Genomic DNA, 119,690 nt, shown 5'->3' on the forward strand with positions numbered 1-119,690 from the left:
GAAAAACATAAAAGATCATATTTTATCTAAGAAACCGAAAATGAATTTAAACTATATTAAAAGCTTTAGATGGAAATGAAAATACAATGTAAGGTTAAAGGATTTAAAGATAAACAACACTTAGCTATAGTAAAAACTAACTTAACTAACTAAGAAAATACAAGGAAAATAAAGAAGTTGTAGAAAGCTAAATCCTACAGCTAACCTAAACTAAAAGATGAAAGAAAAAACCTAAAACTAAGAAGCTTTCTAACCTAAACTACAACTCTCTTTGTTCTTAGCCAAAAATGGCTTTTAATAGCTTATTACAACCCAAATTTTAGTGCCAAAATGCCCTTGGACGTTGTATTTTGATTGGTTTTTGGTGTTGGACAAAAACTACCACTGCAGTCATTTTTCTCCACATCAGGCAGCAGTATTGCGATACCCACGACAGTCTTGAAATGGGGGGCCCTTTGGGAGTTGGATATCGTGAAATCACAATGAAGAGCCTCAATCTTCTTCAATTTAGCACTATCACGGGTACCATGACTTTCATGCTTCGATATTTCAATACCCCCTTCTAGATGATGTTTTCGTTCACGTTCAGGCCGCCAATGACTCCCTACAAGACTCAATCAACCATTAGGATCCCTATGACACATTTGGTAAATTCGAGTCTCAAAAGTAGCATAAAATGCACTAATTCACTTATCAAAACAAAGAACTAAAACTAAGTAAAAACACGACAAAAAACATATAAATTGCTCGAGAATAAGCTCATTAAGTGTAATGGAGAGCGTAATTTGACATATCAAATTACGGAAGATTAAATAGTTTGATATTTATTTATCATGTATAAGCATTGTTATCATATTATATAGGCACCACTGAGCTCTTTTACTCAACATGCGGATTATTTGTTTTCGTGCGTAGGTGGCGATTAGGTTTTGGAGTGATCGATGAGAGCCAACAGCATCCAAATCTCACATCTCGACTCAACTAAATCTTTGTAAAGTTTCATTATGTTTGTGATTTATAATGGCATGTACCTATAAATTAGGGGTCTTATAAGGTTTTTTTAATGGTATGAATTGTTGATGATATGTTTTTGGATGCCAAGTTGTTGGTTGATAATTGAGTGTTATATGGTTTCATAGGTATGATTTGGCATCCTTATGGCTTGAAGTAAAATTGCATTTTGGCATTTTTACCATTTGGCCTCAGGACACCCAGTTGAATTTTGGTAGTTGAGTTTGGATTCGAGTCCTAACTCCGTGGTTGACCTCACATAACTCAAAGAATATTTTGTAGGACATCAGTAATGATTGATTATACTTGCAATTGAAAATGCTTTTAAATTATGTCATGTATATATGGTTAATTATTCCATAAATGATACGAGTTACTTCGACAAAGTAATGTGACATCACACATTCAATTCTTATAATCGAATCAGGTGTGGGGTGTCAGAATGCATATCAAAATTTGCTCACCTAAATTCATCACTAACAAACTATGCAAGTAGTTGCTCATTATTTATTATGCATTTAAAACTAAGTATTAATCAAGGACGACATCAAAAGGGCAAGCATGGGCCTTGGCCTCCCAAATAGTAAAAAAAATATTTTTAGTTCTTTCAAAAGTTTTGAATTTTTAAATTAATATAATGGTTATGTTGCAATTTGACCCCTTCTAAGATAATAAATTTCTTTATAATTCCTTTTAAAATTTACAAATGATATGTTAATACAATAATAAAATTATACTTTAATCTTCTTGAAAAATATAATTCAATTTGATTTTGTAAAATAAATTTCTGACTTCGTTGTGGTGTAAATATATTATTAGTTTAGCTTGAAGAGAACTCCTTTCACAATGAAATGGTAAAATACTGTAGCAACAATAACTTTACAAATAGGAAGACTATGTTCTTATTTTTACATTTTAGAAATACTGCAGCAACATTGGTTTGACTTTATTTAGGAGCTTTAATTTCAAATGAGAAGATTTTAATTTTGTAAATTGCTCAATATCACGTTTTTTATTTTTTACATTTTTATGCAATGGCCATTTTATTTTGTTCATTTTTAAAAAGAATAATTAATTGAAGAATATATTAATCATTTAAATATTTTAAAAAGTTATAGTATTTCTTAGTTAAACAATAAATTAATATTACAATATTTATTTCTTTAAATCAAATACATTAATATTATTACAATTCCACCTAACTAAACTAAAATTATACATATTTAATTTAAATTTCTATTTCTACAAAATAATCAATTGATTATAACTTTATTCTATTTTAACGAATCCAATATGGTGTACGTAATACTATTACAATTATATAATTAAATATATTTTGATATAGTTGATGAATAATAATTAATAGAATATATTTATATAATTTACAACTACTTCTAAATTTTAAATAAAATAATATGAAATATTTTAATAAAAATATCTATTAAAAAAATTACTTCTTATGTACATATTTATCGATTTCTTTTTTCATCCCAAAAGGAAAAATCCCCATTTCAAACAAAACGCAAAAAAAAAAAAAATCGAAATCCTGGTCGTCCTTATCAAAATCAGACCCAAACCTCAAGTTTTAGAAACCCTAGCCATTTCCGCTCTTTCATTCCCTGCAAAATCATTCCCTCTTCAAACACTCTCTCTCTTTTTCAATTGAGCCATCCGATCTCTCTCTGTGTCGCCATTTTCCAGAACCTTGAACGCCGCCTTTTGCCCGCTGCGATCTCTGCCTTTTAGATTCTAACAATTTTCACAGTCTCGATGGCTGACGGAAAACTCGATCTACCTGATGATCTCATGCCCTCAAAAATCTGCTCTGACCACTTCCCTAAAGGTATTAATACATTTCCTTTTTTATTCGTTTTAGTTTTCGTTCTCCCGTTTTTTATACTACAACTTTTTACTTTTTGGATTCCGATCGCAGTGGTTTCACATTTTAATTCAATCCTCAAGGTTGTCTCAAATATTATCCATTTACTAAGTTTTTCATTATTTGACTTTGAATAGTTTAATTTATTAATTCTAAATTTCAGATTGCGTTGATGATTATTGTCCCCTAAGATGTCGTTCAATTTCGTTTAAATTCTTTCTGTTACGGCGTATTAATTTAATGGTTTTCGCCAGAAAGGAAAACAAAGGAAATTCACGATTGTTTCTATGTAAAATTATATCAGCTCAAATTGCTCCTTTCAAATTCTCCGTTGATTAGAGAAAATCACTTTAGTTAATTCTCAAAATTATTGGCAAATTTTACCTGACGACCCTGAAGTTGATATATCGTACTACAGCATGTTTTATTCTAATTATACGGAAAGATTATTCAAAGAAACGTTCATCTGTTACAATTAGAAAACTTGGCAGTTCAATCTCAAAGCAATTTTTTTGTTTTAAGGACTGCATAAAATCAAGCTTGAAAAGTGAGGTTAGACAGTTTCTACAGCTTCACCTATGCGGTACTTATCTTAGTTTCTGTTATTGCTAGATGAAGCTTGGGATAGGAACTTGGAGGAGAAAGGACTGACGGGGCTACTTGATGACAACAAAGGTAATAATATTTATCTTAATGTTGAAATCTTGTATTTTTAAAATCACAGGAAGCTCTTTCCTTGCAAGAGTTTTAACTATTTTTTTTTTTTAACTTTTGTGACCAATAGATCAACAAACTTCGGAGAGCAGCATACCTCTGTCCCCACAGTGGCTTTACTCTAAAGTAGCCGAAGCAAAGACATTAACTGTTGGAGCATCTGGGGTATGGCACTTTTATTTCTCTTATCAAATGTTTTAAGGGTGCTGGTTGCCATATGAGTGTTTAATTTGTTGGTTTCTAGTTTCATTTACTTTTCTGTAGTGGAAGTATGGGTAAGTAGTGTATATGGTTTCAAAAAAAAAGTAGCTTGATTAGATTTGAAGAAATTATTTTTATTTTCTTGGTTTATTATGCTCATCACAAATATATATTTGAGTTAGAGCTTGTGGCTATTTTTCATTTTGGTTTGTATTGTTTCAGTTTTATAATTTGTTTCCTCTTAACAGGATACAAAAACTCCGAATTTGTTGCCTCATGGAACCCCTGGCGACCCGAATCTGAAAGATAGTTGGCGTTTAGATAGTTCTCAGGACAAGAAAGAATGGAGGAGGACTGCACCTGATCTTGAAAGCAGCCGACACTGGCGTGAAGAGGAGAGGGAAACAAGCTTACTTGGTCGAAGAGATCGCAGAAAAGAAGATCGTCGCACTGATATTTCTTCAACAATGGATGTTCCTGAAAATAGGACTTTGTTGTCTTCAGAACGACGTCAAGATGTTTGTAACCGTAGTTCAGGGCATGAATCTCGAAGGGACAACAAGTGGTCTTCGAGATGGGGTCTTGAAGACAAAGAAAAGGATTCACGAAATGAGAAGAGGACTGATGCTAAGAAGGAAGATGCCCCTTCTGACAAACAAGCACTTGCCAGTGGGGGGCGCCCAGCTTCTGAGCGCGAGAATGATTCTCGTGATAAATGGAGGCCACGTCATCGGTTGGAATTTCATGCAGGTGGGTCTGCTTCTTACCGCAGTGCTCCAGGATTTGGTTTGGAGAGGGGACGAGTGGAGAGATCAAATGTGGGTTTTGCAGCAGGACGAGGAAGGCCAAATTCCAATGCAAGCCTACAAATTGGGAGGCCACAATCTGCTCCTGTTGTTGGAGCTCTTCCTGTGGATAAAAACATGACCCTTAATGCGGGTTCCTATCCAAGAGGAAAACTCCTTGACATTTACCGCAAACAAAAGACTGCTCCAAATTTTGACAACCTACCTGATGAGATGGATCATTTATCCACAGTAACACAAAAAGAAATTGTTGTGCCTTTGGCATTTGTTCCTCCTGATGCAGAGGAAAAGGTCTGAACCTTCTAGTTTGATTTATAGAATTAAAATGTACTCATCTTTATCCTTCTATATGGTTGCCTAAAATTTGCTTGCCTGATTCTTACAGGCTATCCTCAGAGATATATGGAAAGGGAAAACTATCAGCAGTGAAGTGGTCTACAACTCATTTATGGATGCAAGTAGGGATCAAATGATAGCATTGCTTCTAGTGTTTCATTTATGTTGTAACTTACCTACCTAGTAAATAATTAAGATACCTTTGACATGATAAGTTATTTGCCCTGTGATTTCAGGTGAAGGAAAAGAGTGTTTCTCAGTTAACAGGAAGGATAGTGCTGAACCTGGTGAGAAGGCTGCTGTAAACAATAATTTTGAGGGGAATCATGCTGAGACATTTTATGTGTCAGATTCACAGATGATTATGAGCAAGGGTAGGAAACTTTCGATTTTAGTTGTTGGCTATCAGCAGTCTGTTAAGGATAATATTAATGAAATTTTCTGTTTGTCATTACAGAAATGAATAGTTCAATAGAAGGTGGACAGAGATGCATGCCACCATCTGATGTAGATGTAACCAATGCTTTGGGGTCAGATAGGGAGATGGGTGGTTCCACAAATTACATGGATGAATTAAAATCTTTTGATAATCGGCAAGTAGCTGATTTGAAAATGCAAAAGGACTCTAATGTGAAGGACAATGGATCATCCATGAAATTTGGAGTGGGCGAGCTTCCGGAAGAGTCAAGTTCTCTGTTTGGTTTTTCGTCACTACAGCCTAGAGTCGGCTGTAACCTGATAAGCGTTGAGGGCAATATTGCTGCACATTCACTGGAAAGTGCTATCCCTCCTGAGGATATGAGCCTGTGTTATCTTGATCCTCAAGGGGTAATTCAGGGACCGTATTTGGGGATTGACATAATTTCATGGTTTGAGCAAGGTTATTTTGGTACAGATTTACCTGTTCGATTGGCAAATGCTCCTGATGGGTCGCCTTTCCAAGAACTTGGTGAAGTCATGCCTCACCTAAGAATGAATCCTGGTTCAGCCTCCAGTGTTAGTGCAGTTGCCAGAATGCGAGTACCTGATCGTTTTGAAGGGAGCTTGGAAGAGACCATATCTTCTTCTGCTTCTGCTTCTGCTCCTGCTCAGGGATCTGCCATTGGGCGTGAGCAGCAGCAATCTTTTTCTCCTTTTGAGCCATTTGGTACTAACTTTCAGTTAAGAGGGCCTTGTGAAAGTGGTCATTCTGAGCACCAATTTTATGAAGATCCAAACATCCATAATTTTGCTGTTGCTCAAGCTGATGGTAAGTTTAATGGGTTGCACCTACTGTTTATATTGTTAACAATTGTGTCTGTTAATGATGCCTGCCTTTCCACGTGTGATGCAGAAATCATTTTTCCAGGAAGGCCTGGAAGTGCTGGTGCTGACCCTTTGAAAGTTTCTACTGAGATGCAAGATCCTTTGCGTCACCCTGCCAGTCATTTATCCATTGCAAATGAATTTTCAAAAACCAATGCACCTCATCGAGGTGATGAGTTGCTCCCAGAGGCTTGGTCTGATGATCATAGAAGAAATGCCGTGTTTAATCCTAACATTCATCTAGGCACTACTGGTGCTAGGCCATTATCTCACAGGGACCAAGAACACAATGGTTTGGACCTGGTACAGCACTTAATGTCACAAAAGTTGCCCAATGAACCTCTTCAAGAGAAAAATAATTTCTTTCATGCCCTTCCACATTCGACCGGATTTGGTGTGGAGCACATCCATAGTTTTGATCTGATGCAGAGCAAGAATCTCAATCATCAGCAGTCAGTCCATCATTCAGCTCCCCATATGGAACATCTTTTGGAACTTCAAGTTGAACAGCAGCGGCAGTTAGAACTACAACGGCAGCAGCATCAGTTGGAGCTTCAGAAGCAGCAGCAGTTGGAGCATCAGCGGCAGCAGCAGTTGGAGCATCAGCGGCAGCAGCAGTTGGAGCATCAGCGGCAGCAGCAATTGGAGCATCAGCGGCAGCAGCAATTGGAGCTTCAGCAGCATCAACGTCTGTTGGAGCTTCAGCGGCAGCAGCAGTTGGAACTTCAGCAGCATCAACGGCAGTTGGAACTTCAGCGGCAGCAGGAGCTTCGTCACCACCAAATTGAACTGTTGCAGCAGTTGCAACAACAACATCGACAGCAGCAGAATTCTCAATCTCAACAGATTCTTCTTGATCAATTGCTGCAGCGTCAGATTTCTGATCCTGGCTATGGTCAGGACGTATTTGAAGCTGCTAGAGACATCCAACTTGATCAGGTTCAGTTACAAAGGCATCTTCGTAGTGAATTGCAGAATAATTCTCAAGCATCAAGGCACCTGGATCCATCACTGGAGCAGATCATCCAAGCAAAGGTTAACCAGGGTGCAGTCCAAGGGCAACAGGCTGATTTTTTGGATTTCATGTCGCAAGCAAAGTATGGCAACATGCTTCCTTCGGAGCATCAGCTCCGTCTTCAACGAGAGCAGTTTCAAGTGCAGCAGTTATCTAGGGCGCTGAGCCAACAATTAGGAACGGAGGAGGATAGACAACTTGCTGGTTCTTTGTCTGTAGATGAAGTTGGTCAGTTTGTTAGGAATCCTGGCATTCATCCCCAGGCTCAATCAATGGAGTTGAATGGTTCAGATCTTCACCAGAAGAGGCTTTCATCTTTTGAAGAGCAAATCAGCAATATTAAAAGGAATCATGCTTTGCGGGAGCAACAGCAGCGAGGGACTTTTGACCCCAGCCCTACAGCATTTGCCAGGTCTGCTCATTCTGCTGCTACTCCTGGGATGAAATTAGACAATGTAAATTCTCTAGATATTGCTGAACATCTCTATATGCACTCTAACAACCAACTGGGTCCATTTTCTTCTGGTAATCACTCTTTTAGCCAACAAACTTTGGGTGATGTGTACGCATCTCGTCCAGATTTAGTCTACCACTTTGGGAAAAATGAGCAGCTAGAAAATAGTTGGGCTGGAAAACAGATGCAACAATTAAATCTTGAAGCAGATTTGCAAAGAAGGGAGTCCGAAGTTGTTTCAAGCACTTGGGCATCAGCTGGAGGGATTCATGAAAAGTCTAAGAAAGCTTTAATGGACCTTCTTCACCAAAAACTTGGTATTCAATCGAGAAGGTCATCAGAAGGAGATTATCAGTATTCTACTTCATCTTCCAGAGGCAGGGAAAGCTTTTGGCCTGTTTCTGAGCCACAAGCTTCCAGTTTTCCTTTTCCTCATTTCTCGAATCAAGAAGTTCACATAAACAACTCATATCTGGAAGGCCCTCAAAATTCCAATTCAGGTGCCTTATTGCAAGATCATTTGTTTGGAGTTGCTGCTAATGGTGGTGTTAACCAGGTGGTTAACTGTGAACGATTGCCTCATAAATCCAATATGGGTTCATTTGCTGAAGATCAGTCATTGTTGTTGGGCGCTGAAGACCTGTCTTCTAGTAGTTATGCAGATGCTAGCTTAGTGTCAAAATCTGCTGTGGATAAGGAAGTGGGCGAACTGGAGGGGAAGGAGAAGAAAAATGGATCGAAAGGCATGATTTCAAGGACTGGTTCTGTGTCGGGGTTTGAGGACAATATTTTAGAGCAAGTAGAGATGCCTTTGGACTGTGCTGACCTACAAAGTATAACCCATATCCGTCATTGTTCACTTAGTACCGGTAATCTTCAAAACAAAAGTTCTCATTAAATGGCCTTCAGTGTTTTTTTTTTCTGTATGAATTAAATCATAAAAGTGAAATGGTGCAGGTGGCAATGGCAGGTTGTACGGTAATGGAATTGGATTAGAGAAATCAGTTGAAGACCGTCCTAATGATAGGTGACACGAGTGCACATCTTTTGCATGTCCCATGCCATTTTGATGGTTAACAAAGTGTTTAACCGTTAAACTCTCTTTATAAAGCCATCTAATCTAAATGTGCTCGTATTATTGATAGGTTACTGTCTGGGGTGCTGAATGGGGTTGATAAAGTTGCACAGATTTCATCATCCCATGATATGTTTTCTGATCAAAACGCAGTGCCATTTGTGAAGCAGAAAAGCCTTACAAGTCAGGCAAAGAGGACAGTAGAAACGGAGGCATCGGGCAAGAAAGATGTGAGTATGAGAAGGACCTCATCTTATAATGAGGCTGTAGTGTCTGAAGCATCATTCATGGAGATTCTTAAGAAGCCGGCTCTTCATGGGGCAGAGGTCCCCGTGTATGGCTCTGCTTTTGAGCCACCATCATCTGATGTTGCTTCACAAGCTGGACGAAGTGGCAAGAAAAAAGGGAAAAAGGGAAGACAGATTGATCCTGCCTTGCTTGGTTTTAAGGTTACAAGCAACCGCATTTTGATGGGTGAGATCCAGCGTCTTGACGATTAATTTTTCTCGTTTACACGCGCCATGTCTTGTTGTACATTTCCTGTAAATTTTTTTACTTCCTTTTTTTTGCTTTCTATAGATAATTTTTAATTTTGTATAGAATATTCGAGGTAATTAATTGATTTTTTTCCTTAAAAATAATAAAATATTTTACTTTTAGGAGGTAACAGCGTGGTTTAAGACATCTCATCTGAATGGTTAAAGAAGTCTTCTAGTTTTTGCCAAATCCTCCCTAGTTAAATCCTTACGTTTGCCCAATTTAAGGCTAAAGTATGATGGAATCTGTAATGACCCAAAAAAATCACGGGCATCGGAAAAGTACATTATCGGGCTTCCGTTTTAGTAAATTGAGTTTGAAAATAATTATTAGAAATGTTTACTAGACTTGTTGTGTGTTTAATTAGGTTTTAGATAGGTGAATTTGGCTTAATTAAAAGTAATTAGTAAAAAAGATTAAATTACAATAGAAGTGAAAGTTTAATTATAGATCAAAATAAAATAAGAGGGACTAAATAGATAAATAAGTCAATGGCTTAAGTTTAGGTGATGGAAAAATCTTAGATTTTTTTCTTGATTTATATTATAAAAATATTATAATTATATTAATATATTATAAGAAACAAATCAGATAAAGACAATTGTGTGGTGATAAAATAATACATGTGTAAAATATTTAAAATACACTTGTAATAAAATAAAACATTTTCTTATAATTTAAGTAAAAGATATTTGTGAATAAAATATTATTATATGATTATAATAATATATTATTATTATTATTATTATTAACTAATGCATAAAAGAAAACAAATGAAATAAAAGAATAGAAAAGAGAAACAGAATAGCTAAAAGAAACAGAGAGCAGACGAAAAGAAAGGAAAGGGAAAGAAAAATAAAAGGGAAAATTAGGGATTTGAAGCTTGAAGTTTAATAGGTAAGCTAAATCAAGTCCTTTTCTCATAAATTTGATGTTTTTGAATTCTAGAGTGAAATACTCTTGGATTTAAGTTGAAAATTTGAAAGTTAATAGATTTTTGAGTAGGGTTTATGTTGAATAAATGATGGAATTGAGGGTTTATTTGATAGAGTTTCTAGTTAGAGTTGATAAAAGGATTAAATTGTGAACTAAACTATAAGTTTTGAATTTTAGGGATTAAATTGAAATAAATTCGAAATTATGAAAATATGATAAAATTAGATAGTTAAATGTGAGTTTGGTAGGAAATTAAGTAGTAAAAGGTATGGATTTAGAAAGAAAAATATATAGGTTAGTTAGGATTAAATTAGAATTAAAGTAAAAGTTAGATAAAAATTTCAGCAATTAAATTGTTTTGTGCTAATGATTGTGAAATTATTTTAATTGTTCGTAGCTAATATCGAGCCTGAAGCATCGGCCCAAAAAGGAAAAGAAAAGATCGTCGATGATTAAATCCGAAGAGAATTCCGGTTTGTATTACTATAATTCAAATTATTTATTATTTGATGTTAAATTTAAATTATGTGTATGGTAAGTATATAATAAGGTCAGTAACTTTATTGAATTGAATTTGGAAATTTTAAATTGAATAAGGAAAATATGTGTTGGTATTGAAATGTGTTTTAATTAGTGAATGGAAAAAAGTATAATTGATATTGAAAATGAATTCTTGAAATAAAAGTGAAAATTAGATTCTGAAATTTATATACCCTATTAACTAGTAGGGCTGAGTCGGATATAATTGACATGCCATAGGATTTAGAAGAGTACGGGATTTATCGGCTTTGCCGATCAGGCACTTTATGTGTCGTATCTCAGGCACTTTATGTGTCGTTTCAGGCACCTTGTGTGTCGTTACAGGCACTTATGTGTCGTATACTGATCAGGTACTATGTACCGTTTTAGGCTCAATGTGCCGTACTTATGTGTTTGGGTTGGAATCCGTGTATCCGTCAAAGTCCAAATTGTTAATAGGGTGAATAATTGAAATGAGAAAATCAAATGAATTTGATTGATAGCTGTATTGAATATGAGAAAATTTTAAATTATGATTGGTGATTGAGATTGAAGAATAGCTTAATATTGTATTGTTATTGTCAAATAATGAAATTTTATGAATAAATTGATATTTAAGAAATTGGAGAGTTACATGTTTGGTAATTATAATTCTTTATTTCTATTATAATTTGAATTATGGTAATACCACTGAGTATACAATACTTAGCGTCTGATTGTTTCCGTCTTGCAGTTGAAAAGGGTCGAGTCTCGGTTCAAAGATCCGTGACAATCCCGACTCCTGCATAGAGATTTTGGTGATGTTTTCTTCCTTAAATGAAAGTGGCATGTACATAAGAATTATGATGGTTATTTTGGTATGTTATATAGTTTTGTTGTAAATTAAGATATTATGTATTTTGATGATTATATTAGTAAAATGGTAGAAGTCCTTTATGGTATTGGTATCAAATTGAAATGGCTTGATTAGTTTTATGTGTTAATTAGAAATGATAATAGGATTTTTATTAATTAAGTTGTTATGTCAATATGTCAAGTAAGATTTAAGTGTATAAATGCCTTGGTTGAAATACTGGAATTGGGTTGCTTATGTTTTGAAATTTTGCAGGGGGTTTTATGTAAAAATAAGCAGAAATGCTGCCGAAATTTTTATAAAAAAAATTGAATGGAGTAAATTAGTGAAATTTATATGTATTTATGAATTATTTTAATATGTTGGTTATTTATTTAAGAATTATTTGTAAATTGTTTGATATGTCCGGTAATGCCTCGTAATCCTGTTCCAGCGACGGTTTGGGGTTAGGGGTGTTACAGAATCAAATTAGTGTTTTTATTATTAAATGGATAAATTTAGTTTTTATATTATTAAAAAAAATTAAATAAAGTAAAATTTTAATTGAATTAATATTTATCATTTAAAAAATGACGTTTAATATTTTAATAGTTTTTCATGATTTTACAAATATGAATAAAAATTGTTATTTTTAAAGAATAAATGCCTAACTTTTTTTCAATTTTCAATTTGGTCTTATTTGATATTTTTAATTGTAAAAATATTAAGTTTATCCATTGAATGGTAGGATTAATTTAATCTAGTGCCGCTCAATGGTCGAACTATTCGCTCTATGCCTGAAGGCTTATCTGAAATTTGATAGGGTTTAGATGAAAACATTATACTTGAAAAATGATTTTACAAAAAAAATTAGGCTTTAATTATAATATGGGTTAAGCTTAAGTTCAAGTATTCATTTTCATAGTCTAAGCTTTTCTTATTTTCTAAATTAAAATAGTATATATTATTAAATATAAAATTAAAAGTAATATGAATAATTTGAATTAACGATTTATAAATATAAAGAAATTTAAACAAAATTTTAAACTCTTAGAGCTTAATAAAAATAAAATACGTTAATATATAATACTTAAAACTGAACCCGTAAAAGTAAACTTACTCATGTAGGATACATTAAAATATTTGAAGGTAGCAGCCCAGCCCTTTTCCATGTTTCCTCCCATCTTTTTATAATAATTCCGCTTTAGAAGAATATTGCTTTCTCCACTTTAAATACTTAAAATATCAGGTGTTCTTAAACTGTCAATAAAAAACCAATGAACCAATCACATGGCTCCACACGGTGTTATATTGTAAAAAAATTATATATATAAATTTTAAGAAATTATAAATACAAATATAAAAAATAGAAAGAATTTATATTGTCTTTGTTAATTATGATTAACTGTTTTTCTAAACTACTTTTTGTTAAAACAATCATCATCAACAAAGGTTATGCAAATGTAAAACCATTTCACCATTTACTTGGTGGTCAATCTCACCTGCTGCACTACCCAAAAGTTAATCTACTTGGTTGCTTATGTAAAATTCCAAAGTCTATTGAAGATTAAAGCAAATTTCCATTACAGTGTTGCATTTCATTCTATTGCAAAGGTGAAGATGGTGCTCATCGCAACCCCAAATTCCAACCGGGTTGTCTTGTCTTAAGGCAGTCCCGAAAGACCATTTGACAATCGCCGCCGTTTTCCCATCGGCCATCTCCACCATTTTCACGCAAAGAGATTATGAGCAATCAAAATTTCCACTCCAAAAAATCCATAACCACTAATACCAAACCAAACCCCCGATTCACCCCCACTGAATCTTCACCATCCCGCACCCTAAACCACCACTGCTAACACCCAACCCAAATAGCAACCAAAATTTCCACTGCAAAAACCCAAATCCTTGAAATCCATTGTCGATCCGTAGAAGGTAGAAAAAGAAAATTGAGATTCATTTGCTTGAATGGTGCTGAGGTTGGTGCTTTGGGGGTTGGCTTATCTGATGTTAAGTGCAGTGAACAAGATGGACAAAAGAAGAGAGTAAAAATAATTAATACTAATATATTTAATCTTTTTTTTAAAATAAAATTATATTATGAAATAAAAAAAACAGTTGACGTAATCTAATTCGGCATTAATTTTTTTAATTAGATTAAAAACCTTAATGTTTGGATATTTTAAATAATTAATTGGGGAAAAAGAAATTTAATTACTAAAGTAAAGATAACAATGTACTTAAAATTTCAAATTGTGAATTAAACCTATTTTCAACAGTGATTGATGTTTTTCTTAATTAAATTCACAGTAAAAAGAAAAAGAAAAAAATAATTTCAATTCAATTCGTTATTATTTATTATAAGACTCAATAATAATTAACTAAAACAATTATTTCCTAACTTAACAACTTTATAAATAAATTACATTATTATTAAAACTACATATAATAAAATGTGAAAACCAAAATCTATCAATAAAAGATGTTATCATTAAAAGTAATATTTTCTTATAAATCAAAGACAATTTTAATTATCCTATTAAAAAATATGAAAAATGATTTTATTATACCAAATAAATATGTTAATAATGTTAATGATTCATTATTCTATTATAAAAATAATATAATTAAATCGAATTTTTTTTTTCAAAAAAAAAAATGGTATTCCAATTGGGAAGGGTCGGTTAGTCCGTTGCCGTTGGGGAAGGAAACTGGGAAAGCGCTCAATCCAAAACCGGAATTGAAGGGTTTGAAAGTTGAAACTCTCTTCTCCTTCTTCAACACTCACCACGCTATGCCTGGGATTATTTTTCATTTTTATTAATAAAAAAAATGGTCAAATAAGGTCAAAAAGGAAAATGAATGAAACCAAAATTCGGGAGTGTTGTGTTCAATAACAAATCATTCGTTCTTCCGCTCCAGCCTTACAGTTGAATCAATTACCCCTTTCATTCTCACTATTATTAAAATCCAGTGTCTCCGGTTCTGAGTCCGCTTGCTTTCCAATGGAACTAGATTCTGCACTCACGACTCCACCTACTCCTCCACGAAATCTTTTTCCGGTTAGCCTTTATTTTTTTTTTTGTCTGATCTGCAATTTTCGTTTTGGATTCGTAATCTGCTTTTTGTTTCCGGTTCTTTTGTGTATATTACCCCGCCTTGTAATAAATTTGCATCCTGGTTCTACCGTAAAAGAAGCTGATTCGTTCAACAAATCAGTCACACTTTTTTTTCTGCTTTTCCTAACATTTCTTCGGATGATTTTCGCCTTACTTTGCCTTCCATGCCATGCATTTGTTCTTCCAACCAAAAAAAAAAATTCAGTGACAATGCAGAACGATAGCTTGAGATTACGTAAAAGTTAATTATAGTAAAAAGAAAAAATTATATGTGTTATAAATATCTTATTAGAATGCAGAAGCATATTAAAATTATCCGAAAATTATTCATTTATATAAATTGAAATAATTGAACATAAAATGATACAAAATAAGTGTCTACTCTTCACTGAAAAAACAAATCCTAAAGGTCTAATTATGCCTCCAGTCCTTGTCTCTAAGAACTTTTGAAGTTTAGTATCTTTACTTTTAATTTCAGAAATTTAGCCTTTTATTTGTTTAATTTAAAATTAAAATTCAATTGATAAAACCTTTGTTAAATCTAAATATGTATTATTGATTATATTTTAGTATTTAAACTAAACCTTTCAATTTTAAATTACCATATATTCTAATTTAAAGAAAATCCATTAATAGTACAATCAATTGAAATGGAATTACTAAAGTTTTAGCCTGCTATCTCATGGCACCAGTGTCATCAAATGGCAGCTACAAATTCATACTCCTGAGAACAAGGACAAATCCCGACTACTACCATGATTCCAAATTTACATGCTGATCAGTGCAGCTTAATCATGTATCTATCTCAATTATTTACGGAACAACTTCTTAAAAACCAATATAAGTGCATAGCATCAATTTGGAGGATGCATATAACTTTGCTGTTAATTCCAGATAATATTGGAATACTTTCCTCAATCTGTTTTTCTAAAAAAGAATTAGATATACCTTTTCCACTTAATAATTTCTGTATTGACCATGCCTGAGTTTTATAGAGGTATAGTTTTAGGGATGTTTTGACATTAATCATGGGATGTTTGGCAACTGTAAATTAATTAAGTACCTGTATCGCTTTCGCAGCTTACGTGGGTCAATCTCTCCGGAAATCTAATATTAGCATATCAGAGCTTGGGGGTGGTGTATGGAGACCTTAGCACTTCACCTCTTTATGTTTACACAAGCACTTTGATTGGGAATTTGGAGGATCATCAGAATGAAGAAGCAATATTTGGAGCATGTTCCTTGATTTTTTGGACCCTTACATTGATACCCCTTTGTAAATATGTGTTTATCTTGCTAGCTGCTGATGATAATGGTGAAGGTGTGTGGTGAATCATAAAACTTCATAATGTATATTACTCTTTAATAAAATCAAATTATACACACCCTTTGGCTAACCATTTGCAAGCTGATGTAAGGAATTCTGGTCAGGAGGAACTTTTGCTCTGTACTCGCTGCTCTGTAGGCACGCAAATTTTAGCTTGCTTCCAAATCAGCAAGCATCTGATGAAGAGCTCTCAGCCTACAGATATGGCCCCTCAACGCATTCCAATGTTTCCTTGTTGAAGCGATTTTTGGAGAAGCAAAAGAGGCCAAGGACAGGCCTTCTTATTGTGGTACTCTTTGGTGCTTCTATGGTCATTGGTGATGGCGTGCTCACTTCAGCAATAGCAGGTATATATTAATTTGCATAGCTTGCTTTGATCTTTCTGGCTGTCGGTTAATTTTCCTTGCTGGAATTTCCCTTGTATTGCATGTGGGAAAATAAGCAAAAATTGTTGGTTCAATCATTTGTTCATATGATTGTGAATGAAGGTTGTGAACTTTAGAAGAAATCCCTATGAATAGCTCTGCTGATTGCAGCATGACAAGAAAATCCAAGGTTGTGTTAATGGATCTCTTTCTCCGTGGCTAAGGGGTTAAATGTTTTCTTTACATTTGCAGTGATGTCATCGTTGCCTGGGCTACAATATTCTGGAAAGAAATTAACTAAAGGTAATTCAGCTCTCTAATTTGGTTTTCTTTCAACTTTAGTTTTAAATTGTGGGTTTACAATTAATTCCTTCTTTTTTTTCCGTAGGACTTAATAATTATGCTTTCTTTTGATACTAGGCGCACTCCTCTTGCTTGCTTGTGTCATATTGATTAGCCTATTTGCTCTGCAGCATATTGGCACGCACAAGGTAGCTTTTATGTTTGCTCCGATTGTGATGTTGTGGCTGATATCAATTTTTTGTATTGGCTTGTACAACATAATACATTGGAACCCAAAAGTTGTTTCTGCCATTTATCCCTATTATATTATCAAGTTCTTCAGAGAGACTGGTAGAGATGGCTGGATTTCTCTTGGAGGGATCCTTCTATCAATAACCGGTAGGTTAGATCTTGATACCAATTCTTATTTCAATTGACTATGTTAGTTTGTTAATATAATGGTTGCTGGTTTCAATGTTGATCATGAGCACATTTTTTCTCTCGCCAGGTACTGAAGCTATGTACGCAGACCTTGGTCATTTCACTGCTGTATCTATCAGGGTGAGTGTGTAACTAACTCTTCCTTTTTGTTCATATATTCGTAAGTTGGAAACTTATAATATTACTGTCTGTGCAGCTTGCATTTGTATTTGCAATATACCCGTGTTTGGTTGTACAATACATGGGTCAGGCTGCGTTCTTGTCAAGAAACCTCCATTCGATTCCTAACAGCTTCTTCGAATCTATTCCCGGTTAGTATGATCTAGGACCAACTGTACACAGCTTCTAAACATTGTTATAAATTTAGGTTTGTGTAACTTTTTTCGTTTTTATCTTTGCAGATCCCGTTTTTTGGCCAATCTTTGTAGTCACCACCCTTTCAGCTGTTGTTGGAAGTCAGGCTACTATAACTGCCACTTTTTCTGTAATCAAACAATGCCAGGCCCTTGGTTGCTTTCCTCGAGTCAAAATTGTTCACACCTCAAAACATATATATGGCCAGATCTACATCCCTGAAATAAACTGGATGCTCATGATCCTTACTCTTTCCATCACTATTGGATTTCAAGATACAACTTTAATCGGAAATGCTTATGGTAATATGTGAAGAACAATTTTATAGTATTTTTGAGATTTTTTTCAATGATGCTTTGTACTAATTTATTATGGCAACAGAGATAGACTGTGATTATAGTTGTAGATCACATAGTTGAGGTTCTAGAGATGGTTCCTTACTACTTGCATCTACTCTCCTGTCTTGTCTTTGGTTAGGATGTTTGGTTTTGATTTTCAGGACTTGCAACTGCTACGTTGATGTTCATTACAACTTTTCTCGTGGCGCTTGTGATAACCTTTGTTTGGCAGAAAAGCATTTGGATTTCTGGAATGTTCCTTCTGTTCTTCGGGATTATCGAAGGGGCTTACTTATCAGCAGCACTGATGAAAGTGCCACAAGGAGGATGGGTGCCTCTTGTGCTCTCCTTCATATTTATGATGATTATGTACATTTGGCATTATGGGATGTGCTTGAAGTACAACTTTGACATGCACAACAAAGTACCATTGCAATGGTTGCTTGGCTTGGGTCCTAGCCTTGGTATTGTTCGTGTGCCCGGGATAGGCCTCATATACACAGAATTGGCAACGGGAATCCCTGCAATCTTCTCCCACTTTGTTACGAACCTCCCTGCGTTCCATAAGGTGTTAGTTTTTATTTGTGTAAAGTCAGTTCCAGTCCCATATGTATCATCAGATGAACGCTTTGTTGTTGGTCGGGTTTGCCCCAGGCCATACCGTATGTATAGGTGTATTGTGAGGTACGGGTACAAAGATATCCAGCGAGATGATGGGGATTTCGAGAACCAGCTTATACAAAGCCTAGCAGAGTTCATCCATATGGAAGCTGGAGAACCAGAGTTCTGTACTTCCGAGGGGTCATTCGATGGGAGGATGATGGTTACACGTTCAAGCAGCATCCAATCAGGCTCAACCATAATAGCTACTGAGATAGAGGATTGCAGTGAGAGTAGCTCCGTCCAAAGCAGCAAATCCTCGGCCCTACTCAGCTTGCGATCTGTTTACGATGACGAGAATCCACCAGTTAGGAAGCAGCACATAAGATTCCATCTGCCAGCAAATCAAATTATGGATAGTGCCATTCGGGAAGAGCTGATGGATTTGATTGTGGCAAAGGAAGCAGGGTTTGCATATATAATGGGTCACTCTTATGTAAAGGCCAGGAGAAGCTCATCATGTTTTAAAAAGTTTGTCATTGACGTGGGGTATACGTTTCTCCGAAAGAACTGCAGGGGCCCTTCCGTAGATCTAAACATTCCTCACATCAATCTCATTGAAGTCGGAATGACATATTATGTGTAGTCATCCAATCAGTTTATCATTCATTTCAGAAGAATCTGTATGGCTACATGTTGAGCTAGCCTCGTTCCCTTTTGGTAGGAACATCAAGGCACATTGTATTCCCAGGGTTGGGTCGGTCTTTTACATACAGTACTTTCTTACTCACCCTTTTTTTCCCCTTCATATACATAGCTAAATGACATATTCAGTCATTACTATTATTATTCACCTGATGAGTTAATAACATTTCTTTGAGATACGGAATTTTTAAAGTATTTGACTAGTACTCACCTTTTTTATTTGTTTGCTTGTTTTAATTTTATTTTTATGTTGGCAAAGTGAAGGCAGAGCAGGACATGGAAATGAAGGGCTTTGGAAGAAAACTAGTTAGTGATTGTGTGTCTGAGAGGGTTTTTCATCCTCGAAATATACTGCTTTAGACATTGCAGCAAATCACATCTTTCATGAGCACACAAGACATATCCAAATAGTTGGAGGGAAGTCTTAAGATAGATGTTTACTCTCCATGATAGTGCAAATCAAAATCCCACACAAAGTAGATTATTTGTGTTTGTTTTTTGCTTTGTTCTTAGATTAGGCTGAATTGATTCGTATTTCTTGTATATATATTTGACTCTTTGTGAATAATATCACATCTTCCAGCCAATTCTAGTTTCTTACTCTCTTTTGTTTTAAGACCATGATCGGTAGAACTTCATGGTTCACTTCCCGCTTTCATTAATATTAGACATGTTTATTATAGGTTGTGGGATATTTGCTTGCCACCATCTGCACCTAGGCACTCCAGTTTTTTTTAGAAATAACCCCATCATATATGAATTGACCCTTTGTTTAACTCACATGAGGATGAAGAACAAGGAAAGAAAGCAACAGGCCATTTATAGATTACTTGGGTTCTGCTTAAATGGGATCGGATATCTTTGTTTTGCCTGCAACTGCAAGTGTTTGATTGTCACCGTTGGGTGTATTTTATATTATGTCCACAAATAAAGAAAGCAGGTAGCGAGCAAAGCCAATGGGAGGGCAAAGCCGAGTGCCGTTGACTGGTTGGTGCTCGGTGCCATTGCCACTGGAAATGAGCCGTTGACTGGTACTTGGTAGTTGACTGGTAATTTATTATTACAGTATTACAATTTACAGTGGCTAGCTATAGAATCAGCTAATTAACTTTTAGCCTGCTACCTAATTTTTGAGAGTCTTATTAAATAAAAGGAGGTTCTGGATTTATTTCTCTTCTCAAATCTATAACTGAAACACAAACTGTATCTCTCGCTGTAGTGTTTTTTTTGCTCTGGGTGTAGGAAGTGGAACCCCAAAGGAAAGCCAAACATGAGCTTCCAAGACGTTCAAACTGGTGGTGGTGCTCGTTCCTCATCTTCATCATACATGGCGTCCAAGAGCCCCTCACAAGCTGTGGCAGCTGGTATCTTCCAGATCAACACTGCCGTTGCTGCTTTCCGTCGCCTCGTGGATGCCATCGGCACCGCCAAGGATACTCCCGATCATCGCCTAAAACTGTCTCTTTCTTCTCATCTTTTCTTATGTCTAAGAGTAATCTATTAAATATGCATCCTTCTCACTGAGTTGCAAATTTCTGATCGATAGGCACAATACCAGGCAAAGGATACTGCAACTAGTGAAGGAAACTTCCGCTAAGCTCAAGGCTTTGACTGAACCCGATCATGACCCTACTGTCAATGTATCTTTCCTTTCTCTCTAATACCCTTTTTTACATGCTTAATTCATTTTCAGATTTCAGTTTAATTATCACATAGTGTTGTAATTTTGTAACAAAATTTCATAAAATACCACATCCAGCCAAGTAAAAAGGTAGAAGATGCAAAGCTGGCTAGAGATTTTCAGAACACGCTCCAAGAGTTCCAGAAAGTTCAGCAACTGGCCTCTGAACGCGAGTCTACTTACTCTCCTGCACCCCCTCCACCCTCCTTGCCCGCAACGTATCAGTCTTTCACATTTAACACCATCTATGTATATGTATGTATGTATGTATGTATGTATGTATGTATTTGAGGTCTTTTATAGATTGGATGCTTTCGATGCAGCAGCTCTGGCTCCGATGAGTCGTTGCCTCAAGAGAAACAACGTTTACTTATGGAACAGAGAAGGTGAGTTCAGTTCATCGTTTCCTTTTCTCCCTCAAACCCTTTTGTCACTTTTCCTTTTTCCTCACCTGTCATGCATAGAACATCAATAGCTTTAAACCCATCCTTGAAATGATTGTACTTGATATAACCATTAGTTATATTTTTGGCTCTCTCTTTTCTTAGTGGGACATTGATGTTTCATACAATTTTGCCATGGTTTGTTGTTGTTGTTGCAAAGGGTTGCAAGAGCCCCTTTTATTTATGATCCATATTCCTCTGAAAATGTGCAGGCAAGAAGTAATTTTGCTGGATAATGAAATTGGCTTCAACGAAGCTATGATTGATGAAAGAGAACAGGGTATCAGAGAAGTAGAGGAGCAAATAGGACAAGTAAATGAAATATTTAAGGACCTTGCTGTTCTTGCCCACGAGCAGGGTGTGGTCATTGGTAAGATGCCAAATACCCCCATTGAGATAGACTATTCATTTATGCATCTTGATTTATCATCTGATTGTTTCAACATAACAGATGACATTTCATCAAACATAGATGCTTCCTCTGTTTCAACAACCCAGGCTAGAGGTCAACTAGCCAAGGCTTCCAAAAGTGTTAAACCTCGAACCTCATGGGTAAGCCGTAAACTGTTGATTTCTAGACTTTTATTAGACATGAAATGTTTGATATTTGTAGTTGAAATTTTGGTGAGGAAATGTGATTTGCAAAGATAGTTTCAACTTTCCGATCCATTCACTGTATGCTTGCTTTGATGATAGAGAAAAAATTGCAAATAAACTTGAGTAACCAGTGTAGATGAAGAAGATAAGATATTAGGGGTACTGCTGTCGTTGGAAGAGGGTCATGAATTACTTATGTTGAAGACTTGTAATTGCTGCATGTAAGAGTCTGGTTAATGAGGGTAAAAGTAATATGAAGGCTCTTGTGAATTAGTAGTCAGATTGCATTTTGTCCCTTCTACTAAAAGAATAAACAAATTAGTCACTTTACGTTAGTTCAAAGAGCAAATTGGTCCTTTTTGTTAAAAATTTCATCCATTTCTACTATTGAAAACTAGTACTTGTACGTTAGTATGATGTACACGTGGCATACAGAAGGACCAATTTGCTCTTTGATCCAACGTACAGGGACTAATTTGCCTATTTTTTAGTAAAAGGGGCAAAATACAATCCGACTTTTAGTACAAGGGCCTCCATGGTACTTTTACCAGTTAATGAGATAGTGCTGGCTAGTTCATAAACTTGCTGCTGTGAACTGCAATAACAGATTAAGTCATAGCTGTAGTCCCATGCACAAGGAGTAGGAATATGAAATGCTTCTAGATGGAGCTCTCTGAGAAGTAAAAGATGCAGCTTTAAATATGTTTGAAAGATTTATTAGTGCAATATGGTCTGGTGAAACATATTTCCTTAACCTTTGTACGAATCGAGTATATGTATGTATGACATCTCTTGTTTTTGGGTTGGCAGTGCTGGTGGGTGCTGGTAATTTTAGTGGTGCTACTGGTAATCTTTCTCCTTATTCTTATCATATAGATCCTATGAAATTATTATCACTATAGGGAGTGCAATACAGGGTTTGTATGTCATTATATATATTCCTTTCCGGTTGGTGTGAAATCCAGGTGCAAGTTTTTTGTTTGGGCGCTTGAGATTATTTAATAATATAAAATGTTTGAGAAATATGGTGAAGAGTATCTTTGGAAGCAGTATTCGATATATTTCAATTATCATTGTGATTTAGAGGTGTTCATGTGCCGGGCGGACCGGCCCGGCCCGACGGCCCGCCCGAAATATAGGAGGGTTTGGGTAAAAATATAGGCCCGAAATATGGGCTTGGGCAAAAAAACGAGGCCCGATTAAAAAAACGGGCCGGGCCTTGGGCACCACTTTTTTGGCCCGGGCCCGGCCCGGCCCGGCCCGAATAATAAATATTTTTATTTTTTATTTTTTAACTTTAAAATACTTTTAAAATACTTTTTTTTAATTTTTTTAATTTTAAATTTTTTTAAAATACTTTTTTTAATTTTTTTAATTTTAAAATACTTTTAAAATACTTTTTTTAATTTTTATTTTAATTTTTAAAATAAATTTTTGGTATTTATTTTAAAAACGGGCCGGGCGGGGCGGGGCCCGGGCTTATGAATTTTTTCCCGGGCCGGGCCTGGGTAAAATTCTAGGCCTATATTTCGGGCCGGGCCAAAATTTTTTCTGGGCCCGGCCCGGCCCATGAACACCTCTATTGTGATTATGTTTGGAATAATTATTTTTAATTATAGTCATTTACAATTATGACGATACTTGTTATTTTAACTTCGAGGAAAAGAAAAAAGAAAAAACTTCGGGGCGCTTCACAGGTTAATACATTATATTACAAAGGATTAGTTAGTTAATCTTGGATCTTTTGAACATTATTAAAAATAATGTGATAATTGTGCCTTAAATAATTAAAATGTATTAAGATTATTACCTCTTGATTTTTCATTAAATATTTGACTCGATATCTATTTCAACACTTTAGTTCTATAAATAAACAAGGGTAAAATTACTTATGAAAGTCCTTTAGATTAAATAGACGATCTATTTAATCATTATACTGAATCAAATAAATTCAGATTAAAACAGAATTAAACTTTCTTGTTTTTAAAACTGACAAGAAAATTGTATTTTTTTCATTTGCAAATTAAGTCTAAACAAAATATTTCATTTGCAAAACAATAAATGATTTTAACATATAATTGTACAATTTTTTAAATAGTAAATATTAATTAAGTTTGAATTTGACATTATTTGATTTTTTTTAAGGATAAATTACATCAACAGTCACTTAACTTTTAAAAAACAACAAATTAGTCCAAGTAACCATTTTCCGTTATGTTTGTAACGAAAAGTTGACCTGTCATTTAACTGGCCATGTTGGCATCCTAGTTGTCCTTTAAATAACCCTAAGAAGAAAAGGAGAAAAAGAAAAAGAAATCCAGCTTGAAATAAACATCCCCGCCTCTCATCTAACTCGAGTTGCTCCCCCCCTTTGACAGTTAAAGTAGCTCGCTTCAAGAAGTAAGATCATATCATAAGGGAAGGTATGTTACGAGCAGAAGTTCTCTTTCTAGTGGAAGTAAGAGTAGCAAAGTTGGGACCGCATATAATAGGGAAAAAATGGAGATACCCTAGCTATAGTCATTTTGTTGCTCCAAGGTGGAGCCACTATCCAGTTCGCTGTTGCTCCTTTAAATCTTTGTGTCTCAGGTGGAGCCACTACCTAGTTGTCCTTGGAATCTTTGAATCTTTACCCCTTTTTTTTGCTTCTCTTCTTCTCCTCTCTCTTTCTTTTTTTTCTTAACTCTAGTTGTCGCAATTCATAGCTTTTTCTGACCAACCGTCATCACCAAATGGCTCCTCTTTGTTTCTTCTGAAATCTCACTTCAAATTTCTCAATAGGCCTTTTTAAATACTGAGATTAAGACCTCAAGGCTTCAATGGATCTTCGGATCACCACCATATTTTGGCCACAACTTTTCTTCGACCAACCATGCCTCTTGACAGCTTAAATCATCAAACTGGTAGCTCGAGTTCTCCAACCCATAAAACCCGAAATTAGTGTGGGTTTCTTCTCTTTTGATTCTCTTTCTTTTTTAGTTTTTTTTTATTTCTCTCTTTTGATGCAAGCCAATTGTTCTATTTTTGCCTGTTTGATTTTGGATGCTTGCTATTTGGTAATTTTGTTTTTGGTTGGGATTTTACATGTCTTGAATGTTTAGGGGTTGGAATTTGGTGGTTATGGCGGTGGTGTCTTGGCAAAAGAATGACCATGAGTGATGCTGGTATGGTGATTAAATGATAGTGGGCTTGTGAAGGTGACCAACGTCGAGGGTGGTGGTGAGAGAGCCAAGAGGGATGAAGAAAAATGGTGAAAAAGCCCCCCCCCTTCTCTTTCTATTTTTGCTGTTTAATGGTGGTATATGAGAGGGATGAGTGGAAAATGTCCAATGTGGCAAATTAACTACCACATCACTTGTCCAGTTAATGGGTGACTGCTTTGTCGCTTTTCGATAATGTTAGTGACCGATTTATTATTTTTTAAAAGTTAAGTGACTGAATTGAAAGTTAAGTAACTGTATTGTCATTTAGATTAAAATTGAGCGAATGTTGTAATATTTTTTTAATAATACAAAATTAAATTAATTCACCCTACACAAGTATCGATAAAAGTTAAGTAAGACAAACAGAAATTCATGAAGGCAACATCCATAAATATAATGCATTCATTCGTCTTCAACCTGTCGTAATGCCCGTGTATTTGCTTTACAACACACAATTTCCCGTTGCTTCTAACGCTACTGTCAATGTCAGCCATGGTTGGTGCTACTAGGTTCCATTCAACCCATCGCTGCTGCTGCTTCGATAAATACAATTTTCAAGAAAAGGAGACCATAAATTCTGTTCTAAAACTGTTCCTAATTGGTAGTGTAATAGAATTATTAGATTAGAAATCAGAAACAATTGGCAAAGAAAAAAAAATAGTTGCCCAAGTTGGTGGCTGGTGTGATGCGGCCAATACAAATATTAGTCTTTTAAGTCTTAAGGGTAAACTACTAAAATAGTCACTTTTGTTTATCTCAAGTTACATTTTAATCACTTATATTTAAAATGTTATGTTTTAGTCACTTGCATTAATGTGTTGTAACATTTTAGTCACTAAACCGTTAATTACCGTTAACGATATAATGGTAAGCTAACGTGACAAGTTAAATTATCATTTTAAACAAAAAATTTAGATTAAATTATATAATTAGTCCCCATGTATCTTCGTTTTAAGCAATTTAATTTTTTTTTCTTTTATGTTCTTTTAACTTCTTTTTTCTTCTATATTTTCCATGCTCTTCTCTCTTTATTTTTCTCCCTTCTTCATCTCTATTTTCTACATAATTAATTCAAAGAAATGAGATTTCAAACATGAGGAATTTGCAATTCATATCAAACAGTCAACTAAAGGTTACTTGTTAATGCGTAGCATTTAACCATATGATGGATTTTAAGGGCTTGGTTGCACGAAAATCATATGAGATAGTTATTGAAACCGTCATTGGAATACGTGGAAGGAGAAGGGAACATAAAAGAAAAAAAAGTTAAAAAAACATAAAAGAGATGGAGAAAGGAAGAAAATAGAGGGAGAAGTAGAAGCGAATGAAAAATAAAGAAAAAAATTAAAAGAATATAAAAGAAAAAAATAAATTACTCAAAATGAAAAAAAAATATGGGGATCAATTGTACAATTTAACCTAAAATTTTTGTTTAAAATGATGATTTAACGTGTTATGTCAGCTTACGGTTACACCATTAACGATAATTAACGGCTTAGTGACAAATGTTACAACATGATAATATAAGTGACTAAAACGTAACATTTCAAGCATAAGTGGCTAAAATGTAACCTGGGATAAACAAAAAAGACTATTTTGGTAGTTTACCCTAATCTTAATTGAATATATAAAAAATAAAATAAAAAGAAAGTGGCGAGCGAAGCCCAATAAAAAAATGAAATCCAAATCCAAAAGGAAACTAAACAAAGTTCGGTCAACCAACCTCCGAAAGCGAAAAATCAAATCAGCGACAATCCACTGGCACTCCCTCCTCCCCCCGACTGATCGTTGCCGAGGATTGGCTTTAATTGATTTGTTTGTTCATCCATGGCGGGCATAATATACCAGCTAATAGCCTCCTCCACGCTTCTCTCTCTGGGTCTTTACCATCTCATCTGCACCACCCGTAACTTCCTTAAATCCCCACAATCCTACTCCGCCAAGCCTTTTTACCCATTCCCTTTCTCCTCCAATCTCCGCCTCAAGCACCTTCCCCTCTACCTTCTCATGCTCTGCCTTTTCATTGCATTTCTCCACCAATCTTTCATCTCCTCCGACCCCGATCCCCTAGTCAAGGGCCGCACACCCGTCTACCACTTCATCACCCTCAACTCCGCTGCCGTTTTGTTCCTCTTCCTCATCCTTTCCCTTTCTTTCTTCCTCTCCGAATCCACCTCCCTCCTCCCCCTCCCTCCCGATCTCTTCTTCGCCTTTGCCTCCGCTATCTTCTTCCTCCACTACTCCGTCTCCGACGGTGCCGCCTCCGTCCAGACCTCTGATCTCCAAGCCAAATGTGATTCTTTGTCCGCCCGTGTTTCCGCTTTGGCTTCCTTGATGTGCCTCATCCTGGCTTGCCAACCCAAGCTTTTTATAGCTGAGGTCGGTTTGGGGGCGTCTCTTTGCCTCCAGGGGCTGTGGGTGCTGCAGACGGGGCTTTCACTCTACGTTGAAGCCTTTATACCCGAAGGCTGCCATAAGCTGCTGGACGTTGTGAGCGGTGTGGAGGGATCTACCAAATGCGACCTCGACGAATCCCGGCTCAGGGCTGTGGCCATTCTGGATCTGGTGTTCGTGGTTCATGTCATGTTTGTCATCATCTTTGTGATGCTCACTTACGCCGTTGTTGCTAAGAGTGTTGGGGTTAGGAGACCGGGATCATACGAGCCCTTGCCTGCCAATGCTTCTGATTCTAACCATATTCAGATGAAGGCTTTGGCTGGCACCCAAGCCTGATTTTTTTCCCCTTCCTCTGCGCTCTATCTTTTTGTCCCCCTTTTCTTAATGAACTGTCAGTTTAATTCTTGTTGTTGTGGCATTCATTTTAAGGATTATTAAGTATATCAAAGTTTTTTTGTTAACTTAATCACACTCTGTAATCTGTGGCTGCTTTCTGTGTATAGAATATCTTTTCAATCTTTATCTACTTTATGAGTTTGCTGGTAGATTTATATATATATATATATATATATATATCTGTTGCTGAATTCTGCATTCAGTTGTGGTGGTATGGCAGATAAAGACGACCGGCTTTTCATTACATATTTGGTCATTGGACCCAAAATTTTGACTTCACTAGTGTTTATGAGAAAGTTCATTTGATTAGAAAAATCAGTCCAATGTTTGATAGCATGAAGTCTGAAGAATGAAAAAGAAGCTGCTGAAAGTAGGAAACCTTTCTTTATTTGTGTTACTTGTTGAGATTCCTACAGTATGGTAAAGTTGGATTTTTTTTTTTTTAGGCTGTCTATGTTCCCATGTTTTTAGAATCTTTAGCTGAAGTCCGTACAATAATCCCATGTCTTTTAGGCTCATATTTGGTATACCTGTCTGGAAGAGAGCATTTTTTTTTTCAATGATTCTCTGCCATATGAAGTTACGGTTCACATACAAGGAGAATATGGCTTCTTTTAAAAATTCAATTGATGTTACTCTCTCTTTAACACCTATACTTGGCGCAGTTGATTTTGTTTTGACTGGTTTTTATATATAATACCAATCACACTCATCGTTGTTGGTGGATTTAACCATGATTCAGATGTTCGGTTCTGTTAGTTTATTGTAATGTCTTTGTGAAAAGGGTACATTACCAACCATGCCATTGATCTGTGTAAGCATCAGATGGTAGAATCAAGCTGAAAAATGACTAATACCATGTCATTATTGTAGACAATATAGAGTATAGACTACCAGACAAGTCTGCATATTACATTTTTGGACCAGATTGTAGCCATGCTTTTATAAATGTGTTGAGTAGAACTCAGGATGAGTATTGTTTAAATTACCTCCAAGCAAGAAGCATTCATTTTGATAGCTTAGAGACCTTTCCTTAAACTCTCAATTTAGGTTACTTGTCATATTGTTGGATGCTGTTTTTCTCTTCTTCACTTCAGTTTCAGCAGCACCTCCAGAAGGGGCTCCTTTCAGAACCTGCCTTTCACCATATTTATTTATTTTTTCCTCGCCTCATATTGAAGGTAATGCCTTACACCAAAATTTCCTATTTCTTGAACTTATGAGTTATGAATTTTCATACCATTGTATCATTATCTAGATGGTTTAGCGACTGTGTGGTAGCAAATCTTATATTGTTTGACTGTTGCTCTTGTAAAGATTAATATTGAAATCCATATCTATATCCATCTGTTTCCTTTGCATTCGTGGAAAATTAAGCACTGTCTGATAGAAATCCCAGTTACATGTCAAAAACGAAGAAGAGGGTGCCCCCAGGGGTGGGGGGACTAAAAAGAAAAGGAAAACAAAGGGTCTTAATGATTGATAACCAATTACCAACTGTGGGTGTTTCTTTTATATCATTTCAATTATATTGTTAACCATTAACAGCTAATATGTGGATAAAACCGCTTAACACGCCTCTCCTATGTAGTGCAACAAGGGGTGGTCAACCTCATATGGGGTTAGGCAGGGAGAACAAAAACACCTGCGCTAACTATCTCACGTAAAACCAATTAGCAATAGGAGACTTAGCTCGAATATAAACCTCTTGAAAGAAATGATGGCTTCTCTTGAACAATCATTTCCACATGTTGATTTTGCTATTGATCATTGGAATGCATTTCATGTTCTATTATTTGGTGTGAGCCCACTAGCGAATAACCAAGTGTTATCAGTGCTGTTTCCTGAGAACCAATTTGCGTAATCAATGTAATGGTGTCTGAATTTGGCGACACGATGCTTTCATTTCTAGAATCTTAATCTACTCATAGTATTGTTTTTGCTTTAGGAAACCACGAAGAAAGGTGGCCAGGGTGAAATTACGATCCGTGTAGTTGAAATTGACTTGGACAGTTAAAGTGCAAACATTATCATAATTGAGGATGTTCAACAACTCAGCCTTGAACTGTTGTATCAGGTCAAGCACCGTCTGCGTAGTTTAGTTGATTGGTTTCTCAGCTGTAGCAGACAAGTAACAGGACTTAACTGAGCTGTTAAGCCTTAAAGTTCTAAATGAAGGTCAAGCATGTCAAAAATGTCAGTGTGAAATTAATAAAATTGAAAGCCATGAAGCTTGGTATGGTACGTCGTTGGATATAAATATTTGAAGAAGCAGCTAATGAAAATTTACGGCATATATGCACCCAAGCAAAAAATTACCAGATTGAATATTATTACAGATGGTCAATCCAGCCAAACTTGGTGTTCTACCTTATTAATTGGACTTTTATATGGACGTTGACGGAATTTAGTATTTATAGATTCTTATCATATATGCTCTTTGTTGATTCAATACTTAGAATTATTTATAGTCTCTCTCCAACTCTTAAATAAGAGAATAATATATTTCAGCGCATTCGAACCTATTTTTAATCAATAGGTTAAATTTATTTTTAAACAGATTTAACATTTATATTTATTATTATAACATAAGCATCTGCAAAATTCTTTTTTTTTTTCTTTTCTTTCTTCTTGTGTATGATTGTTAACACAACTGTTGGAATTGAAAAATGAAACAGTATTAAAATTTTAACTATTTTTTTCGAAGTTTTGTGGTTAAATTAATAGGTTGAAAATCTATAGTCTAAAGAAGAAAATTACAAGGATTTCTGGAAAAAAGTGTTCTAACAATAATTGTGCTTTTAACCCAATCATAATTTTTACAAGATAAAAGCTAGACTATTATGCACTTGACTTTGACTTTGGCATTGACATTGATTGCGGCGGCCATAACGGTTGCTTTTCCTTTTGGCTATCGACTTTCACCCAATCAAATTCCTTCTCAATTTCTCCACTTCTTTATTTAATCAAATTACTATTTACTAATAAATCATTTTTATTCAAACTACGCGTAACACCAAAAATAATGATCAAATTGTATAGAAGATCCCTGTACAATGTGTTTTCTTTCGATTTAGTTTCTCTATTACAATTTAATCATTTTAATACTCTATTTTCTGAAATATGTTTTCAGTTTTAGATTTTTTTCCCGTTAATTTCATCAAAACTTTGATGCGTTCGTTTTAAAGATGTAATTTATCATATTCATTAGAGAAAATATTGTACAAACTATGATTCCACGTAAATCGATAAATATTACTATACATTTTTCCTTTTTAAATATGCAAAAGAATTTGTCTAATTGTAAAAACAAACAAACAAACTGTACATGTTTAAAGAAAATAAGACACTTCGAATTATTTGATTGGAATTAATAGAGAAAAGATAGCTTCAAGATTGAAAATATAATTTTCAAAAATAGAAAGATTAAAAATAATCAAATTATAATAAAGGAGAAAATCTGCAAAACAATGTATAATAAAGGACCTTTTATACAATTTGACCAAAAAAATTACTGCACTTATTCTTGTTTTTCCTTTTGAAGAAAGGTTTAAATCTACAACTGGTAGGTACAGTTACCCTTTCATTTTTCTTGTTGGAATGAGTCGCACATAAACATTGACTCGCATGAATTTTCAGACAGAATTTTAAACTCAAATCAATTTTTTTTTAACTTCTTTCTTTTCTTTAAAGGGAACAAAAAAAAAAAGACGAGTTTGGTTTCTTCGATTGGATCCGCTGCCTCTCAAAAACCATATTGCAATTGCAAAGTCGAGTTCCCTTTCTCCGTTAGGTAAAGCTTTGTTATTTTCTTCTTTTGGTGTTGCATTTTATCAACAACAAGAAGACCGCCGGCCAGCGTTGAACCCATCGCCTGTAGATTCAGAAATCAATTGAATTCGATTCGATTAGATCAGATCGGATCTCCCAACACAAGCTTAGACTTGATCCGCTGCTACGTTTCTCTTTCTCTACGTAGATGCTGGTGTATGATTCTTTTTCCTTCCTTTTTTTTTTTTTTTTTTGTATGACTTGAACGGATAAATATCAGCTATTCTAATTGTTATCCTTCTTTGCTATTCCTCCTATGATGCTGCATTTGTTGTCAATTATCTACTCTAGCTCTGCTCAAGTTCTCTACTTGCTGTTGGGTTTTCAGTTCTGCTTAAGGGGATCGAATTTATAAACTATGGGAGATTGGGTCATTGGAGCATTTATCAACCTCTTTGGCAGTATTGCCATCAACTTTGGGACAAACCTTCTTAAATTAGGTCATAATGAGGTATGAAGTTTGCTAAATTTTGTTTCTTTTCACCATCCCCAATCAATTACTTTTTAGATATATTTAGCATTCTTGACATGTTTGTCAAGTCATAAAATCATCCTTGTACTTTCTACACATGTTCATGTTGCTGCATTAGTTTTCAAAAACAAAAGAAAAAACATACATAAAAACCCATATACTCAACTTTGGGTGTTACTAATAGGCTGAGCATTGTCAATGTGTTGTTTTCATATAAGGTTATGTCTGAATTTCATTGATCTTCTGGGTAAGTTGGTTCTTTGCATCTAATGTAAAAGTCTTTCTGGCTTTTTTCCCCTTAGCATGTGATGGAACATCATCAAATTTGAAAATCGATGTTTTGTTTCTATATCACATTATTCAGTAATTTGTTCGTTTCTGGCATAGTGTGGCAGCTTTAATTTTCAATCTTATGACCTTTTTCTTTGTCTCATTGTGTCTACTTAAATTCACAGAGGGAAAGACATTCCATGATGGATGGTGAAGGAATGGCTGGAAAGGTTCCATTAAAGCCTATCATATACTTCCAAACATGGAGAGTTGGTACTAAATTGAATAATTGGGTGTTTATTTATGATTTATGTGGAGTAAGTTAATGTTAAAATGTAATTCTTCATCTGCAGGTATTCTATTTTTCATTATTGGAAATTGTCTAAACTTCATTTCCTTTGGTTATGCTGCTCAGGTTAGTACCCCCAGCCTTCTGATCTGAATAGGCTCAATTTTGTCAAAATTACGTATTAATTTTCCTCCTTAAGGAAGTTCTATGATTAAGAAGCTAAGTTTAATGCTTTTATCTTAAATGTTGTGGGCTTGATGCAAAGTTTTATCCTTGACCCCTTGTTATCGGTAAATAGCTTTAGGAAGCTGGACCATTGTTACTCCTTTACTTATTATTGTAGATACTTGTTTGTTTGGGATCCTGCTAAACAACATGGTCAGCTGTTTGTGGGTAAAGGAGGTTTGGGTTTGAAGTTGTTTTTTTTTTTTTTTGGTTATTACCATTGTGCAAGGCTTTGTATTTTAGTAACTCTGCATTTTTTTTTCTCACATTTTCCTTACTTCTTACTCCTTGGCAGTCACTTCTTGCAGCCTTGGGATCTGTTCAGTTTATATCCAACATTGCATTTGCTTACTTCGTCTTAAACAAAATGGTCACTGTAAAGTATGTTTTAGCCTGCAGCAAGAGTTAAATTTTGATAACTAGAAATGTGCCTTACTTTTATTTCATGGAATATTGTGTCTGACTCTATTTCATTGTGGTCACTTCCAGGGTACTGGCAGCCACTGCATTTATTGTTCTTGGAAATTTTTTTCTTGTCGCATTCGGCAACCATCAGTCTCCTGGTATCTGATCTCACTTGATTTTTAGACATGGTTGATTATTAGCTTTCGAGTCCTGGTTGCACCCCTTCCTCCTGACCATCAGCCAGTTGATGAAAAGGGGAAAAGGAAGACATACAACAATACATGGATATAAATGTATTGGGTCTCTCTCTCTCTCTCTATATATATATGTATAATTGAAATTACTTATATATTCATTTATAAACATCGAGAGAGAGACAGACTTGTCTACATGCAGGCATGGAGGCTTAGCTTTGGTTTCACTGGTTCTAAAAGAAAATGCATGGTCGTTTTCTGTTTCCTTTTCAGTCTATACACCGGAACAGTTGGCAGAGAAATACAGTAATATAACATTCCTTCTTTACTGTCTGATTTTAATCTTAGTTGTTGCACTACATCACTATATCTACAGGTGAGATTTGAGAGTCAGCTGTTTTAGTAATGCTAATATTATCCTTCTAAACATTTGTTGAGCCGTTTGACATGCCTTAATATGCAAACTTTCAGGAGAGGGGAAATTGTCCTTGCTGTTTCTGGACAAGACCTTAGACCATATTGGAACATGCTGCTTCCTTTTTCATATGCTGTAGTTTCAGGAGCTGTAGGATCATGCTCAGTGTTATTTGCAAAATCTCTGTAAGTTGGCTGTTTTAGATGTCATTTTTCAATTAAAACTTGCAGTGAGATTAAATCTAATTTTGAATTTCATATTATCCAGCTCTAACCTTCTAAGGTTGGCAATGTCCAATGGTTATCAGTTGCACAGCTGGTTCACATACTCCATGATACTTTTATTTCTAAGTACAGCTGGATTTTGGGTAAGAATCATGGCAGAATTTGTATTTTATGCTTCTTCTACAAGAGTGATTTTTGGAGACTTATACTGAGCTTTTTTACTGCAGATGGCAAGGCTAAATGAAGGGTTATCACTCTTTGATGCAATCCTTATTGTTCCCATGTTTCAAATTGCTTGGACCTTCTTCTCCATTTTTACAGGATTTATATATTTCCAGGAATATCAGGTCCTCCCTCTCTCTCTCTCTCTCTCTCTCTCTCTCTCTCTCTGCGGGTGCACTTAACCCCCCCTCTCTCCCCTAATTTCATATTATGTCAAGATTCTTAGTTCAAATCACCTCACTCCCTGCCTGCATGATTTAATTTTCACTGCAATATATCTCCAGTGTAGCAACATCATTTGGCTGAACTTAATTATTTATTTTTTATTGTAGTTGCTTTTTGCAGCAATTATTTACCGAACAGCCTTATGTAATCTTTGCTTTCAAATAAGTGGTTATCATTCATTAAAAAGAACTAAAGTGAAAATTGATGGCTTTTGCCATTTGTCATGTAGGAAGGCTGTAAAGTTAATCATGCAGTTAGTCTGAACAAGCCAGTATTCTTCAATTCTACTCTAGCCCCTCCCTTCTGGATAATGGAATTAGATGATCTCAAACGGTGTTTTTTGTTTAACGAAACAGGTGTTTGATGCGCTGAGAACAACTATGTTCATACTAGGAATGGTGTCTGTGTTCGCAGGCATTTCTTTATTGGCACCTGATGAGCCAAGAGGTACTTACATTGAGGAGTTATGTAACTCTCTGTATAAAACATTTTTAAGTTCTGAGCTTATTCTGATTTCCATTTTCTCCCCTTTAGGTGGTGAAGTGAAGGATGGTTCACATCCAACTTCTGTTTTGTCTTCCAGCAATTCAACTGAAACAGACAGGTAAAAAGCACATTTCTTGGTGTTGTCAATGACTTTGGTCCTTCGTGGATTGTATCAATGAGAGCTGATGAAATTTTGACTCATGATTATTTTTTTGTTTATCATCATTGAGGTTATGAGCGTCTAAATGTACTAGCATAATTGTCTATGGTACTTCACCCGCTGTTCTCATGTTTCCTTGTAGGTTCATCTTCGAATCCGAAGATGCAGAAAATAAAGAGATGAAATCATTTACACAACTAATGGTGGTGAAGCTCACAGACATACTTGCCAAGGCAAAGGTACTGCAAATCGGATTTGGAGAATTATGATCTAACAAGATTACTTTAACACTAACTTATTTGATATTGGTAAATCTGTTTGCAGACAACATGTTCGCTATCGCTAGGTTTTGGAGATGATTCTATCAACGCATCTGCGGTTCTTGTGATGCCTATGATGTCATCAAAGATAACAGGCTTTAGAGGAAGTGGGTTTGATCGGAGTAGGATATTCTCCTTGAGAAATTCAAGTTGGAGTAGGGTTGCAATGGATGAAGAGAGTGCAAAGATGTTGAATGGAGATGGGGTGCTCCCTCAAAGCCCCTGATATAGGGATAGTAAGAAACATTGATTTTGATTCTTTGTTCTTCACAGACTCGATTTTTAGTAACACAAATAGCTTAGGATCGATTCGTTATTGTGCCGAGTAGCATATTCTTGCTCATAGAAACATTACACCGTCATATGTTTCTACATTGTATAGTCTTGCTTACCTTATTGAAAGGAAATACGAGTATGTAATGTAAATTAAGAAACAGAAAAACATACTGCTGGACTGGACTATTCTGCCTTTGTTAGTACCACAAATTATTTTTCACATGTCAGATTTTCAGGCCAATCTTTCTAAATAAAATAAATAAGGTTTTTTTTTGTTCTTGTACTAAATTTTGGAGTTCTATCTTTGTATTTTACTTCCAGATAATTGGATTTTCTTCTTAATATTATGTTTTGCTCTAAATTACTAATATCAATTTCGTGGAATTAAGCTATATATAATATAAAACCAATTCTTTGGGGGTTACTAGGAGTAAATAGGGATAATTTAGGTGTCAAAAGTTAAGGGCAATTTAGATATTTTATAAAAGCTAATTAGTTATTTTAATTTATATTTTAATTATTTGTGCTTTTGATCTCTTTTCAATTTGTTGGAAGTTGTCTTTGTAGTATTTCTTTGAATTAATTGTATTTTATTTTTAGCAATTTAATTTATTATATGAATTATTATTCCTTTAAATTAATTTTATTTTAATATTATTTTATATGTCTCTTATATATTTTTGTTTATATTTGATTTTTCTATATAGTTAAATTTACTATGATACACATTACATTACCAACTCCTTTTGAGTCTTTGAAATTTTAAGCATTTTGAAAATTTCAAATATTATAATTATTTTTATCTTATAGTTAATTTTTATTTAATTATACTTTAATTGTTTTCTCCATCAATTATGTTTTTAATTATATACATATACAAATTTAATAAAATAATTTAATTTTAAATATTAAAATATTAGATTTTTTTTTTTACATAAGATTGTGTTTTGGGTTTTATTTTAAAAAATTCCGCTTTAACTCCATTGTCCAGTGTCCACTAATAGAAAGTATAAAAAAAACACTAAATTAAAGTTTTTGATTAAATGTTTAAGTATGGTATAGGTACCAATAAAGTGGAGGCATGCGGAGCTGTCGAGCGTTACAAGCGACCGCCGTTGTCAAAAGCAGCCTGCAGTTGAAGCTGAAGACATCAACTGAAGACACATGCATCTCCTTGATCAAGCAATGCCACACGCTCAAGTCTCTTAAAGCCCTTCATGCTTCCATTCTCAGATCCCTCCACCTCCATCTCCACTCCCTCACCAACCTCATCTCCCATTACGCTTCTCTTGGCTCCATTTCTTACGCCTACACTCTCTTTTCCCACTGCAACTCCTTCTCCAACGATGCCTTCCTTTGGAACGTCATGCTGCGTGGCCTCGTCGACAATGCCCACTACCATCGCTCCTTCCTTCTTTATACCCGTATGCCTTATCTGCATATTGCGCCTGATAACTTCACCTTTCCCTTTCTTCTCAAAGCTTGCGCTTCTCTCCGCATTCTCAATTTGGGTTCTCAGCTTCATGCACATGCCTTCCTATACGGCTATTCCTCTCACGTCTTCATTGCTAACTCCCTCATTTCAATGTACGCCAAATGCGGCCTTTTTCCTGTTTCCGAAAGAGTGTTCGATAAAATGCGCCAAAGAAGTATAGTGTCGTGGAGCGCAATGATTGGAGCGTGCTTGCAGTGCGGTTTTCATGAGCAAGGGTTGTTGCTGTTTACCAGGATGTTGGATCAAGGAATTAAACCCAACAGGGCTTCTATTTTAAATGCCACGGCCTGCGTTAGGCGTGAGAACGCGGCTCATCAAATGCATAGAGTCATCATGGATAATGTACTTGATAATGATCAGTCCGTGCAAAATGCCACCATGCTTATGTTTGCTAGATGCGGAAGAATTGACCTTGCTAGAAGCTTGTTTGATGGGTTCACAAACAAGGATTTGGTTTGCTGGGCCTCAATGATCGATGCATATGCTCGGGCTGACTTGCCACTTGAAGCTTTGCTCCTCTTTAACCAAATGAGATTACAATGCGTCCTTCCCGATTCTATTACCCTTCTTGCCGTGATTCAAGCTTGTTCAATACTAGCTTCTTTGCACCTTGCACGAACCCTTCATGCCGTTATTATTCGTTGTTTCCTAGAGTGTCAATTAGTGTTAGATACTGCTGTCCTTGACCTTTACATGAAATGTGGGAGCTTAACGTATGCTAGAAAAGTTTTCGATAACATGAAAGGAAGGAATATCATCTCCTGGAGCACTATGATATCCGGGTATGGTATGCACGGCCATGGTAAAGAAGCACTTCATCTCTTTTATCAAATGAAGGCCTTAATAAAGCCAGACCATGTCACATTCGTATCAATATTGTCAGCATGTAGTCATGCCGGTTTAATTAATGAAGGATGGAAGTGCTTCGATTCCATGGTAAGAGACTTTGGGGTAACACCAACATCCGAACATTATGCATGTATGGTTGATCTATTGGGCAGAGCTGGGCAGTTGAACCAGGCCCTGGAGTTCATTGAAAAGATGCCTGTGAGACCAGAAGCTGGTGTCTGGGGGGCACTGCTTGGAGCTTGTAGAATTCATTCAAATGTAGAACTGGCAGAAATCGCTGCCAAATCGTTACTCAACTTGGATGCCGAAAATCCCGGAAGGTATGTTCTCTTGTCCAACATATATGCATCATTGGGAAAAAGAAGAGAAGCTTATAGGATTAGAATTTTAATGAAAAGCAGAGGTGTAAAGAAAAAAGTCGGTTGGACTAGTATAGAGATTAAGGGCAAGATGTATACGTTCGTGGCCGGGGATAGAGCAAACCCTGAAATGGATCTAATCTATTCAGAGTTGGGTAAACTAATGGAGAGGATTAGACAAGAAGGGTATATACCAGATGTAAGCTTTGTATTGCATGATGTGGAGGGGGAGACAAAGGAGATGATGTTGTATGCACACAGTGAGAAGCTGGCCATCGTTTTTGGGCTAATAAAGTTGGGACATGAAAGTTCGATTAGAATAACAAAGAATTTGAGGGTGTGTGGTGATTGTCATACGGCTACAAAGTTCATTTCCAAGGTTACAGGAAAGGAAATTGTGGTGAGAGATTCCCAGAGGTTCCATCATTTTATGAATGGAACTTGTTCCTGTGGAGATTATTGGTGATTATGTCTTTGCCGTAGTTATTAGCAATTACTCAAACAAATTTATGTTTTGCCGTCATTTTTTTAAAATTTTCAATTATTTAAATTTTTTTTATTTTTAAACAAATTTATTAGATTTAAAACCGAGTTAGAAAAATACATGTCTTTAGAAAATTTGTTATGCGCCCCTGGAAATATTGAGATAATCCTAAATAAGTTATTAAGATTATTTACTTGATCCATGCTAGGTTCAATATAAATTCAAAGGAAGAAACTTATATGTATGTTTCTTTTGGGTGAATTCCACAAAAAGTCCCCAAACTTTAGGCTAAATTCTACATTGCTCAACTGAGTCCCCAACTGCAAAGTTTAGTATTAATGTGGCTTTTCCTTCAACGGAACTACTAATGATACATTTATGCGAAATTTATTAATGTGACATTTATGCGAAATTTTGCAAATTGAAGACTTGTTGGTACATTTTGAAGCTTGAAACCTATATAGAATTTGACCTAAAGTTTGTAGACCATTTGTGGAATTAACCCTTAATATATAATTGTTCCGGATTAGTTTAATTTATTTCTGTATATTTTAATTTGATCTTAATTAAATAAATTTTCTTTGCGATACAATAAAAAATCAGTTGAACTCTTTGTCCGAATCACTCTAAGGTCGGTTTTCAGTGCCCGACTGGTCGGTTCAGATTCCAACAACTACATAGTTTTTTTCTTTTCATAGGTCTAAAGCAAGACAGAAAAAAAAAAAAAAAAAAAAAGTCCTGAGTCCGCATCCATAGTCAAAATACCTTGGATTGGGATTACGACTGAGTAGGAACGATGGTGAAACCTTATCTGGGGTTTTCTTTTTTTTATATTGCATAAAATAAAACTAATTTTATCCCAACTGAAGCATTGGTGGCATTCGCAAGTGTCAACGCAATGGCTAAAGAACTAGGAGAGGAAATAACTAAGAAGCCGTTGATAATAGCAATGAAAGGGCATCCCGGCACTGGCAAATCCACTTTAGCCCATGCCTTAGCCTCAGCCCTCAAATTCCCTCTCGTCGACAAAGATGACATCCGCGACTCCACTTTTCCGCTCCATCAGCAACCACAAGGTTCCCACGCCCTCCTCAACCACCTCTCCTACGAAGCTATCTGGCGAGTCGCCTCAACTCAGCTCCACCTCGGCATCAGCGTCATCATCGACTCTCCTCTCTCTCACAGAACCCATCTCGACCGTCTCATCAGCTTAGCGGCGTCGGCCGGAGCCCGCCTCCTGATTGTGGAGTGCCGGCCGTCGGACGAGGCCAAGTGGAGGGAGAGGCTTGAAGGGAGGGAAAAGAGTTGGCACAAGCCAACCTCTTGGGAGGAGCTTCAGGAGCTGATTAAGGGGTATGGCGGATGCACGGAGTACGATGTCGGAGATGTGCCCAAGATGGTGGTTGACACGACGGCGCCTAATCTAGGGCTGGAGGAGTTGGTTTCCAGTGTGGTGCGTTTCATTGCTTCTTCTTGAGGCAGATCAGTTGGATTGTACTGTGGCCGACCCAACCCCGATGTGCTTAAAAACTTAAATACCAATGCTGTTCTCTCAATCAACTATAATTTCTTTACTTTATTCATTTAAAATAAAAATTTTATAATTTAAATAGCTATGTGTTGAATTATTTTCTAAATGTTTATAAAACTTTAACACTATTTACTATCTTGTCACAAATAATCAAATAATTCAATTCATAATAAAATTACAATCATTTCTAAGCTTAAATCAAGCATATGAAACATTAAAACAATCTGAGAATAAATCTTAACTAAACTGAAAGTTTTACAAAAACTTAGATGAAAACTGAAAATAAGAATCACACGGCCGTGTGACAAAGCTTAAATGTGAGATCCTAAAGTATACGGTTTAAATATTATGACACGGTTTAACATATGGGATGAGATATAGAGAAGTGTATTTAATTTGGTGGGTGAGAAAGGGGAAGGAGAAGGAGACGATGGTTTGTTAAATAAATAAACAAAAACATTATTTAACTAATAATTTAGAGTTATTTTAGTATAATTTCAATAATGTTTTAGGGGTAATTTTTATAATTTATATTATTACCTAACTAATTAACTTTAATTTAAAATAATTTAATAAATTTATCTCAAAATTAATATATAATTAAATTAAATATAAATTTAAAATACTTAGTTTATTTGAAATCAAATAATATATTTTATAAAAGAAATATATATATATATTTAATTTTATAGTATTTCAAAATGTAATTAAATTTTCATTATTTTATAAAATAAATAATAAGAGTACAATTAACTCTTTTTTTTACTTTAAATTTATCTAATATATAAATTTTGAAAGGTCTATAAAAATTTCTTCAAACTTGAGAAAGTAAACGATAAAAATAATCGTATTTTATATTAAACATGAAAAATTTAAATTTCTTTTACTCTAAATAATAAATATAAATATATAGTTATAATAACGTGCGTGATTGTTAATGAAATTTAAATGATGTAAAGTCCATATTCTATGGTCGGAAAAATTGGTGCTACCAAAATCTATTAGAAGGTACGAATAATTTTAGAATGGTATAATTATTCATTTGATCCTATAACTTTAAAAAAATTATTTTAGTTATTTATTTAATTCGCTTTTTAATTTTTAAAAAATTATCAAATCATCTCAAATAGATGAAAAAGTTAAATTCTTTTAACATTGTTGATGTAGCATACACATGGATTACCATATAGATGTCATGTTGGCATTTAATTGATTTTTAAATTTTAAAAATTTTAAAAATTAAAAATTGTTGTTTTAATTAAAACCATTAAAATTATTGTAAAAAGTATAAGAATATAAAAATTAATATTTTAAAATTTAAAAGAAAATAATTAAACACTTGCATGTCATCTAGGAGGCAATCCACGATATCACAAAGTTAACATACATTAACCTTTTCATATAATTTAGAGTAAATTGATAAAAAATTTAAAAAATTAAATAAAGGACAAAAATAACTTTTTATAAAATTGGAAGACTTTTAGGACTAGTTTGACAATACTTTTGAAAAGTGCTTTTGAAAAATAAAATGTTCATTTTAGACATGATATTATAAAATAACAAATATGTATTTAAATAATGTGCAAATTAGTTAATATTATGATATTTTTAGCAAAAATATAAAAATAATTTATTATAACTTATTGTTAATATTTTAATATATAATATTAATTTTAAATATTTCTAAGTAGTTAATATTAATTATTTATTAAATTTAATTAAAATATATAAACTATATTTAAATATTTAAATATAACAATTAAATATTTGTAATTAGGTATTGACACGATCGTATTTTTTTAAATTATTTTTATTTTTAATTAATGCTTTTAACACATTTGTATTATTTTATTTTAAAATGTATTTGAATATATAACTCATATTAGATATTAACATAACATAGAAAACATAAACCTAACAAATTAAAATAGTAAGGTTAAAAGTAAAATACCAGCCAAAAACACTTTTGGGCTGAAAAAGCTAAAAAATTTTTATTTTTCATCTATGAAAAAGCACTTAAAATAAGTTAAAAAATTTATACATCGACATCTGTTCTTTATTTCTTTATAAAGAAAACACTTTTAATAAAAAACTCATCTGAAAAGCATTAAAAATACAACCTTAGAATCCAACCAAATTACGCCATCTAAAACATATGGTATAGATATATCAAAAGGTTGGTGTATCTCTTACCTTTTATATATAAACCAAATAAAATAATGATTTTAGTGTTGAATTATGGTTAAATTAGTTAAGCTATTTAATAACAATAACTAACCGAATTAATATCACCAAACAATTTAAATGGAATTAAGGCTTAGTTTGGATGGGCAGTGTGTTTAGCTCCGGTGAGGTTAATTAGTTACTGTAGCGGTGAGATTGGGTACTGTAGCAGTGAGATTAGAAACAGCGGTGAAGTGTGTGTTTGGATTCAAACGCAGCTGTAGCGGTGAGGTAAAAATAGAAAATGACTTTCAAGGACATTAGATTAAAAATGATATATATTATAAGTTTTTAAAATTATTTAACAATTACAAAATTAATAAATGATTAAAAATTATTACAATTATATTTATTTTTAATGATAAATAATTAAAAATAAATTAAAACTAGAGAAAAATTCAAAAATTTATTTTATTTAATATTTCAAAATTAATCATATATTTAATTATAGGAGAAAAACGAATTACATGTAGTCCGGATTACATGTGTTGGTTTTTTTAGCAGAAAACTAAGGAGAAAAAGAAAAACGAATGCAAAGAAGTTTGAAGAAGAAGAAAACTGAATTTGATTTCCAAAAATCAGATCTTTTTCATTGACTTGAGAAGCATTTATGTTACAATAAAATATGGCAGTTAACTAATGTATAACTGCTCCCACAGCCTAGATAGAATTACAAACAAAATGTAGCTGACATACCAGCTATAACATCAAACATAAATCAACAGCTACTCCTACTAACTTTAAGTATAAGGGTGGGTTTGGATGGGAGATTGGGTGCGGTGCAGTGCGTTTAGCTTACTTTTTGTCTCACGCTACAGTATCGCTACAGTATCTAATCTCACCGCCACCACTGTTTTTACACTAACCACAAGTAAACGCACCGCCCATCCAAACTCACCCTAAATTACATTGCAACTAAATCAAGTTACAAATGAACAAAATAAACAAAATGTCTTTGCTTATCTGTTCAACTTGGATCTTTGTCTGCATCTTTGGTTTCTTCTTTGGTTTCCTATTGCATTGCAGGCCAAAGTTCAACAACATCCTATACTTTGCTTACTAACAAAGTAGTGCATATTCCTTTTAGTGCATTAAGGGGAATTATGATTATGGTATGTTAGACATCAGAAGAACCTATATATTCTTAAAAAGTAAATATATGAAAAAGCAGAGTGTTGAAATGACTATTCAATGACATTGAAAATAATATATGGGTGTCCAAAATTCAGATTCAAAGGCATAAGCAAAGCAAAAAACAAAGACAATGTCACCACAGAAACTGTAAACTAAATGAAATATCGTGCAAGGCTGATCCAGAGATAAGAAATAAAATCTTTATTTGAAGTTCAAGGTCTTTGAAATGAACATACCCAAGCAAGCAACAAGGTAACTTCCAAAGCAATACATTGCAAATGATTCATAGCGATCATGTAGTATCGAACAATCAACACTAACTGATGGATGCACCAATGATACAAACTGTTAAAATAATCCAGGTTAGTAAGACTGAAAATAACATATAATTACACGGATGCATGGTGCAAAATTAACATGTTGCATCTTTGTGCCAAAACTATACTCAAAACTTAAATAGTAACCTAAGTTGAATATAGGTCAATTTTTTTGTAACATAAATATGCTACTGCTGGTTTTTACTAATTCCTAGCACATAAGTTGTTGAACAGCTCAGTTTAACAAGAAGGTTTAACAGTGTTACTCAATTGGACTAATTTCTTAGTGTTCATAAAATATGATGACCATTCTGACAAATCAGAGGGACTAACTTCTCAGATGCTGTAAAATAAAGGGATAAATTTCATAATTAGACTTAAAAAAAGCATACTTGAAAGAAGAAATTTCAGCCTGTGAGTTCTCCAATTGCCTCTCCAATTTTAGCTCATTTGACCTTAATCGACATGCCTACAGAAAGGATATTAAAAACATTTTAATCTAGCAGAAGACAAAAGTAATTTCACTCCAGTGTCAACAGCTTTATACAGAAATATATTAATGGAATAAAGTAAGAAACTCCAAATGCTAATAATATCATATAAAACAAGCAAATAACAGGATCAAATCAAATATAAAAAAGGACTAGAGAGCCACTTAAGTTAAACTGGCACTTAAAAATGTTGCAGCTCTACTTTACATCCAAGAAACACCCTTCACGTGGTATATATTACAACCATGCATATACGAACATGGCAGCTTACTGATCTTTCAGCATTATTATTAAAAGTGATATATGTTTTGTAATGAATAGAATGAAATTGGAGAAGGAAGAAAATCTTTACCCATTAAAACTTTGTTACCTTCTCTTCCAAACCAATGACTTCAGAAGCCAATATATTAGCATGTTCATCAGCTGCATTACATTCTAGTCGTGCATTTGCATATTCCATTTTAAAAAACTCGAGCTCTACCTGCAATACCAAACACCAGGCATAGCAAGAATAAAAAAAAGGGATAGGGGCTGAAATAGAATTTTGTTGACATTTTAAAAAGTATTTGTAACAAGCTCCCTAACAATTTGAACATCACTAGACAAAGAACACAAGAGAATAAAATGCAGATCAACATACATACGGCATAGCATTTTAAAATATAACATAAAACTGAATTCATCCTGTGCACCATCCTTTGCAACAAAAGAAAACCATTCAAAACAAAGACTTATTGATCAGACTATTGAAGAGTCATAAAAGAAGTCACAGGAGTCTAACAACAAAAATTCCCACTGCAATGATAAGAACGGTCACACATAGGGTTGTGCATTATTCGGTTAAAACCAAATTTTTTCGGTTAACCGACCGATTAACTGAACTCGGTCGGTTAACCAAAAAAATTCAGTCAGGGGTCGGTTAAGTTTTTTTGGTTTGTTCGGTTAACGGTTAAATCGGTTCGACACGGGTCGATTAACCGAAAAATTCGGGTAAACCGAATTTACACCCTAGGCCTACTCCCTCCCAATTTAAACCCAGCCCAATTTAAATCCAACCCAATTTTCTCTTAGGCTTACCGAATAGGACAGGCCAATTTAAATCTTGCTGCTGTCCATTACCATTTGGTCCATTTCTTAGCAACAGATTTCACAACACCCCTCCAGCCCTCCTCCCTATATTATTTGTAGATGTCTATTTTTTTTATTACAATATAATTAAATATATTTATTAATTTTATTAAAACTTAAAAAGAAATCCTCAATCCAAAAAAAAAAATTGATAGTTGCACAATTTTTTTATCATATCCACACTTGTGTTACCCCAATCCACATTAAAAAAATTGTGTTTTTTTCTTTTTACACATGGCAATGTTTGATTGTATAGGATAATTTTTTAACAGAAAACATAAATGATGTGATAAAATGTACAAAACAACAGATAGAATCCAAACTCATAAAAAACTTGTACGGGTGCCAAAGTGATAATATAAACATAGTACAAAAGTCAAAAGAGAAGTCAAAATAAACTTAAATATTTAATGATTCAAATAAGAGTCACATTTATTCATATAATTAACTTTTTTATTACACTTATATTATATTTGTGAAACCCTCAACTTACTTGTAAAGTCTAAAAATTTCATTAACAATGTACCAAATAGTTTCTCTTTTATAATGATTATAGCTAAATTAAAATTTTAAATGAATTTAAAGGAAACTATTTGATTTGATGCACTTGTTAGTGAAATTTTATATTTCTAAAGCAAGATCAGGTTTTAACAAATGTCTTATATGAGGTATAGTAAAATATTAAAAATATATATTTAAAAGAAAGGCATAATTTTCTTAAGTTACTTGTGGAATAAAATAAATATATTATCAATGTATCAAATATTAATTTTAAATTTAATTAAAATTATGGATTGAGAGAATTGTAATTCTAATAATTGCATGTGTTCATCTACTATCTTATTTAATATAAAAAATAGACATCTACAAATAATATAAAAATAGACATCTATATATTTAATTTTTTACCATATCACTCTTACTTATTTAATTGATTCAATGTTTAGACATTTCTTGAAATGCATTAGAGCCTACCCTAGATTCATGAGCTTTCGTGAGTTGAAGGGTATGCTTACTACTATCTTATTCTTGTTAATTTATATTCTATTCGTTTGTTTATATTATTTGATTTTTTTAAATGCGTATATTTCTATTATATGCTAAATTTTTCTCATGTTTTTTTAGGTTTAAAGCAAATGGAGATATTTTGGAGAGATGAAATGGATATAAATGGAGAATATTAAAACTTGCATGTCAATTATGTGTTAATTCAAGACTTATGTAATGTTTTTAATTATGTAGTGATTCAAAGACTTATGCAATATTTTTAATTATGTAGTGATTTAAAGATTTATGTAATGCTTTTAATTATGTAGTGATTTAATTCAGGTAATTCGGGTAATTTGGGTAATTTTCGGGTAATTCGAGTAATTTTCGGGTAATTCGGGTAATTCAGATAATTCGGGTAATTTTTAACCAAAAATGAACACATATTTTTCGGTTAATTCAGTTAACCGACTTTATTAACCAAAAAAATTCGGTTCGGTTAATTATTTTAAAAAAAATTCGGTTTGGTTAACGGTTAAAAAATTTGAGAGGTCGGTTAATTCGGTTTTAACAATTTTGGGTCGGTTAACCGTTCGGGTAACCGACTGAACACCCCTAGTCACACATTGTCAAGTAACAAACACAACCTTCAATGATATAGCTATAAACTTAGGTCAAGGTAACACCATAATGGTATAATTCAGATGCACCTGCAAATTGAGAAAAACATACAACAGAACTTATTTCTTTCCCTCAATAGACCATAAAGTATAAACCTATTTCATAATTCAAAAAATATGGCATCCAAAAAATAGACACTAGGACAAGGATACTGGAATACATAAGGACCAGTCTCGACAGACATCCTTGAAGCTTCATTATGGCCTTTAGAGAGATTCTTAAACAAAGCCTCAACTTGTTGTTTGTACATTTCGGCATCTGTCAGATCCCGACCATCATCTAGTCCCTCCGCCAGAGGAAGACCATCAGTAACACAAGCAATCATTGTCAGTTTCACCATCTTTACTCCCCTTTTTCTCAGCTTTCACAAAATCCCTTCAAACTAATAGAAACGCAAAATTAACACCTTAAGTAAAAACTAACAAGCCAAATTCCATACCATGATATTAAAAAAAGGCATGGCGGATTTCAATTGACTATAATTCGATAATTTCATTCTCAATCTTAATGGTACAACCACCCACCGCAAAGCTGAAAATAAATAATATTTTCCACTTGAACAATTATCATTGCAAACAATTAAAATTATCGAGAAAAAAACATAAATTGATTCCATAATTTTGATTTTCACTAAACCCTCATCATTGGTCAAAAGCAAGATCGACCCAACACTTCTTTTTCCAATCGAAAGGTCATTAATGTAATCCAAAGACAACCAATCTAGTCAATGTCATCACGATCTGACAAGGAAATATATATATTTTCAAGGATTCCAACAAAACCCAGAAATTCAGTAGAAGAAGAAAAAAAATCTCATATAAGAATTTCCACAACGAACGATTTTTTCTTCAAATAATTATATGCATGCACATTTAAAAATCGATAAATAAAAGCTATTAGTTTTTAATGGAATACCTAATTAGAGCATGTAGGTCTTCGGATTTCTCCTTGATTTCAAGGATCAGAAAAAGGAATGAAGAACGGAAGAAGGAGAAGGAGCCTTACCTGGATGAAGGAGGAACCGGAAGAGGTCCTTGACCAAACTGATTTGTAACCCAAGGGGAAGGGGAAAGGGGAGAAAAAGGGTAACCAAACATCAGAAAAACCTGAAGAATGCAATTGAAGAATATATGGGTAAAAGAGGAAAAGAAAAAGCAACTGAAGTTGCTAAATTTTTACTGGACCAAAAGGCTCCAGTCTGGAATTAAGCCTCCGGTGAGGTGAAATGCATTTTCAACGTATTAAAGAATACTTTCCAAACAACCTTGCGTTTGCTAACATTTCAGTTGCAATTTTTTTTAGCCTAAAAAAGCCAACGTACGTATTGGAACCCAGTTGCATCCAAAGGAACCCTAAATAAACATTCATGAGTTTGCGTACGGAATCTCAATGGGTTAGCAATTAGCATAACAAACTACCTCAAACTAAATACTTTAATATATTAGATTTTATTTTAACAATTTCATTATAATTTTTGATCATATTTGCTTTTTTTGATACAATATCTGTAACTACTCATAACCCCTCCCCAACTCATGGAAGAATAATGCGTTTCAGTGCACTCGAATCCACGTCTTCCTATATTGACAACAATATTTATGCCAGTCAAACTAAAACTCAATCGACTATATATTAGATTATTAAATACTTTTATATACATGTATTATATACTAGATTACATAACAAGTAAATAATTTATGAATTTTTTATTATTTTTGATTTTTTTAAAAGTAAATTTATTAATTCATTTAATAAATGGAAGCATACAATTCAGAGAAAAAAATAGCAAACACTCATCGCAGATGATAAATGACAAGTTCTCTATCAACATAATAAAGACTTTAGCCTCAGCATTAATAGAACATTATGACACATTGACAATTGACTTTGTCATAGCTCAAGCACGACATATCTGAAGTGATTGCAAACACTTAATACAATAAAGAAATTAGCCTCGAATGGTCTAAAGCGGTGAGCAAAAATCAATAAAAGAATCGAGCATTCACCAAACCAGAGAGGACGACAACAAAATCATCCCTAAAATCATTTGTAAAACTAAGATTAAATGCATAAGTAAGACTAAAAAACGTGCTACAATAGCAGACAAAAACTTCTAAAACTGAAGACTTATTAAACAATGGAAAAACAAACAAAAAAAATATAAAACCTAAGACAACACGGTCCAAATTGACACATGTAATAATTTATTATTTTAAAATACTCTCAAACGATAGTTAAATTGGTTTTATGGTTTTTTTACTGTTTTTATAATAACTTTTGCTACGATTTTTATTATTATTTTTATTTCCGAAATAAATTCTCTTTTCCTAAACCTACCGTTTTCGTATCTTTATCTGATTTGTAATTAATTGAAGTTTGATACGATTTTACTTTAATTATATGCTTCATTTAACACTTAAATAATTAACTCAAATTTTAAATCAATTAATTAGTTGACAAATAAATCTTTAAAAATCAAAATGAAGATGGCAACACATTACTCCACCTCGGATTAACTTAATATTAAATATTAATTTATTTATCTTTAACTTGACTTTAAAAATCAAAGATTTACCTTTTGACCCAACTTGATATGCCCATAATTCTTTTATTTTTATTAAAATGGAACAGTAATTTTAATTTATTATTATTTTCAGTGATGCTATTAATAGTTTTAGGGTATAATTATGTTAGAGTAAACATTAATATAAATTTTATTATCATATATTTTAAATTATAAGTGTTCATCGATTGAGTTGAGTTGGACCCAATATTAAAATTCGATCTTAGCCCACCCTCCCTTATATATATATTTAAAATATTAAAATTGATCTTAGCCCACCCTCCCTTATATATATATTTAAAATATAATACATAAAAATACTAAAATATTAAAATAAATGTTTCTCAACAACTTGAAAAAAATGTATACTTAAATAATACTAAGATAGGTGTAACTTAATAAGTAAATATCTCTAAAATCAAAATAAAATTTATAATAAAACAAGAGTTATATAATGTTCAAATATTAACAACAAAACAGTAGCATCGTAATAATGAGATAGTAGCAAAATAATGAGAAAACAATAAAAAATAGCAAAAAAAAAAATTAGACTTTTGCAAATTCTGGTCCGGGTCAAAAAAGCCTTACCCGAGGCCTGACTTGTTTTTCAAACTGCCTTATTTTCTTGCCCAAACTCATTTTTCAGACATATATTTTTATCAAATCTTTTCACTTTTTAAACAGAGCCTTCAGGCTAGATCCGGTGACCCAATCCATGAGCAAATCTATTTTAAACTAATATCATAAATAAATGAGTTGTTTGATAATTATCTCAAGGTGGGTTTTTTTTTTTTTTTAAACTTGATCTAATCCATCTACTTAAAAAAATTAAGTTTATCTTTACTCGTACTAAAATCCGATTTTTTAAAAAAATCTATTAAATCAAATCGGATCCGAATTCTTTTGATATACCCAAAATTGAAAATATCAGACATGCTTACGTACAACCAATGATGTTAGGTTTAAGTTTAGTAGGACCGATGATATTGTTCTTAAATGAAATTGCCATTGGCTTATTTATTCCCAAAAAAATTGCCGAGTCTTGTTAAAAAAATTTCAAGGAGTCAATGCAATTGTTTAATAATGTATATATTTTTAGGTACAGATCATTTTTATTAAAATTTAATCAAGAGTTTGTATAATACTTCTTTTTATGACAGCGATGTTTTAAAGTTTCGGGAGAGTTTAGTAAAACTTTTTAAAATGTTGAGAGTTTAATGAGAAAATTTTAAATAAAAATTAGGATCTAATTAAATTTTTTTGTAAAATTAATAAGTATTTTTAAAAGTTTTAATTGATTTTTTAAAAATTTAAAGATATAATGTGAATTTTCAAAATTTTAAAAAGAGTCTAACTAAAATTTTTTAAAAGCTCAAAAAGAGAAATGAAAATTTTTAATAACTTTAAAAGACTAATTAAAACTTTCTAAAAAGAAAAATCAAATTCTCCTAAGCTACCAGTCTGGCTCTGTTCAGTGACCAAACCAGTAGTTTGCATAGATCTTACACTCAGTGATTTGACAACACCTCACTAATTAACCCAAAAGTTATTTTTAGTAAAAGTCAAAAATAAAAAAAATGCTTTTGGGACGCCCCCGAACACCAACTGGGAAGTGGGAACAAATAAAGGGACAATAGTTGGCCAAGCACACACAAATGAAATTAACATAACAAACAGGGATACAAACTTTATTCATATAACTATCACTTCCTGATTTTAAGCATTGACTTTCCTGCAATGCTTTCTGATCTCACCCCTATACCCTGTCAACGGTGAAATCTTCCCCATCTTAATCATGGACTTGGCGAATTGCTGAAAGAAGAGTTCCCGGTTATAAGCATATGTCTTCACTAACTCCCTTGATTCACCATTCTTTGTGAACAAAACTTGGTCAGAGTTCAACAGTCCCTTGTTAGCCATTAAGTTCTTGAAGTAGCTGTTGTCGAACTTTATGGGGCTACCAAAATCTAAGAAAAACTGGTTCTGAGTCGCCGCCTGATCTTGGACAGTTCCTGCGCAGCTGAGAAGCATAGGATTGGTCAAGTGTGTTGTCTGGTTGTCCATTGCTTGATTGGTTGTATAGTCTCTGTCTGAAACTGGTGCATCGGGCATTTCCTATTGTGTGGCTCCCCGCATGATATATATTTTCAGAGTTTTGCTTTCTTGGTTAGTTACAGAATGTAAAAGAACTATATAGCTTACCAGAAAGTGCAACTAGATCAACAACGTCTAGACCTTGTAGCTTAAACTTAGTGAGAATTGCTTGGAATGTGTTGTTTGGAGCAGGGACGTTATTGTTAGAGCCACTCAAGCTTGCACCTCTAGAGTCCCTTCTTCCAAGTGGGACTTCCCAGCTAGGGCCACCTGTCTGCAATTCCAAAAAAGCATGTTACCATGGGGTCAATTTCAATGACAAGACAAAACTCTGATAAAAAACAACATACGAGAACAGTTGAGTCTCTAGCAGCTAGAGCCAATATGTCAGCACATGACACAATATGAGGGCACTCTTTCTCTATTACAGCTTTGATTTCATCTATCACTTCGAATCCTCTGGCTGAGTTCCTGTTTGGATTCGACCTCTTTTCGCCGATAATGCTCCCGCTGCTGTCTAACAAAATCGATGCATCACAGCCCTGCAAACAATGAATTGTATGAATCATATTAGAAACACTAGTCTTGGATCGACACTTCGCTATTGGTTTGGTGAGGTCGAATAAGTTACCTTAACAAAGCAATCGTGGAAGTGTAGCCTAATCAATGAAGCAGCCATACGAGGTTCCTTTGCAACTGCTTTGGCAACAACGTTTCTAACAATCTCTTGAGCTTTGGGGCATGAATGATCATAAAACTCGGGGTACAGGGATCCTCCAAATATATTAGAAGCAAGGCCAAGAGCTAGAAGAGTAATAACAACTATAAAACCAACCACAATGTTTTTTGTTTTTGGGTCCATTTTTTTTACTTTCGTGGAGTTGAACTGGAAACAGCTGAAATTGGACGAGAAAACGCTGTTATGATGAGAGCTTTCCAATACGGTAATGCGTATATATAAGGGAGATTTGGATCAAATAGATGATATTTGGTGACTAACTTCGCTTCAAAAGCAGGAACCAAATCGTAATTTCTGTTTCACACCCATCTAATTTAGTTTGAAGTCAAAAGTTTAAGTATTTTTAATGCGTAAATTTCTAAAATATGTCTTTAATTTGCTATAATCCAACTTTAATTATTTGGGTAAACTATTAAATTAGTCACTTTTAATTACTTCATATTACATTTTAGTTACTTATGTTTAAAATGTTACGTTTTAGTCTTACATTAACGTGTTGTAACATTTTAGTCATTGAGCTGTTAATTGATATTTTTTATATATTTAATGGTGTAACGGTAAACTAATGTGGCACGTTAAACCATCATTTCAAACAAAATTTTAGGTTAAATTATACAATTGGTCCCTATATTTTTTCATTTTGAGCAATTTAATTTTTTTTATGTTCTTTTAACTTTCCTTTGTTTCTTTTTCTCTATTTTTCCTTCTCTTCTCCCTTTGTTTTCCTCCCTTCTTTATATCTTTTAACATGTTTTTTCTATGTGTTCCACTTGCCAAAACTAAAGGGGAAGAAGAAAAGAAAAAGAAAAAATTTAAACTATATAATTTAACTTAACAATTTTGTTTGAAATGATGATTTAACGTGCCACGTCAGCTTACCATTACACCGTTAATGACAATTAACAGCTCAGTGATTAAAATGTTACAACACATTAACATAAGCGACTAAACTGTAACATTTCAAACATAAGTGATTAAAATGTAATATGAGGTAAACAAAAGTGACTATTTTGATAATTTATCCTAATTATTTTTATTTGATCTTTCTTATTTAAATATTTAGATAAGACACCACCTAAATTGTATTCTTAATATGAAAACTTCTAAAACTTAAGACTTATTAAACAATGGAAAAACAAACAAAAAACATATAAAACCTAAGACAACACGGGTTTAAATTGACACATGTAATAATTTATTATTCTAAAATACTCTCAAACGATAGTTAAATTGGTTTTATGTTTTTCAGTTTAGTTATTTTTACCAAAAAAAAGTTAACACGAAATCAAAGGTAAATAACTTTTTAACTCTCAACATTAACAGCTTTTTGTCAAATTGGTTTTACTCCTTAGAAGCACACACTTTTTTTTTTAAGTTTTAAAAATAACTTTTTTCATATTTTAAATAAAACATAAAAATAATTTTAAAAATAAAAAATAAAAACTCTTTAAAATTCAATAAATAAAATTATTTTAAAAATATAAAAACAAAATTTCATTGTTATCAAAATCGGATTGGTTAGAACGAGAATCAACTGAAGTGTCGATCCGATGAGAGGTAAAAAATCAATTGACCCATAAATCAGTATGGATTGATTGAACCAAGCTAAAAATCGAATGAACTTACAGTTGAACAAAATTCAAATTGTTCCGACCAATTGGTTCCTAAAATAACAGATCTGACTGGTTCAAAGCAAATAAAATATTAAAAATAAAGACTATAAAAATCAGTTCAACTGATTTTTTTCTCAGTTCAACCAATTTGTACCAGTTCACGGGTCAATCAATTTTTTTACCTCTCATCAAATCGATATTCCAGCCGGTTCTTGATCCAACTGATCCGGTCCGATTTAGATAACATTGAATATTTTTTTTGAATTTTAAAGAGTTTGTTTTTCATGATTTTTTGTTTAAAAAATTATAAATTATTAAACTTTTATGTTTTTAGTTCAAATAAGAGAAGAATTAATTTTTAATTTTTTCAAAAAACAATTATGTACTTTTAAAAGATAAAGACCAAATTGATAAAAGATTATAAATATTAAGAGCTAAAATAGTTATTTTACATTTGGCACTGTTAACTTTAACAGCAAAATTAGATGGAGGGATCAAAATTTTTAAATCAAAAGAAGTACAAGGACTTAATATCTTAAAATTAAAGTATAAGGATTAAATTTTGAATTTCAAAAGAGTACAAACAACTTTAACATATTTAAACCTTAATATTTAGAATTTGTTAGAGTCAAAATAGGATTTTCATAAAAAAATTGTATTTATTTAATATGATTATATATTTAAAATGTATAAAAATTAATTCTAAATTCATAAATATTGATAGAATTTTCAACTGCGACATTAATTAAACATCTGATAAATCTCCAACTATTCATTTCCTAGTTTGTTGATATTTACAATTCGAGTTGGGATCCATGAATTTCGCTTTATAAAATGGAATTTATTGATTTTAAAAACGACATTAACTTCATTTCTATCTATGAGCAACTTTTTTATATATATATAATTGAGAATAAAGTTTGATCTAAGACATAGAGGATAAAAATATTTTTTTATCATTTGACAAAAAATTAAAAATTAATTTAAAATTTCAAAGTATGTGATTAAAATTAATTTAATCACATAAAAGATTACTGAATTTCAATGTTGACATTTATAAATCTAAAACATTGTCCCATTTTCATGAATAATAATAATAAGTTATAAAATGATCATTGAACTATACAAAAGTTTCATTTAAATTATTATGCTGTTAAAATCTTTGGTGTATATAGCCTTATCTGTTCACACCGCATACACTAATTAAAAGCTCTCATTCCCCTTAACTTCTATAGATCAATTTTTTTTTCATGAAATAGTTTTGAACGTCATGAATTTGCAAACTCAAAATCTAAACAACTTTCTTCTCCGATCTTTGACACCGATAGTCAGGTCAACTTGGACCTTAGGTATGTTCTACTCCTTAATGGGTATTTATCTACAATACAAATTGTCAATCCATTGCTTGGAGCTCACTAGCCAGACTTAAAAAAAAGGCTTAACAATTTAATGATTTAAATAAAAACTTTTAAGTAGCTCAATAATTTAAATGAAACATTATGAATAGTTCAATACTCATTTTATAATTTTTTAAAATTAAATAATTAAAATATAAATTTATTAATAATTTAGTGATCTAAAACGTAATTTACCTTAATAAGACAAACTTACTGTACGATTCTAACAAGGTTTTTAATATATTAGCTAGATATTAATTATGTAACAAATCACAAAACCCTATAAACTTAATTTAAATGGAAACTATATAAAAAAAAGTACATTAATCAGAATAGAACGTGGAATAGGTCCGAGACCTTATCTCGAAGGAAAATATTCTGGTTCTCTTTGCCCGCACGAAACTATATTCATTGGCTCATTGCCATAAAACGATAAAAACAAATATTCTTATTAATTATTGTTTTTATAATAAAAATATTTTCCCAAAATTAACATTTAAAAGGAAACCAAAAATTAAGCAGGAATCCAGCAGCCTCTATTTCTCACTCTTTGCCCAGAACCAAATCCCGATTTCTTCCGCAACTTCCGTTGACTTGTTCTCTTTGATTCCGGTACTCCTCTCCCTTCATTTCTTTCTTTCGTTCTTTTTCTTTTCTTTTCTTGCAGAACCCTTTTGGTTTGCATTGTTACATTGTTGAAAACTTTATGTTTTTTCTTTAAAATTGTTTACGTATTGTTTCTAGTTGTTAATTTGATGATTTTATTGCTTTCTCTGCATTGATGTTTATGTTGAATACATTTTTTCAATGCCAAAACATTTTAGAATGAGTGAATGAATGAATCGGTTGCCTTAAATAAGTGGTATTTTATATTTCAGTTTCTTTAATTTTTTTTAAGGAGCTAAAAGGATTGTTTGATGTAGTAGATTGATGAGAAGAAATTAAAAATTCTTTAGTTTTACCGATGCTTAGTGAAGTTAATTCTTTTTCATGGCTGTAAAAAGATTAATGCAAAAGCTTGTGTTTTTTGCTCTGTCTTTTTCCTTCTTCTGAATATATATAATGTTTAAAACTTGAATGATATTTTGCAGAGAAACACAAAGGAAACTGGGTTTTATTCTAATGCTTCTTTGCCTTAAGATATGCTATTTGTTGGTTAATTATCACCTTCTTCATATCAAACCACCAATGGTGTGGATGGCTCGTGCATTCTTTATTGATATGAATGAATCTCATATGTTACTTGTACTTGATGTCTTGGGGGTATTTAATATGCCCTGGACTTTGAAGTAATTCCTTGTTGCAAATTCTTCTTTTATTCACTCAAGATTGCTTTTACTGCAATGCAGTCTTTAAGTTATTACTGTTGCTTGACCGATGACTTTGAGGATATGTCCGTCCTAAGTTAGGTCGAACTGCTAACTCTCTTTTGATTACATGGTGTCTACATTTCTGTACCATGGCCATCCTCCCCTTGCCCCAATCTCTCCTTTTTTTATTTGATTGATATGAAAAAGAAATAAAAGGAAAAAGAAAACTTAGAAAGTCATTTAAGATAGTAATATGTTTCTATGATTGTTTTTCATATATGGCGAGTAGGTTATACTTTTTTTCTTGCTTGGAGGGGAATGCCAATTGTTGCATACTGTATTTGAAATGTCAAGTGCATTGTTGATCAAATTAAAGCAAATTATAGTCAGATCACAATATATATACACTCACATTTTCTTTTTAAATTTCTTTTGTGATATTCATTTTTTCTTAAAATTGTAGATCTTATTCATCTTGAAGGAGGAGAAGAATACAGAATTGAACACAACATAACAGAAATTTCATCTTTTTAGAGTGATTGATTGAGGAATTTACTTTGATATCAGCTTCTGAAAAGGAAGCTATGGAGATAAAATCTTACCAGAATCAGGCTGAGCTGTTGGTGAAGGAATATTTACTAGCAGATTCCGTCATCCCATATACATCAGTTATTTGTGGCATTTGTGCTTGCAAGATGGTATGTTTCTTAATCAATTTTATGATTCATTATTCAGATTGAAAACAATTCAGTTGAAGTAGAATGATGAATTGCATCTATATGATTATGAAGCTACACACCGGTGATTCTTTTTCATCGAGCCTTTCTTTCTTTCTAGTTTTTTATTGATATTTCTCTCATTTCTTCTGTTTACGTCATTCCTTTTTCTCTCTTTTATTACCATTCCCTTTTTCATTTTATCTCCAAAATTTTGGCCATTACCCTTTTCCAGGTATATGATTTTACACAATTGTTTAGCAATGTTTACTTTAAGAGCTATCCTGGTCTATCAAAACTTCAGCGGACAGAGTGGAGCAACCGGTGACTTATATCTCTATTTAACTCCAATATGTTCTTGCTATTTACTTTTATTGATACAGAATTAATGTCTAGATGCTTAATGCAGATCCATATCAACCTTTCATGCCATTTTCATAGCAATTATGTCCCTCTACTTTGTCTTTTGGTCAAATCTCTATTCTGACCATGAATATGCTGGCCCGATTACTTTCCGCAGTTCTGCACTGTCTACCTTCACGTTGGGGGTGAGGATACCTTCTGCTTTTATTTTGGATGAGAAATCTTGGATTTAGATAACTTTTAATGTTTTATGTTCTTTAATGCTTGGTTTAGGTATTTGATGATACTAAGAAGTTGATCTGCCTTGCCTTTAGTAACATCCCTTCATGATAATTGGTTTAGTCATACACTTTGATACTTAAATACTAAGAAGTAGTGTACTATTTAGAAGAAGCAATTAAGTGTTAAGCTTTCTTCATTGAACATTTTAATTTAAAGTCAGTGGAAATATCTCTAATGTGATTTTATTTCATTTCAAATTATGTGGGTGGCAGAATAATTGCAAATTGCTGTTGACTTTTATGCTGAGAAATTGGTTCCCATTTACTAAGACATCAACAAAGAGAAATACTATATGTTTATCTATGTTATATGCCATGATTATGCCTGCAATATTTCAATTCTTTTGTTTTAATATCATGAAGGCTCTCTGGCATTTTGTTTCCCAGTCCCTAACAGAATATAAAATATTGTGTTAGCCAAAGTTCTTGTTTATGTAGAAAGCAAGCAATATAATCATGGTGCTAAAATATGCATTGATTTTAACACCATTTTGCGAATTTTAACATACTTAAACTATATGGTTAAGACCTGCATTTCTCAAACAAGATCAAACTCTGGCATTGGAACTTTATGGTAAGCTGGGTTCATTTCGGTAGTTATTTGCTAGGCTTGTCTCAATGTATATCAGGTGTGAAGGTTTCTCATCAGAATGAATATCACCATGATGTCTCCGACCCAATCAATGTACAATCTCAGTCTGTGTCTCTAATCTTTCACGGTCATGAGGCATGGTGCTCTTCTAACTGAATAAGTAAATCACATCATGGCCATGAGTCTGTGACCTTATACCCATTATATTTGTGAAATAATCGATATCTGGTGCAGGGCTAAGTCAATACAGACCTGTCTCACTAGGAGCTTGATCACTGGTTTGTCTAGGATGTGTCTTGAACCACCTTGCAGTCAGTATTAAGGAGAAAATACTCCAGGTCGTCATGCTTGGATCATTTCTAGTTGGAACAACCAAATCTGGGGAGCATAGCTACCACATTAAGTCTTTGATCCAGTAGTATCTTGATTGTCGTGACTAGTGTAACTAAATCCCAAGAAAACTTAGTCGATAGCTCTTACTCTATTGACATTTGCCAATATTTTATGACTTTATGTCATGACTAGGATAACTAAATCCCAAGAAAACTTAGTTGACAGCTCTTACTCTATCCATATATCTATAATAGGATGCAATTTCTAGAATGTGCTTCTTTTAAGATTTAGTTGAATTAAGCATTTTCTTTGCTTCATTTTGATAAGGCTAAAATATTAAAAAAGTCCTTATAATGTCTCAGATTTCGCATGTAACCCTCTATAGGATATTGTACTCAACTGAGCCCTTAGCTGAGAAATAAATAAGGATTGGGGCTAATATAAGAAACTTGGGAAAAAATTGGGATTTTATAATGTTTAGTATTTACCTTTTTTATATCGCACAGCGATTAACTACAAATGAATGAATAGATAAATTTGCAACATGTCATGAAATTATTTACCAACCTCAGACAAATTTACTCAATCTGTCCATCAAGTCAGTTTTTAATGTATCTGGAAGCTAATTGTTGCCTGTTATATGTACAAACGGGAAATATATTTCTGTAAATTCATCTTGCAGAAACTTTTCATTTTTGGACAGGTATCTCTTGGTTACTTTCTTTCTGACCTTGCAATGATCATTTGGTTTTACCCTTTTCTGGGTGGAATGGAGTATGTAAGTATTCTGTTGTTTGATTATCATCTTTCCCTACTTTCTCATCTTCATATAGAGGCCTAGTTGGTGAGTGATGGTTGATCTAATCCTGATGTAAATCAACCTAAAATCTTGTTATTTCAGGTCCTTCACCATCTTCTATCAGTAGCGGGTATAGCAAATCCTATGTTGACAGGGGAGGGTCAGGTTTACACGTTCATGGTACTCATCTCTGAGAGTACGACCCCTGGGATCAACTTGAGATGGTAAAAACTTTTTCTGTATACTAGTTCATTCCTACCATCGTTTGTAAAATGCACTAAGGATACCTGGGTTTGTATAGGTATCTTGACACAGCTGGAATGAAGAGATCCAGAGCTTACTTAATTAATGGAGTTGTAATGTTTGTAGCGTGGCTGGTGAGTACAATCAGTTCAGTTCTTTCAGACGTTCTTCTTTTTCTTTTTCTTTTCCCATCTCTCCTGACTGAGCTTTGGCAGCTTGCTAAAATTGAATTTTGATGTTTATTGATCCAGAGCGAGCTTAATTAATGAACTTTGTTTTTGGCAGGTTGCTAGAATTCTCCTGTTTATGTATCTATTTTACCATATCTACTTGCACTATGATCAGGTAAAATTCCTGCAAAACTCTTATCTGGTTTTAGCTATAGGTGTCTATTATTTCCGAGCATCAATTATTTTTCCGAACTTTTTGAATTCTAACTATTAAACTGCTGACGCATACTATATGTAACTTCAGAACATAGGTCTATTTTGTTATTGCTTAAGTGCTGAGAAAACTTAAGTTCACTTCATGACCGATGATAGTAAATCTCGATATAGCACCCTTAGCCATGCTTTGTTCCTTATGCGTTTACATGGATTTGGCATTTAAAAATCAATTTTTTATTTTTTATTTTATACTGAAAATCGATAAGTTTGGTTATATGTTAACAGCCAACCGCCATTTTCTCCTCAAACCAGGTTAAGCAGGTTAATAGTTTGGGACAGTTATTAATATCCATTGTGCCTTTAGTCCTATCAGTTATGAACTTAATGTGGTTCGGAAAGATTATCAAGGGACTAATGAAGACATTAGCAAAGAGGCACTGAAATGTACATCGAAGCAGATACTGGTGAAGTGAGAGTGGGAAAGAGAAACCCTTTCATTTAGGCTCAATGCCCTGTGCATTCCCTGTTTGACTTTGTGAATGTTGTAAATGGTGTAAAGAGTATAGGTAAAAACCATAAAACTGTAACGGCTTCTGATTCAATGTAAAAAGGAAAAACCCATCTTGTAGTGCTGAAAAATGATTAACAAAATCTGAATAACGATGCATCGATATGAAATCTATTTGGAAATACTAAAGGGCCAGTAATGGAATTTTTTCTTTGGGCACAGTGGATTACATTACGCTCATGTGTATGAAGGTGGTTGAATAAATTTTGGTGCTCCATGAGATCATGTCATTGTTTTTCATTGCAATATCCAATCAAAAAGAGACCTTTGTCTTTGAACTCCCTTACCAAAGCTCCGAAAGGGAGATCCAGATTTGATCCGTAGATTTGCCTATGTGGTAGTATATGGTGTGTTTAGGATAATTGTATTGTATCGTAGCAAACGACTCAAAGAATCTTTATATGCATTGCCAAATTCACATACCCCAATAACAAAGCTTCAAGGAAGTCATATCCAGCGATGGAGGGCAAATAATGATATAACATGCCATGTGTTACCCGCAAAGGATGTTATCTTTAATCCATCAACATTATCATAATTAGGTCAAGCATCTCATTCTTCTTTCCACTCAATTATTGATTCACAAAACATTACATATGATAAATATAATTAGATTGATTATGTATGTAAAAATCACTTAAATAAATTAATATTTTTACACTGTTAGTGGGCTTTAAACTTCACAAATAGGATTGAATGGCTACAAGTAAATGTAAGATATAGCATAATATTTAAAAATATATATGTATAAAAAAGATAATATTTGATGTACTGTCGGTGCATAAACTATATGCACCATCAATGCATCTCCATTCCCACATCATGAATGAGCAAAATATTAAAAATTGAAAGACTTTCTAATAAATGACTAAAATTTTATTTAAATGTAATTAAAATTAATTATAAATTCTCATCTTCATCCCTTAATAATAATACAAAAGTTTTAACTAAGGGTTTTAAAATGTTGAAAAAAACCTTATTTCAAATGAAGACAGTTCTTTTCTTGTTCTTTATTACTATTAGCGTGATTCAATTTTATTAGCAAAATAAATTTGAAGGTATGATTTTATTACCTTGTTTAAACCTAGTATATATGGTTATGGATTTTGAGAAATTTGTGAATTGTTTTAAAGTTAAAACTCTTTTAATTGGTTGCTTGAACAAGTAATATTCTAAAATATAGTGCTAATTATTACTTATTGAAAGTGTTAAATTTGATGGGGCAATAACTTAATTTTTTTAATATTCATATTATTGATGAGTTTCTTTGAAAAAAGGTCTTCGATAAAAGGAATTGCCCACTATATTAAAATTTCATATAAATTTTAATAATTTTTGAAGATTTTAGTTAATTCTTTACTTCAAATCAATTTTCAACTCTAAACTCAAACCTTAATCATATAAATTTCAATTCTAAGAATTAATGAACCCTTTTTATGTTACATAAGGAGGAAGATGAGAAAAGTATAGAGGAGAGTTATAATTAATTTTAATCATGTTTAAATAAAATTTTAAAACACATTAATGATGTATAAAACACATGTATACATCAAATATTATCCCATAAAAAAAATAACACTTTTTAAAGTCCAAATATTAATCATTTGAATGTTGTAAATAAATATATAAAGGTAGTTTAGTTTGAAAAAAAACAAAAAAGGAGATAAATATTGCAGACAAAATTGAGCGAAAGATTCCCCGAGCTAACTCGTCTTTGGGTCTGTCTATTTGCAGGGAAGTGGGATAAAGTTAATGGTGGAGGCCATGTGTTTGAATTATGGAAAAATGGTTTTTTGTTAATTGGTTCTCTCATCAAGAGGGCCCTTTGTTTAATACTTTATGTTGAAAGAAAGAAGAAAATGACAAAAGTGTGGACATCGTAATTATCATTTTGAAACATCAAACACATGTCATCCTGTCAGAAAATAGTTTTTTTAATTAAAGTAGTATTCGACAAACTGTGAAGAATGAAAAATGCTTTCAACTTTTCTATTCACCCGAAAGGCTTTAACATAATTACATTCAAACCCCGTCCTGCGAAACATAGCACCATGGAGCAAGCGGCCTCAGTCACCAATCGAACAAGCTGGTGTGGTGAATCACTAGCAGAGGACCAACGTGACAGCGGTGCACAGCAAACTAAGGATCGGGGCTGTCGGAGAGGAGTCGTGAGGGCCAGGCCCGATGTTGTGAGTGGGAAGGGGGAACCCCAACAAGATGAAATAACGAGAGACAGCATGGTCCAAACTTTATTCGGCCGGAAACAAAGAAAACAAATAGAAAAGCAAAAAAAGAAAAAGAAAACCGGACGATGACCAGTAGCCACAATGGATCAAAGGATTAAAAGGGAGGGGAAGAGACTCAAGATAATAAAAAAGACTGACCAAACTTACTTTCTTTCCTTTTTATATTATTACTATTTCTGGCAAGTACGATTGAATGTACTGCAATTGTTAGCAACCTTCTTGTCACCCATGCACGGACCATATTGTTTACCCGTGCCACAACTTGGAGTTTTTTTAGCGTTGTTAGTGAATGCAGTCTTTGATTTTCCGTTGCTACCGGCGAGCACTCGGCGGATGTAGGAATCCGTCAACATCTCCAACTCCATATCGTCACCGATGAAGCTGCTGTAGTCATCATCGTCGAGCCCTGCACTGTCACCGCCACCGTGGCCACCCCTGAAAGCGGTGTCATTGATCTTCTCCGCTAACACAGCAACTCTGAAATTTTTGGCGTTGAAGATGAGTAATATTGCCATTACAAATAATAATGATAGAGAGATTAAACCTCCATCTCTCTTATTAACAACCCTCATTTTCTTTCACTTTTTGCTTACAAAGGAAATGAGGTAACTAAACGAAGAAGATTGGAGTTGTTAGCTAAAAGGGATCACTTAAATGCGAAAAGGAGAGTTGGGGAAGGTAGGAATTTATTTAGTATTCCATCATGTGATCTCAATTGATTTTTAAAAAATATATATATTATATAATTGGAACAGCACAAAAAATAATTATTTTATAGACTTTTCTTATCTATTATTCATAGTTTTTTTCTAATTATTTAATGATATTTTAGAATTTTTTTCATATTATTGACACATAATTCTAATACTTCTTTTAGCTTGAATTTCGAAACATGAACTCTTAATTTTGAATCATGAACCTCGAACCCTAAACTCTAACTTTAAACCTCAAACTCTAAACCTAAATTTGAACTTTGAACCTCAAGTTTGGGGTTCAATATTCAAGATTTGAAGTTCGAAGTTTGTGATTTAAGGTTTAAAATTTAAAATTCAGTATTTAGGATCCAAAGTTCGAGGTTCAAAGTAAAAAAAAATTACCAAAATTATGTATTCAAACTAATTATATCATTAAATCGGGGGTCGGTCGGTTCGGTTAATTTTTTGAAAGTATAAATTAATCAGTAATTTGATTAATTTCTTATATGTTTTATGCTTGTTTTAACCAAAAATAAAAAAAAAACATATAAATTTCGATTAATTCAGTTAATCAACCGAATTAATCGAAAAAGTTTGGTTCGATTAATTTTTTTAAAAACAATTTCAGTTTGGTTAATGGTTAAGAGTTTAAAAGAATCAGTTAATTTGGTTAATAGTAATTCGAGTCGGTTAACCGATTAAACACCCCTAATAACTACATAACTTTTCACATATTTAAAACATTCTTGAAAGTTTATATTTTTCATTTATGCCCAATAATATTTAAAATAAAAATTAACACTGTATAAGCCCATTTTTGCCCGGGGCCCAAATCAAGCCCAAACCCAGTTACAAACCAAATTGAACAGACTAACCTAATTGTTACACCAGCCCAAACAACAACCCAAGCCCAATTAATAACCCTAAGCCCAAATTAACAGCAGCCCACAACAAACATTCAGCAGAGAAGCAAACCCTAAGGCGCGCCGCACGCCTCTGCCCAATGCCCCGGCGCTGCATGTTCTGCCAGCCTCCCTCGCGCATGCCACCGCCACCATCATCGCGTCCAATCGCCAACCTCACACATCTGCCGCACGTCACCTCCACGCTTCACTGTCAGCACCTACAAGAAGACGTCGCACGCAACAACAGAGACAAAAAAAGAAAACAACAAACAAAAACAATCCAAAGCACAAAACGATAAAAGAAGAGAGATTTAGTTTTTTTTAAATTAGCTATAAAAGGCCGAATAGGGCGATTGTATTTCTTCTTCTGGCATTTTTTTACAGATTAGAATAAAAAGGAAAACAAAGGTTGCCTTCTGGTTTCTCTGATTTATTCATTTATTTCTTTTATTTATTTTTTACGAATCAGTTTTTTTCTAAAAAAAAAAAAGAAAAAAACTCTTAATAAGTAAAAAAGGAAGAGGAATACTTGGGGTTATCTGTGGAGTCTGTCGCTGGAGCCATTTCGGTTGCCGAAATCGGACTAAAAGGGGGGCATGGGGACCTCTCCTTCCCTCGGTCTTAAGGCCCAAAAGGCTAAGCCTTCGGGCGTTTGAAAAGTGGGCCAAAGACGCGACCTCCATGTTGCTCCGACCACCGCTTACGGCGGGGTCACGGCGGCGCAAGCGATGGCCCTATTGGCCGGATTTGAGGGCTGCGTGAGAGAATGTTTGATCTCTCTCTTTTTTAAAAAAAAAATAAGGGTTAAATTGTTTTTTATTTTATTTTTTAACATTTATATTGGGAATAAAACGACGTCGTTTTGGGTTTTGGCAACAATGACCAAAACGACTTCATTTCACGTATGACCCGAATACCCGACCCGTTTAGCAGAGGATCCGCGTGTTTTCAAGGCCAAATGGGCTATTTGCGCTGCGGGTCCCTCCGCTTTGATGCTTGGCTTCAATTCGGTCATTTTGTCCTTTTTAGAATTTTTAATTTGACCCCATTTCTTTTGTGTTTGTCACAATTTAGTCCTGCGCAAAATGATGCGTATAAGTAATGGGGATATTTCACAGTCAGTCCCTTATGCCTTAAGCGAGTCTTATTTCAGTCCCCTGGCAACCCTATTTTTATTTATTTACGATTTAAGCCCCAAATTTTGAGGTTCATTTTCAATTCAGTCCTTAGTCTGTTTAATCTTATTTTTTTTGTTATTTAAAAAATAGTTTTGTCTAATATTTCACTTACTATTTATTTATTTACTTATTTTCAATTATTAATCAAACTTACATTAGTATTTATTTATTTATTGGCTTGTTCATTTTATTTTGGCCATTATTGTTGCTATTTATTTCATTATTTATTTATTTGCTATTTTTTAATACTTTAAAATTTTAGATTTATTATTATGGTTATTGTTGTTGTTATTATTGTTATTGTAATATTGTCATTGACACCATTATTCTTATTAATGCATGTTAATATTGGGATTTGTTAGCAGCAATGCTACATTTATATTTTATTATGCATATTATTTCATTGATATTTCAAATGTATATTGCAATATTGTTATTAGCCATATATGATCTTTTCAAAGTTTTTTAAACGATTTCTTTTATGAACTACGCGCATATTGATAGATATTTCATCGACTTTCACCCATTATTCAAAAAGGAAAAGTCATTCGACCAAATAGCCAAATATCCTCTTAAAATTTCAAAGTATGGGTTTTGAAAACCATAAGGTAATCTTGGTTTGAGCGTTTAAAGTATTATATCCTAACGTGCTGGATGTGATATTCATTCAGAACAAGAGAATCCTAAATTCCAACTCATGTTATTCGAGTATTTTTTTAAGGATCATATTTTTAAAACTCTTCAAAGTTTCCAATCTTCGACATTAAGACACTAATTAACCAACTAGGTACCAATTTTGGGCGTTACGAGGGTGCTAATCCTTCCTCGTACGTAACCGACTCCTGAACCCGCCTTTCTAAATTTCGTGGACCAAAATCGTTGTTTTAATAAAATTAAATTGTTTATTAAAAACAACCACATTTTGAGATGACTCAATCACACCTCATCAAAAAAAGTTTTGTGGCGACTCCCGTGTTCGTTTTCGTTTTCAAAATTAAAGTCGATCCCCGTTTTACAAAAAATGGCTTCGACAAACACTAAATAATTTTCTCATAATACCTTTAATTTGTTTTGAAAATTTTAATTAAACTCACTTAAAATATTTGAAAGTTCTCATTAATCTCAAAAAAAGTTCAAAAATTTAATTAGACCCTAATTTTTTTTTATAAAAAAATTCTCACCAAACTTCTCAAAATTTTTAAAATTTTCTAGACCCCTCAAAACTTTATCCCATAATTCACCACTGAGAGTGCCCTTGGTCGGTATTCTTTGGACATCAGTTGATTTATTGATGTATGAATGACGAGTGTTCTGCGCTTGTTAGGAAGAGCCCCTAATGTATGCTTGCCTATTGGTTGGGCCGATGAGGAATATCTTGAGTGCTAATTTATGAGGATCCTCAACTCACGGATCATAGAAAATATGAACAAAGTGGAATGCAGACCACTGAATAGGATCACGAGGTCGTTCAAAAAGTTCTTAGAATAATTTTTTATTTGCAATTTAATATTTTATTTTTATAAATAAAATAAATTTAAAAAGTAAAGATCAAGCCGATAATATTGAATTCGATTATTTAGATTTTTCCATATAAAATTGATTAATTCAACTGATATTCATAAATTTATCAATTTATTATATATAAAATTCTAGCAGTGGAATTATGAATATACACATTACTAGCAAAAGGTCAGCAATCCAAGACAAAGATGATTCATGCTCATCACCTTACCTTTCCTCTAAAACAAGCATTAAACACGACAAGTTATTAAATATCATTCTTTTAAATCCTTACCATTTCAAATAATAATAAATAAATAAATTTTCTTTGCCGGTTGAGTCTTAACTCGATTGATGTGGGTATTGTTGTTAGTGCAGAAAGACGTAGATTTGAACACACTGAACTCTTATTTAAGAGTTAGAGAGGGATTATGAATAATTACAGACATAATCTTAAAAGGAACAGAGACAAAGGTTGTTCAAAGAAATAAACATTTTTACTTCTGACTAGAATAGTCTAGTAATAAAAATGAAATGATTGCAGTTTTTTTCCTAATTTATTGAGGATGTATAAAAGGCCTCATGAAACATGCCATAAAGCCAACAACGTACCAAATAAAAAATAACAAATTTATTTTCTTTCAAAAATAACAGTTTCCCCTACTTTGTTTATAATCCCATGACATACTGGCAACTAATTTGCAGAAACAATTTCCATTGTTGCATTTGTTTATCAATTTTGAATTTTTATTTTCAAATGGGGAAGAAACAGAAGTTGCATTCTCCTCCAGGCAGTGAAAGAGTCCCCCTTTTGTACAAGGAAATTTGTTTGGTTTTGTACCATGTTTTTCTAGGATTTTATTTTTCAACATTCTGCTTAACTTTGTTCCTTGTTTTTACTACATTTTAAATATATATATGTTTCAATGCATGAGCATATCGTATACTAGTTAAAGATTAGAAGGTGATTTTGTATAGTGCTATTCACTTTCGAAACAAAAAATTTCAGATGATAAAAAAACCCAAAATTTTCAGCATCATTGATTCGATTTCTTTGGAAACCATACGACCAAGAGTACAAACATATAGCTATTCTTAAAACTTCCCCTCAGTTTAATCATGGGATAAATACAGTTCCATTTATGCAGGCAAATGATAATCAATCATCAAACTGCCCCATATCAAATCCTGAGCAAGACAGTGGTGTTGAGGTGATGGATATTTGTTCCATATTTTTATTTCCCAGTTGTGAAGCAGACTTTATTTACTTAATCTTTTATGTGGAACATTTTCAGGCAGCCAATGTTGGATTGTCCAAAGTATTTTCACTGGTTAGTCAGGAATATGGTTTTTCATTAATCTCTTTGCATAGTACCTATTGAGTTGGCTGCAATTTGTAGGCAAAACCAGATGCTGGGAAGCTTATAATCGGCACCAACGCGCTTTTTATAGCATCTGCATCGGGTTTCTTGATTGTATGTTGTTCCTTTCTTTCCCTATGTTAATGAATTACAAGATGAGAAACTGGATAACAAGTCAGAAGCTCATGTAATTATATTGCAGCCTAAATATGGTGGAATGATTATAGACATCGTGTCAAGAGAAATAAAGACCCCACTACAGCAATCACAAGCTTTGGATGCCATCAAAAACATCGTAACATATATTCTTCTGATAATTGTAATAGGGTAACTTTCCATTTCACATTTTCCTTTTGACACACACTTGTTTGTTGAAATGCTTCACAAGGCAGTGCTCCTTTCTTGGTCTATGCTAAAGACTGTTCTTTGCGAGTAAAAACCATTCTGGGTTCCTTTCAATAGTAATGATATCTTTAGAAAGATCAGAGAACTGGTAAGAACCAAATCTGGGTATCTGTCATGCTTCAACATGGGATCCATATTTTACAAGTAAAATTTTTAACTTTTGAGATGGATGTTAAATGCATGCTCTACTTCATCAAAATTGCTTTTTTTAAGTGAAGATAAAGAACGGGTTTGGGCTTCAAAAGCCTATTCTATACAAGTTACAGCATTTTATAGAACAGAACAGTACAATATTAGCCTATGTTACTCGAACTTTAATGCAAGTGTTGGATATGAGTATGAATCCAAAACGAAAATATTTGATCTTTTGAAGGATTTTATATTTAAGGGTCCTTGAAAGATCATATCCCATGCTATATCCAAATGTGTATAGGGAACAAATATAGAAAAACAAAAATTTCAAACAACATGATATAAAATCTAATTGAAGATTAGTACCAACAGGAGAATACTAATTGATAGCTTAATAGAATGGATTTAGTCTTGACTCTGTAGTAGTTGGTTGAGCCTATATTAGTTGATTTTTAACTTGTTAAAATGAATAAATCGACTCTTAAGGTTCTTCTTTTACCCATCCTATTTAGGTCTATATGCAGAGCAGTTCAAGCATGGTTGTTTTCTTCTACTGGTGAAAGGATTGTAGCTAGGCTAAGGCTTAACTTGTTCACTCACCTTATCCATCAGGTAAGACCTATCTTGTCAGATATATGTAGAGACTTATGCTCATACTTGTAAAGGACAAAATGGTGAGGTTTTTTAGTCAAAGCGGATAATTTCTCGCAAGTTGAGGGCCGGTGTCCATGGTCTGCAAGTTATTCGGCTGTTCTTTCTTAATACCCTTTGCTCAGCACTCAATGTTTCAGCAGTTTTTATCCTTAAATTGTGCAACAGGAAATAGCCTTTTTCGATGTTACTTCAACAGGCGAACTCCTCAACAGGCTATCTGAGGACACACAGATCATTAAAACTGCAGCAACAACCAATCTTTCAGAGGCACTTCGGAATCTAACAAGTGCCATTATCGGCATTGGCTTCATGTTTTCATCATCATGGAAGCTAACATGTATGTTCTCTGGTTTTGCTTGCTTAACAAGTTTTCATTAATGTTGAGAGTTATAGCAGTCACAATTGCTATTATTTGTGTTCAGTGCTATCCTTGGTGGTAGTTCCAGTTACCGCAGTCGCCATGCGTAGATTCGGACGATATCTCAAACAACTTTCACACACAACACAAGCTGCAGCTGCAGTGGCTGCCTCGGTTGCTGAGGTTTGTAAGAACTGTAACGTGCTTCAAAACTGAAAAGCATTGAAAATTCTGTCCTTCATGACAAACCCCTTGACGTTTAGGAATCTTTTGGAGCTATTCGAACAATTAGGTCTTTTGCTCAAGAAGGCTATGCCGTCTCCAAGTACTCCAAGAAGGTTGATGAGAGACTGAAGATTGGACTCAAACGAGCTGTGAGTGTCCTTTCTATCTCTCAATCACACACAGATGGCCGGAACACGATATTGCAATTGTTGTTTTTGTGGTTTATCTCTTTACATCAATGATAGTCAATTTAGTTAGTTGCAATTGTATTCGTTAAATCACGAACGCAGTTTGACTGCAACTTAAATCTCTGCATAGATGTTTAGCTTGAGTCTTAACTCTTGTTTTCTACAACAGAAAGTAGTTGGTCTGTACTTTGGAGGACAGAACGCTGCATCCAAACTGTCAATTTTTATAGTGGTGAGCTATGGAGCCTACTTGACAATAACGGGATTCATGACTGCTGGTTCTCTTACATCTTTCATCCTTTATAGTCTCACAGGTACTATACAAGTTCCAGACAACTCTTATGTTCGATCTGCAACTTTGGTCGGAACATATTAACAGTTATTTGCATGGCATGTTTGTGATAAACAATCTTCTATTTACCTGCAGTTGGATACTCAGTGTCCTCATTATCAGGATCATATGTATCTGCCATGAAAGCTGCAGGGTCAAGTAGGAGTGTTTTCCAGCTATTAGATCGTGTCTCAGGCATGCCAAAATCAGGAGATAAGTGTCCAGTGGGGTTAGTCAAATTACAATTTCATTAAATTTAAATTCCACTAGTTTACACCTATGGCAGGCTGTAACACAACATTGTATGAGAAATGCTAAAAAGAGGCTTAAACTTTATTTATGTCACGCAAGTTAACCCAATGGACCATCATGTTAAATAAACATGTTATGCTGTGAATGGCAGAAATCCAGATGGAGATGTAGAATTGGATGATGTCTGGTTTGCTTATCCTTCTCGGCCAAGTCATATGGTACTTAGGGTAATGGTTTCTCTGCTACATAAATGAATTTAAAGCATATCATATACCGTTTAACACACGCACAGACACACAAAAAAAGAGTTTAATAGAACATATTCTACTCTAGCAAACTAACCCATGTTTTGCCTCAATATTGTGCATTGATTCAATGGTTTTGGATTTTGTTCAGTTAGCTCCTTCCTTTTAAGACCTGAAGAATATCAAAATTAAAACAAGGGCAAAATCAAAATGTTCTAATAGCAATTTCTGAATCTTTTGTCGGTTTTTTATCAAATAAAAAGAAGTTTAGAAAATAGACTAAGTTTCAAATTATTTAGTTAATATGGTTTAAATTGATAGGAGAGAGAGAAAGTTTAACTAAGTTTTAATGTGCACCTCACGTGCAAGGTTAGAAGAAAAGTGCTATCCAAAAACGGATTAGAGCAATGAATGCATAATCTAATGACTATTCGAGCTAGAAAGATCTGATGTTGTATTGAATTGAAGTACCAATTATCAAGCTTTTAACTGATAATAATAGATTTACTATATTTAAGTAACAACAATGCATACATTCACTAGATAATGTAAAATCTGAATGGAACTGCAGGGAATAACTATGAAACTGAAGCCTGGCTCAAAAGTTGCCCTTGTTGGACCCAGTGGTGGTGGAAAAGTAAATATTGCCATCCCCTTTCCCTTCGTTGACACTTCTTGGACTAACAAATTACTGAAAGCTGAATCTCCAATCTGTTGCAGACGACAATAGCAAACTTAATCGAAAGGTTTTACGATCCTCTCAAGGGAAAGATTTTGTTAAATGGGGTTTCTTTACTGGAAATATCACATCAATATCTTCATAGAAAGGTGGAGTCCTTTTTGCTGATCTTTCTCAATGTTTGTATGCCTTCCATACAAACTCCACTCATTTTCTCGTGTTTATATTTAAGGTGTTATATTTTCAGACCTTTATTGTTGGTCTTGTTTTACTAAATACAGGTTAGCATAGTTAGCCAGGAACCAGTTCTTTTCAATTGTTCCATAGAGGAGAACATTGGGTATGGAGTCAATGGCAAAGTCGGCAAAACTGAGATACAATATGTGGCTGTAAGTTAATGACTATAATCCTTTTTACCAATGATAAATGAAACAGTAGTTGATTCATTTTTTTAAAATATCGTGTGCATATAAGATGGGTGCAGAAAATGGCGAATGCCCATGGATTCATTGAAAAATTTCCTAAGAAATATGAAACAGTTGTGGGAGAACGGGGTTTGAGGCTGTCAGGAGGTCAAAAACAAAGACTAGCAATTGCAAGATCACTGTTAATGAATCCCAGTGTATTGCTTTTGGATGAAGCCACAAGTGCTCTTGATGCTGAGAGTGAATACCTAGTTCAGGTAAGACTCTTAGCTGCTTTTCATAAACCTGTCTCCGGGTTGGGCAGATCGGCTCATTTTCGGCTTGCCTCAGCCTGTAGGCCTGGTTCACTATCAATTTAATTTATGTGATGGTGCTTGATAGGAAGCTATGGATTCATTGATGAATGGTAGGACTGTTCTAATCATAGCACATAGGCTGTCAACAGTCAAAAATGCGAACAACGTAGCTGTTATTTGTGATGGTCAGATAGCAGAGAGTGGCACTCATGAACAGCTTCTCACACAGGATGGTATCTACACAGCACTTGTTATGAGGCAACTACAATGATCAAACACTAATTAATAATATCTATTATCCTAATAACAATACTTTTAATGTGTTTCTATTTCGGATAATCAATCTCGTAATAAATTATCAACCTTTTATTTCAGTAATCCAACAATCTTTAAGCTCAGACGCATATGTTACATGAGAAATTGGTTCAACAAACAGAAAGAATGGCTGATACTGCTTTATGTGCAACCCTGAAGTGTTAATCTTTCGCTAGCATAAATATGAATATCTCATGAAAGGAAAACCAAAAACAAAAAAGGACTGAGGAAAGCGATATCAACATACTCCGTGCTCTGATGCAAAATGTCTAAGCTATCTAGCAGTCGAGCACTAAAGACCATTTTTACGGTATGTGTATGTGCATCTGCTTGTTCACTCAAATTCGAGAGGATAACTTCCCCATACCTCATCAAATGATGCCCTAGTGGGGGACTCCAATGAAACATCCGACAATTAGAATCTCTCAAGGTGAAGGGAGTTTCGAGATCTCTACAAATAGTTTGTGCAAGGCTTGAGGCTTTGAGAAAAATGGTGAGTGGTCAGCACCTTTTAGACGAAATACTTTTTCCGGTGGGCTTGAGTTAATCATGCTCTCTTGAAGCACCACTGGTATGGCATTATCTTCAGGAGTTCCTACATAAAAACGCCTCACAGATCCGTATTTCATGTCAGAAAGTGAAAGCTTCTCCAAAACTGGTGCGAAAGGGATCGGCCTCATTGAAACAGATGCTAATGCAACATCCTGGCCAGCAAAATGTGGAATAAAATCAGCAGTTGTAATTTTGCACATCGACACACATAGAAGATAAATTGAGTTTTTTGAACAATAGAAAATCAAAAGATTAATTAATCAATCAAAATGATTTAGACAACGAAGTTAGAAGGAGATGACAAACTACTAATTACCTAACGTGTTCACATTGCAATTTAAATATGAAATTTTACAAGCATTCATAAGAGATGTATGTGGTTATGCGGACCATGCACATTGTTGCCTGCCAGTGTGGTAGAATATCTAACAAGGATGCTAAATGATCTCGTTATAAGACATATAAGTCGCATTGATTAAGAAAAAGATCATTAATCACTAGTTCAGATGTACCTTGGAAGGACTTTGATTGAATAACAAATCCCGCAATAAAGACTTGTCTAAATCAATAGCAGTTGGAGGATGGTCATTTCCATTAGCATACAGAAATATCTGAGCCTGTCGCATTAGATCATTAGAACCTGCCTGCAAAAGTTTTAGCACTAGTTACATAAAACCATAAAGTTCAAATGGTTAGATTACTTGTTCATAGAAAGTATTAACAAGCTACTTTACTTGGACTCAAGTGTGGTGTCCAACACGAGTATATTCAATTTTTTTAAAGTATTTAATAATGTCCCCATACTCATGTCCAAAGATGCATTTTTCAAACAAATTTAATGCCAAATTTTAGATAAAGTAGGGCTCACTATGGTGAAACAAGATGTCAATGGCAAACACTCGAGCAAATCAGTAAGTTCCGGAAGAAGTTAAACTATAGACACTTCAAACAAACAATTTATAGAAGTGCATTTTTCAAGTCCAGCATAATTAGTATGTATCTGCAGATAAAAATATTCAGAAATTAAAATAATGATTCAAGCAATGCAAACCTGTTGGGTGAACATATCAAGAGTACTTTGTCCATTTGTCAACATTGCTGCGGCCACAAAAACAGCCTTTGCAATTTTAAAAGGAAACAGTTCCATTGCATACGATACACATGCACCACCAAAGTCATGCCCAACCAAGATCACCTGCATAGTTTTAAAAGACTTTGACCAATGAGACTCTGTTATCGATCTCTTACTATGTCAAACTTTCCAGTAACAGCGAGAATGAAAAATTGTAAAGAATGTGTAACAAAGCTTGGTTAGCAGAAATATGCAAGCACCAATACAATGCTTTAGCAACCAATATAAAATAAAATTTAATATACCCCAAAAAGGCTTATAACAGCTATTTTAGGAACTTCCTGGATTTAACGTTTGGTATTGAGCAGGACAAGTTTGAATTCATTAACAAGCTTGATATTCAATTTGCATAAGAAAAAATTTCTTCTGACCAAGAAGCAAGCTGAAAAAGGAGCATAAGCGTGGAAATTAAAACGAGTAAAGAAAGAAATAGAAAAGAACCTTCTCGCCTTCGGGAAGTTTTTCAAGAAAATCAGTTAATGGCTTCACATATTGTGGGAGACTGGTAATGCCATTTGTGTCGAAAGAATGAATGCCAGAACCCGTTAGATCAACTGCAGTAGCTTTGAAACCACCTTCTTCTAGGAGTGCAATTGTTTTATACCAACACCAAGCACCAAAGCCTCCCCCATGGACAAGGACAAAATGATTTGTTTCCAAGTTATCAAGCTTTATGCCCTGGCAAACACAAAAAAGAAAAATGAGAAAGATCATAAGCGACATTTAAAAGGATTAATGTACACTTAACAAGCAAAGTTACTAAAATAAAATTTACAAATTGACTTGAAATGGTGGTAACCAAGAACAAACAATGAAACAAAACCTGTAAATATGCGGCCTTCTCGATTATGGCTAGGCCATAAAAATAATTATAATAAAAGAAACAGGTGTTGTGCTAGACGATAGACTACAGTGCAAAATAACACTACAAAATAGATAAATTTGTCTAGAAATTTTATGAACATAGTTTTATCTTATCCAGCTGAATCAGGGTTAATGAAGCTTTCCCTTAAATGAACAGTTCTGGGACAAAGTACTATCATAAGCACACACGTTTTAGCAATTTTACAAACAAGAAAAAAAATAGCTTTTCTTCTTAGCTCACACTTGCAGCACTAGAAACTGAGTAAAAGAGCATTGATAATAATTGTCACTAAGACTCCATTCTTATCATTTATAGTTAAAAGAAAACAAAAAACAAATAAGCATTGTTCATCTAAGTAGACCAGAAACATCCTTGACAAGCAAAAGCATTTATGAGTGCTGAGATAACTCTACATATGCCAAAACGCCTGCAACTGGAGCTTATTGCTGCATAGCAGAAAGCCTTTAATGTCCATCACAGTGAGAGACAAAGATGGATCAAAGAATCTCTTAAAAAGACATCTGCAAATTGAGAATCTGGTGCCAAATACATCCCCTTGCCACCATCAAAATAGGTGGGATTTCCATGGTTTTAACCCACATTTAGAAATTCATACACTTCGTGCACAAAAGAGCTATCAAGGCTTTAAATTAACAAAGAACCATTGGCAAAGCTCAAAAAAAGAAAAGATCTTTTAAAAATATGCAAGGTTTGACTGAGAAGTCTAATACTATAAACTTCCATAACCAAATCAAGTTCTCAAATAGCCAACTCAATTTTCCAGAACTCCAATGACATGAAAACTCCACTTTCATCGAATGCCGATATATTGCCAAATTAACAGCCATCCGACTAAAAATAAAAAATAATTTAAATACCATAAGTAACCAATAAAAAAATTTGATCATAATTCCATCGTACTTCCCATAATTTGAAGTTATAAAATTATAAAAAATAATTAAATAACCCATAATAAAAATAGAAAATTAAAACCCAATACCCCGCAATAATTAACCCCCACAACCCCCCCCCCCAAAAAAAAACTTTTACCCAATAAATTACCTGAAAAATACCAAAAACCATAATTAAAGAACAAAAAATAACACAAACCTGATTAACAAGCTGATGAGGTTGCAAAAGCGGGTCAGTAAGGGACCTCGCTCTGGAACTGGAGCTCCGAGGCAACTGACCAGCTTTCTTAGACCCGGAAGAAGAATTCGGGTACCTCAACGAAGCCGACCTGTCAAACGGCAATGAAGCTCCCCCGTTTTGCTGTTGATGTTGCCTGAACAAGATCGCAGCTGCTAAAGCCTGCTCTTGAAGCAGAGAATCATCAAGCTTGTCTTTCCTCGACGATCGGACCCTAGCCCACCGGTTGCTGGAATTGGGTCCTTTTTGCTGGTTCTGCAACCTTTTCGTGACCGGTCGTTTCGTTACTGTTTTACGAGCAAAGCAGTTTCCCATTTTCTCGACTGCATGAAAGGTAAAGAACTAGAAAAAGGCAGAGAGAGAGAGAAACTTTATATATAAGTTTGTATCTATGCATTTGTATACGTATAAATATACAGTTTTATCTACGTAGAAGGAGCGGCGTTGGTGGCTGACGGCTGTTGGGTGGTGCGAGTTGGAGAGTCAATGAATTTTTTTTGACTTTTGTGCTTTTTCCAAATGCTAGCCCTAAATTATTTACTTTGTACTAAATTGCCTAACTTTACATTTTACTTGCATAAATTAGGAAAAAAAAATTATTGAGATTTATTTTTATATTTTTAGAATTAAGAATCCAGCACTTTTTCAAATTGTTAGCTTATTGACATCTTTTTATGATTCATTAATATATTTATGAATATTACGTTTTTCATTAAATATGAATATTATTTTTCTCAGTTATATTTAATTATTGGAAATTAATAAAAAAGCCATTTAACTATTTAAGTCAAAGTTAGGAGAAAATTATGAGCGCATAATTACTTTAATACTACATAATAATTAAACTGAAATTATAAATATAAAATTACATTAAAATATTTCTGCCTTTTCATTCTTAAAATATTTACTTTAATTTTTAAAAATAACTGCAAAATAAGATACTCGTTTTTAATATATATGAGAATAAATACCCAATTAAAACCTATCACTGTAACCACATTCGTTAAGAGAAAAAAGATATATTTTTTAAAGCATGTCTGATTTGCAAAGTTGTCCACGTCTTTTATCTCACGGGGCAACTTTTTCCCTCCTTCCAAACAGAAAGTGACACCAATTTCTATTCACTTTAATTTTTTATTAAAAAAATTAAAAATATGTTGTTCTATTAAAATATGATAGGAACTTTTTAAAGATTTTTTTAAATTAAAAATAGATATTAATATTTTATATTTTTATCAACAGGAATATATTGATGCTATAATTTTCAGTGCATTAAAAGATATTTTATATTAGGGTAATTATTCACGATGAAATATCATGTAATGTTTGGTAAATAGAAATTTGAACATTTTTTAGTTGATTTGAGCACAAATAGAGGATTGGGTAATCAAATTCTCTAATTGTAATGTTTGGTGAATGGATATTTATAAGAGTTTGTTGAGCAAAAAGTTTCAAACAAAAAAATGTTGGGATGGGCAACTTTTTTCAATTGTTGAATGGAAATGAGATATGTGGAATGACATATTTAACCATATTTGTGCAAAAGTTACTCCTTTTGTCACATGCTCTCAAACCTAATAGAGGTGTCAAGATATCAATAGTCTTCATTCTCCTATTTGCATTTTCACCTCTAATTTCTAAAGTAAATCTCAAAAAAAAATTCACCATGAATCTACAAAAATCAAAATTGCCGTGAGAAATTTTCAATTGAGCTCATTCACCCTTAAATATTTATGGACTCTTAATTTATTTTCAATTTACTTGTGTAAAATAATTTTTTATCCAGCTTTATATTAATTGAAATATCTTGCTTGACAAATTTATTTAGAGTGTGACATAATTATCACTAATTTATATACTAACAACATGACATAATTATCACTAGAGATATAGTTTACAATTATATTGATACACTATTAACATTTATCGATTTTCACAAGGTTAATATTTGTAAATAAGTAACTTAAGAAATTTTTTATTTAAATCTTCAAAATATTCACTAATTTAATTTTCATAATTGATATTTTAATTATTGAATAATAGTGTTTATTTCAATAATTTCATCCAATAAAATTAAAGTATTATAAACAAATAAATACTTAACAATAAAATGTGCCATGCGCTTATTTATTATTTTACACGTATCAGCTTTTAGTTATTGACTAAACTTTACTAAACACTTTTAAATAAATCGTTAATAAAATCAATAAATAAAATTAACTAATGCAATTAACATTCAGGCAATTACCAAAGTCCTCTTTTCTTAAACGCGTATTAACATTCACGAACAAAGATTCGGCGGTAATGGAAATAATAGGAAATTGTATTGAAAAAACATTGGGCCAAAAAGTGAAAACAAGAACGGATTCGCTTTGTAAGAACTAACCGCAAGTAATTTTTTACGTAAAATTTTTCTACTTAATATAAAAAAGAAAAACTTATCCTTTTAATTTTTTATTCTTTAGTGTAACCTCATAAAAATAATAATGTAGGAAATTATTTAACCACAAAATTTCGAAATTTTATTTAACTTAAAATCTTCAAAAGGAAAAATAAAAATTTGTTCAAACTACAATGAATAAAAGCTAGAAGACAACAAAATGTATGGCATAATTGGAATAATTATGTTGTTGGAAATTTCAAACAAAAAATGTCTTATTTATTGGTCAAATAACGTGCGAATGATGTGGAATTAAATGGTTGTAACTTTTAGACTTCTTTTAGATCATGATGAATATTGACGATGATTATGATAATAATGATTTGTAATTTATAATTTTTTAAAATTCATGTATTAATTTTATATCACGTTTTAGTAATTATTTAGTATTATTTTAATATGGTCCAATGTTTTATATATATATATATATATATATATAATTAAAGAAGGAAATAAAGTTGTTTGGGATCGAACTCAAATTCTCATACTTACAACAGGGGCGAAATCAGAAATTCGTTTTAGAAGGGGCCGAAATTAAATTGTAATTTTTACGATAGCAAAAATATAATTTTATTATTTTAATAGCCCATATCTTTATAATTTAAAAAAAATTTAAATCAAATTTTTATATTTATAGAAGAGACTGATTTAAAATTTTAAAAAATTTAAATAGTCAAAATGAGGAAATACTTTGTGCCAAAGGATTGTTAGTCGCAGTTTTTTTTTTCCTAATGTCTCTCCAATTGAGTCAAAGCAAATCCAGAGAATCCTGGACGGATAGAAGGGATTGGGGTGCCTTGGTCGATTCTTCTTGGTTTGTTAGCATGGCGTGTTTGGAAAAATAAAAATTTCTTTGTGTGGAATTTTATAGAAACTATTAAGATTTCAGTGAGTTAGGCACACAGTTTAAAAACATGTAGAGGTAATAGTTTAGAGAATGAGGTTTAGGCAAGTATTAGAATGATAGGATTAATTATTTTTAGAACTTTAGGTAGTTAGTTTAATTAAGATTTGTTTTACACTAAATAAGAAATGAATTTTTTTTTATCCCTGTCAACGCCCTAGTTTCGCAGAATATAACTTTGATGTCAGTTTAATCACGATTCCGCTTAAGCATTTTTTCTTTAATTGCTTTTTTTATTCTAAAGAAAACTTCAAATAGCAGCCATTAATCCTTTGTTTCTTCGTATGCTTCAGGATTTTAACTCATATTTGCAGCCTATATAAATATTTAATATTAAAAAGTAAATTAATAAAAATATAAATATTAAAAATTAAATTGATATTATACTTTACAAACTTAAAGAATACATATTATCCAATTGATTCGTGCTCATGCAAATGCAGGTACTTGATAAAAGTAAACTTCCAAGTTGCTTCCAAAGTGAATAACTAAATAAATAAAGAAAAGAAAAAGTGAAAAAAAAAAAAATCATGTAGCTTTCTAGGACTCTCTCTCAAGTCTTGTGAAGATGGTGTCAAAGCTGGTTGGAGGCTCCTGTTTTTTGAAGCTTTTTTTAATGGCTTGACTTTTGTGGTATACCCAATTTAATGCCCATTGATATGCCATTGTCTTGTTGTCAAGTTTGTGTTGATTTTGGTAATTTGTGATTTCGTGTTTCTATTTTCATCACAAGTATTTAATAGTTGTATATTTTTATAAATTTTTTGACATATTTATCTTATTTGTATTATGTTGATGAATTTTTTTTAAATTATACGTATATTAACTATTATTTTAATTATACGAGGCTCGGTAAGAATATAGTATTCAAGATTGAAGCAAATGGTTGTTCTTAAAGACTTGTGCTTAGTGTTGAATGATTATAATGTTGCTTAATGCTTAAAATTATCCATAACCCCTTTCAACTTATAAATAAGAGGATAATATGTTTCAATGTACTTGAACTCACGTCCTTCTATATTGATAACAATACCTATACTAATCGAGGTAAGATCTGACTAATAATAATTTTAATTATACATTGTATGAAAACGATAAATTTAATGAAGTAATGTTATTTATGTTTCCCGGTTGATGCATGAAAAAGCAATTATCTTGGAAGAATTTTTAATTAAGATGGTTGCATTTCTTAGGTTTTGGGTTAAATTATAAACTAAGTTGATTACATATTAAAAGAAAATTAAAGATAAACTCACTTGAAAATGAGCGGTTCTAAACATCTTTCAAACGTCATGCAGGTGGTAAATATGATGTGATAAAAAAGCATGTGGTTTCCATTTATTCCAAGAGAACATCTTTATGTGATGGTGAGAGGCAAAAAGTGGAGTATAATTTATTAAATGAAATGAAAAGAGAGCATGAGTTTGTAATAATCATGGCCAACATGATGTGCACATGATCCTACTAACTTAACTCACCTGCAAAACTCCCTCATTCGCATCTAATTTTATAGATATCTGATGTTGATACGCCTTTATTGATTTTTAAAAATTATACCACAAAAAAATATTATGTGAAATGTAAGGGAGGAGGAATAGAATCCACAGTGGCTAACCAAGTCATCATTTGATATGTGGTCCAAACTCTTGCAGTTCAATTAATGCAAGGTCATGACCATATGTTATTCTCAAACTATGATCATTTGGGGCACGTGGCACTTTTATTATTCGTTAAGTTGTATTTTTTTAATGTAAAGGAATCATCAAAATAACAGTGATTTGGGCGCAATGAAACGCACCTAACGTAACACTAAGGTTATAGCTAGCAGAAGATGTAAAGGGAAAGCTATTAGAGGAGAAAAATGTGGAGGTGTACATCAAATAGAGCTGCGGGAGATGAATATTTTAAAAAAGTTTAGAGAGTTACTAAGAATTTTAAAATTAAAATTAAGAGCGGTCGATTAAGTCTTAATTTAATTGGTATGATTATTATTGTTAAAAATATTGAAATACATTATATTCTTATTTAAAAAAAAACCATCAAAACTTTTTAGGATTTTTGGATGCATTAAGGGCCTTGCCTCGCGTTACCATTTTGCACTAGATGCGGAGGCAAATTTATAAAATTTTGAAAATCGGAACTTAAAATTTTAGTATTAAATAAATTTAAATTAAGTTATTATTTTTTAATAAATACTAAAAGATATTTTTATTCTTAAATAATTATTAATATTTTGAGTTCTATTCAAGAATGGACCATGTATCAATTAAATTTCGACTTAATTAGCATGGTTGTTATTGCAATATTCAAAAGAATGTGAATTTAAGTATCACTTAAGTCTTAGCTTAATTGAAACTATTATTGTTGCAATACTTAAAAGAAATTAAATTTAAATATACTTAAACTCGTATTATCCTTAATTTCAAAGTTTGATGTATAAATAGTAATTGTATAAAGAGGGCGGGGGGGGGAATGCCCTTGCCTCTCCCCTTGCAAAGTTATTGCTTTTTCTTTCTTAAGCAATGAATCTCATCTTTTCCACGTGTCCTTTAGAGTTTCGTTTTGTTTTCCTACCTTGTCTTCAATCCAGTCCCTTCTTCTCTTGGTTTGGATCATCTTTTTCACCTCTTTTTTTTTTTTTTTCTTATATCAACTGACATTGTTTTCCAAAAATTGCAGCAACTTTCTAACCTATTTTGTGTTCAAAGAAATGCACTAGAAACCTTAAAGCTGACCCCTTGAGTTTATATGTTTATCCTCCCTTTTAAGTTTCTAAATTATTTGCAAAGTTGTTTAAATTAGATCAAATCGATAAATCAAATTAATTGAATCGAGAATCAACTAGTATATTAGTCCAAAAGTAGTAATTGAATCGTTTGAATCGCGTGAATCACTTTAAATTATTATTGAACCGTGAATCAAACTGGAAAAAATTGGTTGATCCAATTTTTATGATTTTGTGGACAAATTTCATGTTTAATAAAAATATTAGGTTATGGAACACATACACAGCCAAACTAAATAAAAAATTAATAGAAATTAAAAAAGTAGATTTAAGAAAAAGTAAAACAAAAATGAAGCAAGATATATGGTTTTTCTTTTTTCGTTTGGAATATTAAAATTTTGTTGATCAACCAGTGAAAAGGAAACTATAATATAAAATTTTTAATAACTATTATATAAATTTCGATAAAAGAATAATTGCAAAAGTAGATAAATCCTCAATTCCTCCTTAATAAATATACAATAATAAAGATTTGACTTTGGCCCAAAAGAACTTGTCTTAGGTTTATAGATAGAGTTGTTTATGAGTCGAATTAGATTAAGTAAAAAATTTAGGTTCGTTTTCTAGATTTAGACTTAGTAAAATAGACTTAATATTTTATCCAAGTCTAATCTGGACAAAAAATGTTAAAACTCAAGTCCAACTCAGTTTGCAGAAAAATAGACTTAATATTTTATCCAAGTCTAATCTGGACAAAAAATGTTAAAACTCAAGTCCAACTCAGTTTGCCCATATTGGACTTTTTTATATTATTATTTTTATATAAAAATAAATTTAAAAATACAATACCTCAAATACACTAAAAATATTAAAATAAATATTTTCCAACAAATAAAAAAGAGTTAAATAACATTAAGATAAGTGTAACTTAACAAGCAAATACCTCTGCAATAGTAGCAAAATTAATAATAAAACAAGAGTTATATAATATCCGAATAATAACAACAAAACAATAACGAAATGATAACAAAATAATGAAAAAACAGTGATAAAATAGTAAAAGATAACAATTTTTATTTTTACAAATTCGGACGGGTAAAACATTTTACTCGAGACCAGACCAATTTAAAAAATAGACCTTATTTTTTACTAAACTCATTTTTTAAAGTTATATTTTTATCAACTTTTCAGACGGGCCGACTTGACCTTAGGCAAGTCTATTCATAGGTCGGCAGTCAAGGAAAAGCAAATTTTATTGTTGCATTGGAATTCAAGAACCCAGCCCAATTAAATCCACAACAAACCCCTTTTAGACAAAAATTAGGAGAAACCAATCCTACTGTATCTGGCAAGCAAAAGAACGATTTATAAGATGTCGTTTAAGATTCTTGTCTTCTGTACGAAGTAAAACCATCTCTGACGTCAACAATTATACCCCAAAGGTCGTTTCTCCCTCGCCCTTTTTTCTTTTGCTGCGTAACTAGAGTTCAATTTGATGGTAATTTTCTTTTAATTAGAGCTTAATTATCTCTTCATCTCTTTCCTTGTTTGATTTCATAAAATTTTTGGGTTTCTTTTTTTTTTTTTTTAACCTTCTTCGGTTTAAATTCATTTTTATAATCAAATAGACATTTAAAATATGCTAATTTGCTTGTTTGTTTCTTTGTAGCCTGTGAAAATTCCGTTCTGGTTGTTGTTTATTATTTTTGTTTCCAATCTTTTTGAAGCTTTTTTATATGGCTGTAAGCTTTAAATTCTATGTTTTGCATTAGAGCTGTGGAGTGTAGAACTTTGTTAGCAGATTTATGGATTTGCCATGTTTTCGATGTCGGTTAAGGAATCAAACTTTTAATCATTTTCAAGTTAACGTAGTTGGACAATCGACAAGGTGTAAAAATGGTTTCTCAAGTTTTTAGGCTCCACTGACTTATAATACAAGTATCATCAATAAAAAAGTATAGTTAAAAATGGAATTTGATAGTGGAACTATGATGTTATTTGATAGGTTTTGTGGGTTCATAAAAGAGAAAACTATGATGCTTGTTGGAGATTGTTCCCAACTACGTTTTCTAGACTTCCATTTTTCTTGAAGCATCCGTGCTCTGATATGAGTTTAGGGACCCCTAGTTGTCTGATCCATTGCTTTGATTGATTGATCTGATGATGGAGAAGAAGTTTTAGTTTCAACAGTTAACAGATAGCGCCGAGCTTAAATTTTGTATGTAACATACAATGGCTATGTTATGCTAATAACTAAGTTTCCTTCTTTTTATCAGAATTTTACAGATAGCCTGAATTTCTGTGGAAGTACGATCATTTTATAGAAAAGAAAACCGAGTTTAGGAAAAGGATGGAAAAGCAGCAACCTGGTTCCTCAGACGTTGGTGGTAAATGTCAAACTGATAAGCTTTCTGAGGAAATTGTTCTTGCCAAGAGTGGTCTTGTAAATAGTATCTCGACTCTAACTTTATTGGATGGAAGAAACAGTGAAGAAATTGGTGATTCCGTTTATGCGAATGAGACAAATGATGTTTCTCTTACTATTGTTAAGACTCCTGTTAGTCAATTGAGGAAAAAACTTCTTGTTCTTGATGTGAATGGATTACTTGCTGATATAATCTATCGTTCTCCAAAGAATTACAAAGCAGATGCATACATTGCAGGACGGGCAAGTAAGAAACCTGATCTCAAAAAATTTATTTGCTCGTGTTAATGCCTTTTCATTTACATACTATTTTAAAAGCTAATTGGGAGTTTCTTTCTTTGTTCAGTTTTTAAGAGACCCTTCTGCGATGACTTTTTAAGGTTTTGTTTTGAGAAGTTTGAAGTTGGTATCTGGTCTTCAAGAAACAGGTATTTTTTCAATAAGAAACAAACAATCGATTGCCATTTTTGTTGTGGTTGAACATTGATATATTACTGTTAATTGCTGGATCAATTATGTTTCACAGGAGAAAGTTGGAAAGAGTTGTAGACTTTTTGATGGGAGATATGAAACAAAAATTGCTTTTTTGTTGGGTAATTATAACTTGTTTCCTTTTGCTTTCTGTTAAACTTGCTTTGCTGTACAAGTTTTTGTCTTTTGGTGCGCGTCTGTCCCCCGTATGTTTTCAGGTCATCTTTGTTTTCATATGCAATTAAACTAGAAGAGTTCCAACTCTGAGCCACTTGCTTTATGCGCAATGATTTATCAGGATTCATCTTACTGCACCACAACACGATTCAAAACTCTGGGGAATAGATATAAGCCCTTAGTTTTCAAAGAGTTGAGGAAGCTTTGGAGAAAAAGCGATCCTAATCTTCCATGGGAGAAGGGATATTATAATGAATCAAATACATTGTTGATAGATGATTCTCCTTACAAAGCACTGCTTAATCCCGTAAGTAAATAGGCTTATCTTATTTGCTGTTTGTCCCTAATATTTTCCATTATCCTTTTGAGTAGGTCCTGATTAACGTTCTCCGTTTTCCGTTAATATTTGATCTTGTAGTTGGGTACTGCAATATTTCCTCATCCATTCAAGTTCGACATGGACGATGATTCATTGGGTAAGATGACTTCTGAAATCATTTATAACACTATTAAGTTCCGTAGGTTAATAACTCCTGTTTATCTCCTTGTTCGTTGCTGAAGTTTGTATGTATGGTTTTTATTCTGTTGACTGTCGTGTTAGCCTGCAAGTTTGTAAGTTGGTTTTATTTCTTTCAGGTGTCGGAGGTGAGCTTAGAGTTTATTTGGAAAGATTAGCTTTAGCAGAGAATGTACAGAAATTTTTAGAGCTAAACCCATTTGGCCAGATAGCTATCACTGAAAGCAGCCATGACTGGGGCTTCTACAGCCGGGTTATCGATACTTGTGTTCATTAGCAACTACTACAGGTTAACATCTAGTTTTGATTATATTAATCGAAACAAGACTTAGCCTAACCAAATTACAGGAGACAAGATTTTAGTAAAGGTCTAAGGATGATTTATTTTTATTATTATTTTGATAGTGGAAGAAGGATAGTTGATGCTAGGCTCGAGCTCCTAATTTGATTATATGAACCAACTAAACTAAGCTTCGGGTTTAATAAATTTTTGTCGAGCAATCCTTTCTTATTAGGGAATTGCTTTTTCGAAAATGTTCCATGTAGTTTGACCATAATTTATTCATATACTCAGCCTATGTTGCCCCTTTTTTGTATTTGTTTTTTCATGTGAGATTTTTGGCGGACACATTTAGGCACGAGTATGGAGTAAGTGTACTGTGCCTTACGGTGCTGCATTTTCTATTTTGTTTTTCAATTTCTGTGGCAGTTTGAGAAAAAAATAAAATAAATTTTGGTTTTCACGTGACAAAGAAAAATTATTATAACGGACTTCAGTCTAATAAAGAATTTTAATTAAAACTCATATTATCATTTTAATTAAAATAAAATATTTAAACCAACTAATGTTTTTATAAAAGTTGAAGTATCAAATTATATTAAAATTAAAATATATAGATTAAATCTCAAACTTAAGTGAAATATAGGGATCAAATTAAAATTTAATTATTTTTATAATTTAAAAAGTAGAAGGCTTGAAATTGATATTTACCCTAGTGTTCTCATATCAAAAAAAAAAAAAAAGAAGGAAAAAATGGGCAGATGTCGTATATATGTGGGAGTCTTTTGTTATATATAAAAAAATCATCTGCAGTGGAAATTTTATTTTAAGGTTTTTTTTCAAAAACAATATTTAGGTGAATTAATGACTTTTAGTTTTCCCAAAAATCATTGTAGCATATGGATGTGCTTTTTGGTATTTAAATATTTTTATAATATAAAAAAATAACAATACAAAAAACTTGATATTTTAGAAAATTTTCAGGTTTTATTCATAAAATGTTTCTCTCTTAAAATTTTCTGATAATTTTATATTTTTAATAATAAATATAACTAAAACCGAAGATAAAATATGTTTTAGAACACAAATATGAAAAAGATAAAACAACAAAATTATAAATAAAAAATTGTTGGCAGATTTTAAATGATCAAACATCCACCTAAAACCGATTATAATTTTTGAGTTAATTAACACATTATATATTTTAAAAATTATAAAGCTTGTCAAATAAAAATATGTAATGATTTTTTCTAATAAAATAAAAAGATTTTACTACTGATGTATCAAATTAAATTCATTTTTCAAGCCTTGACAACCTATATATATATGAACTATGAAGTGAGTAAAGGTGCATTTTCATGACTTTTATGTCATCAAAGCAGGCACTGGCATTGACTTTTAAAGCTTTTGAGGTCGGTCCATTGCCCATTCCCTGCCACCACACATCTTATAGTAATCCAGATTACTGCACTTCTTTTTTTACAATTAATTATAATATTTATGTTTGACATTTTATATTTGATTTCACATTTTAAGGTGAATATAATCTTTTGAAAAAATTTAAAATATGTGTATTAAATATATGGATCATTAAGGTACTGTTTATAGTTCGGTTAAAATAAAATTAACCGGTCGAACTGATTTAATTCGGTTAATCAGTTGATCGCCGAATTTATAGTTCAATCGAAGATCGGTTAATAATTTTTTATATTAATCGAAATAAATAATATATATTATATTTTTTGAACTATTAAAAAAATGAACATTAGCCATGTATTTTTTTATATGTTTTATACTTATTTTAACCAAAAGACAAAAATATATAAATTTTGGTTATTTCGGTTCGGTTAATGTATTTGAAAACAAATTTAGTTCGGTTAACGGTTAAAAATTTTTACATTTCGGGTAATTCGATTAATAACTGAATCGACCGTTTGAACACCCGAATCGTATCTAAAATTCACCTACACCCCAACAATATAAAAGGTCATGATTTACAAGAATTACAGTACTGTTATGATGCCCAATTTCAATGAGAAATACGGTAGTGATTTTTCTTCGTTTCTCTTAGACTGAAAGATTAGAGTTTCGTAATCATATGGTAATTAGTATAATCAAATAAGAATATTCAAAGATTCCATGAAGTGAAGAAGGAGCCATTGGATGCTTCTGCAGATTGTTCAGTTGGGAAAATATCTGATTTCCCAACCACTATCTGATTCATCAAGATATGGTAAGCAAATAAATACAGCACATTTTCCCATAAACACACATTTTAACACCACCAAAATAAGCATCGGGTTATATTTATTTTACACTGTATCTAATCTGTAGGACCACACAATATTTGAAGTAGGTCAATTTACGTTTTCTTGGGTGGTAATTCATTCTCACAAAAGATGGACATGTTCTTCCTTAATTAAGCATAAGCATATAGGAAGCTGGGAAGAAAGTATGTATATATTTGTATATAAAGTTTGAAAAATCAGATTATTGGGGTTCGTACATTCAAATCTGGTTAGATCTGTAATCAAAAGCTTATCTTTGATGCACATGATCGATGAAGAAAAAAGGGGGATAAGATGGAATCTTGACTTAACTTCCACCATCACAAATAAACCCTAAACTCTCTCTCCCCCTCCCCCCCCCCCTTTGTTTAAGGTTCACACTACCGAGGCCTCCTTTTATGAAAAGTTAAAACACCTTCAAATGGGAGCATGCATGCATGGACCCACCTCCCTTTTTAAATACATGGTTTGAGAATAAAGGAAGAAATTATTGGAAAGGTTAGAAATCCAATTTTTTTTTTAAATATATAATTGGGAATGAACCGATTTAAAACTGTTGAAAAAGTAAACCCTAACCCTAACCCTTCCCTTGTTTAATGCTCAAACTATGAAACAGCTTAAAATGTCAGCATCAACCCTCCCTTTTCATCTTCTTCAATATTTTTATTTATCAGCTTAGTGGCTGTATAAACTTTTTTTAATGACAGCAATATTTAAGAATGGTATAAGGGAGGGGTTTGGTATAATATTTTGAATTATATATATATTTTTTTACAAAATTAAGCTAAATATATATTATAGAGTTTTATAAAATTAAAAATCTGAAATAATTTTTGACAATGAAATTTAAATTCACTATTTTTTATCCAAAAGAGAGATTAACTCCAATCAATATAAAACGAGACCATATTGCATTAGATAGATCATTATGTAGAGATTGAAGGATTTTATGAGATTGCATGAATGTAACCTTGCCCAAAGCTCTCGATAATGCCATTTTTGCCAAACCACCCGCTACCTTGTTGCCTTCTTTAAAAACATGTATTAAATGAATTGTCCAATCACGTTGGAGATGCTATTTGATGTTATGGATCACAGAAGAACCATACTGCTCATTTCCAGATTCTTAAATTACTTGAATAGCTTCCTTACTGTCTGTCTCAAGCACCACTTTCTTCAGTCCGAGACTCTACGCTATTTGGAGCCCATTGAGGATACCCCAGAGTTCAATCATGAACACCGAGCAACTCCCAATATTTCTTGTGAAGCCTGCAATCCATACCCCAATATTTTAAATTCACTATTAAATAAGCATTCTATAAATCCATAAATTTTTAAAAAAATCATTTCAAATTCAATTTAGGCTTTGTTTTTTATAGTCAAATATAAGATTTATTAATGAACAGCAAACATTGGGAAGTGGTATTGCTTGCATAATCATAGTATGCAATTAAGAAGAAGAAATATATATATAAAAAAAAAAGAGATGGGTAATGGATACATAAAAAGGGATACAAAAACACATGCATCATGTGAGCGAATCACATGAAGGATAGCTACATTTCATAAGACAGGCAAGAAGGACCAATTACAGCAACTAAGCCATATCACTTGCTTCCCCTAAACCTGTATAATTATATTTAAAATTATAATTATGTTTATCCTGGTGCTGTGAAAGAAGGAATTCACACATCCTTGTCGTAAAAAAAGGGGAAGGGATGGTGCCATTATGCCATGCGCCTATAGTTGTGGAACTATTTTTATCCCTATAAATATATAATTAAGTGCTAATTATAGGAAAATGATGACGAAATTGTACTGTATATTATGGAGAGATTGAGGGAGGCAGTCCATTTTGTTAGGTACTCCTAGGTTTTGACAGATCATTCCTCGCATTCATTCCAAGTTGACAAAACTCACATTAAATGATTGTCTATCTACCAGCAATCTTGTCACATGCTATATTTCAATTCTCCTACTAATTTTATCCGTAATTTAATTAACCTACTAATTGGGATAATTTGCAAAGTTTTTATCGGGGATGGATGAGATGTGTAGCTAATGGGATTTGATTTGATGCATTTCTTTTGGGTGAAATATAAATATTGTTATGTGATTTGAGAAATGATTGTACGCATACGTGATTTTATATTACTTTTTAATTATTTAATAACATTTCAGTTATATTTTTAGGTTATCGATTCGTAAATTTTTAATTTGAACATTGACTCGGATCTAAATCTTAAATCCCAAAATTAAACTCTGAATTCAAATCTCAAACTTCAAACATTAAACTCTAATTTTGAATTATAACCCTAAACCCTAAATTAAAAGGTCAAGTTTAAAAATCAAGTTTAGAATCTAAGGTTCGGGATTCAGGATTCTAAAATTCAAATTCAAAAGGATTACTAAAATTATGAATTAATAACATGAAAAAAAAACTAAAATATAATTAAATAAATAGAGAAGGATATAAAATGATGTGTGGCCTCTATTTCAAACAAAAATTTCTCTGGATTTGATTGGTTTTTAGTATGGAAATTTGGGTGCAATAGGTGGCTTGGACGGTCAAAATGATAATAAATAATAACTTTAATTTATATTTGTTATTAATTAATCTCAATGATTGAAGGATCAAAATCTAAGTAGGGAATCGAAGTTAAAGGGGGAGGGGGTGGAAGAGAATGATTCAAGAAAGGTGGGATTTATATGAATGAATTATTTTTATCCAGTACATAAAATGCACTTTTTTTTTCTTCCGCGACAGACTCCACATGGTCATGGGAGAAACCATCGGACCGAGCACATTATTTTGTCCACATGCAATCTGACCCACCCACCCATTCACAACTATCACATCTCTATCTGCCTGCATTTTCAAAAATAAATTTATATTATATCATGAAAACAAATAATATAAACATTTATATAAATTTTAAAAAAAATTAAAATATGAAAAAAATGAAATACTGACAACCTTTTAACACTATCATTTAATATTATACTTAGATTTATTTTATGATTTTTTTATGAAATATGAATTATATATATTTTGATAAACGATGATAATGGTTAGACTAAAATTAATTTTGAAAATGAATTGTATTTCGGATCAAAATCATGTTTAATATTAAAGAATATTTTTTTATAATATAAATAGTATTAAAAAAATTAACTTTTAACTATAAGTTAAATTAAAAATAAAATTGGTCTGATTTTGATTTAAATAATAATAATTTTTTGAAATTGACAAATTGAATAATTTTTTTTATTTTCCTGATTTTCTTTTTGGGGGCGAGTTCCTGATCCTAGTTGGCAGTACAACCTTTCATTCTTCTTGCAGAATTTCACAGTGCATTGCCTGCATATATAGTAGACTAGCATCCCTCTCCCTCTTGTTAAATATTCAAAAAATCTTAGCTGCCATTTTCCTAGAGAGAGCCAAAAGCCAAGTGTTTTTTTTTTTTTTTTTGGGTTTTGGGTTTTTGGGTCCCATATTCCGGTTTAATTGTTTTTGTTCCTTCTCGACTTTGTGGCAGAAGATATTGTCTGCCATTGTTGTGTGAAGCCCAAGGAATAAACGTTTTTATCTCATTGCAAATGGGAAGAATTAGAATCGTGGGGTTCCTTCAGTTCCTCTCTTTTTATCTTTAAATCTGTGCCTCCCCCTCTGAATATTCTCTGAATTCTCACCAGGACAAAGATATAAAACGTCTGCATTCAGATTTCACAATCCCGATATATACCCCATGGACAAGAGTTGATATGGTTTCTGGCAATGCATGGTAAATGTTGTAGAGATAAAGTGAAGATGTCGGCAAAGTTTATGTATCCATTGTCAGATGAAAACCCAGATCTGCAGAAGCAGATTGGGTGCATGAATGGTCTCTTCCACCATTTCCTTGGTAGCCGACGCTTTGCCACCCCATCCCACAAATGCCTTCCACCTGGTAATTTACCTCTCTGCTCTTACTGCTTAATTAATTTCAGTACAAGTTCTTTTAACATTTTACTCAATTTTGCTTCTGCAATTACTATAGGTTCAATTGGCAAGCATGGAACAGAGGCAAAGATTGCTTCACAAAGAATAAAGGTAAGGAATTGTCTAGTCAGCTGTTATGGTGTGGGAATTGACCCGAACAAAATTAAAGCTAACTTAACTTGATTTACGGCTGCAGGAAAATAATCTGAAAAAGACTGCGAAAGAGAATCAAAGGTTGTCGTTTGAATCACCCCGAACCTCGTCGTCCTCTTACTCATCTGCTGACTGCACCAAAGCATCTCGACTCGATCAGCATCGGTCTTCGTCGAGCCAAACCAGCTTTCCTGAAATCCCAAAGCAGGAAATATCCAATGAGCAATCGACGGTTTCTTTGCAGTCATGCCAACATTCAGTTAACCTCAGAAATGTGGTTAAAGACTGCATCTACAGAGAAGCCCGGGGATTATCGGTTAAAACCGGGATGAAAGCGGATGCAGGGCAGCACCAGACCTTGAAGTACATAGATTCCCCGAGGCCTTCGCAGTCACCGAAACCTGCAATGACAAGGAAAATCAATCTAGAAGTGCCTAGAACGGCCAATGGACGCAATGATGGTTCGCTCACTTTCGTGGCAAAGGATGCTCGCCGTTTCTCTTATGACGGGAGGGGGTCGCATGATGCAGTTAAAGTTAAGCTCAAAGATCAGCCAAGGCTGTCACTAGATAGTAGGGAAATCTCCATGAAACGTTCAACCAACCATATGAACTGCAATGAAATGAGAAGCCAACAACAAGAACCTGGGAGCGGCAAAGGACCATCTAGCATTGTAGCCAAGTTGATGGGGCTGGAAATATTGAAAGACGATCTCCCTTCATTCTCATTGAGAATCGATGAGAATTCAAAAAATCGGGTTTCTTGTTCTCCAAGAAATTCAAAGATGGAACCCAGCTCACCCGATTTGACAAATGCAGACTCGAAGAAATCTATTGCAACTAGATGTTCGAATGAACCAGCCCCATGGAAGCATATGGATGGAAGCATAGTTCAAACATCGGCTTCGAAATGTCGAGAAACTCTGCCTAAATCCCCGAACTCCTCTCTAACTGTTTATGGTGAGATTGAGAAACGGCTGGCAGAACTCGAGTTCCAAAAGTCAGGAAAGGATCTCAGAGCCCTTAAGCAAATACTTGAAGCAATGCAGAAGTCTAAACAGATGGTGGGGACCAGAAAAGATGACCAAGCTTCAATTTTTGTATCTCAAGCGAACAGCGTCCTTGGTCACAGCTCAGAAGCACCAAACTTGAGAAAGCTACAAAGTAGCAATTCAGTTTCAGCCATAGTTAAGGGAACTAGTTCTCCGACACGCCTTAAATCCGCGGTCAAGATTACTAAACCAGCAAACTGCATCGAAAATGCCAGCAATTCTAGTTCATCAGTGGTTGCAACAAGCAGTTTAAGCAGAATCCGCACACGGAGTAGCCCTGCCGAAGTCGGAAATGAAAAGGTTGACAAGCGACCATATAAAGAATTAACTCTAAGGCCTAATTCTCCTAAACATCCTTCCGGCCGACCCCAACCGAGCACGACTCCCAGAACTCTAACATTAAACCAAACTTCAAAAGAGCTGTCGCCTATTGCTGGAGAAAACCCGAAGCTGGCAATGAGCTCAGAGACCACATGCCTTAAGAAGAAGCTTGAATTGGAAAAAAAACCTCGTCGCACTCGTCCAGCATCAGAGCAGAGCAGAAGCAGAAGGCAATCAAGCAGAATACAAGCAGAATCAGGCTTGCCGCATTGGATGTCCAGGGATAAATCCCACGATTTGCAACGACGCGATGATCAAACAAGTGATATCAGTAGTGACATGACAGATTTAAGCCACCAAGGGGATGCTTGTTCAATGCAATTCAAGAGCAATTCGAGTGCAGCCACTTACGGTGACATTGAAGTCACAAGCATGAATAGATCTCACAACGGATCAGTCTCCCAAAAACAAGAAAAGAATCATAAAGTAAGTGTTCTACCTTCCAATCATTTCATTCATATAATATTTTGATCATCTTTTAAAACAGCTTACATTTCTATCATTCAGATTTCAACAACAGAACCTCCGAATACAATTATGGAACAACCAAGTCCAGTCTCGGTTCTAGATGCCACATTTTACGGAGACGAATCACCATCTCCTGTGAAGAAAAAATCAAATCCTTTTGAAGGTGAGAAGCTCTTATATCCTTTATGCATTGGACTAATTAAACATATCTATTCGAATCTGGCTAACATAGTGCTTATGACAGATTATGAGGGTCTTATTGCTGATGAAGCAGAATGGAGTCTGAACCACAAACAGCTTACATTCGATGAGGTTAATGAAATTCGTGTGAGGAAGTTAGTGAAGGAAAGCTCTGAGACAGACAAGCCATGTGTGGTGGAGGATAGAAAACCAAAGAGACAGGATGTGGTAAGAGATTCATGTTTGGACATTGATAAACTACAAACAGTATCAAGTACAAGGTTGGATGATGAGATTAACAGTGTGCAAAGCATCTTAATGAGAGATTTGAAGGTTGGAGCAATGGATTGGAGCAAGTGCAAGAGTGAAATTCCATGGGTTGTGTTGGATGTTGAGAGGTTGATCTTCAAAGACTTGATATGTGAAATTATCAGTGGTGAAGCAGCAAATTATAGGCGACTGTTTGTGAAGTAGGATTTCTATTAATGTATTAATGTTTCAGAAAAGAGGGTGGTGGTAGGTAGTTTACTTCATAATTTCTTTTCTTCTTTGGGGTTATAGTTTCAAATAAAGCTTGAATGAAACTTACCTTGTAAATTTTAAAAAACATAGCCTGTGAAATACGTGTAAACTGCAATGTTATATATATACAAACATGTATTCTCTCGATTTGGCTGTGCATAATATGTAGTATCTCCATCAAGCATACCCACATAACATTGACTTGAGGGATGAGGAGGAGATGGAGACGGTACTCACAATGGAGGATGTGTAGAGAGTCGTATGCGGAGGTTTCTAATTTTTTTTAGAAGAGAGGGTGTGATGGAGAGACATAGAATCTTTTAAATGAAGGGGATTTTCTCTTAACTTTGGGTCTACACACACGTATACACGTGTACAGCTCAAATCCCATTTTAGTTGGCCGCTTGAGAGTGTGAGCCATGAAAGGAAGAACTCAACATCTATCTTTGATGAAGTATATTACAAGAATTTCACGTGGTATGTGTATGATGCTCAATCTTGATAAAACGGTGAGTAATAAAATTGTGTTATGATAAAATAGTGATAGCAAATTTTTTTAACATATTATATTCTCAATTACTAACAATGAAGTAATTCAAGTCTCATGAATTTGTTGAAGTATTGAAATATTTAAAATGAATTCCTGTTTTCAACAATTAAATTTAATTAAGAACAAAGGAATGTAGTTCAAATAGCTTGATTCATGGAAGGGCTTTCAGGTTAGGGAAATTAGCGTAGTTTTGTCCATCCAACTAGTGGTGCAGTGTTGAAAGATTAACTTGTTTATGAATTCCTGTTATCCGTTTAGCTCTGAAAAAGTACGTTCGAATATTAAATTCGAAAAATGGGTTTGAGCAAAAAAAGTAGGCCCGTTTAAAATATGAGTCGAGCTCAGGCTTGAATATTCAAGGCCCGAGCCCGTTTTTAAGCTTATAATATTTTATATTATGTTATTTTTATATATTATGTAATTTAGAATACATTAAAAAAATAAACTTATACTAAATATATAATACTATTCTAATATAAACATTAAAATAATATTAAGCTGACTATATAAAATCTTTTGATAAATAAAAAATATTAAATATTAAAATAAATATTTTAAAAAAAATAATATGGGCGAACTTAAAATTGGCTTGAGTTAGTTTTTTGTAAATATGAGTAGGTTTGGGCCAAATTTTAGGCCCATATTTTAAGTTAGGCCAGGTTTGGATAAACATAAAATATGTTAATATCATGTTTAGGCCCGACCCGACCCATGAACACCTCTAATTGATTTTAGGTGCCACATTAAAATCTCGTAGAATCCCTTCCTTCCATTTTTATGAAAAAAAGGTTAAAAAATCTTTTACTAATAAATGATATATATATTAACATTAATCTCATCATAGGTTTTTATTATATATGTTTTTTTTGATACAATGTCTAGACGTACTCATAGTCCCTTTTCAACCCTAAAATAGGAGGATAATACGTTTTAGCACATTCAAACTCACATATTCCTGCACTGGCAACAATGCCGATGCCAATCGAGCTAAGACTATAAATGATAATTTTTTGAACATGATTAAAAACTACATAAATGAGTGGGCTAAGAGTAGATTTTATTTCTTTAAGAAATAAATAAATACTCAAACAACAATTTATGGGTGTTTGATATGATGGAAAGTTAACACTTTTCAAGAAATTTAATTGGTTGGAACATAATTTTAATGTTTGGTATGTAAAATTAATTCCTTTTCCTTGAAATGTAACATTTAAGCAATGGAAAGTAATTCACACGAAAGTTAGTTTCCGTATAAATGGAAAGTAAAAAGAATTTGTTAGGATGAAATTAGCTATTCTTTTATTTCATTTAAGGTATTAATTAAGTCATTTAATCGAATCACATAAATTAGTGATTTAACCGATTCTGAAAACTTTACTTAGAGTATATTTTATCTTCAAATTTTATTTTATAATTTGATATAAATAAATAATCAATCTAACACAAAACGTAAGTGTACCATACTAATATTTTTATTAACATAAACACTTAACCTCACTTTAATTATATTTATTAAATTATTTCGTGTGACTAAATTATTACTTACCACATAGATTATTAATAAAAATAATTAACATATTCATTAATTATATTTACTTGAATAAAGATTAAAGGTATCAAATTATTTCTATCCTATCTCCATAATTTATTTAAGAGTTAATTGCATGAGACATCCAAGTTATGATTTTAAATTAATTTTAAATTTTAAATCATTTTAATTACGTTTTAAATTATTGAGGTCATATCAATTAGGTCATTTTGTTATTAAAATCGTTAATTTAATTATTATATAACATATCAAATTTCACGTGACATAATCGAAAATGAAAATTAAAAAATGAATATTTTAAAGATATTAATTTTGAGATTTTTAAAATTTGTACGGAAGTTTTATTATGCAACAACGTTAAATTAATGCAAAATTATGTCACATAATATTTGGCATATATTTTAACACATAAAAATAGGAAGATGGGGCATACCATAAAGAAAACTTCCTTCACCAATTAGATAGATCAAGAAAATAGCGGCAGTAGCTACAAAAGGGTTTGGAGCTGGTTATGCAATAGCTAAATTAATGGTTTTAATAATGAGATGACTTAATTGATATCACCTTGATAGATTAAGGATGTAATTAGAATAATTTGAAGTTTAAAGATTAATTTAAAATGAAGTCTAAGTTTGGGGATGTTTGATGGAAATAATCCTTGATTAAAAAAAAACAATCAGCCCTATGCGTAGAACCTGTGCTCTTTCCTCTTTGTGGATAACATACAGAGTGTAAGAAAGCAGAAAACAAGCAGCAGAATAAAAATCGATGCTTCAAAGTTTTTCCTGCCTAAAACCGTTTCCAAATTCCATAACCAAGTTCATATCAGATCAGCCATGCCTCTCCTTACTAGAAACCAAGTGCACCACCATGAACGACCTCAAAAAAATCCATGCCCAACTCATCAAAACTGGTCTTTTCAATGACATTATAGCAGCTAGCCGTGTCTTGGCCTTCTCTGCATCTCCAGCAGGCGACATCAACTATGCTTGCTCCGTCTTCACTCGAATCCAAAACCCAAATCTCTTTGCTTGGAACGTCATCATTAGAGGCTTCTCTCGAAGCTCTAACCCGCAAATTGCCATCTCTCTTTTCATTGACATGTTGGTTTATTCGTCTGTGGAACCAGGAAGGTTAACTTATCCTTCTGTGTTTAAGGCATATGCTCAACTTGGTCTGGCTTCTGATGGGAGACAGCTTCACGGGAGAGTTATAAAACAGGGTCTTGACTGTGATCAATTTATACGAAACACAATGGTTTACATGTATGCGAATTGTGGGCTTTTGAGTGAAGCTTGGCGAATGTTTGATGAAGAAGAAATGGAATTAGACGTTGTCGCCTGGAATTCCATGGTTATGGGGCTTGCTAAATGTGGAGAGATTGATGAGTCCAGGAGACTGTTCGATAAAATGGCGACGAGAAACACTGTTTCATGGAATTCAATGATTAGTGGTTATGTTAGGAATGGTAAGTTTTTGGAAGCATTGGACCTGTTTCAAGAGATGCAAGGAGAGAATGTTCGGCCTAGTGAGTTCACAATGGTCAGTTTGCTAAATGCTTGTGCTTGCTTGGGAGCAATTACACAAGGAAAATGGGTACATGATTATGTACTGAGCCAAAACTTTGAGTTGAATGTCATTCTTGTTACTGCAATTATAGACATGTATTGCAAGTGTGGGGATGTTGAAAAGGCTCTACAAGTTTTCAGAACGTATCCCAAGGGAGGATTGTCATGTTGGAACGCCATGATCTTAGGCCTAGCTACAAATGGATGTGAACAAGAAGCGATTCGATTGTTTTCTAAGCTAGAGTCTTCAAGTCTTGAACCGGATTATGTCAGTTTCATTGGTGTTCTAATGGCTTGTAATCATGGAGGGATGGTGGATAGAGCAAGGCAATACTTCTCATTGATGACTGAAAAATACAAAATCAAGCCATCCATTAAGCACTACAGTTGCATGGTTGATGTGCTAGGTAATGCTGGGTTCCTTGAAGAGGCAGAACAGTTAATAACAAGTATGCCCATTAATGGAGATGCCATTATATGGGGGTCTTTGCTCTCAGCTTGTAGGAAGCATGGAAATGTTGAGATAGCAAAAAGGGCAGTTAAACATGTTATTGAACTTGATCCAGATGAAAGCTCTGGATATGTACTTATGTCTAATGTTTATGCTGCAAATAAGCAATTCGAGGAAGCCATCAAGCAAAGGCTTTTAGTAAAAGAGAAGCAATTAGAGAAAGAACCAGGGTGTAGTCTTATTGAAGTTAATGGTGAAGTTCATGAGTTTGTTTCTGGTGGAAGGCTGCACCCTCAAGCAAAGGAGATATACCCTGTTTTGAATGAGTTGAAACTCATTTTACAATACAAGGAATGAACGAGCTTCAAACTCAGGACTCGGTCATTATATTTGGTGCTTTTTCTTGTAGGATTATGCTTATATCTTGGATCAAAAAATGGCAATAGTTCCATTCCGTTAATTGGTGCTGCAGACATGTTTTAAGTCTACCATTATTTAAGTGTATAGTAACATGTGTTACATATATGTCCTACACAGGTATACTCAATGAAGCCGAATGAGGATATTTGGAGGATGTGAGAATCTCCGAAGAATTGCTGGCTATTCCGGGTTAGGTTTTTGACATGGTTCGTCCTGGTGCCCAAGGGTACATCTCAGGAGGTGTAGTTCCATTGGTGATCAAGTTCTGCGGCATCCCATACAGATCGGATTCGTCGGGCTGATGATGTGGACCATTATGGTGACCATATTGGTTCTGCATTGCTGTTGCAACTTCATCTTCGTCCAATGGTAAACGATCGAAGGTGGCGTTCATGAAGGATGCAGCCATGACCAGAACGGGACCGGATGCAATGAGTGCACCAACTACCACTCCACCAGCAACCTGTCCCTGAGCGCCAGCCAGGTAAATGGTTAGCCCCGTGATCCCCGGTGGGGCTGGAGGGGGCAGGATCGATCCAAGCAAGGAGAGAATCTCGTATCGGCCATGCAGAGTAACAATTACACCTGATGAAGCTGGTTGTCTGAGTGTAACATTAGTCACACACCCACTCCCACTAAGCACACAAATGCCACGCTGCTTTTTCCTTGCAAAGTTAGCTAAGCTCTCGTTCACATCGCAACCTGAACTCACCTCCATTGCATGGGCTCTTATCGCATTAGCACTTTCTCGAGTGACGATAATGGGTGGTTTTGGTTTGTTTTTGGAGCCTGCTGGCCTCCCTCGAGGCCGCCTAACATTGTCACCATCAGCTGCAATGACTGGTTTCACTGCCTTTGGCATTTTGGGAGCCATTAGCATTGCATGAAATTCTTTGTCCTGTTCTTTGTCATGATCCATAAGCACTCTCAAATCTATGGCTTCTCCCATTCAGAATTTGCAGAAACTGGTCCAGCATGTCAATTTAAGTAGTGGGTTTCAATCAATAAATTTATTAGTAAAGAATTATTGTAGGGTAGGAGATGGTTAAGTGATACCAACCTTGTATCCATGCATTTACTTTATCCAACTGCCTACCTGAAACTGACCCTTTTCAATCATGTTAATTGCCTTTCCCAACAAATACACACATAAAAATTTCTGCTTCTGCAATAAAACAAATATTAAAAGACATTGTAGATAAAACAGAAAAGACAACAAACAAAACATACCCCAACATGAGATGGAATACAATGCTGAGGCAGAAGCCATTACCAGACAACTTCTATTAGTTTGCACTTTTAATAATTTCTTATGGTTGGTTTAGTGTTAGAATTGTGATCTCCAACATCTTCAAACTGCAATTCAGAAACCTTGCAGTGGATTTCTGAGGCTTTCTCTTTCTGGATTTTTATACTTTTGTATGTGAAATGATATATTCAGAAACCTCTAGTGCGCCATACATCATTTGTAGCGACCATAATTGGGCGGATAGCAAACACAATAGTTCGTATAGGTTGGGACGACATGGCTCCAAGATACATTAGTTTTGTGCGAATCTGAGTATGAATTAATTGTTACAAATATAATAATTGTATTAAAGAAAATCTATGTTTATAATTAATGTGTTTATTTTTTAAAATAATTTAATGATTGTTTTAAAAGATATACATTGGGCTCGAAGATTTCCGGCATGTTTTGAGTACTTTTTAGAGGTGATTATGGATCAGGTCAGGTAATGATTTGAGTTGGGCCATAATAAAATTTCAGGCTCGTTTGATAAGTGGATTTGGTCCCAAAAAATGAGCCTAAATTTTTATTTAAGTCTAGCCCAGATAAAAAAGCTAAAATCCGAGCTTAGCTTGACTTGTATTAAAATTTTTTAATAATATTTTTTATATAAAAATAAATTTAAAAAATATAATACATTAAAAACACTAAAAGTATTAAAATAAATATTTTTCAACAAATTGAAAATAAATTAAAAAAATCTTTATACTTAAATGACTAGTGCAACTTAACAATCAAATGTTTCTTAATATAGTAATAAAATTAACAATAAAACAAGAGTTATATAATATTCAAATAATATCAACAAAATGATATAATAGTGAATAGCAGCAAAACAGTGAAAAAAAAACAACAATTTTTTTTTCAATTTCAGGTTGGGCCGAGCCCAAACCAAAAAAAACTTACTCGAGGCTCGACTTGTTTTCTAAATGAGTCTTTTTTTTTTTTTGCTGAAACCTAATTTTTATAGCTATATTTTTATCCAAACCCTCTTACTTTTCAAATGAATCTTTGAATTAGATCAAGTGGCCTGGTCATTATCAAGTCTAAGGGACTACCTTCCGTTAGTTAGAAAAAGTTGGTATTTTTTAGAGAAGGAAATAGGTGAGTATACTAGGTGAATTTGGCACAAGCTTCGGATTTTGAAGTTCATTATTTGGTGTTTACATCTCAAAGCTTCTCTTGTTTTTTTTTTTTTTTGTAAGTCGATGTTAGTGATGAATGTGTTATTAGATTTAATTTTGTTGAAGTTATTTTTTACTAAAAAATTATAATAAATTATTAATAGAAGGTTATTATTAGGCGAAATATTAATATAAAGTAAAATTTTCACAAATAAAATTAAAATATCACAATGGACAAGTGTCTTATTTATTTTCTTTTAGATATTTTTATTATTCTAATTCTATTATTGAAATTTTTACTTTTCACTTGCTGTGTATTTAACAATAACCTTTATAGGAACCTTCAACTTAAATTTCATTAAAACTTGTATTCTAATATTGTGCCACATCATTACATAAAAGTTTTTAAAAATTATATATTTATTAAAATTTATTAAAATTATAAAATGCATATTTTTTTAAAAAAGGTAAGTGATATTACAATATAATTTTAGAATATCAAGTCATTTTAATTTAATAGAATTTAAATTTAAGGATTAATTTTGAAAAAATGTCAAATTTCAAAACTAATATTAAAAAAAAAACCAAAGGGGAAATTTTATCAAATTTCGCGAGTAAACTATGATAAATTAGATTGAATTCAGTTTCAAATCGGGCGGGCTTCCGGGTTCCGATATGTTTTTCTCACAAAGAAATTAAAAAAAAAGAAAAGAAAATCCAGGCGGCTTGCTGTCGGAGTTGACGGCTAACAAAAATTCATCCCACGCCCCCCCTTACGAAGATTTCGAAGCTGCTCCTAGAAAACAGCCACAACAAACTCCCCCAAAACAATATCCCGATTAGGTATTTATTCTGTTACGAGACCCTAATTTGACACCAGATCACATTCGGTTTCTTTTTTATGGTTCTAACGAACCCTAATTCTTCGTTTCCTTTTAATTTGTTTTAGGGTTTAGGGTAGCGACGATTGATTTAAATATTTAACGTTTCTAATTAATTCATATTACTTTTTGTTTGGGGGGTTTTTGGTAGAGAAAAAAAAAGGAGGGAAGATGGGCGTGAAGCAAGCTATTAAAAATCTGGATGCGTTTCCTCGCGCGGAGGAACATCTGCTGCAGAAGACGCAATCGGGAGCATTAGGTGAATTGTCAATTGTTAACTTATATTCAACTAAAAAATCATGCTATTTATTCATTTGAACAAGTACTAATTGTTTTTCTTTTTCCTGGTAAAATTCATTATTATAGTGTCCATCGTTGGTTTAGTGATAATGACCACGCTGTTCTTTCACGAGCTTACCTATTATCTTTCGACGTACACTGTTCATCAGGTTTGCATTTTTTTTTTTTTTGCAGTTTTATTTATAGCTGCTACCTATTTTATTTTGTTGCATTTGTTTGGATGGAATAATGGTATTGCCCATAGGGCGTGATCACACCAAAGACAAATTTGAAAAAGACTTGTCTGCCGCCTTGAACATGGTTCTATTGTTTCTCAGCTTGAAATAGAATGATAGGCAAAATTTTGGGTGTCATAAATGATGCTTCTGTAGAACACATCTTCTTTTGCTAGTTTGTTGGATACTTTTTTGTGTAGGCTTCTAATTGAAGACAATGAATGGTTTTAATCCTTTGCTTTCTTTTTTATGTAATAATCTTCTGCAATCATATCAATATTATCTTCTCCTCTATTACTTAAACTTACTGACCTGCCAAATACTAGTCCCTCTAAAGTCTAATTACAACAATTCCAACATCTTTTGCATGCAATTATCATGTATACGATTTTAACTAATCCTTGCAAGTTGCAACTCAGCAGCCACTTATTTGAACAGTTATTTGTCAGATGTCTTTAGTAGTTTGAGATTTTAAGGTTAGGTGAGATGATCTAACTGAACAGTTATTTGTCAGATGTCTGTAGACTTGAAACGTGGAGAAACACTTCCAATTCACATTAATATGACATTTCCTTCATTACCTTGCGATGGTTTGTAAATCTCTTCTAATGAAACCTTCCTCTCTTTGTCCTTTTTTTTTGGGTAGATTCTGTTAATCTCATTTAGAATATTGACTGTTGGCTGTTTGTCTATTCTATTATTTTTGCAGTATTAAGTGTAGACGCCATTGACATGTCAGGCAAGCATGAAGTGGATCTTGATACTAACATATGGAAAGTAAGACAACTTTTTATTGTCAGCAAGACTTTATTGATTTAATGATCATCATGTACTAATAATGAATATGGCATTCTTCTTAGGAGGTCCTTTTTCCCTCTTTTGGAAATGAGTGTATTTAGAAATGGATGTAGGATTTCTGGTTAGATTTCCATGTTTGTTATATAGCTAACAATGTTAAACCTTCTGCAGCTTCGCCTGAACAGTCATGGTCATATCATTGGCACTGAATATTTGTCTGACCTTGTGGAAAAGGAGCATGCTGCTCACAAGCACGGTATTATCCTTTGTGTTGTACATCTACCTCATGGTTTTAGTTTATCTTTTTGGGAGATTTATCTATGTTCACAGTGCATGGATATATTTTCTGGACATTATTATATGTATGGAGGATGCAACATCCCTTGCACAATGTTGCGAGAACTTTTAGGGTGAGCTTCTAAAATAAGCTTTCCATAAGCTTCTACTACACAAAACAATTACCCAATTATACAAATTATTACAACTTTTGTAATGTATTGTGTAATTACGCAATCACACAAAGCATTACCCAATTACACAAATTATTACAACTTTCGTAATGTTTTGTGTAATTATACAAAACATTAACCAATTACACAAATTATTACAGCTTTTGTAATGTTTTGGTAATATTGGAGCTGATGGAAAGCTCATATTGAGGAGCTCGTTTTAGAATTTTCCCAATGTTGCTGATAGTCATACTTTGCCTTTTCTCTCTTTCCTATATTTTTGGGCTGGATGGGTAGAATAAGCATAGAGGGAGCAAAAGTACATAAAGAAGGTATGAAATGTTAAAACAACCATGCTTTACTCCTTTGATAAAAGATATGAGTCACTTTGAAAATGAAGCATAAGCATGTTTGATCAATTATTAAGCAATATTTCTGACTTGTGGCTTAAACCACATTTCCAAGTTCTAGATTTTTTATCTTTGACTTTAGTCAAAATGACCAAATTGCTCTGCAGATTTTATTTAGATAAATCTGAGTGTTTACTTCTTTCTTATAGGATACATCAAAGTGTGTATCTATTTATTTAAAAATTTACAACTTTGTTTAGGTCATTTATGGTTCATGTGAGGTATATATAGAAAATGAGAAATAGTTGTAACCTGATATTTTAAGGCTTAAATAATTAATTTCTTTTAGCAAATGTGACCAGATGATGAAAATGAACATCATGATGATGCTGACAAGAAGCTTCATGCACTTGGCTTCAATGAAGAAGCTGAAAATATGATCAAGAAGGTGAAGAAAGCATTGGACAATGGAGAAGGATGCCGGGTATTTATTCAATAGGGTTTTTATTTTTGGGGCCCCAAAAGGGTTGTAAATGAAAGAGTATAAAGTCAACTGATCTATTAACGTAACATTTGTGCAGGTTTATGGGGTATTAGATGTCCAAAGGGTGGCTGGAAACTTTCACATCTCCGTTCATGGGTTAAACATTTATGTTGCTCAAATGGTTATTAACCTTTTCTCATAGCAATCTAATTTGATGTCATATCCTAAATCATGCATGTATTCAGCTTCTTGGCTAGAGTGCATCTAGTGATAGCTCGTGTGAGGTTTCTTGTTGGTGTTTGATTGATAGTGAAATGCATGACTTTTTTTCTTTTTTCACCATTTTGGTCTTTATTGAATGTTTTGAATTATTATTATAAGAAAAAACCCTAATTTTTATCTTTTAATGGAATAAAATATATGAATATTTATTTACCATCATCCTACGGCATAATTAGTTGCATGCTGCAAAATTTTGAACAGAAAGAAAACCTTCACAATTCAAAGTTTTAAATATAATAAAATAACAATGATTATTATGACCTATTTTCTTTTTCTTCTGCTTTTAATGTGTTAATTTGTAAATAGTTTTCATCAAGATAACTAGTTGTACAAAGTTTTACTGTTTATTTTTTTTATAGACGTGAATATTATGCCACATTTGGACATATGGTGTTGAATTTAACTCGAACCTGCTCTTCTGAAACGTGTTTAGTTGATAAATTTTGTGGTCCCCTATTATGCAAGTGACCTATTTCCTTTTTCTGCCCTCTCCTAGGGTTTCGGGTTTGGTTAGTTATAGAGGTTTACGGGAATCTGGGGCTTTTGGAGTGCTGGAGGATGGCTAAATTTGGGGTGGATGCATGGGTTGATTTCTTAGATCTAGGCTCTCTGTTTTTTTTTTTTTTGGGGGGGGGGGGGGAAGAAAGTGATGTGGGAAATTGGATCAAGAGGTTTTAGAGGAAGCTTTGGATGAAATTTGGGAAGTTTTGGTGCTGATCGGTAGTGGCAAGCTATGGCAGCTGGTGCTGGATTTTGGAAATGTTAGTGATTTCTGGGCTTTGTTTTTGAATGAATTAAAGAAGGGAGAGTTAGAGAGAGGGAGTGAGGTAGAAAGAGGAGGAAGGGAAAAAACGGGTGAAAAGAAATTGTCCTTTTATGTCTTTTAAAATTACTATTAATAATATATTTTTAATACATATACACCAGAGATAGATCATCCCCTTTTTAAATAACAAGCACATGCAGCTGACCAAACTTGCCGTAGATACTTGGTACATATTTAGCCGAAGATTTGAAACTTTGCTTATAGTGAAGAAATTGAAATTCTAAATTTAGTTTGCAAGAATGTGCTAGATTTATTTACAATATTTCTCTCTTAGTTGCTTTGCAGTTACAATAATGAGGATATCTAGAATATTGTCATATTTAGTTTCTTTTTGACATGGCTTTTCCTTTATCTTTAAATTAAGTTGAAGTCCTTTTCTTCTTTGCTCACAGATCTTTGGAGGAGCAACGCATGTCAATGTAAGTCATATGATTCATGATTTATCATTCGGGCCAAAATATCCAGGACTCCACAACCCGCTTGATGGTACGGTGCGGATTTTGCATGAAACAAGTGGAACATTCAAGTATTACATAAAGGTTTCTATTTCAAGCTTTCTCTTTATTTACCAAAGATTGTGGCAAATGCCACTCAACCTTTCCAATGAACCCACACTGATGATCCATGTGTTCTGCATTGAATTGATTGTGTAATTGTCTTTTGGTTGATGAACTTGATGATCTAGTAAGTAGTACAATCATGCATGGTCGCTATTTTTGTTTATAAATAGAGCTAAAGCCTCCCTCTGCATCCTCTTTCTCTCTTTTAGTGCTTGAGCCCAAATTATATTGGTTATCTAGCACATAACTATCTGAACTTTGTATCATCTCTTATTTTACCGGTGTATGATTGGTTGGGAAGAGGCACAATATAAAGCTTCTTGGTTGGTTCAAAAAGGTTATCTGCAATGCAGTAAGGTGACCTTGTTAATTGTGATTATTTTCATCCTTCACTTAAAAGGAAACCCTAGATTTTTTTCATGCCTATCTGCAAAGCAGTAAGGACACCTTGTTAATTGTGATTATTCTCGTCCTTCACTTAAAAGGAGACCCTAGATTTTTTTCATACCTATCCTTTTTCTTCTTTTGCAACATCCTATAAGCATTAACAGGTGTTGCTCTCTAGGTACATTTCTTCTGCTCTACCTTTATGCTCCAAACTCTAGATCCTTGTAAAAGTATAGTTTTATGGTATATTCCATAAAATTGTAACAAGCTCTTTCATTTTGCACCTTACATTCTTTGGTACCATTTCGGTTTCCCTCTATCTTTCTTTGCGTCTATAACTTCAGAAATGAGTTGCTTTATTTGGACATCTCTGTTCATCCAAGTGATGTCTTCACTACATTGCAGATTGTCCCTACCGAGTACAGATATATCTGGAAAGAAGTTTTGCCTACAAATCAGTTTTCTGCCTCTGAATACTTTTCCCCTATGAAGGAGTATGATAGGAGTTGGCCAGGTTAGTTGGATGTGTGGCTTTGTAAACATCACTACTTCTTTTGCACCTTTGGTTAGTGGTTGCTAATTACTTTACCGTTCTGTTCAGCTGTTTACTTTTTGTATGATTTGTCACCAATCACTGTGACAATAAAAGAAGAGCGCCGAAGCTTTCTCCATTTTATCACTCGACTTTGTGCTGTATTGGGAGGGACATTCGCTTTAACAGGTTTGCAACCTATGGTCATGATTAAATTATCCAAAAAAAAAAAAAATACTTACAAGTGCTTCAAAGTTCAACTAGGCCAAAAAGCAGAATCTTAGGTGGTCAAAATTAATTATGTGGTGTTTGGGTGTAATTTAGTACTTTACACAAGTTCAATATGGGTTTGGGTGTGATTTGAACCTCTGAGCATATACTTTCGTATGCTAAACCGACACTTTATGTGATGCAAAAACAGGAATGCTAGATCGTTGGATGTATAGGCTTATTGAAGAAGTGACTAAAGCAAGCGGTACGCGTGCATATCGGTAGAAGAGTTTGGGTTCAGTCCAGAGTGCAAGAACAACAGCAACTCACATCTAATGTGTCTCGATGTCTCAAAAAAATCAATTATAATGCAGAGTGATTATAGACAGAAGAATATATATATATATATATATACCCCGCTGGTACTCTATGGTTGTTGCTGTGGCTTTCCTTAATTATTCAATGCTGTGTTGGGTCGGATATAATGGGAATTATGATTTCTTTTAAGTTGTATCATTTTTGTAATCCTAAAATCAAAAGGAACAAGAAAGAGAGAAAAAAGGGGTTTTGGACTGGCTATTATGCACACCTCTTATGTTTGATTTTTATGACCAAAATTTATCATTGTCTCACTTATCACGCTGAGCTTATTTGAGAGGGCAGCTTAATCTCATCATTAAGAAATTTAATTGGTGTTCTTAAAAATTAAACTATAATGTTTTGTTCAGTAAATTAAAAAATTAAGTGCTAAAAGTTATATGCTTATTTTTTAGTATTGAATTTATATCAGATCTTTTAAGAATTTAATTCTTTTACTTTTTCAAATTTCAAATTTTAAGTTTAATTGATAATATTGTTAAAAGTTTTTATTAAATTTACTTGTGTGACATCTTTTAATAGTCATTTAATAAAAGCAAATGACAGTGCAATGAATATGAATTTAGGAAAAGGATTTTAACAATATTAACAATCGGATTCGCATTTATCAAATATAAATAACAGAGAGGTTACATTTCTTAAAATAAAAGTAGGATGGTTAAATTTCAAATATACAAGACTACATAGACTTGAAAACACATTTTCACTTTCATGTTATAGAATTGTTTGGTGTCTTTATAGAAAATAATTATATTGTTTGATAAAAATAAAAGGTTTTTAAATTTATTTATTTTATAATTTTAGTCTTATAAATATAATATTAGCTTTGAATAAAAATTAAATATCATAATTTGTTTTTCTAACAAAAAAATCATTTATTTCAAATATTAATGAAAACACATTTTAACATCGAGTAATAACTAGCTACCCACTTATTTACCATGTTACCACTTTTTCTTTTCAAAAAAAATTGTATCAATTAAACTTTTAACATGAAACATATTTTTAAAAGTTATTTTGAATGAAATGAAAAATTTAGATAATTTATGGAATATACCCTAAATAAATGAGATAATGACAATTTCTTAATTTTGCTTATGAAATAAAAAAACTTTAATTATCAAGTAATTATAATTTGTTAGTATTTCTTTTATGTTGTAATCGAATTTTATATAAAATTTCGAGATTTTACTAAGACAGTTTTATGCGTTTATGTATTTTATTTTACTTGTTATGTCACGTTTTTTATTATTTTCTTTTACTGCATCTCATATAACTGTTAACCCAAAAATGACCAAATTAAGTTCTTAATTCTTTGTATTTTATTTCCTAAATACCCTTTTTAAGTTAGTTGACATAATGCTTAAAACTATTTATAGTTCCTCCCTAATCTATACTTCAACGTACTCGAACCCACATTTTCTTGCATTGACAATAATACCCATGCGAGTTTAGACTCATCCAGCAATTAAATACAAAAGTTTAATTTAAAGATAAGCTTAGCTTTTTCAATTCTCCCAAACGGAAATTAATAAATCTATAAATTCAAAATCATAAATTTTAAAATTAAAATTAAAACCCAAATTTTATTTTTATAGATTTCTATTTTCAACTCTAAAATTAAATTTTTTAAAAAATTGTTATCATGCATGCAATTCTTTAATTGTGTTCGTGGAGTTTAAAAAAACACAAATAATTAATTTATAATAAGAATATATGTGTAAGAAAACACTATAACTATTATCACTCAGTCTTGGTTATTATTTTATAATTTTAATATTTTGTTATGCTCAAATATTATTTAATTACTAAAAAATTATAAAATGGTTAATATAAAAGAGGAAAGGAAGGTTCTTGTTGTGGGTTGGATTGAACTACCAAGTTGTATATTTTAACGCATTGGCTGAATATATTTTATGCGATAATTTTAAATAAAATCATATACTAATTAATCACATGGAGCCCCATATGCCCAACACACTGAATCCCAATACCCTTTAACTTCCCACTGGTTTCCTTCTTGGAAACATCACTACCATTCCCATTCCTCTTCAACAAAACAATGGCTTCATTTCTCTTCTAACCACATTTTTAATATTATAAAACCTTTTGTAAATAATTAATAATAATAATTTAGAATTTTAAGTACCAATAAAAACAATCATTAGGAGATCAGCCCGTATAAATAACGAGTTAGTAAAAGTAAAGAGGAACGGATACAAATATTCTGCGTGCAAAACTCAAAGAGGGAAAAATCACGAGCAAAAGAGGTATCGACTTTTCACTAAATGAGTAGACAAACGAGAATACAATATGAAGAAAATAAATCTAAATGTATTAGATGTGCATTACCCAAAACACCAAATAGATAGCTCAAGATCCCAAAGAGTAAACCGTTAAACAAAACCCTAAATCTCATGGGGCACTCACAAAAGAGGTATAAAATACTCTCCATAATTGCCAAAACTCATATGCAACTTCTGATTGGCGTATCAAAACAGGGGTACAAGCTCCCTTTAACTAGGCTAGGATTAGAGTTTTAATTATACTAAAATATCCTTAAAATAATCAGAGTCTAATCGGGAAAAGAAATCCTGCTTGAAGTCTAAAACATACTTGTTTTGGCCATTCTTCGATTACTCGTCAATTATCATCTACGGTGTCTGCAACGTGTTTGATAAGTGTCAGGGACACCCCGCGCTAAAAATTAATTTAAATGATTTATTTTAAAACAATTATCTTTTTCACTCGTAAAAGTGAGTGATGAATTCTAGACTCCTAGTATTAATTGTACACTTCTCTAACTCTGGCAATCAAATTAAGTGACGTGGTCAAATAATAATCAATACATGATTTATTCATAATTAAGGGACGTGATTGACATTTTATATTAATCCTTAAAGTTGAAATCTTAACTGTCACATTTTTTTCTTAACTTTATAATATATGTAAAAGAAATAACAAAAATTATCCACGAATATTAAGATTTTAATTTTAAATTTTAAATTTTAAATTTCATCAAATTATTTTATGGACCCTATTCATCACATGTCCATTTTAATTATTTAATGATATTTTAACAATTTATTTTCACACTATTGACACATAATTTTTATAACTTTTACCATGAACCTCTAACCCCAAACCTTAAACATTGAAGTCGAACCCTAAATCGAGTTTAGGTAAAAATTTACCAAAATTATATGTCGGTGACATAAAAAATTACTAAAATAGCACTAAATAATTAAAAAAACTATAAATAATACGATGAAAAAAATCCATAAAATAATTTTACCTCTTTTCAAAATTTACTACGAGTGAGTTCCACGTTTTAATGGGATATGTTATTTTGCATGAATGTCTATAGTTGAGTGAATTGCAAATGTCTTTTTCTTTTACCCTTTAAAAACAACTTCTTAAATTTCACAATCTTAGCAAGTGGACATTTATCTGGATATAATTAAAAAACAAAAAAATAAAAATAAACGTGAGAAACATACAAATTCTTAATATGCATGTGAATTACAAATAAAAGATTTCACTAATCATATATCAAAAATGTTTTTATTTATTTATATTATCATCATATATTTTAACTCAAACAAAAATTAAAAAAATCATATTTTATATTTATTTTTTAATTAAAAGATTTAACCTTACTCGCAAGCTATGAAACTCTACTATTATAATCATGCTTGAATTAAATATTTTGATACACCAAAAGAGCTAAATTAGGGTTATAAGTGGAAAAAAATATTTGGTTAAATGAACTTTTTTTTTTTTAGATTTAGGAAAATTTATCAATTTTGAAAAGAGGGTGAGTTGGATATGTTTTTTGTACAGTTGGTAAGAAAGTGTACCAACTGAACGTATTTTCCTCTTCTTTAATTGAGAAGAGAGAAAGAAAAATACGTTCAACGGTGCACAATTAGAAGGAAAAAAAACCTATAGAAAAAAGACCTACTTTCTTAAATTTGAAAAAAGAAAACCTATTTTACGGAATATTTTTTTTCCAGCGTATATGCATAATTCAGTCCCAAAAAGGTACTTGTGCCATCCTTTGAGTTTAAATTTTCTATAGAAATGTATTAGAATTTTGTCATAAAATAATATTTTAAATTTTTTTCCTAGCAATTAACATACTTTTTTATGTTCTTAACTTAAAAGAATTTAGTACGAAAAAGCATTAAAAAAAAAAGAAATCTAGGCGCACTATATGTTTGTACATAAAGGGTGGGTTTGGATGAGCGATTGGGTGCGGTGCGGTACGTTTAGTTTACTTTTTGTCTCACACTATAGTATCGCTACAGTATCTAATCTCACCGCCACTGCTATTTTCACATTAACCGCAGGTAAACGTACCGCCTATCCAAACTCACCTAAAAAGACCAATAGTTTAATTCTGATAAAAAAATAATTCCAAAATCCGCAAAAAGAATTACTAAAAAACAAACAGAAAATCAAAATTAAAAAAAAAAAAAGAGAGTAGATTTTGAGTAGATCTTTTAGGGGAATAGGAGGTGGGTCCCAACTAAGAAAGAGACACGTGGCATTCATGCGAGTGGTAGTGATATTGATCATAGGAGAGAGGAGAGGTAAGGAAAGATGGGGGAGGCACATGGGCGGTGTTTGGTTCAAGAAAACCATGTGATCACATGTGCTTTCCGTGGGTCCCCTTTTTTTCATTTTTTTTCCTTTTCTATGGACCTATCCGCAGGTGATCCCAGACAATCCGTTTGATCGTCACTCGCTTCCGACTGCGTTTGGGGATTCCCGTCAATGTTTTCTTTTATATTTCCAGACAGCTTTCCACTCGCTGCATGTGCCCTGTTGTACATTTTGCCTGCTCTTAACCCCTTCACTATGGCACATGCAAAGCACTACACGACAAATCCAATCACGCGCTTTTGTACAGAGCGTGAATTTCACCTCTCAGCTCATATGAAAAAGAAAAAGAAAAAGAAAAACGCCGTACGCTTGGGGAACCCCAATAACCCCGTGGGGCCTCAATTGCCTTGGCTGGCATTGGCAAAATCTCTGAATATAACGCCCCCCCTCTCTTCTCATGCACACCCAAAACTCAGCTCCTTTCCTTTTGCTTTGCTTTGCCCCCTCTGTTAATGGAGATCAATGCGGTAAACCAGACAAATACACCCACTTTTTACAGCAAAACCCAGCAAAACCCTTTGATGGGAAGTGCATTGCATGAAGCTTTTCCCACTTTCCAAACAACCCGGGGCACCACCAGGAAAAGGACAGACTACTTGAAGTCTCAAAACAAGGATTCTTTGAGAGAAGAAGAAGAAGAAGAAGAAGAAGAAGAAGAAGAAGAATACAATGATGATGATGAGAGGATAGAAGTAAAAAGAAAGATTGTGGCATTGCAAAGGATAGTTCCAGGAGGTGAGGCATTAGGGGTGGATAAGCTGTTTGAAGAAACTGCTGGGTATATATTAGCTTTGCAGGGTCAAATTAGGGCCATGAGAGTTCTTGCAAGCTTTATTGAAGGCATGGATAAACAGAAAAGGAAGCTTGGAGGTTGATCAATTCAAGCACACTGGTTGTTTCTCTCAACTGTAATTTTTTTTTTTTTTGGTTCTTTTGCCTAGCTAGTTGATGAAGGAGAGCATCATCCCACATTATATTCCCATTTCCCATCCACTTTGATTTTTCATTTTGTTTTGTTTTTTCTTGATTATGGTTTACTACCCTTTTTAACTATTTGAATAGTTCAATATATAATGTGGAGAAAAATCAGAATTAGAAATTATTACTAAATGCAGAGAAATATGTTAATGGATGATTGAAGAAGAATGGAGATAAAGACTAGTTTCGGTAATTCATTATTTCTTTTTTACTGGTAAGTTGTGCTTTCATCATGCGTGGGAGGGAAAGTGCTTCATCTTTGGTGCTTTATAATTTTTTTAAATTTTTTATAAACAAAATCCTTTAGATAATTCACGTCCATTTAATTATTATAATTTTAACAATAATTTTAATATTAAACTAAATGAGATTATAATTATTTTTTTTTATGAATTACCACACAATTCCAATTTAAATTACACTTGAGATGTGCTAACACATTGGATTTCAAATGAGATTATGGACACCTGTTTGCGTGTTGAGTTTAAATCAAAGTGTTGGGATATTTTAGTTCATTCCATTTTGGAAATGTGTGTGTCTCTGCATTGAGAGATGTGCTTGGTATTTACTGTTTTCAGACAAGCTTTGTAAACAATTTATAACAAAATTTTAAGACAACATCAAGTCATAATTGAAACTGTTACTACAAAGTGTGTTTTTAATCTTAAACCATTCTAAAAGGCAAAACCCAAGAAATGAAATTGAAATCACAGTATCATCACATATATTACTGTATACAAATTCAAACACTCCACGTATGGCAATCGCACATCCCAACGAAGAAAACCCTAATTTCATTCCCCAACCAACTCCACTTATCTTCTCACCCATTATTTTTGCAGAAAATGCTGGAAAAAAAATTAAAATAAACCACATCATAACAACCTATAAACTCCACCAAGAACTTGAGATTCTGCTTAAGTTTTTTTCCCCAAACTGCAAATAAAAAAAGAAGCAGCAGAAGATCAACTATTTATGCTCGATCTTGAGTTAAAATTTTGAATTGAGATTTATCAGTATTAATTATAGATTAAAGGTACAATAAAGGATCTTGATTAGCTTTGAGAACTGTTCCAACTCTTAACTTAACAATTACAAAGAAGAATTTGGGGTTTTTAAGTCGAATCTAATAGTGAACATAGAGATCCAATCTCCTACTTGTATGATGAACCACTAGTGTGATCCAATGTCCTAACATTCTCTCTATGGAACTGCTATATATATATATATATATACAAGGTTCATCATTGAAGCTTACAATCAAATCTAGACACTATAGGGAGCCTTGATTGCTACAATTGTGTCGAATGCCAAGGAGTCTAGTAGCATACTAGTTTAGTTTTAGAACTAGGACTAACTATAGGGCAAGTGAAGGATGAGCAAATTTCCATGGATGGTAAGAAAATAAGGTTTACGATGACAGGTTTCCTCACCTTGAATTTATCTGTCAGAGCGCCTTAGAACTTCAAAAAGTCCACAGCAACTCTTCCAAGAAGTTGGCTGCAGCGAACGATTACCCACAGATAGAATAGTCTGTCCAAAATGAAAGCAGCTTTCAGCTAATGCAAATTCAGGGCTGGAAATATAAACATAATTCTTTCTAATACTAGCTAAAGTTAAGCTATTGACCTGATTTTCTATGCTTTCATGCATGACAGGCTTGTCTTCAACTTCACCAGCATCTCTGGTCTCATCGGGAGGAACATTTGCTGCTTCCAATGAATCTTCAGCATTTTGGTTAGAAGACAATTCAGGGGAACCTGATGGATTCCCACCCTTATCGTCCGTGATTCCTTGGTCTGCAACAACAGCTCCACCAACCCTGGAGTCATTAGTCTCATCCTGTCCCGTTTCCTTTGATTCCACATCTGTTGAGAGTTCGGACACTACAGTGGTCTCAGCAGCAGACAACTCCTCTGTTTCTTTAGCATTAGTGTGGTCTAACTCTAAAGATGGTGAAACATTCTCTTCTGTTTCTTTATCATCCAATTCAGCAACATCAGAGTCTCCCAATTTCTCAACTGATGGCTCGGTATCTTCCGTCAAAGAAACCCCAACTGACTCAGAAACCAGTTTCTCCTCTGAATTATCCTCCTTGTCCGAACTGCTACTACTTGAATTGGAATCATCTTCCCCACCATTAACTACACCAAATTCTTCCTTGTTTTCTTCTTCATACACTTGTACATTCTGGGAGTCCTCTACCTCTAGGGTTCCTTTTGAATATTCTTCCATTTGGTAATTGATTTGTTGAAGAATCTGTCCCTAGGCTTTTGTTTCGGCAATAACGTATTAAACAACCACCAACGCTTTCTTTCTATATGTCCCTTGGGTTTTCGTGCATGAAAGTCCTCTTCATGTTCGTTAGTGAATGAAAATGAAACAAGAACCTTAAGCGTTAAGGAATACAGAGAGATCTGAACATTAGAAAGAGAAAGAAATAATTAAATACAAGTTGAAAGGCAGTTGAAGAAGGGAAGATGGTGTATGTTCCTAGTGTTCGAACGTGAAAGCACAAGTCACCATGACTGATTGTTGTAGGTCGAGTTTTAAGAACAAGGACGCACAAGAATGGTAGGTATAAATAAATGGCGATGACCTGTATGGCTGTATCCTTTTTGTTCGTTTGTTCTTCCGTAAATATTACCACATATACGCTTCAATTTGTAATTGCATATACGGGTTTGTCTTTGTCACGTTATATTTTTAAACAACAACCGATGTTGAATATATTACCGTTAATTGCGATAAATACAAATAGCTAGGAAGGAATTTTTGGGAATTTAGTCGCCATTCAAGCCTAAGCCAATCTAACACTTAAAACAGATTACAAGATTTTACCCATAAATATTAGTTATAATGGTAAAATATATTACACGTCTAGAGAGAAATTAAGTTAAAATATTAAAGATAACATTATTGATATGAGCAATCAGAAATCCCAAAAAATAAAACCCAAACCATTTGATAGATTTCAAATCGATTCTTTCGAATAGAGTAAATATTTTTTTTTTTGAAAAGTGAAAGCAATGTGGGATGAATTTTTCCTTTAAATAATAGGTATGAATTGATTATGGCAATTGCTTACCCCTCCCAGCTTTATTATATGAAATTATCATTTTATTCTTGTATAGATAAACTACTAAAAGGGTAAAAATGAAGAATTATGTTTAAACATTTACTTAATTTTAAAAAGATTAAAAATATTAAAGACAAGTAGCAAAAATTAAATCAAAGCAAAGCAGAGAGAGGTGGAGATGGAGATGGATGCATCCAATGTCCACGGAAATAGTAATGATTTTCAAAATTATATATTCATAGTGGAACGAGGTAAGTGGTAGAGTAAAGCATGGAAATTATGAAGCAGTGATGGATTTAACAATATCTCTACCTCCATTTCACTTAGACCTGGTTGCCCGTTCGAAAAGTGGATAGATTTGGACAAAAATATAGGCTCGAGAAATGAGTTTGGGCAAAAAAAGAGACCCATTTTCAAAATAAGTCAAGCCTCAAGTAATATTTTTTGGCCCAGCAACTCGGCCTGAAGTTGAAAAAAAACCCGGCTACTTTTTGCTATTATATTACTACTATTTTGTTGTTATTATTTAAATATTATATAACTCTTATTTTAATATTAATTTATTTTAACATTGTGATTTTTCTCACAATATGAACCCAACCGTTTTTATTTTAGTAGTTGGTGTTTTTGGTAGGAGTCTTGTTGATACCATTTTTAAAGCCCATTTTAAAAATAACTAATATATGGTAGTCCACAATCTATATGTTGAATGGCATATGCATAATGCATTCCATCATAAGAAAGTGGGGGAAG

The 119,690-nt window shown here is 33.1% G+C and overlaps 16 protein-coding genes, 1 long non-coding RNA gene and 1 pseudogene across 27 annotated transcripts; 13 read left to right on the plus strand and 5 right to left on the minus strand.

Moving 5' to 3' along the window:
- The first annotated feature begins 2,509 nt into the window (after positions 1 to 2,509).
- LOC105802389 (uncharacterized) lies at positions 2,510 to 9,463 on the plus strand. Its single transcript, XM_052624227.1, has 10 exons — positions 2,510 to 2,854; positions 3,503 to 3,565; positions 3,675 to 3,769; positions 4,054 to 4,902; positions 4,997 to 5,069; positions 5,184 to 5,321; positions 5,405 to 6,196; positions 6,281 to 8,590; positions 8,679 to 8,748; positions 8,867 to 9,463. The coding sequence occupies exons 1-10, from the start codon at positions 2,782 to 2,784 to the stop codon at positions 9,294 to 9,296; spliced, it is 4,893 nt and encodes a 1,630-aa protein (XP_052480187.1). The 5' UTR covers positions 2,510 to 2,781; the 3' UTR covers positions 9,297 to 9,463.
- Positions 9,464 to 14,291: 4,828 nt separating this feature from the next.
- LOC105802386 (potassium transporter 4) lies at positions 14,292 to 19,698 on the plus strand. The gene is made up of 9 exons (XM_012633988.2): positions 14,292 to 14,682; positions 15,820 to 16,060; positions 16,171 to 16,413; positions 16,684 to 16,734; positions 16,852 to 17,112; positions 17,222 to 17,274; positions 17,351 to 17,465; positions 17,556 to 17,810; positions 18,008 to 19,698. The coding sequence occupies exons 1-9, from the start codon at positions 14,626 to 14,628 to the stop codon at positions 19,090 to 19,092; spliced, it is 2,361 nt and encodes a 786-aa protein (XP_012489442.1). The 5' UTR covers positions 14,292 to 14,625; the 3' UTR covers positions 19,093 to 19,698.
- A 363-nt stretch (positions 19,699 to 20,061) lies between these two features.
- Positions 20,062 to 25,350, plus strand: LOC105802387 (syntaxin-22). Of its 6 annotated transcripts, none has more exons than XM_052624228.1 (7): positions 20,062 to 20,200; positions 20,394 to 20,609; positions 20,698 to 20,791; positions 20,911 to 21,087; positions 21,136 to 21,218; positions 21,488 to 21,645; positions 21,727 to 22,895. In XM_052624228.1, exons 2-7 carry the CDS (start codon positions 20,422 to 20,424, stop codon positions 21,924 to 21,926), a joined length of 900 nt encoding a protein of 299 aa, XP_052480188.1. In that variant the 5' UTR covers positions 20,062 to 20,200; positions 20,394 to 20,421; the 3' UTR covers positions 21,927 to 22,895. The 6 variants fall into 6 exon arrangements, with proteins under 6 accessions (XP_052480188.1, XP_052480190.1, XP_052480189.1 ...); XM_052624230.1 differs by lacking the exon at positions 20,062 to 20,200 and adding an exon at positions 24,974 to 25,350 and having other exon boundaries at positions 20,293 to 20,609; positions 21,727 to 21,827; XM_052624229.1 differs by lacking the exon at positions 20,062 to 20,200 and having other exon boundaries at positions 20,295 to 20,609; positions 21,727 to 21,827; positions 22,683 to 22,895.
- A 1,401-nt stretch (positions 25,351 to 26,751) lies between these two features.
- Positions 26,752 to 27,998, plus strand: LOC105800908 (uncharacterized). Its single transcript, XM_012632270.2, has one exon. It carries the CDS (start codon positions 26,903 to 26,905, stop codon positions 27,806 to 27,808), a length of 906 nt encoding a protein of 301 aa, XP_012487724.2. The 5' UTR covers positions 26,752 to 26,902; the 3' UTR covers positions 27,809 to 27,998.
- Positions 27,999 to 31,456: 3,458 nt separating this feature from the next.
- On the plus strand, positions 31,457 to 40,679 carry LOC105802382 (pentatricopeptide repeat-containing protein At3g26782, mitochondrial). The gene is made up of 16 exons (XM_012633984.2): positions 31,457 to 31,855; positions 32,028 to 32,150; positions 32,627 to 32,714; positions 32,795 to 32,856; positions 33,251 to 33,336; positions 33,445 to 33,518; positions 33,828 to 33,930; positions 34,026 to 34,154; positions 34,237 to 34,336; positions 34,421 to 34,540; positions 34,997 to 35,087; positions 35,175 to 35,244; positions 35,429 to 35,525; positions 35,611 to 35,811; positions 35,953 to 35,971; positions 36,962 to 40,679. Exons 2-16 carry the CDS (start codon positions 32,058 to 32,060, stop codon positions 39,049 to 39,051), a joined length of 3,423 nt encoding a protein of 1,140 aa, XP_012489438.1. The 5' UTR covers positions 31,457 to 31,855; positions 32,028 to 32,057; the 3' UTR covers positions 39,052 to 40,679.
- Positions 39,968 to 40,546, plus strand: LOC105802383 (uncharacterized). The gene has a single exon (XM_012633985.2). It carries the CDS (start codon positions 39,968 to 39,970, stop codon positions 40,544 to 40,546), a length of 579 nt encoding a protein of 192 aa, XP_012489439.1.
- A 10,979-nt stretch (positions 40,680 to 51,658) lies between the features above and the next one.
- Positions 51,659 to 53,119, minus strand: LOC105800907 (peroxidase 72-like; annotated as a pseudogene).
- A 3,302-nt stretch (positions 53,120 to 56,421) lies between these two features.
- Positions 56,422 to 61,717, plus strand: LOC105802381 (uncharacterized). 2 transcript variants are annotated; one of them, XM_012633982.2, is made up of 9 exons: positions 56,422 to 56,579; positions 57,741 to 57,975; positions 58,229 to 58,317; positions 58,403 to 58,541; positions 60,266 to 60,340; positions 60,464 to 60,585; positions 60,663 to 60,738; positions 60,890 to 60,949; positions 61,303 to 61,717. In XM_012633982.2, the coding sequence occupies exons 2-9, from the start codon at positions 57,862 to 57,864 to the stop codon at positions 61,429 to 61,431; spliced, it is 804 nt and encodes a 267-aa protein (XP_012489436.1). In that variant the 5' UTR covers positions 56,422 to 56,579; positions 57,741 to 57,861; the 3' UTR covers positions 61,432 to 61,717. The 2 variants fall into 2 exon arrangements, with proteins under 2 accessions (XP_012489436.1, XP_052480167.1); XM_052624207.1 differs by having other exon boundaries at positions 56,454 to 56,579; positions 57,845 to 57,975.
- A 3,516-nt stretch (positions 61,718 to 65,233) lies between these two features.
- On the minus strand, positions 65,234 to 66,338 carry LOC128034628 (uncharacterized). The gene is made up of 2 exons (XR_008190748.1): positions 65,934 to 66,338; positions 65,234 to 65,622 (listed from the first exon to the last, which is right to left on the minus strand). It is a non-coding gene; the product is annotated as an uncharacterized LOC128034628 (long non-coding RNA).
- A 2,392-nt stretch (positions 66,339 to 68,730) lies between these two features.
- On the plus strand, positions 68,731 to 74,782 carry LOC105802379 (ABC transporter B family member 27). 3 transcript variants are annotated; one of them, XM_052624323.1, is made up of 17 exons: positions 68,733 to 69,293; positions 69,378 to 69,413; positions 69,483 to 69,557; positions 69,646 to 69,770; positions 70,493 to 70,592; positions 70,800 to 70,971; positions 71,057 to 71,175; positions 71,256 to 71,366; positions 71,575 to 71,719; positions 71,833 to 71,965; positions 72,140 to 72,215; positions 72,805 to 72,870; positions 72,954 to 73,061; positions 73,194 to 73,301; positions 73,397 to 73,594; positions 73,719 to 73,866; positions 74,009 to 74,782. In XM_052624323.1, the coding sequence occupies exons 1-17, from the start codon at positions 69,225 to 69,227 to the stop codon at positions 74,047 to 74,049; spliced, it is 1,830 nt and encodes a 609-aa protein (XP_052480283.1). In that variant the 5' UTR covers positions 68,733 to 69,224; the 3' UTR covers positions 74,050 to 74,782. The 3 variants fall into 3 exon arrangements, with proteins under 3 accessions (XP_052480285.1, XP_052480283.1, XP_052480284.1); XM_052624324.1 differs by having other exon boundaries at positions 68,735 to 69,293; positions 69,493 to 69,557; XM_052624325.1 differs by lacking the exons at positions 73,719 to 73,866; positions 74,009 to 74,782 and having other exon boundaries at positions 68,731 to 69,293; positions 73,387 to 73,564.
- Positions 73,982 to 78,012, minus strand: LOC105802380 (putative methylesterase 11, chloroplastic). Its single transcript, XM_012633979.2, has 5 exons — positions 77,608 to 78,012; positions 76,074 to 76,310; positions 75,552 to 75,695; positions 75,013 to 75,144; positions 73,982 to 74,652 (listed from the first exon to the last, which is right to left on the minus strand). The coding sequence occupies exons 1-5, from the start codon at positions 77,959 to 77,961 to the stop codon at positions 74,374 to 74,376; spliced, it is 1,146 nt and encodes a 381-aa protein (XP_012489433.1). The 5' UTR covers positions 77,962 to 78,012; the 3' UTR covers positions 73,982 to 74,373.
- Positions 78,013 to 84,997: 6,985 nt separating this feature from the next.
- On the plus strand, positions 84,998 to 87,901 carry LOC105802378 (uncharacterized). Of its 3 annotated transcripts, none has more exons than XM_012633976.2 (7): positions 84,998 to 85,157; positions 85,992 to 86,387; positions 86,487 to 86,568; positions 86,667 to 86,733; positions 86,910 to 87,095; positions 87,207 to 87,264; positions 87,425 to 87,901. In XM_012633976.2, the coding sequence occupies exons 2-7, from the start codon at positions 86,066 to 86,068 to the stop codon at positions 87,580 to 87,582; spliced, it is 873 nt and encodes a 290-aa protein (XP_012489430.1). In that variant the 5' UTR covers positions 84,998 to 85,157; positions 85,992 to 86,065; the 3' UTR covers positions 87,583 to 87,901. The 3 variants fall into 3 exon arrangements, with proteins under 3 accessions (XP_012489430.1, XP_052479042.1, XP_012489429.1); XM_052623082.1 differs by having other exon boundaries at positions 85,007 to 85,157; positions 86,002 to 86,387; XM_012633975.2 differs by having other exon boundaries at positions 85,029 to 85,213.
- A 5,409-nt stretch (positions 87,902 to 93,310) lies between these two features.
- Positions 93,311 to 96,757, plus strand: LOC105802377 (protein LONGIFOLIA 2). The gene is made up of 5 exons (XM_012633974.2): positions 93,311 to 93,823; positions 93,914 to 93,966; positions 94,052 to 95,866; positions 95,948 to 96,071; positions 96,153 to 96,757. Exons 1-5 carry the CDS (start codon positions 93,652 to 93,654, stop codon positions 96,560 to 96,562), a joined length of 2,574 nt encoding a protein of 857 aa, XP_012489428.1. The 5' UTR covers positions 93,311 to 93,651; the 3' UTR covers positions 96,563 to 96,757.
- Positions 96,758 to 99,409: 2,652 nt separating this feature from the next.
- Positions 99,410 to 101,188, plus strand: LOC105802374 (pentatricopeptide repeat-containing protein At2g42920, chloroplastic). Its single transcript, XM_012633972.2, has one exon. The coding sequence runs from the start codon at positions 99,478 to 99,480 to the stop codon at positions 101,083 to 101,085; it is 1,608 nt and encodes a 535-aa protein (XP_012489426.1). The 5' UTR covers positions 99,410 to 99,477; the 3' UTR covers positions 101,086 to 101,188.
- A 150-nt stretch (positions 101,189 to 101,338) lies between these two features.
- Positions 101,339 to 102,097, minus strand: LOC105802375 (AT-hook motif nuclear-localized protein 16). The gene has a single exon (XM_012633973.2). The coding sequence runs from the start codon at positions 102,095 to 102,097 to the stop codon at positions 101,339 to 101,341; it is 759 nt and encodes a 252-aa protein (XP_012489427.1).
- Positions 102,098 to 104,193: 2,096 nt separating this feature from the next.
- Positions 104,194 to 110,470, plus strand: LOC105802373 (uncharacterized). Its single transcript, XM_012633971.2, has 12 exons — positions 104,194 to 104,403; positions 104,593 to 104,700; positions 104,808 to 104,890; positions 105,471 to 105,546; positions 105,666 to 105,733; positions 105,926 to 106,010; positions 106,916 to 107,037; positions 107,135 to 107,218; positions 108,538 to 108,684; positions 109,498 to 109,606; positions 109,694 to 109,813; positions 110,046 to 110,470. Exons 2-12 carry the CDS (start codon positions 104,613 to 104,615, stop codon positions 110,117 to 110,119), a joined length of 1,056 nt encoding a protein of 351 aa, XP_012489425.1. The 5' UTR covers positions 104,194 to 104,403; positions 104,593 to 104,612; the 3' UTR covers positions 110,120 to 110,470.
- Positions 110,471 to 115,226: 4,756 nt separating this feature from the next.
- On the plus strand, positions 115,227 to 116,051 carry LOC105802372 (transcription factor PAR1). Its single transcript, XM_012633970.2, has one exon. The coding sequence runs from the start codon at positions 115,333 to 115,335 to the stop codon at positions 115,753 to 115,755; it is 423 nt and encodes a 140-aa protein (XP_012489424.1). The 5' UTR covers positions 115,227 to 115,332; the 3' UTR covers positions 115,756 to 116,051.
- A 414-nt stretch (positions 116,052 to 116,465) lies between these two features.
- Positions 116,466 to 118,386, minus strand: LOC105802371 (uncharacterized). The gene is made up of 3 exons (XM_012633969.2): positions 117,488 to 118,386; positions 117,292 to 117,391; positions 116,466 to 116,794 (listed from the first exon to the last, which is right to left on the minus strand). The coding sequence occupies exons 1-2, from the start codon at positions 118,091 to 118,093 to the stop codon at positions 117,299 to 117,301; spliced, it is 699 nt and encodes a 232-aa protein (XP_012489423.1). The 5' UTR covers positions 118,094 to 118,386; the 3' UTR covers positions 116,466 to 116,794; positions 117,292 to 117,298.
- Between the last annotated feature and the right edge of the window lie 1,304 nt (positions 118,387 to 119,690).

The sequence above is a fragment of the Gossypium raimondii genome, chromosome 11 (assembly GCF_025698545.1).
Source record: "Gossypium raimondii isolate GPD5lz chromosome 11, ASM2569854v1, whole genome shotgun sequence".
Classification (NCBI taxonomy): Eukaryota; Viridiplantae; Streptophyta; class Magnoliopsida; order Malvales; family Malvaceae; genus Gossypium; species Gossypium raimondii.

Coding starts and splice junctions, on each gene's coding strand:
- LOC105802389 (XM_052624227.1), top strand. CDS start 2,782: ATGGCTGACGGAAAACTCGATCTACCTGATGATCTCATGCCCTCAAAA. Junction 5,070..5,183: donor CAACTCATTTATGGATGCAA/GTAGGGATCAAA, acceptor CTGTGATTTCAG/GTGAAGGAAAAGAGTGTTTC. Junction 8,591..8,678: donor TCATTGTTCACTTAGTACCG/GTAATCTTCAAA, acceptor GAAATGGTGCAG/GTGGCAATGGCAGGTTGTAC.
- LOC105802386 (XM_012633988.2), top strand. CDS start 14,626: ATGGAACTAGATTCTGCACTCACGACTCCACCTACTCCTCCACGAAAT. Junction 14,683..15,819: donor CTCCACGAAATCTTTTTCCG/GTTAGCCTTTAT, acceptor TCGCTTTCGCAG/CTTACGTGGGTCAATCTCTC. Junction 17,466..17,555: donor CTTCTTCGAATCTATTCCCG/GTTAGTATGATC, acceptor TTATCTTTGCAG/ATCCCGTTTTTTGGCCAATC.
- LOC105802387 (XM_052624228.1), top strand. CDS start 20,422: ATGAGCTTCCAAGACGTTCAAACTGGTGGTGGTGCTCGTTCCTCATCT. Junction 20,610..20,697: donor CCCGATCATCGCCTAAAACT/GTCTCTTTCTTC, acceptor TCTGATCGATAG/GCACAATACCAGGCAAAGGA. Junction 21,646..21,726: donor CGAGCAGGGTGTGGTCATTG/GTAAGATGCCAA, acceptor TCAACATAACAG/ATGACATTTCATCAAACATA.
- LOC105800908 (XM_012632270.2), top strand. CDS start 26,903: ATGGCGGGCATAATATACCAGCTAATAGCCTCCTCCACGCTTCTCTCT.
- LOC105802382 (XM_012633984.2), top strand. CDS start 32,058: ATGGGAGATTGGGTCATTGGAGCATTTATCAACCTCTTTGGCAGTATT. Junction 32,715..32,794: donor CTTCCAAACATGGAGAGTTG/GTACTAAATTGA, acceptor CTTCATCTGCAG/GTATTCTATTTTTCATTATT. Junction 34,541..34,996: donor TATATTTCCAGGAATATCAG/GTCCTCCCTCTC, acceptor TTAACGAAACAG/GTGTTTGATGCGCTGAGAAC.
- LOC105802383 (XM_012633985.2), top strand. CDS start 39,968: ATGGCTAAAGAACTAGGAGAGGAAATAACTAAGAAGCCGTTGATAATA.
- LOC105802381 (XM_012633982.2), top strand. CDS start 57,862: ATGGAGATAAAATCTTACCAGAATCAGGCTGAGCTGTTGGTGAAGGAA. Junction 58,542..60,265: donor TGTCTACCTTCACGTTGGGG/GTGAGGATACCT, acceptor ATTTTTGGACAG/GTATCTCTTGGTTACTTTCT. Junction 60,586..60,662: donor CCTGGGATCAACTTGAGATG/GTAAAAACTTTT, acceptor GGGTTTGTATAG/GTATCTTGACACAGCTGGAA.
- LOC105802379 (XM_052624323.1), top strand. CDS start 69,225: ATGCAGGCAAATGATAATCAATCATCAAACTGCCCCATATCAAATCCT. Junction 70,593..70,799: donor TCACTCACCTTATCCATCAG/GTAAGACCTATC, acceptor ATTGTGCAACAG/GAAATAGCCTTTTTCGATGT. Junction 70,972..71,056: donor ATCATCATGGAAGCTAACAT/GTATGTTCTCTG, acceptor ATTTGTGTTCAG/TGCTATCCTTGGTGGTAGTT.
- LOC105802380 (XM_012633979.2), bottom strand. CDS start 77,961: ATGGGAAACTGCTTTGCTCGTAAAACAGTAACGAAACGACCGGTCACG. Junction 75,696..76,073: donor AACTTCCCGAAGGCGAGAAG/GTTCTTTTCTAT, acceptor AAAACTATGCAG/GTGATCTTGGTTGGGCATGA. Junction 75,145..75,551: donor TTGATATGTTCACCCAACAG/GTTTGCATTGCT, acceptor AAACTTTTGCAG/GCAGGTTCTAATGATCTAAT.
- LOC105802378 (XM_012633976.2), top strand. CDS start 86,066: ATGGAAAAGCAGCAACCTGGTTCCTCAGACGTTGGTGGTAAATGTCAA. Junction 87,096..87,206: donor ACAAAGCACTGCTTAATCCC/GTAAGTAAATAG, acceptor TTGATCTTGTAG/TTGGGTACTGCAATATTTCC. Junction 87,265..87,424: donor CATGGACGATGATTCATTGG/GTAAGATGACTT, acceptor TATTTCTTTCAG/GTGTCGGAGGTGAGCTTAGA.
- LOC105802377 (XM_012633974.2), top strand. CDS start 93,652: ATGCATGGTAAATGTTGTAGAGATAAAGTGAAGATGTCGGCAAAGTTT. Junction 93,824..93,913: donor CCACAAATGCCTTCCACCTG/GTAATTTACCTC, acceptor CAATTACTATAG/GTTCAATTGGCAAGCATGGA. Junction 93,967..94,051: donor TTGCTTCACAAAGAATAAAG/GTAAGGAATTGT, acceptor TTACGGCTGCAG/GAAAATAATCTGAAAAAGAC.
- LOC105802374 (XM_012633972.2), top strand. CDS start 99,478: ATGCTTCAAAGTTTTTCCTGCCTAAAACCGTTTCCAAATTCCATAACC.
- LOC105802375 (XM_012633973.2), bottom strand. CDS start 102,097: ATGGGAGAAGCCATAGATTTGAGAGTGCTTATGGATCATGACAAAGAA.
- LOC105802373 (XM_012633971.2), top strand. CDS start 104,613: ATGGGCGTGAAGCAAGCTATTAAAAATCTGGATGCGTTTCCTCGCGCG. Junction 104,701..104,807: donor GACGCAATCGGGAGCATTAG/GTGAATTGTCAA, acceptor TCATTATTATAG/TGTCCATCGTTGGTTTAGTG. Junction 105,734..105,925: donor TTGATACTAACATATGGAAA/GTAAGACAACTT, acceptor AACCTTCTGCAG/CTTCGCCTGAACAGTCATGG.
- LOC105802372 (XM_012633970.2), top strand. CDS start 115,333: ATGGAGATCAATGCGGTAAACCAGACAAATACACCCACTTTTTACAGC.
- LOC105802371 (XM_012633969.2), bottom strand. CDS start 118,093: ATGGAAGAATATTCAAAAGGAACCCTAGAGGTAGAGGACTCCCAGAAT. Junction 117,392..117,487: donor ATGAAAGCATAGAAAATCAG/GTCAATAGCTTA, acceptor CATTTTGGACAG/ACTATTCTATCTGTGGGTAA.